At 33.2% G+C, this 102,750-nt stretch overlaps 3 protein-coding genes across 4 annotated transcripts; 2 read left to right on the top strand and 1 right to left on the bottom strand.

Annotated features, from left to right (window-relative positions):
* Positions 1 to 23,584: 23,584 nt before the first annotated feature.
* On the top strand, positions 23,585 to 41,059 carry LOC132716056 (activated CDC42 kinase 1-like). 2 transcript variants are annotated; one of them, XM_060699205.1, is made up of 13 exons: positions 23,585 to 23,696; positions 25,796 to 25,928; positions 26,605 to 26,796; positions 27,257 to 27,409; positions 28,415 to 28,600; positions 31,658 to 31,749; positions 32,184 to 32,310; positions 32,897 to 33,043; positions 33,776 to 33,793; positions 35,766 to 35,860; positions 37,134 to 37,325; positions 37,983 to 38,077; positions 38,276 to 41,059. In XM_060699205.1, exons 1-13 carry the CDS (start codon positions 23,596 to 23,598, stop codon positions 40,366 to 40,368), a joined length of 3,624 nt encoding a protein of 1,207 aa, XP_060555188.1. In that variant the 5' UTR covers positions 23,585 to 23,595; the 3' UTR covers positions 40,369 to 41,059. The 2 variants fall into 2 exon arrangements, with proteins under 2 accessions (XP_060555188.1, XP_060555189.1); XM_060699206.1 differs by lacking the exon at positions 33,776 to 33,793.
* A 5,544-nt stretch (positions 41,060 to 46,603) lies between these two features.
* LOC132716054 (pre-mRNA 3' end processing protein WDR33-like) lies at positions 46,604 to 83,566 on the bottom strand. The gene is made up of 18 exons (XM_060699203.1): positions 83,423 to 83,566; positions 78,496 to 78,590; positions 77,832 to 78,074; positions 77,180 to 77,248; positions 76,327 to 76,431; positions 75,240 to 75,335; positions 73,872 to 74,023; positions 68,157 to 68,254; positions 61,277 to 61,403; positions 60,129 to 60,283; positions 58,368 to 58,446; positions 57,999 to 58,109; positions 57,299 to 57,396; positions 54,926 to 55,015; positions 53,293 to 53,484; positions 52,617 to 52,688; positions 51,307 to 51,366; positions 46,604 to 50,671 (listed from the first exon to the last, which is right to left on the bottom strand). Exons 2-18 carry the CDS (start codon positions 78,565 to 78,567, stop codon positions 49,785 to 49,787), a joined length of 2,706 nt encoding a protein of 901 aa, XP_060555186.1. The 5' UTR covers positions 78,568 to 78,590; positions 83,423 to 83,566; the 3' UTR covers positions 46,604 to 49,784.
* A 155-nt stretch (positions 83,567 to 83,721) lies between these two features.
* Positions 83,722 to 102,457, top strand: LOC132716055 (RNA polymerase II subunit A C-terminal domain phosphatase SSU72-like). The gene is made up of 5 exons (XM_060699204.1): positions 83,722 to 83,962; positions 85,330 to 85,473; positions 99,175 to 99,314; positions 99,752 to 99,875; positions 100,326 to 102,457. Exons 1-5 carry the CDS (start codon positions 83,889 to 83,891, stop codon positions 100,423 to 100,425), a joined length of 582 nt encoding a protein of 193 aa, XP_060555187.1. The 5' UTR covers positions 83,722 to 83,888; the 3' UTR covers positions 100,426 to 102,457.
* The last annotated feature ends 293 nt before the right edge of the window (positions 102,458 to 102,750 follow it).

The raw sequence follows: 102,750 nt of genomic DNA, 5'->3' as shown, positions 1-102,750 counted from the left end.
GAATTTGTTGCATAACAGATTTATTGCTCTCATTTTTATGAATTTGAAAATAAACTTTTTCTGATATAAGAATGTTTCATTTGAAATAAGATTGTTGAATTGTTATATCATGTTTAATAAAAAGCCTAGTTGAGCAGGCCAAACAAAATATGCCGTTGTTCATTGTTGAATGGTCCTAAGTCAAGTGAATTATTTCACCTGGGTAACATTCGGAAAAAGTTTTGGAGGCTGGAAACTGAAAGTGGTAAACCATCATTATAGAGTCAGGCCCCATGTTCATTAAAGCTGCACGCCTCCAGATGAGCAAAAATATTTCAAGAAATTCAATCATTACAAAAGTGTATTCTTAGATCTTAGAAAAGTAAAAAGATTCAATATTTATTTACATGTTATGTGCGATTAATGACAAATTTTGCAGTACCAAGCACTATATATTTAATAAAATTGATCATTAATATTTTGATCCGATGATATTTTTTGTATTTGTTATTTGTCGATATCATCCCGAAACCGGCTTGTGAAAATCGGCAATATAATTTTTTTTTTTAAATACCATTTAATTTTAGGACAATACAATCAATTTAAGTTTTATAAAATAATGAATTTGATCCTTGATCGTAATCTTATGTTAGTGAACACGGAACCAGCCGGACAATCCCTGCATTTTGACCACCTGTACAAAATTTTGGCACGGATTCTGGGCGGAATTGGCACGGAATTGACACGGAATCAGTGATTTCTGGGCGGACCAGGGACGGAAACGCAAATTCCGTGTCATTCTGTCTCACAAGAAAAATATTTTGTTCACTTTTCTGGGCGGAAAACTAGAAAAATTCCGGCTGGAATTTTATTTGGAGCAGAATTTATACTTAAACATTTCATCATGGACAGAATTTTCAACTTTGAAATTTTCTTGGGAAGGAATGGTCTTAACTATGGGCGGAATTCTATACTTAAACATTTTTCTTGAACAGAATTTCACATCATAAGATGTCTAAATCATAATTGTACTCTTGTTTTTGCACTTGCAGACATTTAAATTTTACCAACTGTACTTATTATTTTTGTTGAAGCATGATACTTGACCAACAATTACAGGTGTTTTTTTAGAATAAATAGGTTTATTTTTTTAGACATTAAAATATGCCTTCTTTTTAGATATTGTGGCAAATGATATATTGTCAGACTAATTTAGCAAATCTTTTTTGTACTGAAAAACAACTGTAATAATCTTAGTGTAGAACTTGAAAACATTCACCTCCAAAATGCTTAAGTTTATAATATAAAGGTTTTTCATACAGCTTGTATGATACATGTACTGTATTATGAATTTAGGACATCATCTGAAAGCAACATTGAAATAAGAATGCTGTTTAAATTTGAATATACTATAGAATATAGGACAGCCACAGGACAAGATAGTGTGCTTGCCATTTTAAATTCTAAGAATTCTTAATAAAAAAAAAAACAAAACAGTGCATGAAATAATCTCATATATTTATGCCCTTTTAATCTATATAAAATTGATCAACCAATATGCCCCAATAATTGCTTTTATTTAGCCTAAATAGTTTTATACTACAATTAATGTATATACACAGAGGAGTTTACACTACACAGATCAGAGCTCTGATAAAACTCAACTGACCAGCAGTTTCCCACGGATCTATGCATGACTAATTTACTCAACTGGTCATTCCAACAGATCGGACTATTCCATTGAATTATTTTGGGGAGAGATTATTAACATTATAAATTTCATAAGCAGAATTTGTCTAGGACATTGCAGTTTTCTTTTGTACAAAAATTTGTAATGATTTTTAAATTCTATCTATATATTTATTTGTTACTTGAATATATTTTTTTACATTCAATGAATGAAAGTTAAGATGATGAGTATATTAACCCTGTTTTACATAATGATTGACCTGTCCATGCAGTTATACAGTTGTGAATTTTGAATTCTAAGATATCTGGGTCAGCAAAAAGAGTGCAAATTACATAGGATGTATAGGATATTTTAACAGTTTTGGAGATATACTTTTGTTCAAGATCTCAAAGTGTTTTAGAATTTGTATGATAAATATTATTAGTGTGATAACTTGGGACAAGGAGATGTACAACATAATCAGGTAATTATAAACCTTTAGTTACATGAATGCAGAAACAGGTTTTATATCAAACTATCAATAGTAGCAAGAGGTCAATGTTGTTTTTATATTTTCAACTTCATACATTTGTTGTTTTTTTCTTATAATTGTTTTAAATCTTTAATACTTGTATAATTTGTAAGATATAAATTATTCAATGATTCTATATAATGAATGTGTATATTGTATAATAAAAGCATGTAGTACTGATCTTTTTCATTTCCTGGAAATTAAACAAATTAAATCAATTTGATTAAATAGGAATAAATGGTACAAATTCAGAAGTTTTGTACAGTTGAACAGGGTCATCATAATCATTTATTATTTTACATGTATGTGTTGTGTTTCCAATGGAACAATCTAACATTACATTTTGCACTCATATTTGCAGGCTTGGACTTAAGTGCTGACTGTGAGATGCAAGGTGTTTCAATAAAGATGTGCAGTATTAATCCTGAAAAGGTATATTTTTAAATCTCAATACTTTACTATTCAACATCTTTCCTTGAAAAAATACATTAAACCAGTAATAAATAGTGTCACAAATAAAGCAGTTAATTTATTCTTATACAGAGCAATTCTTAAACACTTGTGCACTGAAATAAGATACTGTGTAAGCTTTAGTATTTTTGAATATGCAAAAGCAAAGTTAATATTTAATACTGTAGAAACATAAAATTTGATGTTATCAAAAAATATGAAATATAACTATATATAATTATGCAATAAAACATAAATCATTACACAATTTTTGTTTTAATTTATTATAAATTTTATTATTAAAGGTGAGCGCAACCACAAGAAGTTCTAGGAAACACAGGCAGAGGACTTAAAACAGACATCAATTAAAGAAATAGTATTTAAATAATCAGAAACATTTGAAACAAATTTATCAGCAAAAAATTGCAAAAAACAAAGTGTTGGATTCTAAGAAAACCAGTACCTACCAAAACCTTCAGCTGGAAAAAATCTGTTTGTGATATAGTGAATGTAGGGTATTCTATTCTGTATTTGGACTAAAGGATATATATTAAATTTTATGAAAGAAAATTTAATGTGATACATTATTGATAATTTTATCCCAAAAAATGTGATCATGTTAAACTCATAAAAATTCCGCCCCCATGAATTCTGTCCCAGAATTCCGCCCAGAATCTTTTTTGACAATTCCGCTCCGAAATTCCGCCCCAAGATTCCGCTTCAAAATTCCGCCCCAAGATTCCGCTCCAACTCATTTGCATATTTCGTCCCAATTCCGCCCAGAATCCGTCCCGTTTCCGCCTGGAATCCGGCCGGAATCCGTGCCAAAAGCAAATGGTTTAACACTTGTATATTTGGGGGAGAATTTCAATTTCTGGGCAGAATCTGCCATTGAATTCCGCCCCATTTCCGTGCAGAAAATTTCGTACAGGCATGGTTGAAACCCCTTGAACTTTGAAGGAATGGACTGCTCCAAATACATTACAGTGCATGGTCAAGGATTGGTTATTAAATATACATGTATTAACATAATATTACCGTTTTACATATGAATAAATAATTTCTTTTTAGGAAGGGGAAATTATTTTTGTATCTTTTAATAAATTATTTGAGAGCACATTGGTCCTGTATGTGAGTTTTTTTTTTTTAAAAAGTAGCAAACTGTAAACAAGGTAGTATTTTGACAATTACTATTTTAACGAGGTATCTTTAACGATCTGCTTGCTTGAGGGGAAGGATTGCTATTTTGTTTATAGTCTGTAGAAATACACATAGACAGTATAAGTCAAAATATATCCTTTATTGACAGTCCAAGAAATTATATTACAAATACAATGTATAATAAGACATGTTCTAAATTAAGAATTCTCAATACATGTGTATCAATATATAAAATTCATAGACAATTTATTTCAATATGATAACAATTATTTATTAAAATTAAGTTGGGGAAATAATTAATCACTTAGCATTATGAGAACATTTTGATAATTAAAATAGGTAACAGGTACCATGTCAACAAAATGTATATAATAAAACTACTTTAATTTGCATTACAAAAATCAATGTTCAACATATCAATGTGTTTCCAAAAATATAAGTCAACTATGAAAAATACGTTGTAAGTAAAACAAAGTTACATTTAAACAAGTCAGAGACTTTAAAGTAAGTTTACAAAAATTCATTTCCTATTGATTTTTAGAAAAGAGTTAAAATATAAAATGAACGTTTAACATGAGTTAAATATAAAATAAAGTTTAACAAACCTGTAGAAATAAATAGACAGTATAAGTCAAAAATATCATCCTTTATTGACAGTCCAAGAAATTATGACTGTCTAACCTTAAACTGTCTATTTTATAGGTATGTTTTGGAATTGTTTGAAAAGTAGAATTAATTTATTAATGGGTTTTCACTTTGAAGTTATAAATGTCAAAAACTATGAAGGAAACAAAGCTGTGATATTTTACTCAACTATTATTCTGTATTTGTTTGTATTTACTCTATAAAAAAAACAATCCATCTGTTAAACAAAGAAAAGTGCTAAAAAGACCTAAAGTGCTTCCTAGGCTTAAGCAAAATGTGTTGATTTAACAACATCTTAAGTATGTTTGACATGTTAAGAATGATGGTTTCTATCCCAAAGTTTGAAGAAGTTATTACTGCAAAAAATACATGTTATTTTAAGGTTTGAATTTGAAAATACAAACAATTAAAATATAGATACAAAAATGTACAAAAATATGCATTATGTAATATAAAAATATAACTCATATTTGGGGTTCCTTATACTATGATAAAAGGCACCAGAAGCGAAGGAAGTCTCGGGTAATTGTGTCAATTAGTTACTTTCTTACCAAGTAAATAAAAGCATTTCCGGGACATAATGGTCCTTTAATTAATACACATACCAGGTTGCATTGCAATAGAATTATGAAAGGTACTACTGCAAACTATAGAATACATGTCAGTGATTTTACCTTTTATTAGAGAACTTTCGACTTAATTCTTATTCCAATAATATTGTCAGAGTAAGGAAAAGAAACAACATTTCAAAAAGCCAAAAAGATGGACATAACTTTGAGACGTTTAGTTTTCCAGTTTTAGCGTCTCTCTTAGTCGTTGACCTACTTTTAGTAGGCACGGACTACATTTGTTTAAAGGCACATTATGCCTCAGAAATTGTATTATTTTTATTTCTTAAAATCTTTTAATTTTTGGTATGCTATTATAGTTTCACAAAATTACTCATTTGCCATATAGATGAACTATATTTTGTTTCTTTAGCTCTGTTGGAAATTTGTATAATATAGTGGATTCGTATTTTGTGTGGAAGTCAAAATACCAATTTGTTTACATTTTGCTACCTTTTTAACACATTATTGCATCTTTTAGTCCGAAGCAGTGTTTATAAAAAACCGAACGGCACTTTTAAAACCGAAAATGTAAAATAAAAATACCGACTTCCCCGTTCATAGGCTTTGCCTAATTTCATATTAACGGGAAAGTCATTAAAAATTCCTTTCATTCTTTCTGTTTTAAAAGTGTCATTCGGTATTATATGCACCGCTTCAGTTTTCACTCGGAACACTCAACAATTATCATTTATCCGAAAAGTTGAGATTTGTGCCGAGTTCGGAATACCCCGCCTATTATCATTGCGTTACATTGTAAATGGCGGCGCCCGACTAGAACTGACACTGAAAATTTCATTGATAGGTATAGAATTCGATATATTTTTTTAATTGTTTTTTATTTCATTTTCTTTTAAGTATGGACGTATAGTCTATAGCCGGGCAAGCCAAAGCCCGGACCCGCGATTTCACGGTGTCAAGGGTATACGCATCATTTTTCCGCGTACCGCCGATAATCTATCATCCTGCGCGCAGCACCGTATCATTCTTACGTAATCTTCTGAAAAGTTCAAGAGGTAACTTCAAAAATGCGAAAATTTCTTACTAAAATTGATTTTATTGAGAGAGTTTGCATACACCACGGAAGTTTTGAATGATTCATCTATGTGTGCAAAATAATTTGCAACACTATTTGTCTATCATAACCTAAAACTAAATGAAAACACTTTTATACATGTAAAACATTTGTGTTCTTGATGCGAACATTTTTCATCCTTTTCCGAAAGTAAAGTTGTCGGAAGAAGTATCATATGTCAAATGATCACAAAAAGCATTGATACGAGCTGATAACATACCAATTTTATACAAATAATGCAAAATAATGTTGTAAAATCAAGAAAACTTTGATAAACATGGTACCGCATCATGCAGAACCATGGCACCGCTTCTTTTTGCGCGGTAATACTGCATACATGTACATAAAAAATGTGTTTAACTGTTTTGTTTTTTTTGTGTTTTTTTTGGAGGGGGTATTGTTCCTTTTTATTGTAGGATTGACAAGAAAAGATAAATGTTTGGTTATCGGTTAGGGTAATCGGGGCAGTTGATTACCTCGGCCTGAAAGCAATCTAGACCTCTATTGTTTTTTTTTTAAAGATAATTTCTTATAAAAATTCTATGCTTTCGTAGCAGTTTCATTTTATGTCTGTTGTGGAGTTCAACTTTTCTTTGGACTCGGGAATTGCATAATATTTGCTGATATCAGTAATTGAACTTTTACTCTCAAATTTGTTAATACAACACACAGGCAAGCCTAAAATAGTATTTATTTTTTACATTTGAATTTTAGTTACCTTACTAATTGACTGGGCAACGTAAACTTACGCATGTTACTGAATTTAAGAAAGGTGGCAACTATGTGCTCCTGAATTATTTATTATAAGACCATACCCCCAGCAGAGCTATTCAAAAAAGTGTCTTCTTACGTCTGTAAGATATGGTGGCTGATTTTGTACATTGCGCGTTGCCTTGTCGGATATCGTTATCGCCTTTTCGTCTTGTCGCTAACGACAACACTACATAGCGCCAAACAGCGCATTGTCGCGCTCTCGTCTTGTCGTCCCTGTCTCTAGTGAAGCACGCCAAACGGCGCGTGGACATGTGGCGTGATGTCGCCCTGTCGCTTGGCTTATAAGCAAATCCTTCGATTTGAACCGAGCGACAATGTGACATTGCGACAACACGCCGCACGACAACGCACCGTTTGGCGTACATCGTTAGCAACATGACGACAAGACGAAAGCCCGACAATGCGCCGTTTGGCGCTTTGTCGTGTTAGGCGCTTAGGGTGTTAACGCACAAAAGAATTTCCAAAATCAGCCATTATAGTAAGAAGACACTTTTAAATAACCGTTACTTAATCCTCTTGCGAATCGAAATTTAAAAATCTTCGCGATTAAAACTTAATTTTCGCATGTTTTATTCGAGAACTGTAACTTATTTACAGTACCAGTGACTGTAGAGAAAGTCCACGAAAGAGAATGTTAAATCTCGCTTCTTATCTATTAAGAAGACCCAGTGCGCTGCTTGATAGTAAAACAAAAAGCCTTAAGATTTTTCAATAAGGGCGATAGTTCTGTCAAAATTCACAATTACAATAGCTCTCCTATTTTTTCGAATAGTTGAGCTAAATCAAAGAGATTTAAGTCAATCTTAACAGGCGATATTTTAACTGTCTCAAACAGGACACTATAGAAACTCGATGGAAAGTAGTTGCGCATCTCATGAGAAAGTCCAGTTTATCGTGAAATTGGTATGGCCATTTCAGGAACAAAGTAACTGTTGATTTTAGCATTGACGAAACTAAAAGTTGTTCGTTGGAAGATGGTACACCACTTAGTTGGTTTTTTTATATCGTCTGACATTCTATAAAAAAACATTAAAAGGACTCCACTGAGGTTTAAAAGCCTAAAATCATAACATTTGAATTTCTTACATAAATGAGCACACTTTAGACAGAAATATATGCAAATATAGTTAAGAAATATAGTTAAGAAATATATTTTGAAATAATTGAAAATTGTATTAAATTGCTTTTCTTAGTCCGATTTGAGTGAAAAGCGTTTAAACGCTTTTCATTTTTTGTCATTTAATAGCGGAAGGTTCCCTTTGTGGCGGTTTTTACCTCCCAGTTTGGTTATTTCGATACAAATATGTACATGCCATGTTTGGTATTATGTAACATTTGTCATGTTTGTTATTATGTAACATTTGTCATTTATGGCATTTAATAAATGCCCTATTTCATTCAACCTAAGTGTTGTGTTTTATCTCATACCAAACAAGTTCGTCTTGCCAGTTTATTTTGCTTGACCTGGACAATACATAAAAATAGATTTTATGCCCACATAAAATAATTTTATGTCATTGTTCTGTCCCCTATACTCATTACTGTACAGAATATTACGGGTCAGGTTTTTAGCCGTTACGGGTCAGGTTTTTAGCCAAGTACGTCTTAGCCAATCGATATCAAGACTTAAATCATTGTGATGTTAATTAACCAAATGGCATGTACATTAGATCTATCACCAAAGAAATAATTTTGGCGAGGAATGATTCTCGCCTTTCTGTTTACTAAAATCCACCTCCTCCAACTCTCTATCCTCCTCTTTCAATTTTTGATGTTGATATAAATACCAATTTCATTTATTCTTAATGAATCAGTTGTTACACTTATTGTTATCTCAATTTTATGTGCAACTATTCATGATATACACTATATATATATATATAATATTATGTATATTGTTCATTGTCAAAGATTTATTATAAAACTAGTCGATGTTATATTATCTCTTTCAAATATTTTTCTATTTGTTGTCATTAATACTTATGATCTATCATATGTAATACAACTTATTCAGGTATAGAATGTTTAAACTATTTTCCAAGGATGGAGCCCTACATCAAGTGGTACTAGACACAAGATAAAAGGGCACAGGTTCCAAAACTATGGTTTTTCCTGGGCGAGTCGACCACGATTTGGAAAATATTTATTTTTTCTGGTCAATTGTTTTTGATCAGCAATCCATTTTTTATTATATTTATGTAGATGGTTTTGGTTCAAAACTTTGTCATGTTACATAACTTTTGTTAAGAATTGTAATCTATTTGAATTACATTACAATGTTATCATAATCTGGCGGTTTTTACCTCCCAGTTTGGTTATTTCGATACAAATATGTACATGCCATGTTTGGTATTATGTAACATTTGTCATGTTTTTTATTATGTAACATTTTGTCATTTATGGCATTTAATAAATGCCCTATTTCATTCAACCTAAGTGTTGTGTTTTATCTCATACCAAACAAGTTCGTCTTGCCAGTTATATTTGCTTGACCTGGACAATACATAAATTTACAATGTGAATAATTATTCTGGAAAAACGAAGTGCGCGAATGATCTGAAATTTTGCACAAAGATTAGAGGTCTAAACCTACACCAAATGGTACATTTACATGGAAAAAAATATTCAGTCAAACCTCAGTGGAGTCCCTTTAAAGTGACATTTACAATGTACTGTACCCACCGCCCCACACACATAAAAACAACTGCCATAAACAGCGAGCATTGCGTTAGCGTTAAGGTAATCATGTGAATAAGAAAACTTACTAAATTTAGGGTCCAAAACGTAATCCATATAACATTGACGCAAAACAAGTTAGAGACGATTACATACTAGTAATCGATTTTAGTAAATTTAACATTCTGTTAATTGATGGCAGCCATTTTAACATTGTTTAACATGAATGAAAGTGAATTATGTCCGATTGACTAAGTGCACGAAAGTTCCGTGCGAATACAATTTACCTACACCTTTCACTGCCCAAAGCTTAAAGGCCAGATGCAAATAGTTTCTCTATAGCTTTAATATTTTTTAACGTGAACATACATAGATCTATTTGTAATCAAATGTATTTTCTATCTATAATTAAATGTGTTATTAATTTATCGGTTCTTTACAATTTAATGTCGTATAATTCAGATACAGTTATTTCGTATTTTCTTCAAATTGTCTTCTTATGTCTGTAAGAAGACACTTTTGAAGGAAAACTCGTACTGTATCCATTACACATCTTTGTCGGCATGCTTGAGGGTTCGAGCTCACGCCTTGACAAGCGATGCCAGAATTCCAAGTCCGACGTTTCAGTCTAAAAGTCACGGGTTCGATTCCTTACTCTTCCAATGTATTTACTAAAATTCTTTTATTTAAACAATATTTTATTTACGAACATTTCATTTACATGATAACTGACAAATATTAAATTGCACGGATTGAGTAGAAAAGCTTGAAAATCTTGTTTTTTAGAAACTCTCACCGTAAGCACTATCTCAAAGAGTATGTATGAAATGGTGACAATTAAATATCTATATTTGTGGTAAATATACATAACATTTTCACTAAAAAGTTGCTTCTTTACATGTACAAAAATGTAAGCAATTTGCACTCTGGTTGTGTTAATTGAACCGATCTTAATAATAAAGTATCGACTCAAATTCTTTCGAATATGACCTTGGTCCCACGTGTTTTAGTTTTATAATATTTTATTGCATATTTTGTACATGATTAATTTACACAATCTAACATCATTATCTTAAGCATATTAAAATATAATGTACATACAAAAGTGTTGGACCAAAAGTTATACCAACATTATCTAGGGTCCTCCCCTGAAGGTCTATCTTGTTGGCTTAATGGTAACATAGTAAGTAAATGTGGCTTTTAGAAATTCTGAGATATTTATTTACATGTATATGATAAGCGATATTAATTTCATGTATTTTTAACTTGGTAAAAAAGAATCGCTTAACCTAAAAAAAAACAAAGAAAATTACAAAATGACTTTAAAAAATATATGCCATTAACAATTTGCCACTATAATAAACGCACGTGTTTACGCCGGGCACACAAAAGAACCAGGTTTGCTTTTACTGGTTTCAAAAATAATAAATATACATCTACAGGCCTCGCCCAGATGGGCAACAATAAATAAATACAAAATAAGATTTTTTCACCATAAGGTTAATCATCATCATGATGCGGTGCAAGTCTAGCGCTAATGTATACGGTGCCACAATTTTCGGTGCGGACCCATGATACGGTACCAAGAACTCAGTCAGTTGTCACACTTTTATGACTTTTCTAAAGAAATTAAACAGCTTAAATTTGTGTGCAAGAGTCTGTGTATATATATCTTTGACGCTATCAGTTATATTAAATAAATACTTTGAGTGACAACATAATTATCTCTTTTAGAAGTTTTCAAATGCTCATTTTCCCCAAGCCAGCTCTAGCTGTTTTCATTAAAACAAAGAAATCGTAAAAGTCTTTGATAAAAACTAGCTAAAGACATAAGCTTCAATAATCATAATATTCCGTAGACACACTTTTTATGAATACACTTACTTCAAAAAATGTGACTTTCAGGCCGTTTTCCATCATGCATGTTATGTTTACGTGTTTTGTTTTGTCTAAAATGATACGGTGCTGCGCGCAGGATGATAAATTTTCGACGTACGCGGAAAAATGATGCGTATACCCTTGACACCGTGGATTTGACTTCCCCGTATTACAGCTACAAATGTAGTACTGAGCTAGCCACATCAAATAATAAGTAAAACCTTTTCAGCCAACACGAAGCAGCCAACACGAATAAATACCCAGCAGACACGAACAATTTCAATTCGTACTCAATATTTTCGCGTCAATCAGTGTTTACCATTTCGCACTTTATCAATAATGAATTTATATTCTTTTTCGATCATAATTAAAATGTTTCATCGTTTTGTATGTTCCTAATACAATCAGTTTAAAATTTGAACATTAATAGACATAAAAAAAACAGTTTTCAAAGATGATTTAAAAGGAATGGGGCACAAAGAACTACTGTTACTCGTTTCAACGCCACCTATCAAATGTGATGGGTAAAGGTATATTCGGCACTAAAGACCAAACATATAGGGCCTACCTAAATTTATCATTACTGTAAATGCTATAAAGATCGTACAAATCAAAATATAATATTTATCAGTGAAAAGTAAAAATGATTAAAATATACACAAAGTCCTTAACATTATTAAAACGACCACATACTCTAAAGATCTGTCCCTCAGAAGGAATGTGACACTTAAACTGGTATACCACCTTAATAAGGGCTTTCACACCTTTATGTTTCTTATGTGTTCAATGAGGAAATATGCGTGAAAGATATTAGCAGACACTAATTTTTGGTATCAATAAAAGCAATTTATTTGTCTAATACGTTACTCTTTGAACACCCCCTACCGGTCAAACAAAGTAATGTGACGGGTATAGCTATATTTGGCACTAAAGACCAAATATATATCTACATTAATCAGTATTGTAAATGCTTGAAATCATCGTACGAAAAAATTCACGATATGATATTTAGTATTGCAGTTTAGTGAAAATGATTAAAATATATACAAAGTCCGTAATTTTGAAACGTTCCTTCTGTCCCTCAGAAGAAATGTGACACTTATACTGCCATACCACCTTAATCAGGGCTTTCATACCTTTATGTTTCTTATGTGTTCAATGAGGAAATATGCGTTTAAGATATTAGCAAACACTAATTTTCTGTATCAATAAAAGCAATTTCTTCGTTAAATACGCTACTCTTTGAACACCCCCTACCGGTTAAACAAAGTAATGTGACGAGAATGCCTATAGTTGGCACTAAAGAACTAACATACATCTACATTAATCAGTATTGAAAATGCTTGAAATAATCGTACGAAAAAAATCACGATATGATATTTAATATTGCAGTTTAGTGAAAATGATTAAAAATAGATACAAGGTCCGTAACATTGAAACGACCCCTCGATCTGTTCCTCAGAAGGAATGTGACACTAAAACGAATAAACCACCTTAATCAGGGCTGTCATACCTTTATGTTTCTTATGTGTTCAATGAGGAAATATGCGTTTAAGATATTAGCAGACACTAATTTTCTGTATCAATAAAAGCAATTTCTTCGTCAAATACGTTACTCTTTGAACACCCCCTACCGGTCAAACAAAGTAATGTGACGGGTATAGCTATATTTGGCACTAAAGACCAAATATATATCTACATTAATCAGTATTGTAAATGCTTGAAATAATCGTACGAAAAAATTCACGATATGATATTTAGTATTGCAGTTTAGTGAAAATGATTAAAAATATATACAAAGTCCGTAACTTTGAAACGACCCCTCTGTCCCTCAGAAGGAATGTGACACTTAAACTGGTATACCACCTTAATAAGGGCTTTCATACCTTTATGTTTCTTATGTGTTCAATGAGGAAATATGCGTGAAAGATATTAGCAGACACTAATTTTCTGTATCAATAAAAGCAATTTATTTGTCAAATACGTTACTCTTTGAACACCCCCCCTTCCGGTCAAACAAAGTAATGTGACGGGAATGGCTAACGTTGGCACTAAAGAACTAACATACACCTACATTAATCAGTATTGCAAATGCTTGAAATAATCTTACGAAAAAATTCACAATATGATATTTACTAGTGGAGTTTAGAGAAAATGATTAAAAATATATACAAAGTCCGTAACTTTGAAACGACCCCTCTGTCCCTCAGAAGGAATGTGACACTTATACTGGCATACCACCTTAATCAGGACTTTCATACCTTTATGTTTCTTATGTGTTCAATGAGGAAATATGCGTTTAAGATATTAGCAGACACTAATTTTCTGTATCAATAAAAGCAATTTCTTCGTCAAATACGTTACTCTTTGAACACCCCCTACCGGTCAAACCAAGTAATGTGACGGGAATGGCTATAGTTGGCACTAAAGAACTAACATACACCTACATTAATCAGTATTGTAAATGCTTGAAATAATCGTACGAAAAAAATCACGATATGATATTTAATATTGCAGTTTAGTGAAAATGATTAAAAATATATACAAAGTCCGTAACTTTGAAACGACCCCTCTGTCCCTCAGAAGGAATGTGACACTTATACTGGCATACCACCTTAATCAGGGTTTTCATACCTTTATGTTTCTTATGTGTTCAATGAGGAAATATGCGTTCAAGATATTAGCAGACACTAATTTTCTGTATCAATAAAAGCAATTTCTTCGTTAAATACGTTACTCTTTGAACACCCCCTACCGGTCAAACAAAGTAATGTGACGGGAATGGCTATAGTTGGCACTAAAGAACTAACATACACCTACATTAATCAGTATTGTAAATGCTTGAAATAATCGTACGAAAAAAATCACGATATGATATTTAATAGTGGAGTTTAGAGAAAATGATTAAAAATATATACAAAGTCCGTAACTTTGAAACGACCCCTCTGTCCCTCAGAAGGAATGTGACACTTAAACTGGTATACCACCTTAATCAGGGCTTTCACACCTTTATGTTTCTTATGTGTTCAATGAGGAAATATGCGTGAAAGATATTAGCAGACACTTATTTTCGGTATCAATAAAAGCAATTTCTTCGTCAAATACGTTATTCTTTGAACATTCCCGTACCAGTCAAACCAAGTAATGTGACGGGAATGGCTAAAGTTGGCACTAAAGAACTGATATACACCTACATTAATCAGTATTGTAAATGCTTGAAATAATCGTACGAAAAAAATCACGATACGATATTTAGTATTTCAGTTAATTGAAAATGATTAAAAATATATACAAAGTCCGTAACTTTGAAACGACCCCTCGGTCCCTCAGAAGGAATGTTACACTTATACTGACATACCACCTTAATCAGGACTTTCATACCTTTATGTTTCTTATGTGTTCAATGAGGAAAAATGCGTTCAAGATATTAGCAGACACTAATTTTCTGTATCAATAAAAGTCATTTCTTCGTTAAATACGTTACTCTTTGAACACCCCCTACCGGTCAAACAAAGCAATGTGACGGGAATGGCTATATTTGGCACTAAAGAACTAACATACACCTACATTAATCAGTATTGTAAATGCTTGTAATAATCGTACGAAAAAAATCACGATATATGATATTTAGTTTTGCAGTTTAGTGAAAATGATTAAAAATATAAACAAAGTCCGTAACTTTGAAACGACCCCTCTGTCCCTCAGAAGGAATATGACACTTATACTGGCATACCGCCTTAATCAGGATCTTCATTCCTTTATTTTTCTTATGTGTTAAATGAGGAAATATATGCGTTTAAGATATTAGCAGACACTATAATTTTCTGTATCAACAAAAGAAATTTCTTCGTAAAATATGTTACTCTTTGAACACCCCCTTCCGGTCAAACCAAGTAATGTGACGGGAATGGCTATAGTTGGCACTAAAGAACTAACATACACCTACATTAATTAGTATTGTAAATGCTTGAAACAATCGTACGAAAAAAATCACGATGTGATATTTAATAGTGGAGTTTAGAGAAAATGATTAAAAATATATACAAAGTCCGTAACTTTGAAACGACCCCTCTGTCCCTCAGAGGGAATGTGACACTTAAACTGCCATAGCACCTAAATCAGGACTTTCATACCTTTATGTTTCTTATGTGTTCAATGAGGAAATATGTGTTTAAGATATTAGCAGACACTTATATTCTGTATCAATAAAATCAATTTCTTCGTGAAATACGTTACTCTTTGAACACCCCCTACCGGTCAAACCAAGTAATGTGACGGGTATAGCTACATTTGGCACTTAAGACCAAATATGCACCTACATTAATCAGTATTGTAAATGCTTGCAATAATCGTACGAAAAAATTAACGATATGATATTCAATATTGCAGTTTATTGAAAATTATCAAAAAAATATACAAAGTCGTTAACTTTGATACGACCCCTCTGTCCCTAAGAAGGAATGTGACACTTATACTGCCATAACAACTTAATCAGGGCTTTCATACCTTTATGTTTCTTATGTGTTCAATGAGAAAATATGCGTTTAAGAAATTAGCAGACACTATATTTTCTGTAACAATAAAAGCAATTTCTTTGTCAAATACGTTACTCTTTGAACACCCCCTACCGGTCAAACCAAGTAATGTGACCGGAATGGCTTTAGTTGGCACTAAAGAACTAACATACACCTACATTAATCAATATTGTAAATGCTTGAAACAATCGTACGAAAAAATTCATGATATGATAATACTAGTGGAGTTTAGACAAAATGATTAAAAATATATACAAAGTCCGAAACTTTGAAACGACCCCTCTGTCCCTCAGAAGGAAAGTGATACTTATAATGGCATACCACCTTAATCAAGGCTTTCATACCTTTATGTTTCTTATGTGTTCAATGAAAAAATATGCGTTCAAGATAATAGCAGACACTAACATTCTGTAACAATCAAAGCAATTTCTTCGTTAAATACGTTACTCTTTGAACACCCCCTACCGGCCAAACCATGTAATGTGACGGGTATAGCTATATTTTGCAATAAAGACCACTCATATATCTACATTAATCAGTATTGTAAATGCTTAAAATAATCGTACGAAAAAATTGCGATATGTTGTATAATATTGCAGTTTAGTGCAAATGAAAATAAATATATACAAAGTCGTTTACTTTGAAACAACCCCTCTGTCCCTCAGAAGGAATGTGACACTTATTCTGGCATACCACCTTAATCAGGGACTTCATACCTTTATGTTTCTTATGTGTTCAATGAGGAAATATGCGTTAAAGATATTAGCAGACACTCATTTTCTGTATCAATAAAATCAATTTCTTCGCCAAATACGATACTCTTTGAACACCCTTGACGGGAATGGCTATAGTTGGCACTAAAGAACTAACATACACCTACATTAATAAGTTTTGTAACTGCTTGAAATAATCGTACGAAAAAAATTCACAATATGATATTATTATTGCAGTTTAGTGAAAATGATTAAAAATATATACAAGGTCCGTAACATTGAAACATATAAGAATCATAAGAATATGAAAATCCGCTAGTATGTCAGAATAAGTGTTACATTCCGTCGGAGAGACAAAGGTGTCTTTTCGAAGTTACGACCTTTGTATATTTGTAATAATTACGGACTTTGTATATATTTTTAATCATTTTCACTAAACTGCAATATTAAATAGCATATCGTGAACTTTTTGTACGATTATTTCAAGCATTTACAATACTGATTAATGTAGGTATATGTTAGATCTTTAGTGCCATCTATAGCCATTCCCGTCACATTACTTTGTTTGACCGGTACGGGGTGTTCAAAGAGTAAAATATTTTACGAAGAAATTGCTTTTATTGATACAGAAAATTAGTGTCTGCTAATATTTTGAACGCATATTTCCTCATTAAACACAAAAGAAACATAAAGATATGAAAGTCCTGATTGAGGTGGTATGCCAGTATAAGTGTCACATTCCTTCTGAGGGACAGAGGGTTCGTTTCAAAGTTACGAAATTGTATATATTTTTAATCATTTTCACTAAACTGCAATATAAAATATCATGTCGTGAATTTTTTCGAACGATTATTTCAAGCATTTACAATACTGATTAATGTAGATGTATGTTAGTTCTTTAGTGCCAACTAAAGCCATTCCCGTCACAATACTTTGTTTGACCGGTACGGGGTGTTCAAAGAGTACCGTATTTGACGAATAAATTGCTTTTTATTGATACAGAAAATTAGTGTCTGGTAATATTTTGGTCGCATATTTCCTCATTGAACACATAAGAAATATAAAGGTATGAAAGTCCTGATTGAGGTGGTATGCCAGTATAAGTGTCATATCCCTTCTGAGGGACAGAGGGTCGTTTCAAAGTTACGGACCTTGTATATATTTTTTTAATCATTTTCACTAAACTGCAATATAAAATATCATATCGTGATTTTTTTCGTACGATTATTTCAAGCATTAACAATACTGATTAATGTAGGTGTATGTTACTTCTTTAGTGCCAACTATAGCCATTCCCGTCACATTACTTTGTTTGACCGGTACGGGGTGTTGAAAGAGTAACGTATTTAACGAAGATTTTGCAATAATTGATACAGAAAAGAAGTGTCTGCTGATATCTTAAACGCATATTTCCTCATTGAACATATAAGAAACATAAAGGTATGAAAACCTTGATTAAGGTGGTATGCCAGTATAAGTGTCACATTCCTTCTGAGGGACAGCGGGGTCGTTTCAAAGTTACGGACATTGTATATATTTTTAATCATTTTCACTAAACTGCAATACTAAATATCATATCGTGAATTTTTTCGAACGATTATTTCAAGCATTTACAATACCGATTAATGTAGGTGTATGTTAGTTCTTTAGTGCAAACTATAACCATTCTCGACACATTACTTTGTTTGACCGGTAGGGGGTGTTCAAAGAGTACCGTATTTGACGAATAAATTGCTTTTATTGATACAGAAAATTAGTGTCTGCTAATATCTTTAACGCATATTTCCTCATTGAACACATAAGAAACATAAAGGTATGAAGATCATGATTAAGGTGGTATGCCAGTATAAGTGTCACATTCCCCCTGAGGGGCAGAGGGGTCGATTCAAAGTTACGGACTTTGTATATATTTTTAATCATTTTCTCTAAACTCCACTATTAAATATCATATTGCATTTTTTTCGTAAGATTATTTCAAGCATTTACAATACTGATTAATGTAGGTGTATGTTAGTTCTTTAGTGCCAACTATAGCCATTTTCGTCACATTACTTTGTTTGACCGGTAAAGGGTGTTCAAAGAGTAACGTATTTAACAAAGAAATTGCTTTTATTGATACAGAAAATTAGTGTCTGCCAATATCTTGAACGCATATTTCCTCATTGAATACATAAGAAACATAAAAGTATGAAAACCTTGTTTGAGGTGGTATGCCAGTATAAGTGTCACATTCCTTCAAAGGGACAGAGGGGTCGTTTCAAAGTTAACGACTTTGTATATATTTTTAATCATTTTCACTTAACTGCAATATTAGATATCATATTGATTTTTTTTCGTACGATTATTTCAAGCATTTACAATACTGATTAATGTAGGTGTATGTTTGTTCTTTAGTGCCAACTATAGCCATTCCCGTCACATTACTTTGTTTGACCGGTAGGGGGTGTTCAAAGAGTAACGTATTTAACAAAGAAATTGCTTTTATTGATACAGAAAATAAGTGTCTGTTAATATCTAAAACACATATTTCCTCATTGAACACATTATAAACATAAAGGTATGAAAACCTTGATTAAGGTGGTATGCTGGTATAATTGTCACATTCCTTCTGAGGGGCAGAGGGGTCGTTTCAAAGTTACGGACATTGTATATATTTTTAATCATTTTCACTAAACTGCAATATTAAATATCATATCGTGAATTTTTTCGTACGATTATTTCAAGCATTTACAATACCGATTAATGTAGGTGTATGTTAGTTCTTTAGTGCAAACTATAGCCATTCACGTCACATTACTTGGTTTGACCGGTAGGGGGTGTTCAAAGAGTAACGTATTTGACGAAGAAATTACTTTTATTGATACAGAAAAGAAGTGTCTGCTAATATCTTGAACGCATATTTCCTCATTGAACACATAAGAAACTTAAAGGTATGAAAGTGCTGATTAAAGTGGTATGCCAGTATAAGTGTCACATTCTTTCTGAGGGACAGAGGGGTCGTTTCAAAGTTACGGACCTTGTATATATTTTTAATCATTTTCACTAAAGTGCAATATAAAATATCATATCTTGATTTTTTTTTCGTACGATTATTTCAAGCATTTACAATACTGATTAATGTAGGTGTATGTTAGTTCTTTAGTGCCAACTATAGCCATTCCCGTCACATTACTTTGTTTGACCGGTAGGGGGTGTTCAAAGAGTACCGTATTTGACAAATAATTAAATTGCTTTTTATTGATACAGAAAATTAGTGTCTGCTAATATCTTGAACCCATATTTCCTCATTGAACACAGAGGAAAATAAAAGTATGAAAACCGTGATTAAGGTGGTATGCCAGTATAAGTGTCACATTCCTTCTGAGGAACAGAGGGGTCGTTTCAAAGTTACGGACTTTGTATATATTTTTAATCATTTTCACTAAACTGCAATATTAAATATCATATCGTGAATTTTTTCGTACGATTATTTCAAGCATTTACAATACTGATTAAAGTAGGTATATGTTTGGTCTTTAGTGCTAAATATAGCTATACCCGTCACATTACGTTGTTTGACCGGTAAGGGGTGTTCAAAAAGTAACGTATTTGACGAAGAAATTGCTTTGATTGTTACAGAATGTTAGTGTCTGCTATTATCTTAAACGCATATTTCCTCATTGAAAACATAAGAAACATAAAGGTATGAAAGTGCTGATTAAGGTGGTATGCCATTATAAGTATCACATTCCTTCTGAGGGACAGAGGGGTCGTTTCAAAGTCACGGACTTTGTATATATTTTTAATCATTTTCTCTAAACTCCACTAGTAAATATCATATCGTGATTTTTTTCGTACGATTGTTTGAAGCATTAACAATACTGATTAATGTATGTGTATGTTAGTTCTTTAGTGCCAACTATAGCCATTCCCGTCACATTACTTAGTTTGACCGATAGGGGATGTTCAAAGAGTAACGTATTTGACGAAGAAATTGCTTTTACTGTTACAGAAAATTAGTGTTTGTTAATATCATAAACGCATATTGCCTAATTTAACACATAAGAAACGTAAAGTTATGAAAGCCTTGATTAAGGTGGTATGCCAGTATAAGTGACACATTCCTTCTGAGGGACAGAGGGGTCGTTTCAAAGTTACGGACTTTGTATTTATTTTTAATCATTTTCACTAAACTGCAATACTAAATATTATATCGTGAATTTTTTCGTACGATTATTTCAAGCATTTACAATACTGATTAATGTAGGTGTATGTTACTTCTTTAGTGCCAACTATAGCCATTCCCGTCACGTACATTACTTTGTTTAACCGGTAGGGGGTGTTCAAAGAGTAACGTTTTTGACGAAGAAATTGCTTTGTTGATACAGAAAATTAGTGTTAACATCTTGAACGCATATTCTCTCATTGAATACATAAGAAACATAAAGGTATGGAAGCCCTGATTAAGGTGGTATGGCAGTATAAGTCTCACATTCTTTCTGAGGGACAGAGGGGTCGTTTCAAAGTTACGAATTTTGTATATATTTTTGATCATTTTTACTAATATCATTTCGTGATTTTTGTGTACGATTATTTCAAGCATTTACAATATTGATAAAGGTAGGTATATGTTTAGTTTTGAGTGCCAACTTAAGCTATACCCGTCACATTACTTGATGTGACCGATAGGGGGTGTTCAAAGAGTAACGTTTTTTAAGAAATTGCGTTTATTGTTACAGAAAATTAGTGTATTCACATGTTTAATCCTCATATTTCCTCATTGGACATACAAGAATCATAAAAGTATGAAATCTCTTCAAAGTTCGGTATGGCAGTTAAAATATCACATTCCGTCGGTTTGTCTATGTTTGATCTTAAGTGCCAAATATAACTATACCCGTCACAAGTGTTAGAAAAAATGCTCTTCTTATTGTCTGCTACTATTTAATTAATTCGCGTATTTTTTAATTGAACATATAACCAGCCCTAAACGTATGAAAACACTGAATACGCTGTTATGGCAGTATACTGTGACACAAATAAATAGCATTATTTGAGTTTAAACCCTCTTCATTAAAATTAAAGCCAGGGATTTTTTATCCTTCCATAGCAGGGACTGTTAACGGCGACTTCCCCAGAGAAAAATTCATTAAAAATATACAATTTTCCCAAAAAATGATATTAAATAAAATATTTCTTCCCCTTGGCAAATATACCGTATGACCACTATCACGGATTTATATTACATGTAATATAAATCCGTGCCACTATCAAGGGCAGGGCTGATTAAGAGCAAATTTAATGGCAGGTCTGAGTGTGAAAATTTAAAAGCCCTAGAAGCGAATAGTTTCGTGGCGAATTATTTACTAAATCTACTTTCTCTCAATATATTTTTACTTTAATTTGGTACGGACACCATTTACTGTATTAAAATCGTATATATGTTGACAATTTTATTCACATTCAGGCGTTAAACGTTTCTTATGCAAATATTACGGTCAAATTCGTAAATAAATGCCGTCAGTATTAAAATACTCTTCATTAAATGGAGATGCGCATCTCAGATGGAGTTTTAACTCTTTAACTTCCGTTCTTCGTGTCTGCTCTTCGTGTCTGCTAAAAAGATGTTGGTCAAATAATAATTCTCTGTGCCAAAGTATTGGTGTTCACAAATTTTCATTGTATTGAAGTCATTTTTTGAAACTAAACCGTTGTATTTAAAGTTTAATCTCTGCAACTCAATTGTCAAAACTTTTTTAATCAATCAAAGTCTTGATGATCCTTCTCTGGTATATTTTTTGCCGCGAAAACATGTGACAAAATGAAAAATCAACTCATACAAGTGAAAGTACACAGCTTTACGCTAATATAATATACATGAAAATATACATGAAAATAAGGATATGGTATATATTTATCATTTACCTAAAATAAGGCTTCTTTTCTCGAACAAATGTTGAAAATAAAGTTGAACGTCTACCAGGATGTTTCGTTTGAGGATGTTTTTAACTTGACACCGACGAAACTCAAACTAAACTTCCGGTGGGAGTGCTGAAAGAATTTTATAAAAAATAATTGTTAAATGTCTCGTGTATAGACAATTTAGGGCTACAAGACTCTTTGGATAAGGTAGAGTAAATAATAGTCTATGGATTGTGTGAAAAGGAAAGATTATACGCCACAGGTGTTGGAGAAAGTTAGGATTTTGTGTAGCTGTTAGTCAATTTTTTTAAATCAACGGTTTTAATCAAAATTTTATCAAATGCACATTGCTTCACGATGACGCATTGCAAGGTGTGCAACATACATAAGTGTTATGGCTCTCCGTCGGTAAAGTACAGGGAATATTAAGTTTGGAAAGATATAAGCAATTGCCTTTGACATAAACCTTTGGCCAATCAATATATTGGTAAATTAACTAGATCAAATTGTTAACAGATGTGTACATTTCTAACATAGCCATTCAATGCTTTGCAATATTTGAAAAGCATTGGCGATATGAAAATAATAATCAGTGAAATGGATTACATTTAAATGGGTTGGTGAAACAAATGCATCCTATGAAATAATAACTTAAATAAGTGAATAGTCCAATTAATTACATTTGGCAAAGAAACATGAATATATTTTTTAGGTGATGTGTTTTTCCAATGGTTTGAAAATAGGTAAATCAGTTTGTTAAAGGGGTCTAAGTGTGAATGGTTCACATGTAATTAATAAAATTAGTAGAGTGGTCAGACCAATGCTCTGCATATGCAAAGTTTAAACGCAAAAATTTGCAAGAGGAAAAAAGGAACAAAGTTAAAACCCTGACTATAATTACTATTTTTTATAACTTAATAATTTTACCATATATATACTGAGGTAGTTAAGAAATACTTGTATTGAGATATTCTTCGTTTTCAGACCTTTAATCTAACAATGGAGTCAGGGGAGAATAGTGAGTGGTTATATGAACTACTGACAGAGGTCCAACTAGACCAGTTCTTCTCCAAACTCAGAGATGATCTTCAAGTTACAAGGTAACTTTATCTAGGGGTTAAACAGAAATTGCCATGTGACAAAAAACCTTGCCATGGCAAACCTGGCAAACATTTTCGTAACTTTTCCATGGCAAATGTTTCTTGAAAAATGGAAAACACATATTAAACAATATTATAACACATACTTTAGGTGCTATTATAATGTTTGAATTCAATGCTCAAATTTATGAAATTTTGCCCTGACAAATTTTTACCATTGCAGGGCTATTGCAACTTTTTTTTTGCCATGGCTATTTTTTCTGTGCACAGGCATTTTTTATTTTCTTTTTATTGTAAAGTGTCTTTTGTTTGATTTGTTGCTTTTGTCATGTTTGTAGAAAAAAAGAACAGATTGTGTATACATGGACAGTGTATACTATAGAAGTGATTTTTTTCTTTACAAATGTATATACATGTAACTACTACCCTAGAAAGGCATCGTTTTCAATAGAAATAAGACATTAAAATTCCCAATTTCCAATGTTTAAATTTCCAAAATAGTTTATCAAAATTGCCACAAGGCCAAGAGATTTCTCTGAAATCATTTAAATCCAACATATCAATCAGAAGTTCACCTGGACAGTGGAAACTGTTATCTGTCTATATTCAATATGACTAATTTTATTTATTGCTGAAAAATACATAATAAAAAATCCCAATATTAATTCAAAGTAACGCATTTTTCCCAATCAGTCTAGTACTGGCATCATTCCCAAAGTAGAGAAAATAAAAACGCTGCATAGTATCAGAAGTCTGTAAACAAAGTATCATACACATTCAAGTAAATTGTAAGAAAGCTGATATGAAATACATTTTCAAGTTGTTTTTTTTTTTTTAATAGCATGTTAGAATGGAAAGAGATATTGCCTCGACCTGTTTATTAAACATCTTGCAGAGATCTGCCGAGAACGCGATTTTGCGCCATTGGCCCTAAAAAAATGAGAATGGCGCAGGAAAATCGGCAGCAAAGGGCCATGGGCGCATCTAAAATCTGTGCCAGACTTATAAGAAAACAAAACTGTCTGCTGGGTTATTTAGTCATCCAGTCAAAACTGGTACCAACAGCAACATGTTACCCATGCTCCTGTAATTACGCATATTCTGGAGTTTATCCATTCCCCTATAGCTTTTGTCCATGTTATCTACTTACCGCATTTCTTCTCATAATCCCTTTCCCACACAGATACTCATTTCTACTACTGTAAATTTAATCCAATAAAACAAACAAACAAATTATACAACTACTTAATATTTAAAATGATTATCGGTAACTGAAAAAAAAGTGTTGCTATTTTAAGAAATGCTGTAAGTTACAGTATAATCTGACAGGTGTTCAACTTGATCAACCCTAAGGTCACTCAAGTTCACGCAAGTTTTGGCTGATGAAGTGTAAAAAAAGATGTATATTTCGTCATCAGAATGTTTGACAGGGTGATTAACCAATCAGAGAAACATTGTGCATGACTTTTTTTCATGATCAAAAGGTCTGTCGGCAAATGTCTTTGATGTATGCTGTCTACACAGAGGCATACAAGGGGCAATAAAATTCGTCAATATACAGTGGTAAGGGACATTTGGTGCAAAGTAGGAACAATTAAATGGATAATGCACAAAATAAGACATTACAAGTAAGAACCAGCAATTATGTGAATAAATTTGCATATCAAATTTTTGAGCAGCCATTTAAAAAATATTTTCATTTTTGCCTGCAATTAATATTATTTAGAAAGTTACCATGTAGGCATAATTTTTAATTATTGGTAAAGTACTGAATTATAAGTGAACCACTTGTCATAAAACATGATTTAAGTTTTATTACCGGGGCAATTCAATTATCTACAAACTTTTTAACAGTTATTTTGGTCAATGTTTACTTATTTTCCCAAGGCTCATACTTTGGTAAAAATGGCCCATCATTTTCAGACCAAGTGGGCCCAGGGCCCAGTACTTTCAAATTCTTGGCAGATCTCTGATCTTGTGAAAGTAGCAATTCTTTGGTGCTCAAGCATTTTGATGCAATTAATTCTGAAAAACTGAATTTTGCTTTCATTGCTTTTCCTTTTTATATTGAAGTTGTAATTACTGCATATATGATTCAGGATTGCCCACTTTGATTATGTGAAGACAGAGGACTTGGAGAAGATTGGTATGGGTAAACCAGCTGTACGTAGACTACTGGATGCTGTCAAAAGAAAGAAAACTACTTTACGAAAGAAGACAATACTTGACAAGGTAGGTAATGTGTTAACATTTTTTTTGGCGGTAAACATGGTTCTGGTAATAGATTTTGATATTGTTTGTAAGGTAGAAATGATTTAAGTATAATTATTCTATATTTAAATAAGGAAATTATTGAAAAAGAAAAACACAAACAAACAATATTTGATTGATTTAGCTAGATGTTTATTTAGATTTATTTTGTTTATTTCATTAAGTTGTTTTCTACTGATTTCTGCCGTGCTGCATACACACACCTGTATGACATCACCAAATCATAACATCTTTAAAACATTGTATGCAATGTTTGATGCAATTACCATATTCATGCACAGCTTTTCCTATGACAATGTATGAAATTTCCATTCATTGATGACATATTCTTTTCATCCACATCCATTTGGCGACTGAAATTTTATTTTGATAATTTCCTTGTAAGAGTGTCAATATTTAAACATAAGTATAGGGCAGTTCCAAATATTACTTCAGAAAAGTCCATTTCATAAAGCATATGTTTCTGAAGTCCAGGGGGTTTTTTTCACTTGAAAGCTCTTATTTATGAAATAATACTAAATTTAGGGTTTTCTGATATTATTAACTTGCAACAGTACTAAACATATAGTATATGGGCTATTGGAAGTGGAACAGTTTACAGTAGGACTCTTTATTTATAACTGTTTAATCCTTTCAGATTTTACCAAAAGTACCAGAGAAGACTGGCAGTAAGAAATCAGGAAGTGGTTCACCACGGTTATCAGGTTACATGGATCAAGCACTGACCTGTCTGATTGCCGAGAACTCTCTCTTTTTGTATGGTAAAATTGGTAACGGTAGTTTTGGTGTGGTGAAGAAAGGTGATTGGACAACACCATCAGGTCAAAAGGTGAGAAATTTTCTTTGGTATTGGGGAAATATTGATTTGTATCATAATGGGTAATATCTAGTAGAATAAAGTTTTTCAGCCATTGACCTTATTTGAGGAAAAATGCTTTGTGAAAAAAAATGCTTTCCATCCATGCGATGAAAAATCCTTTCTCTCCATTTGAGAAAAAATGTTTTCCCTTCATTTGAGGAAAAATGCTTTTCCTCTATGAAATTAATTTCAGATGTACTTATTTTCTAAATATTTAGCTAATTTTAGTGTAATTTTATTCTTGATAATCAATATTCATCATGATATGATGACAATTACGAAAATGAAAATTTCTTAAGACAGTGAACTGTACTAGGTGGAAAGTTTTCTTACTATCAAATATATTCTCATAATTGTAACTGTACCAATATACATTCACTTTTTTACAGTAAATCAGAATATCAATGTGAGTTATCATTCTAACTTTCAGAAATTGGTAGCTGTAAAAATTTTACGAAATGATGCATTAGCGTTACCTGGAGCGTTTGAAGATTTTGTGAAGGAAGTAAATGTCATGCATCACTTAGATCATCCTAACCTCATCAGACTATACGGCATTGTCCTGTCTACACCTCTTATGATGGTATATATATATATCTTTATTATTACCAATAGCCTGCTGGACATGGTTGCTGGTGACAACAGACCTTGCAAGTTGATGTAACCAGTGCAGACCATAATTACTGGCACATCTGTACTATGTAAGCATGGTCTGCACTGTTAACTATTAAGTCAGTACTTATTTGCCCCTCACGGCTGTGTTGGCTCAAATCTCAACAGGGACTTTGGATTCTTTCATGTGAGGAAGCTATCCAGCTACCTTATGGAACGTCGATGGTTCTACTTAGGTGCCCGTTCGTGCCTGAAATAATGCACGGAAGGGCACCTGAGGTCTTCCTCCATCAGTAAAGCTGGAATGTTGCGATATGACCTATACTGTGTTGATGTAACATTAAACCCAAAACAAACAAAAAAATTATTTTAAAATTTGTTCTAAAATGATGAATGGTTTTAGTCCAAATTGAAAGACGGGCAAGTCAGTTTAAGATGTTTAGCATGGCAAGTGGTAATTATATAATTATCTTTCTCGAACCTTCACCAACAAAAACCTCTTCACTGTTTTCTAGCATATGGTTTTATTTATAAAAGTTAAGTTTTAGAGATCTTTCCTTCATACTAAGACTGGTGCTGTTCTACTAAGTGTTCTTACTAATGGTATTCTTCCATTGTTTTTGCAGTCTTCAAAAAATGTTTTAATTTATCGTTTTGAAATAAGGACTTTGCTGATGAAGTATAATTTGTTTTGACCTTCCAACATCTTACTTTATAATTAGATTGGCTTTATAATTTAATGCTGATAAAATCGTAACAAATCTGTTCAAATTTATAAACTGAATCATCACTTTTTTATTATGAAAGTTGTTACTCCTTATTTGCTTGTAATTTTACATTAATATATTTGCTAGTTACGTGACTGAATTTGGTTACCTAACTTAATCTGATATTATTCAATGCTAGGGTTAGCTCCCCTGGGTGCTCCCATAGATTTCAGGCATAATCTTATCATATATTATCTTATATAAATCAGGTAACAGAGTTAGCTCCCCTGGGTGCTCTCATAGATTTCATGCGTAAGGAGCAGGACAGGATATTGGTGTCAGAACTGTGTGACTATGCCGTACAGGTGTCACAAGGAATGAACTACCTGGAAACAAAGAGGTTCATACATAGAGATCTGGCCTGTAGAAATGTATTACTTATGTCGCGAGAAAAGGTGATATACACATTATAGTTTGTAATATCTTATTAAAGTGATTTGAAGTTTATTTTCATAGTAATAAATGAAATTTTAGTTTAATTTATTTTTATAGAAATAAATGAAACATTTTGTAATAACATTTCATCACGACAGTTTTGCTCTAAGCACAGATTTAAGCAAGGTTGACGCCTTTGATTGCATTAATGCCCGATAATTGGTTTGTTAATTGACCGCTGCAGACACAGATAGCATGGTGTAAATAGATAAATAGTTCCCAGTCCATTAATTGGTTTGATAATTGACCGCTGCAGACACAGATAGCATGGTGTAAATAGATAAATAGTTTCCAGTCCATTGCTAAATGCCCTGAAATTTCAGCTATTGCTAGTATATATATATTACATGTATGGCCTCTAGAAACGTGTTGCTTCAAAGCTAGGTTGGAAATTCATCTCACTTGGAGTTGTTATTTCAGTTAGCAGATCTCACTGTTAGGTAAAGAAATTTGTATTTATACCCCCAAAATGAGGTTTTGGGGTTAAAGGGGGTAAACCTGTTGGTGGGTCGGTCCAGCGGTCCGTTGCATTTTCCTTGTCCGGAGCATTACTTGAAAACTACTGGTTGGAAGTTAATATAACTTCATACAATGGTCAAGCACATTGAGAGGAAGTACAGTGCACAAGAACCATAACTCTATCTAAAGTAATTACAGAGTTATTGCCCTTTGTTACTTTTCCTTGTCTGGAGCATAACTTGAAAACTACTGGTTGGAATTAAAAACAATTTCATACAATTGTAAAGCACAATAAGGGGAAGTGCAGTGCACAAGAACCATAACTCTATCTAAAGTAATTACAGAGTTGTTGCCCTTTGTTACTTTTCAATTGCTTTCTTTTGTCCAGACCAAAACTTGAAGACTAATGGTTTGAATTCAATATAATTTCATACAATGGTCAAGCACAGTTAGAGGAAGTGCAGTGCACAAGAACCATAACTCCATCTTGACTAATTACAGAGTTATCACCCTTTGTTACTTTTCCTTGTCCGAACCATTACTTGAAAACTACTGGTTGGAATTCAATACAACTTCATAGAATTGTCAAGCACATTAAGAGGAAGAGCAGTGCACAATAACCATAACACCATTTTGACAAATTACAGAGTTATTGCCCTTTGATACTTTTCTTTGTCCAGAGCATAACTTAAAACATACTGGTTTGAATTCCAAAAAAATTCATACAATGATCAAGCCCATTAAGAGGAAGTGCAGTGCACAAGAACTATAACTCTGTCCAGAGTAATTATATAGTAATTGCCCTTTGTTACTTTTCCATTGCTTTTTCCTTGTCCAGAGCATAACTTGAAAACTACTACAGTGAAATTTGAGAATACCGGACAGCTTTCGGACTGAGGGTTTTGTCCGGTTTTCTCAGCGGTCCGGTATTCTCAATGTGCCTTTCAACTGTTCAGGATCTAATATTATAACCGAGCAATGACTACAAAGGATGCTGTATATTTGCATTTTCAAGATCATGTTTACGTACATTGCTAAATAAAGAAATGATAAAAATACAAGAAAATATGTTTTGATTGTTTTTGTCCCATTATTGCATATAAATACAATAAAAGTTTGGATTTAAATGAACAGCAGTTACCTCATCACGATCAATCAATATGTTTACATTTGGGTTATGGATAATGATAGTTTTTTGTTTGTTTGTTTATGATAATAACATATTGGACAGATTTTTAAAGTAGGTCTCGGCAAAGTTTCACTGTCTTCAATTAATTTAACTTTGTCACTTGTAGACAGCTCTCGTCGAATTCTTTTCGGCCATGGAATAGAACTTAGCGCCGATAAATGTCGTTTCCGTTGCGTTTTCATTTTAGGAAATGAATATGCAAAAAGCAACACAGTAGGAAAATACTTTTTTTTATTTTTATATTGATTTTAACTGATTAATTCCTCGTGCATTTTTGGCATTTAAATAAAACTGTAACATCTATACCGTACAATAAATCAAACTGTGAAAAGAGACAGAGAATCATTGTTCCGTTACCGCTCAGTTAGCGTATTAGACACAACCAATTGATAAGTACACTAGGTTATTCACACATTCGGTGTCCGGTATTGTCAGGGTAATTGTTTATATAATTGACTTTGTAGTCCCCAATCAACCGTCCCATATTCGGTTGTTACAGATTCCGGTTTTGTCAATGTTTAAAACAATAGTTTAAAGAAGGGAAAATTTGGGACTGAATTATTGTCAGGTATTTAGAGAGTTCCGATTTTCTCAGCGTCCGGTTTTCTCAAATTTCACTGTACTATTTCATACAATGGTCAAGTATATTGAGAGGAAGCACAGTGTACAGAAATCATAACTCTTTCTGAACTCATTTAAAAGTTTTTGCCCTTCGTTACTTTTTATTGTGCAGTGCATAACTTGAAAATTAATGGTTGGAATTCAATGAAACTTTATATAGTGGTCAAGGGCAGTGAGATGAAGTGCAGTGCACAAGAACCATAACTCTATTTGGACTTATTACAGTTATTTCCCTTTGTTACTTTTTTGTCCTGTGTATCACTTGAAAACTTGTATATGGAATTCAATACAACTTCATACAATGGTCAAGGGCAATGAAAGGAAGTGCAGTGTACAATAACCATAACTCCATCTTCAGTATTTATAGAGTTATTGCCCTTTGTTCCTTTTCCTTGTCTTTCTAGACTTTTTGCAGGGTAATTCAATTAAAATTCATCAATGGCCAACCACATTGAAAGGAAATGCAACATACAAGAACAACAACTATCTTTGATTGCCCACAACCATAACTATATTTCAATTGTTTTACAAGGTATTCTGTTACTAGTAACATCCTCATTTCCGAAACAGTCTTGCAGGGGTATTAATCACATTTAGTGATAGTTCTAGTTTAATATATTTTGTATAGACAATAATTAACATTAGAATAAATAGTTTGGATGGAAAATTGTTTTAGTTGTTACAGATTTTTTTTTTGTGGTCATTGAAAACATTAGCAACATGGTGATGATAATTATTGTTGATTTAGATAAAAATAGGAGATTTTGGATTGATGCGGGCATTACCTAGTCAAGAAGATCACTATGTGATGCAGGAACACAAGAAAGTGCCTTTTGCTTGGTAAGTTGAATGTTTATACTCAGAGATTTACAGATAGATAATTATGCTTACAGATTTCCAAATAAATAAGGTTTACATGTAAGGTTTTCAAATGCATAAGTATGCATACAGGTTTGGTATGTAAGATTAAAATATGTCATAAAAACACTTCTTGACAAGGTCGTAATATTGGTGATGTTTAGAAAAAGTAAGAAATACTCATGGGAAGCGATGGCCTAGTGGTTAAGGTGCTATCTGTCAACCCAGGGGTCATGGGTTGGAGCCCTAATCTGGTCACGACCATGTTTTTTTTCACATGACACCAGTACTCTTTTGTTCCAGGAAGCGGACTTAAAAGAGATTAATATATGTTGCAAAAAGTTATTTTGCAGTCAAGCTTAAATAATGTTTATACCAATAAAGGAAGGAAATAATGCTGTTTTATGTATGTATAGGTGTGCTCCAGAGAGTTTAAAATCTCGTCAATTTTCACATGCTAGTGATGCCTGGATGTACGCTGTTACGTTATGGGAGATGTTTACCCTGGGACAAGAGCCCTGGCTAGGTTATAATGGTTCACAGGTACTACAATACATTTCCATAATACAATAAAAATATAATTCACAATTCAAACTTTACTCTGTTTTTACATTTTTTTCAAATGGTGTATAGTTCTCAATGTCAATTATTTCAAAGTTTATGCATAAGTTCTGCATCAGAGTTTTAGATCATTGACTCAGGCTCCTGACTGTAGTATAGATTTTGACTTAAATATTATCTGCTTAAGAAATCAGGACAACATTATTGAGTATTTTTCTTTACTATCTAGCTCTGATAATAGGCAAGCATTCTGTTTCATAAGTAGTTATTGTTTTCAATGGTAAGTAAACGTTTACAATCACAGCTTCAAAAATTAGCACAAAAGGGTGACTAATCTATTGTGACAGGAAGTGCACCTTGAAGCTATTAAGTGGAAAGCTTGTTTGGAATGGCTGGGAAAAACCCACATTTGCCGAGTTCCGGAAAGCATCTATTGAAACAATTTGCAACATTTGACAGTGTTGGTGATCTCAATGAAATTATAAAAAAAGATAAATAAAAATAGCTTTTATTATTTCATATTAACAGGTTTGTAAGGTGTTATAACCAAACTTTTTTTATGTTTCAGATTTTACATAAGATAGATGTGGAAGGGGAGAGGTTACCTAAACCAGACCTGTGTCCTAGTGAGATATATCAGCTTATGTTGCAATGTTGGGCACAAAAACCTGCGGATAGACCATCTTTCCTGGCCATCAAAGATTACCTGTGTGAGGTTTGTTGACTTTGATGTTCCTAATCTACCATGTTGTGTGAAAATTCTGTATTGTGAAAAAGCAAATAATGTATTCTATGCTTATACATGTATATGATCCATCTTAAGGATAGAGGCATATAGATTTGCCGTAATGTGTCTGTCCCACTTTCTTGCTGTCCGTTGGTAAACTAGCAAAAGAGTAAAATGTAGGGGCATCCATGTGCAGTGGACACATTTCTAGTTAACTCATCTATTTGAAGATATAGGAAGGTCAACTAGGTGTCTGTGTATTCTTTGGTGTCACACTTTGGTTGAGTTTTAGTGTCCAAGTTGGTAATTTCAAAACTACCAAAGGGAATTGGTTGAAACTTTACACACTAATGAAAGAGCATAATAGGAGTCACTGTCCAAAGCCTAACTCGAACATAAATCTTGACAGAATTATGGCCCTTTTTGAACTCTTTGAATTTTTTTATGTTATCCAGGCTCTTTGTTTTACTATCAAGCACTGAGGAAAGTCGAGCATGTTATCCCACCTACAGCTCTTGTTTGATTAAATTTTAGTCCCTGAACTTTTTGTCTTTTAAATTAATTTTTCAGTCTTAAAATAATCATTTTTATGTCTTTAATTCAGTGTTGTTTGTTAAAAGTTATGTGAAATTATTTTACATATTAGATATGTAGTATAGAAAAATGGAATGCATGTTATTAAAAAACTTGCAAAATTCATTTTTATATTGTTGCTATCAGACTGAAGGAAAATTAAAGGTAAACACTGTTTCCTAATTTATCCATGAGCCAGTAGGAGCCTAATCTTCACTGCAGCATGTCTGTAAACCGCATGATATCACCAGACAAACTTGATATTTACCCTGTTTCGATGTTAGCCAGTTAATCGAAGTCCAAGTTCATCCACACTTTATTTTTTTTAGTTTATTAAGATTTTGACAGGTTATATGACCAATTATTAATGGTTGTAAGGTAATATAACCAGATTGACTATGCAGGGGTTATATAGGGAACAACTGTGACAGGTTATATGGCCCTATATAAATGGTAGTTTGAAATATAACCCTAGTGACTAGGTTTGGGTTATATAGGAAACAACCATTTATGTATGGTCATATTACCTGTAAGGAATATTTATAAAGAATTATAAAGCAAACTTCCTGTTTTAGAGAAAAACAGTGAGATTTCTTCATAAATTCACAGCAGCCACATATACAGATGATATAAACATCAATGGTTATCCAATGAAAAGAGATGTTACAAGTATTCAGTATTATAAACAGCCATATAACCTGTCTGTTATCTTTATGATTAATTCATAATACTGAATAATAGCTTCCTTTTATTATAAAAGAATATTACATGATTTTATAGCAGCTTAATATTGGATATATAAACATCATGGTTACACATATGAGCTGCGTTATGACAAAACCAACATAATGGGTTTGCGACCAGCATGGATCCAGACCAGCCTGCACATCCGCGCAGTCTGATCAGGATCCATGCTGTTCGCTATCAGTTTCTCTACTTGTTATAGGATCTTTAAGGGAACAGCATGGATCCTGATCACACTGCGCAGAAGCGCAGGCTGGTCTGGATCCATGCTGGTCGCAAACCCATTATGTTGGTTTTGTCATGACACGGCTCATATGTTACAAACTGGCAGTTTTATATATACATGCAGATGTGAGATACAATAACAGTGTCTCAAATGTCATTTTGCATTATCTAAGGATTCATTTGAAACATGCTGTGCAGTGTTGCAACTGTTGAAATGGAATACCTTTCGAAAACAACACTTTTTATGGTGAGAAAGGAAAATGATGTTATCTCTAAGCAACTAAGATATATAGATTTTGTGATGGAATTTCAGATCTATTGATTATATTGAAATCCACAGAAACTTTATCTATGCATCATCCTTACTCTATAAATACATCCTACTCTCTTTTGCATCTATTTCTTACACCCCAGCCAAAGCTAAGTTACACCCTTTTCTTTAATTGTTGAACCCTTCTTCTGTTTCCATCTCCTGTAAAACAAATGATTTCCCTTTCATACAATTAAAGTTTCCAAGCATCTTTATCTTTACCTGACTTGATTTCAAACCTCTTTTATTAGTTAATCCAACTTAAGGCAAAAGAAAATCCTCTTTCTATGATTATTTTGTCATAGCTTCTTTGTCAGTAAGGCATGCAAGGCTTTCAGGCATTTCACTGAAAAGACAAGCACCAATTTTCATCATTTATTCTAGAACCTTTTTTCTGGTATGATACACATATTCAGATTAAAAGTGAAAATTTTGTAATCTTTTGACATAAATTTGTCATGTTAATCTAAATACCATATTTCTCACTTATAAGACTAATTGCTTGTAAGAAGCGGGTCCTAATTTTGTCTAAAAATGGCCGGTATGTGCTTTTTTGTTATTGATTTGTTTAATTTGATTTTAATTTGAAACATGTCAAAACAAGTATATAGAAAACAGAAGTATTTCATTGACCAATAAACATTTCTCATACCATCAGGATACAATTATTGTATAATGATCAATGAGGTGAATATCTAAGTCTATGGACCTGGCTTTTGTGATAATTAAGTGGAAGAGAATATTTTCATTGCAAAACGATAGGTACATTGGTTTTATTCGCATCTGAAGGTGAGACTCCCTTGACTGATCATCATCATGTATGGATGACATATTACTAATGATGTATTAATGTTTTAGGTACGTCCAATGGATGTCAAAGCACAACAGAGTTTCAGTGAAGACGGTAAATTGTTTGTAGAGGAGGGAGATCATGTGACTGTGATTGAGGGGAGGTAATTCATGCTTTGATTTTATTTACAAAATGTTTTAGATATTTACAAAATGTTTTAGAAACACATTACCTAAAGTAATTTAAATGTTTAATGTTGTAGCAATATAATGATGTTTTGATTATGTGTGCAGTCTGCGAAATAAACATTTTTTAGATCATAAGCCATTTGGTCATTTAACTTAGGCAAAAGTATAGGCCCAGACAGATAATCGTAGGCCCAAAGCATTTTAAAATTTATTCTGCAAAATGAAAACAACAGTTTTATTTACAACAACAAGATTCAATTCAGGCACACATGCATGGAAAGTCAGTCAGCCACTTTTCATTTCTGTTCTTATATACTATTCATCATTACTTGTCAATCTACTGCTTTCCATTTGAATTGTTTGAAATATGAAAACAAATAACAACAAAGCAAGCGTTGCATTCAATGTCTCCCGGTTTCGCTTCAGACGTGTTATGTAGCTGACTCATGTTGGTTTTTTTAAATCTAAATGGGTCAGTCTAAAAATAAATGTATTCCAACGGAAAATTTCGATAACTTGTTGTTTAACTAGCGAACACTTATGATAATACTCAAGCATTGTCTGTATATTTACGCTAACCAATAGCTGAAGACGATAAATAAAGATTATGCATAATTGAATGATGTAAAACGCAAATATTACTTGGTGTACATAGACTGATGACATATTACACAATTTCAGAAAAATATTAAAACTGAAACTAATTTTATATGAAAATACATTCTGTATTTAAATGACCGTCGGGCTTACTTTCTTTGAATTTTTGCAGGCCTGAATGGGATTTTACACACCTCGGGCATCAGGCGTGTGTCTTATTTTGCCGACTGTGTATGACAGTGAGACATAAAACAAGTTCATAAAAATCTTGTTTGGATTTTTTCAATAGTGGATATTGAATAAAAATAGATTAAGTACCAAATCTTTTGAACAAGTTAATAAAATCATATTATGCGAGGCTCTGGCAGAAAGTTCAATAAATTAGAATTGAATCTACATGTATATAATATTCTTTTTATCGCATATCTAAAATAAGAACAGTTTCCTGTTAAAAAATAGAGTCATTTTTCATTGATGTGCCTGTAGTGTAATGCTTGTGTGCTTATTTTTGTATACAACACAAATGATGCCATGTCAAAGTGTTATTGCACTAGTGTAATATTGTTTTATCAAATTGATTTATTACACTCCTGTATGATGGTTTATGTGATTATTCTGTATATATAATGTTAATATTTTGTATTACTATAGACCAGATTGTTACTGGTGGAAAGGTCAGAACAAGCGAACACATTTAGTCGGCCAGTTCCCTCGTCACATTGTGAATACTCAGCGGCGACGTTGTGCGACAGATATAAGTAAACCATTAAAGAATAGTTTTATACATACTGGTCATGGGGACCCTGGAGGGAAGTCATGGGGAAATGCTGAATATATTGATGAGTATGGCTATTTTTTTGTAATTTATAGATGTTTTTTTTGTGTTGAGAATCCATTTTTAGCTTGTCTGTTCGAAAAATAGGGTGAGTTATTGTAATAACCCTGGTGTTGGCAATGTCATTGCACTTTATGGAAGAAAGTTGGTATCTTCAAAAGGGAAGTAAATGGATTTAAACTTCACCACTTGTTATCTGTTATCTAACATGATGGCCATAGGTCCCATAACTCATGACCTTTCTACAGAGTTATGTCCCTTTTCTTACAGTTACTGTCAAGCAATGGGAATAGTTAAGTGTGATGTTTTAGTGACAGCTCTTGTCTATAAAGTAACAACATAAAGTGTATATAGTCTGTTTGTTTGTTTGTTTGGGTTTTACTTCACACCAACACAGTATAGGTCTTTTGGCGATGTTCCATCTTAATATGTGGAGGAAGACCTCAGGTGCCCTTCCGGGTACTTTTTCAGGCACGAACGGGCACCTGAGTAGAACCACAGACGTAATAGCTTCCTCACATGAAAGAATCCAAAGTCCCTGTTGGGATTCGAACTCACAGCGGTGAGGGGCAAATGGTTAAGTAATAGCATTGATTGCAATGCATGAGTTTTGGATATAACTAACTTTTCTCTGTACTGCATTGACGAGGTATGTTGAATTTCAGGGTATATTTACGTAACCCCATGGAACCTCCTGATCTACATGGACAAGCCCCGCCCCCAGATTCTCCTGAAGATATACATACGGAAAAACTTAAAAGTAAGAATAGTTACTATCACATACTTAATTTAACAATTGCATCATACGGTTTACCAATAAAGGCTGTGCTTTTATTGAACATTTGTATAAGTTTCCTAGAAAATAAAATTTTTGGGACGATATGTGGTGTCTGTGACTATGATGTTAAATGAAAGTTGCCTTTTTTAACCACTTTGTTTAAATCTATTTCTGTTTCAGAACCATTTGGGTATGCTTCTAGTCGGCAGTTCAACTATTCCAAGTTTCAGAATGAACCTAACAGTGGAGACGAACCTGTGTATGCTAGATCACAAAAAAATTCCAATGCAAATCAAGATATTCGTGACCTTGAGAGGTCATGGCCTATGACCTCTGGACATACTAAAGTTTACCGTAAAGAAAGCAATGAGAAACCTCTAATAGATCTAAGTGACGACACTGATGGAGGGTCAGGGGCAAATAACTCTAATAAATCCACGACCCCAAGTGAGATTTCCTCCCTTTTTGACAGCTTATTAACTGGGACATCATCTCAGTATGGGAACCTAAGTCTCCCACAACCCCTAATAAGGGAGTCTGGCTCCCAACAAGACCCTTTTGAAATCGATGCAGCTAGTTTATATAGTAGGTCAATAAAATCTTCGGAAGACAATAATAAAATACGGCAAACTCCGCCCCGATCAAAACCTATAGTGTACAGACGGACAACTTCAATAGACAGTCAACATAGTCAAGATAGCTGGCAAAGTTTTTCACCACCGAAATGTACAGGTATTAAGTTACCTCCAGAATATAAAAAACGTGACAATACAGCTTCTCCGGAGGCTGGAAGTGTTCATTCCGCATATGCTCCGCCACCAAAAGTTGAAAATCGAGACAGGAAAGTTCGCTCGGCAAGTACCAGTCCTAATATTCCGTCAACTCCGACAAAAACCCAGTCTACAAAAGCTGTTCTTGAAGAGTTGTTTTCAAAGGGAAAGACAAATTTTGCTAGCAAAAATTTGTTAAAAAATCAAAATGTTCCGTGTCAAAGTGAGGCTGATGACACACCTCAGCAGTTAAAAAAGGTTGATAAAGCATTTGATTGGTTGAATGATGCTATAAATAACTTCTCTTTAAATAAAGCTGGGAAAGCAGGTTCTGACCCAACTTTATCAGGGAAATCTGATCGACCTTTTTATGACCAAGTGCCAGATGAATCACAGTTATATAGCCCATCTGTTAGGCCTAAAGCATATCAACCAATGTCGTCTGCAAATCCTCATATGTCTTCTGCAAGGGGACAATATCCAGTTCAGTATTGCGAAGTTCCAATGGAAGATGGCATCCTAAATAATGAGCGACCGAAATTCATTCCGAAATATGATGAAGTTCCAAGGTTTGATGACCCAAATGACGTTAAGTTACCTATACCAAAAGATATTTATTCGCCTCAGAGCACTACATCCACCTATTCTGACTGGGATGATTTTGATTCTGATTTCGATGACGAAGATGAGCAAACTGTCCGAGGTGCGGTGGCAGGAAATGGAATGCGCGCCTCTCCTCCGCCACTTCCTCCTCGTGACTACAGTAGTCAAGGACATGGTGGCCATTCTGATCACAGTAGTGAAAGAGATAAAAAGCCAAACATTTTTCCTATTGTTCAAGATGGCCACCAGTTAAGTCACACACATTATTTTCTCATTCCAGCAAAGGGCGAAGAAGACTGTCCTAGCAATACCAGACGAACCACAGCAGAAGTTCGTCCATTTTCCATTGATGGCAATCAAATATCGCAAGATGAGCAAAGTGCCGCCTCTCTTCATGATTATCAAAATTTTGAAACACTACAAGTTTTACCGCGAGAAATTTGTCAAGAACCGAAAACCACACGATCTTCTGAGGATTTGTTCAGCAGATCAAAACATAGTTCCAGTCGCGATCATTCGTGGTCAAATCAGAATATCGATGTCACACAGTCATACCCAAATGCTAATAGACATAATCAATATAAAAGATCTTACTCACACAACCCTGATATTACTGCGTCTGATGGTAACTGGCGACGTGAAAAAATTACAGCTTTACAGGAAGCTGTAATTGGACTTACTGATGAAGAGTGTCATGCAGCACTCTGTCACTGTAACGGTCATGTTGAAAAAGCAATAAAGCACCTGAAAATTGAACAATTATTCCGACTAGGTCTGGCACCTAGGGATTACTGTCATAGACTTCTTGTTGACACAAGATGGAATTTAGAAGATGCAAGCTCTGCTATGTTAGATAATTATAGATCTGGGAAAAAAGTGTCAATGGAAAGTGCTGTATGAAAATGAAACAATACTAGGTGTTCTTTTTGTTCAAAGCAATCATCTTTTACTTTTTAGTTCAGATTTCAGCAGAAATGCAAGTAAACCATATTTGCTGTATTCAATGGTTCTACCTAGGTACTCTGTTGTGTCTGATGTAAAGCAATAAGAATGTGTTTTTACCTTGGTCTTTCTCCGTCAGTCAAAGCTGCAGTGTATTCATATGGCTATAACAGTGTTGATCTGGCTGAAAAACACAACCAAAAAAAGTTCTGTCATGTTTTTTTTTTATAATTTGAAGTATATCGGAGGTAATTTTGAGAGCTGATGGCTTATGTAAGCAAGTGACTTAGAACATAAATTTCAAATCACTTGTTCCCAAACCAATGTGTGTAAGAATCCTGCCTGTGACATGGTATACTTTTTAAATATATCTAATTAGGTTCTACTCGGGTGCTTAACACCTGCACTAAATAATTCAGAAAAGGCCATCGGAAGGAAAGGTTAGCATAATTATGACCTTTATAGTAATACCATTCTTAGACACAAAAAATATAATTTTAATTGAGAAACATTAACATAATATTAGTGAAACATTGGGTAAGTGTGAGGTAGTTTTATAAAGAATTTGTATTCAAAGAAAATTGTATTCAGCAAATTGAGTTCACTACAAAGTACTCAGATAGTCTTTTATATTTACATAAATGTAGTCTTTTATATTTACATAAATGTTGTTTGATATCAATACTTGTATTTGAGCCGTGTCACGACAAAACCAACATAATGGGTTTGCGACCAGCATGGATCCAGACCAGCCTGCGCATCCGCGCAGTCTGATCAGGATCCATGCTGTTGGCTTACAAACCCTATTACAGGTAGAGAAACTGATAGCGAACAGCATGGATCCTGATCAGACTGTGCGGATGCGCAGGCTGGTCTGGATCCATGCTGGTCGCAAACCCATTATGTTGTTTTTTTCGTGACGCGGCTCATTTTTTTTTTTTTACAATTAATAGACTCTACTGAGGTCCAAAAGCTTTAAACATATAAAATTTGAAATTCTAACATAGATCAACTTGGGCATTTAAAGAAAAATATTATGCTAAAATTTATAGAGAAATATTCTTGGCATTAATTTGAAAGTAAAATTATTGTGAAAGGTTTAGTGTTACAATTAAAATCATTATTCTGAAGAGAAAAAAATGATGTGAATAAATGAGTTGAAATCTTGCACGCCTACAAGTCAAATTGTACACAAATCTGGGACAAAATATTTCCACCAGTCCTGTCATGTGAAAAAAAGTGGAGTCCTATAAAGGTTATGTTTTTTTTTTTCCATAGAAATTAAGTCTTTTTAAGACAAGTAAGATATCAATAGTGTGGTACTACTGTATGATTCTAAACAATTACTTATTTCATACAGAGGGGGGCAATGTGTTTAAAGCTGCACACCTCCAGATGAGTCAAAATGTTTCAAGAAAATCAATATTGAAAATGCACTTAACTTTAAAGAAAGATAAAAACATTCAAGATCAAAGTTATATTGTACATGTTATGTGCGGTCCAACACTGATTTTGCAGTACCTTATCACCATATTTCTACTGCGTTACGCAGTAAGGGCTGTTTTTGCATATCTTGACCGTTTTTTGTTAATTATATCAAGAAAAAAATATAAACTGAAAAGAATAATCAGTTTCATAACTTTGTTATACTTAAATTTTTATCAATTTTTTTACAAGTATTTGTTTTCTCTTGTTTACGTTTTATAAGAAATATTTTACAAATTTTATTTACCAAACTCAAAGTTAGTTAAATATGATGCATAAAGTTTTGATTATTGATATTGTTGTGAGTATTTTCCTTCTGTTATGTGAAGCTAATTTATGAAAATTTAATAATCTCAGTGCTAATTCATATTTTTAAACATTTAACTAGATCAGAAAAACATAAGAAAGTTGATTTTCATTTGATGATTTGCTTTACAAGTAGAACATTGGAAAGGCAGGAAAGGGATTGACCTTGTTAATAAAGGATGAATTCGGTTTTGATTTTTGTCTGGAAATAATAAGTTGATGTAAGATACGCATATGAAGGTTTGACCTTGAATAAAAGTGAAGGGAAGGCCTGAAAAGTTTTTATACCTTGAAAATGTAGATCTATTGTTTGATATAATGTGGGTTAGCTTACAATAATGTGGATTGTTTTTGAAGATTTGATCTTAAATTGACTTTGAATATATTAAGTACTAAAGAATTGAAAGATAACTGAACAATTGACCTTGAACATAACAGATGACGGAATAATTGACCTTGAAAACATACTAAAGAATTGACCTTGAATTTAAAATTGACTGAAGAATTGGCCTTGAATATAAGAGATACTAAATAATTGACCTTGAATATATAACAGGCAACTGAATAATTGACTTTGAATTTAACTTAAGACTTAAGAATTGACATTGAATATAACACAGGCCTTGAATATAAAATGACTCAAGAATTAAATTTGAATATACCACTACTGAAGAATTGGCCTTGAATATAACAGACAGAAGGAATAACTTTGAATACAACATAATCGGAAGACTTGACCTTGAATTTAACACAGACTGAATAAATGACCTTGAACAGAAAAGGCATTGAAATTGTCAAGATTTATATGGATTAAGGTTTGAAGTTTTTACATATAAAAAAATCAGACTTTTTTTTATAGCTTTTTACCAGAAACATTTAATTGTTCAGTTGAGTTCATAAGATTTATACTTGAGCCTTTGAAGGAATGTACATGTTCTATATAGATCTGGTTATTATATAATTATTTTGCTATTTTTGTGATATTTTTGTTCATGAAATAAACAGTATTTTGTATATTTTTGGTTCACCTGTAAACATGTGATAAGAATGTTGATATTTTAGCCAGTACACTTTTTATTTGTTACAGATTTATTTTTACAAAGCACCTTGTGAACATTTTAATCGTTGTATATGTTAGTGACCTTCATCATTGTCAAGTTTAAGGCATAATACTGCATGTGTACATGATATATGTAGATAACTTTCCTATGGCTAAAGAATTTCTGCTTATGATCAATTCATCCTTGAAAGACCTTTTCTTTAAAAAAGGTGAATAGCTATTAACTGGGAAAAATGTACTATAAAAATTTCGAAAAATGTTTAATTATGCTGTGCATGTAACGTTTTGGTAATCAATTTTGCACACTTTATTTTACAAAAAAAAATTGTCTTTTTTAGCACATGAATTTATAAATATATAGGAAATGGAATAATTATTTTTCTGTAATAAGATATTCATCTGATACTTAAAGAAGGTTTTAGCTCATGCCAAATCTGCAAAATCAGGAATTTACAAAAAAATTTCTTCAGATTTTGGTACTTTGGTATGATTTTGAATAAGATATATATACTAATATTTTCCAGATTACAAATGGCCCAAAATAGCTGTATACCCTTTTTATGCTGAAATAGTCCATGCATAAATGTTTCATTTTTTATTGGCAATAAGCAATAAAGTGTTTGCCTCAATCCTTTATCAATTCAGCCATAGTTATCATTTTGCTTTTACTACATATATATTAAATATGACATAGCTTTCACATGCAAGTCTTTACAGAAGAAATTGAGTAAAGCAGGAGTTACTGAATCATTAATGAAGTTAATGCCCTAAATGTTTATTTTAAGATAAGCACATTCTTTTTTTTTTCATTTTGAAAACTCATTTTCATCCATTACTTATGTTCAGTCATTCAGAGCAAACATTTTTTTGAACTATTTACATACATGAAAGCTAACAAATGATTGTTACAAAGTTATTTTCATTCAAAATTGTTATTAATAAAAGGCCTGTGTAAGGGTCTATCAATACACTACAAAGTCAGAAAGAAATGAGCCGTGCCATGACAAAACCAACATAGTGCGTTTGCGACCAGCATGAATCCAGATCAGCCTGCGCATCCGCGCAGTCTGCTCAGGATCCATACTGTTCGCTATCAGTTTCTCTACTTGTAATAGGGTTGGTATGCGAACAGCATGGATCCTGATCAGACTGCGCGGAGATGCAGGCTGGTCTGGATCCATGCTGGTTGCAAACGCACTATGTTGCTTTTGTCGTGACACAGCTCAAATGTTGTTTGGAATGAGACTAGTTGGGGATATTTCCAGCTTAAGATGAAGAAACAAAGAAATATCAAGTCTAGCAGACTGCATGAATGGTCAACTTAGGTCAGTCTTGCTGTTTATGCTGCTAACTTATAGTCTGTAATGTAGTCTGGATAAAAGTGTTCCATCTACTCGTGTCCTAGCAGTATAAGAGTGTTGTTTAATATAGATTATTTAATATGTAACAGAATTATTGTTCATTTAAGGTGACAACTTTTAAATCATAAAGACATTTACTTCATTTATTAAATTTCAAGAAATGATTCCCCCGATTGTCAAAACATGTTTTTGTATTTTATGCACTTCTTTGAATGAACTGTCTTTCTTTGTTTTGTAAGTGCTTGATTGTTTTATGTGCCATTTTATATGCGTGTTGTAAAATGTAAAAATTTATGCAGTCATTGAAATTTTTTATACATAAATATATTTGAACAGTTGTTTATTGTTAAGATTTGAAAAAACCAATTTAATACTGTTAACTTTACATACTTTTGTAACAGTAAATAAAAAGCTAAAGTTTTGTAACATGTTTTCATTCTTCTGTATTATTTGGTTATTATTATTACAGCCTAAGCAAAACAAGGTTGTGAATAGTTTTACTGGATCAGTAAATACCCCTAATAACAATATTCAGGGCAGCATAGAATATATATAGTTCAATACAAGAGGCAACCATTTTGAAAACAAGTCGGGACTGTGGCAGCGGTACATTTTTAGAGTTATTGCCCTTTGTAATTTACATGGCTGTTTTTTCAGAGCATAAATCCAATGACTGAAGGTTGTGTCAACATGAAACATCCAAGCTGGGTAGGTCTCCTCGGTAAAAGAATCAGAATTTTCTGTTATATAATTTTGGAATACTTAGCCGTTTGAATTTTCAATTACAAATGTATCTACTGACAAAACTTCATATGGTGGCTTTTTGGCCATAGCAGACGCTGTTATAGTTTACTGTATAAGTGGATATTTATGCGCACAAAAATTATGCGAATGTCAAAAAATGGACTTTTTGCAAGGGGAAATTTTTGCAAAAATATGTTCACTTGAATTTAATTATGTTTTTGGATATCATTAATTAAGCAGGTACATATTAATAATATGCTGTCATTGTTATTGTTCCATTCAGTTGTTAAGACCAACCATAAACAAGCAATGAGAAAAATGTTTTTGCGATCAAATAATTGGGAATAATTTCAATATGCAAAATATTTCCATGTCGCAAAATTAACCTCTCATACAGTAAATTAGCTTATAGGAGACATCAGAGCCAATCTGTATTTGATATGGAAATGGGAGCATAAAATTTTCACAAGGGGAATAATTAAGTAAAAATTGGGCTAGTTATCAACTCTGATCTGTACCATAATATAATCTCAAAACTGATGTGAATTTTCCCAGTGATGGTCTTGGACAGAACAGTTACTAAATTATAAGAACTTTACACAGGGGTTGAATGCGATTGGTACAAAAGCTTAGTGTAAGTGGGTCTGGGACACTTGCCTACAATTGTGACATACAGTATTTGTAGTGTAGGAAAGCTATAAGACGGGCATATTTATAATACTTTAATGAAAATGCACTAGTATGTTTCTTGTATCAAATCTTTTCAAGTTGACTATACTATTGGGATACTTTATACTCTTTAAAGCACACACTTCTCTGGGATCATATCAAAATTTTCACTCTCGTGAATTTCTTTGTTTTAAAGCAGCATACCTCCAGATTCAAGCTAATTTACTAGCTTATTTTAATTTCAATTTAAAATTAATCGGGCTTATTTTGAAAAACATATTGAAATGAAAAATATTCTGTTAGTGAACAAAGAACTTAATTTCCATATAATAATTGCAAGCAGCACTTAAAGTCCATGTATATTAGTAAAAAGATGTCAAATGTAAAAATATGGTGATATATACTGCAAAGTCTGTCACTGATTGCAAATAGCTTATACTTGAATCTAAAATCTTTTTTTTAACTATCTTAGTATATTATTTTCTTGACATAATTTTGGCTCATCTGGAGACCTGCAGCTTTAATAAATAATTAACTAACAAAATACTACAGCAACAACAACAACAGGTCATAGTAGAAGTTTTTACTGCATTGTCATCATCATACATCATTCTCAATGTATATAAAACATGCGGCGATTTCTTGAGAAACAATGTACATGTAATAGAATCAAATTCTCAAGTTACTCAAATACTTTATATACAAAAGTACAGATTCATTCATTCAAATAACCAATGTCTAAGACACCAGTTATTATTATATAAGCAAATATTTTACAAATATACAACACTCAAACAGGTCCTGTAATATACTTATTGACAAGTGTGTAACTGATGTATACATACTTGCATTGAAGATATTTTCAACAAAACTCTCATTTTGAATATGTTACACCAGGGGTAAAAACCACCTGCTTGAGCTGAGACATGCATATACTCCAGTTATTTGAACCTATTTAGTTGTCTCTTACAAATAATGTGGGGATAAACTGTGACTGCAATTCTTATGTTTCAACAATTAGAGGAAACATCTCAGCCACAACATCCAGCGATTTCTGACCAATCAGAGTAACAAGTATGAGCCGAGAATTTTTTTTATAACCTCACACTTTGAGTCCAAGGTTATAGCTAAAACTCAAATCTTAAGTGTTTGATTGGTCAGACACCAGTACAGAATGTATATTGACCAATGAAAATCCTGAAATTGGAGACGGAACTCAAGTTTTATAATCTCGAAGCCAGACTGCACTTCACTGCAGTGTGGACAAACAATTTACTGATTAATACCCAATTTTAGGAATCTGGTAACTATATCCTTTAAATTAACAGAGAATAACAGGAAAAGTCTACAACATAAGGTCAGTTAAACAAAAATTAAAAAAAACATTTAGAAAATGAAGAAATCGATAACCTGAAAAAAAAATGGATGTCAACAATTTAACTAGGATATGCCTTTCTTTTCTGATAAAGTTAAATTTGAAACAATGAAATGATTTATTTAAGATGTACTCCCGAAATGAAATAAGGACCGATTTATTGACATATCGTTATAAAATATGAACAGTACTTTTAATAATCAAATTGCTTACAGACATGGCTAAATATATCTGAAAGTACAAGGACCTATAAATATATCTTTATTTCACACTTACTTTCGACACTTTATCAAATTCAAACTAACCAAAAGCACGTCACATTTAATCCAATATTGCATATGCATTTACAGAATTATTATTTATGGACCTAGTTTAGCACTTAGTCGTTCAAACATGCAATTTAAGGCAACTCTGTCAACATTGAAACATGACCATTGCCTATGTCACTTCCATTTTTTCAGATAGTAAAGAATTCATTACAATCTCAAAATACACATGTTTAAGAACATTTGTACTAGTAAGCAGAAAAATCAGAAAAATAGAATTTCTTTGGTAACAGAAAAACGTTGATATAAATCTTTTTACAAATATTTTAACTCTTGAGCGCTCTCTTAATATATCCTACATGCTATTTAGTACAAATATTGCCTCACTATTGGTTTAAACATATTTATTTAAGCTCGATAATGTTATACAAGTTCTTGCAACTTATATTAATCACTTTCGAGTCGTTTCCTGGAACCAACCAGTACTGGTGTCATATGAAGAAACATGGTCATAACCCTAGTAGGGCTCGAACCCTTGATCTCTAGGTTGAGAGGCCCAGACACCTTAACCACTAGGCCACCGCCTCACTATTAAACCAAAGTATCAACATTGTTTAAAGCTAGAAATGTGTCCATAGGACACGGATGCCCCCACACGCCACTGTTCTGTCAATCTTATGACTCTAGGTCAAATATTTTTTTGGACTACATGTGCCACAAGTTGAAAACTAAAAATCAACAAAGGACCATAATTCTGTTAAATTTGGTCGCAGCAAAAATTCCTTCCTTTACTACCATCTACACATGAAGGTTGTTCATCCCTGGAAGTTTAAGCAAAATCTGCCATCCGGTTTAAGAGGAGTTGCGTTCACAAAATTTCTGCATAGTATATAGTGAAAAAATCAACAAAGGGCCATAATTCTATTAAATTTGGTCGCAGCAAAAATTCCTTCCTTTACTACCATCTACACATTAAGGTTGTTCATCCCTGGAAGTTTAAGCAAAATCTGCCATCCGGTTTAAGAGGAGTTGCGTTCACAAAATTTCTGCATAGAATATAGTGAAAAAATCAACAAAGGGCCATAATTCTGTTAAATTTGGTCGCAGCAAAAATTCCCTCCTTTACTACCATCTACACATTAAGGTTGTTCATCCCTGTAAGTTTAAGCAAAATCTTCCATCCCGTTTAAGAGGAGTTGCGTTCACAAGATTTCGGGACGTACGGACAGACGGACGTACGGACACTCGGACGGACAAGTGCAACGCTATATGCTCCCACTTGGTGGGGGCATAAAAAGTGTCAAGATTTACCTGCTAAACTGAATACAAAGGTCATATAGAAATCAAAACATGGAAATAATTCATTAAAATTTACAAATGGGTCACACTGTTAACTATATTCATCATATTTATATACATGAACATATATATGTACAACTGATTTCTGTACAATTGCAATGTAAGTGCACGAAGACTGAAAAATTCACTTCTCTACTTGAATTTACTAGTAGAATATAAGAGTATTTACAGCTGGACAAGTATAAAAATCGAGCCAGCTCAAAGAATTTAACAACTTCTCATCTTGAAGGACACAATTATGGCTCTGAGACAAACTTTCAATCCCTGGTGCCGAGGCACTAAATCAGTATTTAATTACTCCTAACCTAGTGCAGAAAATAATTATGTATTTATTCCCAACATCAAAAATTGAATAAAACTTCAGCTATCCAAACTGGATATTCTTATGAAGTGTGTAGACACTTTTCTTTCCAGACAAACTGACAGCCTGTATGATGATTTGGACATGTCAGTCTTGAGATGGAAATTTTTCAGACGATCCATACAGTTGTAACTTTAACTATGAAACATTTCACTAGAATTCTTCTTCTCCACTTTAGTAGTGATGAATAGGGGCAATATTTGCACTGTTGTATTTTTGGGCAAAATTGAAAATTTTCACGTTTGAGCTGCGTGAGGCATACCTGTCAACAAGTCAAGCCTGGCTTACCCAATCTTATAAAAAAAGATTTCAATAATGCACTTTTTGGTCTATAGAAGACACAAAATAATGTTGAACATCTTGTTTATTCTAGGTATTACAAATATGTTCAACGCCTTCCCCGCCCTCGTCCCCTTCCCCCACCTCTATTGTCACCGCCACCCCTGTAGTTACCCCTTTGTCCACCCCTACCACCTCTCCTTTCACCACCTCTATAGTTTCCTCTGCCACCTCTAGGTTTGCTGCCACCTCTATAACCACCACTGTTGGTACTGCCCTGTGAATCATTAAAACTGTCATTATTTTCACTAAAACTACCATCTCCATCTTCATTCCAGTTTCCTCGTCCACCTCTATCCTCAAATCTATTATTATTACTACCTCCCCTCCCCCTGTTGTTTCTGAAACCATCCTGACCCCCTCTACCACCTCTTTCCCCATGTCTATCACGTCCTCGGCCTTCTCGTCCCCGACCTTTTGGTCCAGGACTGTGATCCTTCAAATTTAAGTCTGAGGATTCATTTGAATTAAAACTAAGATCCATTAAGCTTGGGGGATTTTTCTGCCCGAACTGTCTCTGTTGTCCTCCACCATCAGGTGGTCGGTTATTTGGCCCGGAATTATAATCACGATCATAGTTATCATGATCCATATCTTCATGTCCAAAACTTCTGTCCCCATGGAAGCCCTGCCTCGGACCACCACCCCCTCTTCTACCTCCATCTCTACCCTTAGGCCCTCCACCTTGAGACCCAAATGATCCCACAGGACCAGGACCGTTATAACCCCCACCCCCTTCAGCCTGTCTGAAGTCCATATCACCACGGAAGTCCTGGTCATCCCTCATATCCTGATCTTCTCGGAAATCTTGATCACTGCGGAAATCCTGGTCGCTGCGGAAATCCTGGTCACCACGGAAATCCTGATCATCGGGAAACTGATCGTCTGCATCATCAAGATAAGGATTATGATCGTCTGGTAACGGATTAAATCCCTCTGAAATAGAAAATAATTTCTCGATGTATACCTTAACTTATGAAGGAAGTTCACTGATCTAAATTAAACTAAATTTATTTCAGAACGATCATAGAGAAAGCTCAGAGATAATTTGAAGTCCTCTTAATCGTGACGTGTACTGAGCTTAACAATACTGATGTCATATTTGACACCTAGGCAACAACCCCAGAATAGTTTGAACACACAATCCCTATATTAAGAGACAGATACTTTAATTACACCTCACCTATTACTGGAGACAGATTTATGTTTCACTTCAAAGAATGATTATTATATCAGTATGCAATATGGTTTATTACTCTTTTTATTTGGCAGTTTGAATAATTCATTAAAACAGTAGCTAGAATTGAGTATCAAATCTGAAGAATAATTGGGAAGAGAGAATTAAATGTTTTCTATCCTGCGTTCAAAAAAAGAGAAAACAAAAAGCTAAAAACAAACCTTAATTGTCAAACAAAGGTAATTTTTAAACTACCACAACTATTAAATATATTAAATACAAGTTTTAATAAAAATACTGAATATCTAATTTCTTCTCTTTTTCAAGCTAATTATTTTAGCTTTTCATACAAAATTATATTCATGAAATTTAATTGATAAAAACTATATATTACCTGTATTTGATTGATCTAGATTAGGGTCTATGAGCCTATTTCCTCTATCATCAAATTCTTCTGAAAACCAAGAAAAAATACATATCAAATATGTGTTTTTTTCACCTGCATGTTTTCATTTATTCTTTGCAAATCTTCTAAACAATAACAATATGTCTTGCTTTTTTGCATGTGGTTTATAGTTACCGATGCATTATGAATTTTTAATATCATGGAATTTGTGGAAGTCTGGTACAGTACATTAAAAGTGACAAAAATTTCCTCAAAACATTAATTCCGAATAAGCTGGGGAATTAAAAACTTTATGGTATCTCTGCTTTTATATAATCACATCAAACACAACTATTACAAAATCATATCCACACTGTGCCAAACTTATCACATTTGAGCCGTGTCACGACAAAACCAACATAATGCGTTTGCGACCAGCATGGATCCAGATCAGCCTTTGCAATTGCGCAGTCTGATCAGGATCCATGCTGTTCGCTTACAGACCCTATAACAAGTAAAGAAACTGCTAGCGAACAGCATTGATCCTGATCAGACTGTGCGGATGCGCAGGCTGGTCTGGATCCATGCTGATCGCAAAAGCATTACGTTGGTTTTGTCATGGCACAGCTCATTTATGGTACATGAGTGTGGAATGATCCTGGAATTTTATCTCACAAACACTAACTCCCGAACAATTGTCAGAGACAGCAATTTAGAAGATCACTTTACCCTGGACCTAATGTTATGTTTTAACATTTTAAAAAGCTAATATGTTTAACGAATAAACCATAAATAGCAGAGTACATGCTGCTGTACAATTATAAGCATATAGATGTCTAATTTAGATTGATTTGAATACAAAATAGTAGTTTCAGGTGTGTGCTACAATAAGTAATATAATATACATAGTAAATAAATATCAAAATGATAAAATACAGTATGAAGATTTCATACCTAAAATAATTTCTCAGTCTTTTTTGAAATGATACCAAATAAATTTATTCGGTGGCATGGCCGAATGGTTCATTCGTCAGACTACTAGTAATCTAACAATTACTGGCTGTGAGGGTTCAGGCCAGCCGTTATTTTCTGAGTAAGAAACTTTACACTCATTGCTTAGTACTGATTGGTCCCAGGAATATTCGAGAGTGTTTCAATATGTTATAGCTTCCAACACAATCAAACCAAGATAAATTTGTATAAACTTAACTAAAATAAATTTTCTTAAAACAAAGTCCATGATTTCTTAAGACATCCCCTCATACATGCTTGTAATATAAAAAAAATTCAATCAATCATAATTATTGTGTGAAACAAACCTTTTCTAGGTTTAGCAGGCAGGTCTAGTGTAAGCAATGACTGGATTCTACCTCTCTTCATTTTACCTTCAACTGTAACAGAAACAATTTGATACACATGTATCCCTATAGGTATGCAATGAAATCAAAGTGAAAATGCATGTAAGCAAAGTATGAACAACGTCAACTGCTTAATGTGTTAAAGCTTGTCTTTTAAAATTTCTAAATTAAAAAGGGGCATAACTCGAAAAATATTGCTTTCAGAATTATGCAAGCAAGCAAGCATTCGAAGTTTCATGTTGATAAAATGTTTGAATAATGGGCAACATTTAAGTTTTTGCAGGATGACCCTGATGACAATGCTGTAGTGATCATAAAAGCTTGACTTTTTCTTCAAAACAGACTAAGCTAAAAATTCAAAAGAAAATTGTTAAATATATGTAAATATTGCTGTAGTTATTAAAGGTGTCACAAAAAAAAAGTTGATTCTCAAGGTCAAAAAGATTTCAAACAATGCTTACCAGCTAAGTTCTACGTAAAACAAAAAACACAGAACCAATGTTCAATGCCTAAACAGAATGGTTGGAGATTTTTGTCTCCATAAATGGGAAATAACATTCAAATTACTTCTTAAATATTGTTTTGTAGCAAATGAACAAATAGCACTTAGTAAATACTCGCACACTTTGCTCCTTACCATCTTTAATGAGTGTTCCAGGCTGCTGGTTGGTGATCCAAGCCTGTTCAAAACTTTTCGGGATAGGTCTAGAATAAGGTGCTTTCTTCCTAGGCTGCCTGTCCTCTATTTTGGCTTGTTGTTCTTTAAAGTACTGAGCATCCGAGGACCAGTCTAGACCAGGGATAGATGGTAATTCCTCCTCCACTGGTTCTACATAGAAAATATATTTTCTTTAATCAAAGTAATGTTAACTCAAACTGGTTCTATACAGAAAATAGTTTTCTTTAATCAAATTCATGTTGACTCAGTTGTAAAGAAAGCTTGCAGCTTGTCTAAACTACTTTTTGTGTAGGCTTCCCAGAATGAACTGGTACTAGTGTCACATGTAGAAAAAGTTATGCTCCAAACAAACACTTAAAGCTGCACACCTCTTGATGAGCAAAAATATTTCAAGAAAATCAAGCCTGAGAAAATTGTACTAATACTTAAAGAAAAGTAAAATAATTAAATATTCAAGTATTAATTCACATGTTGTGTGCGATGAATGACTAATTTTGCAGATTTTATCACTATATTTCTACTATGTGACTAACACAGTAAGAGCTATTTTTGCATATTTCAACCTCGTTGATTTAAAAAAAAAAAATTCAAAATTTTCATGAAAACTAGAACTCCGCGAGTCGGATGTGTCGCCTTGTGAACAATGTAGTTTAGGAGAAATAGCCAGGACAAAAATGAAATATGAAAAATAGCAGCAGTTTCTGTGCACTGCACATCTTATCAATAAGATCTATCATTCTATGATGTTTCAAGTCCATAGCTTTCATACTTGAGGAGAAATGACCAGGACAAAAATAAAGTAAGAAAATCAACAAAGGGCAATAACTCAAAAAATAAGAAATGCAGAGTATCAGTTCTTATGCACTGCACTTTTTCTTCATGAGATCTATCATCCTATGAAGTTTCAAGTCCATAACTTTTATACTTTCAGAGAAATGGCCTGAACAAAAATTAAGTATGAAAATAAACAAAGGGCAATAACTTAAAAAATAAGAAATCCAGAGTAACTGTTCTTGTGCACTGCACTTCTTCTTAATGAGAGCTATCATCCTATGAAGTTTCAAGTCCATGGCTTTTATACATTAGGAGCAATAGCCCGGACAAAAATAAAGTATGAAAATTAACAAAGGGCAATAACTCAAAAATAAGGAAGTGCAGAGTACCGGTTCTTGTGCACTGCACTTCTTCTTAATGAGATCTATTATCCTATGAAGTTTCAAGTCCATAGCTTTTTTAGTTGAAGAGAAATGGCCCGGACAAAATTATTAAAGTATGAAAATTAACAAAGGGCAATAACTCAAAAAGTCAATCAGACTTATAGAGACTGAGTTATGCTCCGGACAAGCTTTAGGGGACACCGCCGCCGACACAGACGCCGCGGAAAAGTAACCCCTATATGTCACCTTTTCAAGGCGACACAATTACCATGAATCTGGAGGCATGGTACTTTATGGCAAAAACCTTAACCACTTGGCAGTCTACTGCTCTACAGTAATATTTTTCGAAATGAAAAATAATTCAGCAAATAAAATTGTTCAAGCTATTTCATACATAAATTGAACCTAAAAGAATTATGTGACAAATAATTTACCAGGTTTTATCTCTGGTTCAGGAGGTAGTCCAAATTCTAGTCCCATTCCTGGCAGTAAACTTTTGTTTTCCCCCAGTGGTACATCAGCATCTGAAATATACAATCATAATATGTCAAACCATAAAGGCCCATTATGCCCCAGAAATGATTTTATGTTTTATTTCACAAAAAGGATTTTTAATTTTGCTGTACTTTTATATTATAGTTTCCACAAAGTAACTCATTTGATAATGAACTGATGTTTTTCCTCTGTCGCTTTTTGGTAGTTGGTTATAGTGAAAAGTATTTTGTATGGAAGTCAAGATACTACAATTTGTTTACATTCTGCTATTTTCATCACAAATAATTTCACATTTAACACTACTTTCGATAACAAGCATCCAACATGCTCTTAAACCATTATTTAAAAGTTATAAAACTCATGTTTTTGTTTTCCCTTTCTTAACCTTTTACCCCATGAGCATATTGCGAAAAATGGCCGTTTTCATTAAAAAGCCTCCTGTAACAAGTTCAACCTGCTATGAAACTATGAAAAATGCTTCAATACTGATGAAACTTGGCACAAATGTTGACTACACCATAGCCTCTGTAACAGCATGCTCAATCGTAAATTTCCTGTTACCATGGCAACGGGGGGACGTCTCAAAATTGCCAAAAATCACTATTTTGCATTGTTTTTTTCCATCAAAACTGATTTCAAAGTGCTGCAACTTCTCAATGAATTGAGATAGAGTAAAAGGCTTTTCAGCGTTGGTTACTAGTTACCCTAAGATCGACCTGAGGCCATTTTTAGCCTGTCGCATGTCTAAAATTTTCTTTGCGATGAGGGGACTCCGCCCCCATTCAAACTCCCCAAACAGAAGGGGGCACACAGGGCTCTAGATAAGATGCGTATACGCGTAAATTACGCATGGAAATAACCCGTTTACGCATTCAAAACAAAATTAAAGCGTATGAAACGCACACAAAATTCAGGTTACGCATTGAGCAACATTTCTTTCGCGCAAACGTACCGAAAGTAAACTCGGTGATTATTTTATTTTCAATTTCGTCTGAACGCTTTGCAAGCGTCTACCGGTAACTTCCTGTATTTCTGACCATCATCGGTTGTTATCGTATGCATAGTATGGTGGTGGCATTAACTTCGTATGAATGCTTTGCAACGTCTAACGGTAACTTCCTGTAGTTCCGACTATCATCGGTCGTTAGCGTATGTATAGTAAGGTGGTGGAATTAACCGGTACAATGTCGCTGTCAAAAGTTAAAACGATTGTCTCGTATTTTTAGCCGAAAAAAATCGACCCAAAAGTAATTGTGAAATAATAGCGCTGCCACGTATGAGCAACAGAAACATGCCTCAGGTTTAGATAAAACGTATGCCGTTTGGAAATGCAACATTATAAACCAAGAGAGTCAAAAAGCAAAAGAAATGACTTTGACATATCTTGTATTACACGTATAATAATACAATAAACATGGAAGCATAATAAATCGTTTACTCTTTTACATACATTTGAAGGAGTAAAAATACTCCTGTCAAATTTCAGATTTCAAGTTTTACTCATTCACAAAAAAATCAATGAGTAAATACTCATTGCCCCAAAAAATTATCTGGAGCCCTGGGCACATCCCCCTTCTTGCAACCCCCTGATGTAACATTTGGATGGGGGACGGCGCCGAAAAAGTGGTCGCTTTTTTTTTAACAACATTTCTAAACGAAAACTAGTGTTTGAGGCCTAAATAGGACATTTTTTTACTGTTTGAGGCCTCAAAAAGGGGGGGGGGGGGGGAAAGCTGTCGTAACACGCTTATATGAGGGAAAAGGTTAAGAAGTAAACATTTATTTGTTTCTGAGGCATAATGTGCCTTTAAGATTTTTTTTCCTTTCTTCGCCTTACAGCGACCTGTTTCTATCACAGACAGGAAACATTATGAGTTCATGGATTTCAAGTTACAATGAAAACATTTCCCATTTTCTTGTAACTTGAAGCTTCTTAGCACATTATTTAACAAAAGCTGACGCAAAATGGTGATTACAACTGTATAGTTTTCCATTTCAAATATGTTGCAAGAAATGTCTTCCTCTGCGACTACACCTGTTTCACAACAAGAGAGTAAATATCAGTTATTATTTCCATAGCTCTGAAAATTGTTTCAAGTTTTCCACTGAGCTAATCCCTGTTATTTGTTGCCTTGCATTACAAAAAATTTAAGTGTTTGTCAACAAACTTTACTTCTCATAATGAACAAAAGTTAATACATGTATTCATTATTTCAGGCATGAGTAAGCACCCAAGTAGAACCATCAACTAGCTGGACAGTTTCCTCAAGCCTGCACTGAGATTCGAACCCTCAGCAGAGAGGTTCACTTACCTATATCAATAATCTCCCCATCAGGACCATATGCCATTATGTTCAGGTTGTATTTATCTCTCATAGCATCACCTGGTCGATTACGTGTCCAAAATTTCCTGAAAACAAGATTCTTAACATCTTACTAACTTGACCTTCATATAAAAATTACATCACTTAAGTATATACAGTACTCACAATAAAAATTTATGACACTCTAACACCTGTCCAGACATAAAACCATTTTAGCAGCGTGGCCGAGTGATTAAAAGTTGGACTAGAAATCTAAGGATTGCTGACCGCGTGGGTTCAAACCCAGTCAGAGGCAGGCCGTTGTTTCCTTGAGCAAGAAACTTTACATTCATGGCTTAGTACTGGTTGGTTACAGGAACATACTCGAGAGTGTTTCTATAAGCTTATAGCTTCCAATACAATTGAACTAAAATAAATTTGTATCAACTATAACCATTTTGTTTTTCTTGCTTTTTGTGAACAATGTTTTTCAAGTCTACCTCAATTTCAAACTATATTTTTTTAAAAAACAAATAAAGACCTGCAGTCAAAACAGGATAAGACAATTGAATTTGAAATAAAGCAACTTCCTACCAATAAGTGGCAAATTTACAATCAATTTTTTACTGTCACTGACATGACAATTTCTGTTAATTTATATCAACATGTAAGTGAAAACATTTGTTGTACCAGAAAACGATGAACTTACGTAGAATGATCGTTAGAGGCAGATGTGAGTATATGACCAAGTGGGTGCCAGGCCAAGTCCCAGATGATTGCTTCATGTGCTTCCTCAATAGCTCCTACCTCTTTCTCTGTCCTATAAAACATTATTATTATTATCAGTTTATTATACTGCATTCATATTATCTTGCATCCTTCATGAATTATATAAAGCACAAAGAGGCCCCAAAGTAGAACCACAAACCAAACTGTAATCTTAAAGAGGTTGCAAGATTCATGTCCTCAGCAGCTAGTGACTGCATATCCTAGGCAGTAAGAATAAGGGATTAAAACTCAGTAACCTAAACATCCATAAGCCATGGAGGCCTCTAACTTTTTTTTAGTAATTATTTACCCAGCATTCCAGAACATGATTGCACCGTCCGATCCTCCACTGGCAAACATCTGCTCATTGATTGGATGCCATGCCACAGCTGTAATATCAATAAAGTATAGAATATAATCTACAGGTATATCAATCTAAATTATCTTGTGTAATATCCCTTAAAGGCTTAGACACCATGAAAACACATCAAATTCAAATGGATAACAAATATTTTTCAACAATAACTTATAACCTTTCAAGCTGAATTTTGCAGTTTAATTTTGTTATGATTTACAATCAACAAATGAATTTCACAAGTACACTTTAAGAGGGGATTTAACAAAAAATGATGAAAAACTTTGGAATCACCTAAAAACTAGTTTTTCCATGTTCACATGTGGTCTTTCACCTAATTTTGGTGAAAAATTGTTGTTTTGTAACATTTATAATTTTTTTAGTTAACCCTTTCCCCCATGAGCATATTGTGAAAAATGGCCGTTTTCACTGAAAAGCCTCCTGATACAAGTTCAAACTGCTATGAAACTATGAAAAATGCTTCAATACTAATCAAACTTGGCACAAATGTTGACTGGACCATTGCCTTTGTAACGACATGCTCAGTCTTAAATTTCCTGTTATCATGGCAACGAGGGGACATCTCAAAATTGCCAAAAATCACTATTTTGCCTCGATTTTTTCCATCAAAATTTATTTCAAAGTGCTGTAACTGCTCAAGGGATTGAGATAGAGTCAAAGGCTTTTCAGCGTTTGTTAAACGTTACATTATGATCGACCTGGGGTCATTTTTAGCCTCTCACAAGTCCAAAATTTTCTTGGCGCACATCCCCCTTCTGGCAACCCCCTGATGTATCTTTTGGATGGGGGGCGGCGCCGAAAAAGTGCTCAATTTTTTTAGCAACATTTCTCAAACGAAAACTTATGTTGAGGACCCAAATAGGACATTTTTTCACTATTTGAGGCCTAAAAAAGGGGGGGGGGGGGGGGGGGGGTCGAAAGTGCGTTGTTTCGCATATATATGTGGTAAAGGGTTAACAAGGCAATCATAGATAAAGGAGCCGTGTCACAACAAAACCAACATAATGGGTTTGCGACCAGCATGGATCCACCCAGCATCCGCGCAGTCTGATCAGGATCCATGCTGTTCGCTTACCAACCCTTTTACATGTAGAGAAACTGATAGCGAACAACATGAATACTGATCAGACTGTACAGATGCGCAGGCTGGTCTGCATCCATGCTGGTCGCAAACGCATTATGTTGGTTTTGTCGTGACACGGCTCAATTATTTTTTTTGGTTTGGTTTTACATCAACACAATAGAGGTCATCAAGCATCTTTCCAGCTTTAGTGGTAAAGGAAGACCTAAAGCACAAGCATGGCTCTGAGTAGAATCACCAACATTCTGTAGGATAGTTTCCTCACATGCAAGTATGCAAAGTCCCTGGTGGGATTCACACCTCCAGCAGTGAGGGACAAGTGAGGTGTGTCATGACAAAACCAACATAGTGGGTTTGCAACCAGCATGGATCCAGACCAGCCTGCGCATCCGCGCAGTCTGATCAGGATCCATGCTGTTCGCTATCAGTTTCTCTACATGTAATAGGGTTGGTAAGCAAACAGCATGGATCCTGATCAGACTGCTGATCGCACACCCATTATGTTGGTTTTGTCATGACACGGCTCAAGTGGTTTGAAGCAATTCTTGGCAATCCAGAGCAAGCTGTAAGTTTAGGAAAACCTTGTTCATAACAAATACACCACGTCAATATACCTGTAGCTTCCTTCTTGTGACCTTTAAACACCTGAAGTTCTTCTTTGAGATTTCTAATATCAAATAACTTCATAAGATGATCTCTAGCTGCCGTTAATAACCAGTTACCATTCTGATTCCACTTTATGTCCATCACAGTGAATTTATGAGCATGTCTAGAAAACAAAAGTTACATGTACTTATTTATTTAAAAAGAAACTGTTGTTGTGTTGAACACATTTTCCAGATTATTATATGTAAAAAATTCATTACCGTTAGAATTTTGCTATGACATTGGTTACCAAACATGTAAAAAAGCATACTATTCTATGGAAATACTATACTTTAAGCATTTATTTGCTTTGGTTGATAGCATGTTTATAATAATACTTCCATTCTACAGAGACAAGTGTTTTTTATTCATCATGGTTGATCAAAAATAATATTCAAGAATATGTAAACAGCCTCTCAATGATTTTGATCAGTTGGTTCATTTGGAAGATTTTTGCTTTTCATACTATATTGTAAGCTAACTAAGTTTTGAATGCAATAAATACCATGCTTTACACAATGTAAGTTTAAGATGTTAACCCTTAACCTTCTGAATTTGTGACATAGTTTTGCTCATAATTGCCTAGCTCTTTACTGGCGTCATAGCTTAATCAACTTTGGTTCCAGCAGGGTTAAATTTACTACTTAAATTCATTAAACCTGCAATTAAAATGAACTGAAACTTTGTCCTGACTTAAGGGTGATAACTTAAATTCATCAACACTGCACTTACATTGTAGCTAAACTTTGTCCTGACTTATTGGTTATGAATTAAATTCATCAAACATTCACTTACAAAGTAGCTAAACTTTGTCCTGACTTATTGGTTATAACTTAAATTCATCAAACATTCACTCACAATGTAGCTAAACTTTGTCCTGACTTAAGGGTTATTACTTAAATTCATCAAACCTTCACTTACAAAGTAGCTCAACTTTGTCCTGGCTTAAGGGTTATTACTTAAATTCATCAAACCTTCACTTACAAAGTAGCTCAACTTTGTCCTGGCTTAAGGGTTATTACTTAAATTCATCAAACCTTCACTTACAAAGAAGCTCAACTTTGTCCTGGCTTAAAGGTTATTACATTGTACTTAAATTCATCAAACCTGCACTTACAATGTAGCTAAACTTTGTCCTGACTTTGGATCCCAGAGTTTGATTGGTACTTGGTTATCTTTACTTCCAGATGCTATCAATGACTTCTGTGGATGCCAGTCCACGCACTTCACATCGGCACCATGACCTAAATTACATTATAACTCTTTCTCTTACACTATCACAGCATTCTATTGTACAGTGTCTATTCTAAGGTTTGAAAACAGGGGGAATTTATATAGAAAAGTGAGAATTTATTACATTTGTAATTTCTTTCCTTCTTTCTCTATGTAAATTTTACCCTGTCTCTGAAAAAAGAAAGGGGGGGGGGGGACAATTCTCAAAAAAAAATGAGTGAATCTCCCCATCCCCCCTCCTAGAATAGACACTTATTTTACATATAAAATTATACAAACCCTCTATTTAGACCACCAACGATAATGAACCACCAAGGATAATTAACTAAAGTGGTCTTAATTGTGGGGTTGTCTTTATTTTCGATGCATTATGGTCTATTTGAGTGAATTTAAGCTTCAAGTTACCCGGAAAGTACCTGTACAGGCTAGTATTTTAGAACTAGCCAGTTAGCCCTTGGTGACATGCCAATAGAATTGCCCACAAGTAACAAGCCTGAGTGGCCTGTGAAATAATAAGCAGTCAATCAGCTGTATTTTTGAATATGAAATGACTGAATTTCAAATAAAATTTAACCTCAATTCAGTGAAAAGAAATACAAAACTAGAAATGTGTCCACTGTTCTGTCAATCTTATGACGCCAGGTCAAATATTTTTTGAAAACTAAAAATCTTTTACTAAGTAAAAGGCAAGTACTTTACAAATACTGAATAAATCAACAAGCAAACCCCAAGGTGCATAAGTACTCATGCTGACCAACATTATTGTAAACTTTCAGGCCTACAAGTGAAATACTTTTTGAGCTATGCATGAACAAGTTGAAATTTGCAAATTTAATTTATACTACTGTAAGTCAAGGGCAATAACTCTTACAAAAATGAAAAAAATCCACATGCTAAGTCCCAGATTCATAGCTTCACAGTGATGTGAATCATTATTCCTGTAATTTAGTGATGTTGATCATTATTCCGGTAAAGGTGGTTGATTCTAACTCAAGCACTCAAGGAACAAATAACAACATAATAAAACAGTTTTTACTAAGTCAAGGGCAATAACTCTACAAATACTGTATAAATTCACAAGCCAAACCCCAGGCGCAAAACTAAATATGCTGAGCAACCTTCCTGTAAGGTTTAATTACTCTATGTCAAATCCTTTTTGAGTTACATGCGACATAAGTTGAAAATTGCAAAATTTTACTAAGTCAAGGGCAATAACTCTATAAATACTAAAAATATCCAGACGAAAATACCCAGATGCACAACTACACATGCTGATTAACATTCCTGTAAAGTTTCATGACTCTAGGCTACACATGCTGATCAACATTCCTGTAAAGTTTCATGACTCTAGGTCAAATATATTTTTAGTTACATGCGACACAAGTTGAAAATTGCAAAATTTTACTAAGTCAAGGGCAGTAACTCTAAAAATACTAAAAATATCCAGACAAAAATACCCAGGTGCACAACTACACATGCTGTATTTATAAACACTGTGTCTTTATGCTCACCATGACAAGTATATGAAAATACTGTACTTTGTTACTTCCAAAATACAAGCATTGGTACTGCAGTATTGAACCAAAATCTAGTACTAATACTGTTGGTTAGTACTGGTACCTAACTACTGTATCCCTAGTACTGATGCATTTCTAGGTATTATAAGAGTTGAACTATGCCAGAGACTTGATAAGTCTATAATGAGTACACATTTTAACCTTTAATCATTCACGTTTTACTTTGAAATAAACTAGAACTATCACAAAATGTGATTAATACCCCCACAAGACTGCTTCGGAAATGAGGATGTTACTAGTAACAGAATACCTTGTTAAAGAATTGAAATATAGAGTTATGGTTGTGGGCAATTAAAGATAGTTGTGGTTCTTGTATGTTGCATTTCCTTTCAATGTGGTTGGGCATTGATGAAGTTTTATTGAATTACTCTGTAATAAGTCCAAAAAGACAAGGAAAAGGAACAAAGGGCAATAACTCTATAAATACTGAAGATGGAGTTATAGTTTTTGTGCACTGCACTTCCTCTTATTGTGCTTGACCATTGTATGAAGTTGTTTTGAATTCCAACCAGTACCTTTTAAGTTATGCTCCGGACAAGGAAAAGTATCAAAGGGCATTAACTCTGTATATTGTCAAAATGGAGTTATGGCTCTTGTGCAGTGCACTTCCTTTTAATGTCCTTGACAACTGTATGAAGTTGTATTAATTCCAAACAGTAGTTTTCAAGTTATGCTCTGGACAAGGAAAGGTAACAAAGGGCAATAACTCTGTAATAAGACAAAATGGAGTTATGGTTCTTGTGCACTGCACTTCCTCTCAATGTGCTTGGCCATTGTATGAAGTTATATTGAATTCCAACCATTAGTCTTCAAGTTATGCTCCGGACAATAAAAGCAATCGAAAAGTTACAAAGGGCAATAACTCTGTAATTAGTCAAGATGGAGTTAAGGTTCTTGTGCACTGAACTTCCCCTTATTGTGCTTGACCATTATATGAAGTTGTTTTGAATTCAAACCAGTAGTTTTCATGTCATGCTCTGGACAAGGAAAAGTAACAAAGGGCAGTAACTCTGTAATAAGTCAAGATAGAGTTATGGTTCTTGAGCACTGCACTTCCTCTCATTGTGCTTGACCATTGTATGAAGTTACAATGAATTTCAACGATTAGTCTTCAAGTTATGGTCCGGACAAAAGAATGCAATGGAAAAGAAACAAAGGGCAATAACTCTGTAATTACTTTAGATAGAGTTATGGTTCTTATGCACTGCACTTCTTGTATGAAGTTGTTTTTAATTCCAACCCGTAGTTTTCATGTTATGCCCCGGACAAGGAAAAGTAACAAAGGGCAATAACTCTGTAATTAGTCAAGATAGAGTTATGGTTCTTGTGCACTGCACTTTCTCTCAATGTGCTTGAACATTGTATAAAGTTATAACGAATTCCAACCATAAGTCTTCAAGTTATGGTGCGGACAAAAGAAAGCAATGGAAAAGTAACAAAAGGCAAAAACTCTGTAATTTCTTTAGATAGAGTTATGGTTCTTGTGCACTGCACTTCCCCTTATTGTGTTTGACAATTGTATTAAGTTGTTATTAATTCCAACCAGTAGTTTTCAAGTTATGCCCCGGACAAGGAAAAGTAACAAAGGGCAATAACTCAGTAATTAGTCAAGATAGAGTTATGGTTCTTGTGCACAGCACTTCTTCTCAATGTGCTTGACCATTGTATGTAGTTATATTGAATTCCAATCATTAGTCTTCAAGTTATGCTCCGGACAAAGAAAATGCAACAGACGTCTGGACCGACCAACCGACCACCGGGTGACTCCTATATACCCCCCAAAACTTCGTTTTTGGGGGTATAAAAATTAGAGTAGACTGGTGTTAATTGATTTCCATTAAATTTGTTAAAATTTATGTAAAGGTTAAGTCATAATAACAAGAGCCACCACCAGGTGGGGACAACATGTGACTTCTTCATGTCAAAAGCAAACAAATAAAGGTCTCACTAGTCACACTTGTTGTTTTGTTCAAGTAAAAATCTTTTCCTCGAATAAATGACAAATTGAAGGAAATATAAGCAAAATTCAATCATTTGACCTAGACAGTAAAGGTCATTTAAAGATCATATCTTATTATTCAATATGTCCATCTGGTCACAAGTAAGGCTCTCAAGTTTACAATTTTAAGAACCGAAACGATTGCGTTTAAACGGTGGTACCTCTATGTACTATATACACCATGTATTCGAGTCGCCAAATGATGATTTACTTTTTTATTTTTAATACATGTACAAATAAAGCATGTTCAGGGCTTATCACGATTGTGTCAGCACACATTTTTTGCATTTTATCCCCATTTTCTACCAAAAATGTATTGTGTCATGAGCATTTTTAGCACGGTAATGCTGTGTGAAGGGTTGTAAACACCCATTTTCCGTTTTTACTTTGGAATAAACCACAAGAATTGATAAAATCCATGATTACAGGCAATGATTAAGAAATTATGTAAGATAATATGGTCATTTCGTTTAAACGGTAAAAAATATCGTAAATGTTTACGAATGAAAATCGAAACGAATCGGTTTAAACGTGTAATTGTGGGGGCCTTAGTCACAAGTATCATTTTGTCCAAAAAAAGATGTATATACATAACAAAATTATACAACTTTACCAAAATTCAATAATTTGACCTTTGCAGTCAAGATCATTTAAAGCTCAAGGTCAAGGTCAGTTCAACCTTAGAGGATTATTCTGTCTAAGTATAAAGATAATTCATTATTAAATTACAAAGTTACAGCCAATTATAGCTTAAATCAGTAAAAGTTCAATAATTTGAACTTGAAGGTCATGAGTCATGGTCAATTTGAGTTGATGTATATATGAAGGTCTTATTCTAAGGACTTTGACCTGGACTGTTAAGGTCATTTAAAACTCAAAGTCAATGCCAGTTCGACCTTGTAAATGGTCTTGTTAAAAACCAAAAGCTGTCATGAAAAATTGACAATTGCCTCCTTTTTTAAAAGGTTACTTAAGCATTGGTAGAAAGGTATTATGAAAAGAAAAGAGAACGAAAGTAACAAATTACTTAATATTGTTCTTGTAAAGTGCTATTTATAGCAAACTTACCACCTTAGGACATGGGTCTTGGATGTAACACATCATCTTGATGTGGTAGACATTTATGCCAACTTATTTTAAAATCCCTCAATGCATGACAATGTTACAGTTTGGAAACTAATGTGTACCTTCGAAGTATGAGCATAAGTACCTTCAAACTATTAGTGCCCTTGACATGGGTCTTACACACAACACGTTGTCATAATGTGGTAGACATTTGTGCCAAATAATTTTTAAACTATTCAATGCATGACAAAGTTACAGTCCAAACATGAATTTGTACACCTATAAACTCTAATTATGATAAAGTCACAAGAAAATGGGTGACTTTAACCTTTGAGGAAGGGATGTGATTCTTGGACGTGACACATTGTCTTGATGTCGTTAATGTTTGTGCCAAGTAATTTTCAAACTCTTCAATGCATGACAAAGTAAAAATCCGGACAAACCTATTAACTCTAATTGTGATAAAGTAAAACTTCAAAATGTTAGTGTGACCAGGGACATGATTTTTGGACGCGACACATCGTCATGATGTGGTTGACATTTATACCAAGTTTATTTAAAATCCTTTGATGCATGACAAAGTTAAAGTCCAGACACAAATGTTTGTACATACCTATTAACTCTGTGATAACGTGGAATTTCAAAATGATAGTGTGACCTTGACCTATGAGGTAGGGACATGGTTCTTGGATACCACACATCATCTTGATGTGGTCGACATTTCTGCCAAGCGATTTCAAAATCCCTCAATGTAAGACAAAGTTACAGTTCGGCAGAAATGAAATGGGGACGCACAGACAGACAGGTGCAATTTTATTATGCCGCCTTTTGGGGGCTTAAAAATGTTTTGTCCAAGTATCAAAATATCCATTTAATTACAAAGCTTCAGTCAATAATAGAAAAATTCAGGGGTTACAAGAACAAAACTTTTTTAGTTTCTTTTGTTAAGACAATATGATAAGTGAAATACCACTAAGGAAAGGAATCATCATGCTTAACAATTGATTTGCCAATTGACTTCAAAATCCCTTGATGCGTGACAGAGTTATAGACCAAATAAACAGCAGTGTGACCTTGACCTAGAAGGTCTTGTTCTTACGCATGACACACTCTCATCATGCTACACATTTGTGCTAAGCTATATTAAAATCCCTTACTGCAAGACAGACCTATGAGCCGGATAAGATTTTCTTACTGCTGACCTTTGATCTCTAAATATGACCTTGACCTGAAACTATGGGTATAGGTCTTGCCCATGACACACCGCCTCATCTTCTCAAAATTTGTGATAAATTGTTTCAAAATCCCTTGCTGCATTAAACAGTGACTTTGACCTCTAATTGTGACCTTAACCCTGGAGCTATGGGTCTCATCATGCCACATATTAGTGCACAATTGTTTTAAAATCCCTTGACGCATGACTGAGATACGGACTGGACAATGTTTACCAACACAGGCACATACCGACAGACAGAGGTGTAAAATTTATGCCCCTTTGCCATTATAATGGTTGGGGCATAAAACTGTTCGTCTCCAAATATGTGTGTAAATGCAGTATTAAGGATGGTCTGTCATTAATGTGATTGAGACAATACACTTCAGCTTGAGCTGAGCTAATTGCTATACACATGAACTCCAGACCTCAATATATCCCAAATATCAGTTACATATATATAATGCGTCAGTTATCATGTCTGTGTATACACACACAATTGGCATTTCCAATGCAAGTACACCTAAGTATTTCTCAGTACACCATTGTTATGTATCTGGTATCTGAAATACTGTCTCTTAGTATATATGTCAGAGCATCAAGTTCAGTTTCAACGTCAATTGAGCCGCGTCACAACAAAACCAACATAATAATGGGTTTGCGACCAGCATGGATCCAGACTAGCCTGCGCATCTGCACAGTCTGATCAGGATCCATGCTGTTTGCTATCAGTTAATCTACTTGTAATAGAGTTGGTAAGCGAACAGCATGGATCCTGATCAGACTGCGAGGATGCGCAGGCTGGTCTGGATCCATGCTGGTCGCAAACCCATTATGTTGGTTTTGTCGTGGCATTGCTCAATTAATAAACTTGGCAGTTTCTTAGCAATTTTAATCAGGAAAGGCATACCTCTTAATATTTTCTCCTCATAACATCGTAAAAAGTCCCAAACTCTCACAGTGCCATCGTCAGAACATGTGGCAAACTTGGAATCAGTTGGACAAAAACTGTGTGGGTGAAAAAGAGCAGAAACAAGACAATAAGCAGGTTTTCTTTATTTCTGAAAATAAATCTATGATTAACAAGCATCAATGTATATTAATGTAGATAATAAGAAAAAATCTGTTTCTCTCGACACCGCTGCATCACTGGTACCACTACTGCGCCTCACTTCATCTTGAGGATGACATCAACTTTATTATTAGCAGAAATATGGTATAATAAGAAATAAAAGAAGTAGAAATGTCATAAACACAAAATATATTTGGGCTATGTGCCTTTATTACTAGAAAATTGTATATATTTTCTACATCATAAACTTCCCATTTTTAATAAAGGAACAAAAACATTTTTAACAGATAAAATGCATTTACTTGATCAGACTTTATTGCAAGTCATGTGGCAAGATTTCTTGTGATATCAGAGAAACCAAACATATTTATAAAATAAAACAATCTTTATTTCATCTTGCCAAAGGGCTCAACACCTTTTTCTTCTTCAATGAACAAGGAATATCATGATAAATGGGCTAGGTGCCTTTACTTCTTTATCATAAATGGGCTAGGTGCCTTTATTTCCATATGATACATTCCTTTATTTCAATATGACAAGAGCGATCAGTAATCACATGTGTCGCCGCCTCATGATGGCCAATTTCATGTTGGGACAAATTTTGTGACAGACGGACAGACAGACGGACAGTGCACAACTAGACTTGGTACTGATCATTTCTGTAAAGTTTGGATAAAATTGCACCAGTAGTTTATGATGAGTAGTCCGGACAAGCTTTTGCGTATCTGGCAACACACAGAAAAAAAACACCTTTTTATCAAAGGGCCATAACTCGGCCAAAAATCATTCAACCGGAAAACCTGTGCAATATGCGCAAGGACTTGAGCTACAGATCAATCCTGTAAAGTTTCATTGAAATTACATGAGTGGTATAAGAGAAGTAGTCAGGACAAACTTTAAAAAAAAAATTATTAAAGGGCCATAACTCAAACAAAAATCATTGAACCGGAAAATGCTGACAATATGCACAACTTGACTTGGTATTGATCATTCCTGTAAAGTTTGGATGAAATTGCACCAGTAGTTTATGAGGAGTAGTCCGGACAAGCTTTTGTGTATCTGGCAACACACAGAAAAAAAACCTTTTTATCAAAGGGCCATAACTCGGCCAAAAATCATTCAACCGGAAAACCCGTGCAATATGCGCAAGGACTTGAGCTATAGATCAATCCTGTAAAGTTTCATTGAAATTGCATTAGTGGTATAAGAGAAGTAGTCCGGACAAACTTTAAAATTATTAAAGGGCCATAACTCTGACAAAAATCATTGAACCGGAAAATGCTGACAATATGCACAACTAGACTTGGTACTGATCATTCCTGTAAAGTTTGGATGAAATTGCACCAGTAGTTTATGAGGGGTAGTCCGGACAAGTTTTGTGACGGACGGATGGACAGACAGACGGACAGACAGACGACGGAGAAAGTGCCTTTATTTCTATAAGATAATAAGCTAAGTGCCTTTATTTCTATGAGATAGATTCTTTTATTTCAATATGATAAATGGGCTAAGTGCCTTTATTTCTTTATCATAAATGGGCTAAGTTACTAAATTTCCATATGATAGATTCCTTTATTTCCATATGACAAATGGGCCAAGTGCCTTTATTTCTATAAGATAGATTCTTTTATTTCAATATGATAAATGGGCTAAGTGCCTTTATTTCTTTATCATAAATGGGCTAAGTGCCTTTATTTCTTTATTTTTATTTCAATATGATAAAAGGGCTAAGTGCCTTTATTTCTAATCATAAATGGGCTAAGTGCCTTTATTTCTATAAGATAAATTCTTTTATTTCAATATGATAAATGGGCTAAGTGCCTTTATTTCCATATGATAGAATACTTTTATTTCAATATGATAAATGGGCTAAGTGCCCTTTTTTCTATAAGATAATTGGGCTAAGTGCCTTTATTTCTTTATCATAAATGGGCTAAGTGCCTTTATTTCCATATGATAGACCTTCATTTCAATATGATAAATGGGCTAAGTGCCTTTATTTCTATATGAAAAATGAGTATAGAGCCTTTATTTCTTTATGATCAGTGGGCTAAAAGACTTTATTTCTTTATGATAAATGGGCCAAGTGCTTTATTACTATATGACAAATGGGCTAAGTGCCTTTATTTCTGTAAGATAAATGGGCTAAGTGACTTAATTTCTTTATGACAAATGGGCTAAGTGCCTTTGTTTCTTTATGGTAAATGGACTAAATGCCTTTATTTTATAGTAAATAGACCAAATTCCTCCATTTCATTTTAAATGGGTAAGTGTCTGTATTCATCATCCTTTGGCTAAATTCCTCCATTTTATTGTAAATGGGCTAAGTTCTTTTATTAATTATGGTTAATATGGTTAATCATGGTTATATATGGTTATATAATATGGTTAATTATTCATAATTATTTGGCTCCTCCATTTTTTGCCAATGGGCTAAGTGCCTTTATTTCTTTATGGTCAAGTGGCTAAATGCCTTTATTTCTTTGTGGTAAATTGGCTAAATGCCTTTATTCATAATAAATGGAGGAAGTTTCTCCATTTCATTGTAAATAGGCTAAATGCCTTTATTTCTTTATGGTTAATGGACACAATACCCTTTTTTACAGTATATTCACAAACAGAGTTGTTTTTTTTTTTTTCATACCTTAATTTCTTTATGGTTAATAGGCTAAATGCCTTTATTTATTTACAGCTACTAGGGCTATATACCTTTTTTGGATCAAATAAATTGAATGTTGTTACTTCTTTATGAAAATGAGAATTCATTTTTATGGTGAAGGGCTAAGTGCTTTTATTTCTTTAAAGCAAATGGATTAACTTTTTAAGGTAAATGGGATAAGTACCATTGTTCTTTATGGTAAAAGGGCAAAATGCCTTTATCTCTTTATTGGAAAATTGGCTATGTGCATTTTCTTTAAGAAATGTGCCTTACTTTCTTCAAGGAAAATGGGCTAAATGTCTGTATTTCTTTATGGTAAATGGGCTAAATGCCTGTGTTTCTTTATGGTAAATGGGCTAAGTGTCAACTCTGAAAGAAAATGGGCTAAATGCCTTTATTTCTTTATAATAAATGTAAATAGGCTAAATGCCTTTATTTCTTTATCATAAATGTAAATGGGCTAAAAGCCCTATCTCTTTATGGTAAATGCCTTTATTTAAGGTAGTGGTCGAATCCCATTTATTGTTTACTGACTATTTGTCTTCAGTTCTTTCCCTAAATGGGGACTATGGCAGCATTTGTGTTGAATCCAAATCTTTTGATTTCAAAGGGCCCAATAAACAAGTTTTAAGGTATATTATGCTCAAATTTGATACTTGAAAATAATAATAACTAAACAACCTTTTACACATAGAGATATGTTATGTTTTAAAATTGACACACTTTAGGTAAACACAGCATAAATATGTAGTGTCATTAAAACATCTGGTACTTTTTTTAAGAAAGGACCAATAAAACATAGTCAGTAACATTCTCTTATTTACATTAGTAATACTTAAAATAAGAATTTCAGCAATAGAAATTCTTTACCCCAAGATGAGCATAGCACATCTTTTAACTAAAAAAATTGTTCCCATGTTTGATGAAATAAATCATCATAAAGGGACTATAGTCTGATCCCAATGGAAGTACTCTCATTTTTCTCTCTCTCTCTCTCTTGATCTTTTAAAAGTTCAACATTTCTTTTTCATGCTATATTCTCTGAAATAATAGTTTTGAAAATGAGATATCAATTGACTTTTTCTTGTTTGTTTTTTTTATAATGATAAATGAGCTGTGTCACGGCAAAACCAACATAACGGGTTAGCGACCAGCACTGATCCAGACCAGCCTGTGCATCTGCACAGTGTGATCAGGATCCATGCTGTTCGCTATCAGTTTCTCTACTTGTAATAGAGTTTGTAAGCGAACAGCATGGATCCTGATCAGACTGCGCGGATGCACAGGCTGGTCTGGATCCATGCTGGTCGCAAACCCATTATGTTGGTTTTGTCATGACACCGCTCAAATCATCTTATCCTCAGTAAGTTTTTCTTCTCTGATTCATTATCTCTTTTTGTGTCATATATCACTCACACACTGTAAAGGTAATTAAGTGATCTTCAGTTAAACTAAAGAACTTTTAGAAGAATGACTTCAAGGGACTCAAAATGCATTTGTTCAAGTGAAGTGGACACCTGCATAGAACCATCAACCTGTCATTAAGTATCTCGTCAAGTTTGTCAAATGAGAGAATACAAAATCTGTGACAAAATTCAAACCTTTAGTTGGCGTGTGAAAACTTGCCAAATCATTTCGTGCAATTATTTCAAATTTCACTTTGAACACCTATCATTCGTCATAAATTCTTTTTATCTTTGAAGACTATACATGTATAGCACAAAAAGTCTTTTCCTATTTAATTTTCTAAATGATAATTATCCTATTTGTCTATATGGAAACTATGTTTTATAAGTAACATAATGGACAAACAAGTAAATGACCTTAGAATACTAAGGCAGCGATCATTCACCACAAATTTCTTCCATACTTATACAATTACATGTATTTTTTGACAGAATTTATTGCTGAATTTCTATTTTGGCCACTAATTCAATGATAAGTCCAAAACTGAATAAATAAATTGCTACAAGAATTCTTAGATTTCCAATATACATATAAATATATGAAACTCTATTTCTTTTCTGTGGAGCCATTATTTCAATATACTATTGAATATAAACAAATTCGTATGATTGCATGCTACGATGGAAATTACTGCATTCTGGGTGTCTAACTATTTGAATTTCTTTTGGAAATGTCCGTTAATATTTGATAAAAAATAACAAAGCAATAGGAATTGCTTTAGCACCTTTATTTGAAAAATCTTTCCCTTAAAATCAAAATTTTATATAAAGAATCATTTTTAATAATTATTTTATTATTATCATCAAAATTTATACTCATATTAACAAATTACTGAGAAAATGTTTAAAATACAAGTTATATATCTGCCTTTATGGCAAATATTTATTACGTCAGCCTTTATGGCTTATTGAAATTGTAAGCCTTTATGGCATGAAAATTGCAGTAAAGATACAGTTAAGATACAGTGTAATAGCCTTTATGGCAAAAGAATTACACCCATAGCTTAGCCTTTATGGCACAAAAATACACCCACAATTTAGCCTTTATGGCACAGTATCAAAACTATAACTAGATAATAAGGCACTTCTAGAAACATAGGCCAACAAGAGGTAGTACAGCATAGCTTGAAGTTATTATCATTTAGTGACAGAGCATAGAATTTATCAAATAGAAGAAAATTTCCATGCAACTGGTGTTAAGCTTTTCATGTGATATCCACATTATGAAATGTCTGTGTCAAATAGAAGAAATTTTCCAAAACTATCTCAGTAGTTAGCCTATTTATCATAACCAGTATGGCCGCCAGAAATAACATTACTATGCTGTAATTACCTGGTGCTGACGTATGTTTCACACATTTCACTGGTAAAGTTACATAAACCTTACTGCAATGCTGATATTGCCCACTAGGGGGCGCTATATCCCACCTGATGGACCGTATAGGTTCTTTATGTCCCTGGTACATTTTCACATTATTCATGTTGGACTGCCAGTACTTGATGAAGCCTGCATGATCTGCCGTCAACATCCACTGGTCATTGTGACTCCACACCATTGCCCGCACCGATGTTTCATGAGCCTGGTAGACAATTAGAATAATGAAAATATTGTACAAACTAGAATAATTCACACTAAACAACATATTATCATTGTCTGCAAAAAAAAACAAAATCTGAAAGAGAAGCAAAAAGATGCTAGCTGAGCACCACAGATTATTTTTCATACCAAAATGCTCCAGATCTGGAAAGAAATAATGACTATTATTAAACAGAACAGAGCATTCTAATCATTCTATTAAAGTAAGATTTAAGTAAATAGATCAATTCTCATAATGGAACTTAAAGGGACTTAAAATAAACAGTTTTCAGAAGAAAGAAATATTACATGAAGCAAGCAGTATTTAAACAAAGATAAAAATTTCAGTTTAAACATCCTTATAACTACCAGAATTGTGTAGATCTTCCAACAAGACAGATTTTACAGAAATATGAATAATTGAAACAGAACCATATACCACTGAAATAATGTTTGTTTATATAGTCAGACATAATTTCAATTCTTTTATCCAAAAGTTAAATATTGTATTAATCCACTACCTGAATGCCTGTGGTTTTAGTTACTAGTTTAAAGATTTGCCAGCTTAAAGACACATGCAATCTGACTTAAATTAATGTCACTTCTTTGAGAAGTCAACTTTTTCCATTTTCATACAGTTATTATTTTCATAGGGTTACAGTCAATACATTCATTAATAAGGCAGTCAAATTAAACACACAAAATGGTGCAATTTATCAAAGTTACTTAACTTGCTGACTTTGCATCGGACATCATGTTCACTTGTTTGCAATAACATGTACATGGGTAAAAGTTGGAAATCTTGAAAATCCTAAAAATCCTGAATTAAGCAGTTTTTCTATAGTTTTACATAGGAAATAGAAGGCTTTCAGGGAGACTGAAAATCATTAACTTCAAACTTTCACCCATGCATGTACAATTAGATATTCATCTGACTGGAGTATAAAACTGACACATGAACTCCATGCACAAATGAATAAACCAAAACCTAGTCCCGGTTTTTTCCTCTCTTAAATGTTGAATAGATCATCATGCACTATCTATAGTACACAGAAAATTCTGTGCACTCCTTTGAAATTATATTCATAGTTTGATATAAGTCTTACTTTGAGTAAAAAAACTAACCAGTAACTACTTATTTCATGAATATGATCACAGCTGAATTTTTCAAATTAAATTCAAACATGCTGTCAATAAAATAAAAATATAAGAGAACCCACCTGTAAAATAGTTTCAAAGCTGAATGTGAGACCATTCCACAATGTAAATTCGCCACTTGATGCGCCAGTCACCAATCTTCTACCTTCTGGAGTCCACTGAATATTGTAAACAAAAACCATTACATCCTTAAGACATATATATCACTTGACCAAACATCTAAACACAAGGGTAAACCATTTCAGTTATAGCATAATGGAAGAGAGTAAACCTGAATGGTACTCAGTATAGTGAATATTAAAGCACATACAAAGCTACTTCTCTCTGTTGAAAACTAAGATGGGCTCAAAATTTTTCAGAAATATTGTAGCCGTAATTGTAGCAATTTATAGCATAAATGTACAACAGGAGCTAAATTGCATGATTGACTATTTCCTGTGCTTGATGCTTAACTAAGAACAACCTTCTTAATGCAAAAATTACCCATGTAATGAAATTGGAGTAAAAAAGAGAAAATTAATGTTAGAGTTATTGTTTTAAGTCAACTGCACGACTGAACTTTCAAGCGAAAGTAAAATATTCAGTGAAAGAAATTTCAGGCAAAACCTTAACAAAGTGTATTCTCATACTCCAGGGTTAGTAGGATAACCAACCACTTGCCCCTCACCGCTGTGGGTTCGAATCCAAACAGGGACTTTTGATTCTTTCATGTGAGGAAGCTATCCGGCTTGCTTATGGAACATCAATGGTTCTACTCGGGTGTCCCTTCTTGTCTGAAATATTGCACGGAGGGGCACCCGAGGTCTTTCTCCACCAGTAAAGCTGGAACGTTGCCCTATGACCTATACTTTGTGGGTGTGACATAAAACCCAATCAAACAAACAAATAGGATAACCCCACTTTTCATCCAATTATCAAGCTTAAAATTCCAATTTAGGTCATGTAGATGTTATCTCAAATCAATTAAATACACAGTATCATTTTTTTTAATACAGAAAATAACACCTCCATAGAATACCAAGGAAATGTGAGTTACCTTAATTATTAATAGATCCTAAGCACCAAATTCAAGGATATCTGCCCATTTTTTTATCTGGGAAGATTACATCTTACAGGTTAAAGTTAAAATGAATAGAAAATGGTATTTACAGATATACAGAATATAGGACATCTGAACTTGTTTGTTGATTGCCGCATAAACTTTGAAGTGAGACAGTTCATCGGCTTCTGTTGCATGTCACATGGTGGCGTCACCTGAAATTTAGTTAAAAGTATTTCATTTATCACAGCTGAATATATAATGTATAATAATATACCACTTCATTTTTTTCGGGCAATACATTGCAGTGTTTCCAAAATTATTTCATGAAATACATGTTTCAAGACTTTTTTCCCCAGGAATCTGCACTTGTTCCTTAATTCATGAAACAACTAGTATAGACCATTAACTCAAAAAAAGAAATAATCTTATTTATTTGATATAAACCAGTACTTTCCATTTCCACTTCTATCAACAGTAAATTTCTCCTTAAGATGGCCTGATACCATCATGCATAAGGAACTTAATTTTTACAGAATTTATTTCAGTTTGGTTGTGTAGGAAGCTTAAAGCTTGTAGACACACTCTTAAATTTGTTCCTGAAACCAACCAGTATTGAGTAATGAAATTTTTCTGCTTGGGGAACAACAATTTGCCCTTACAAATTTTGTCTAGTGTTAAAGTGTAAACCACTTGGCCATGCAGTAACATTTCTAAGGCTGTGATGGAAATATGTAGGAATTAATTAACAGACGAACATATATTGCTATATAAGGTTTACCTATAACGGTATAACCTCATGGAAGTTCTTACGTGAATTTGTCTAGCTTCCATATTTGGAATAGTCAAAATTTATGTGCAAGAGGGCCCTAGTCCTATGTGGGCAACAAAGCCAAAAGGCCTATCAGTTTCAGTTCCCTCACAGTTTAAATTAACTACAAAATGGTATGGCAAAAAACCAACCTCTAACTGATATAATGCATCAGGCTGTATAGCTCTAGCATCCCTCCCATCTCGCTGCCACACACGATTCTAATAAACAAACAAATATTAATAATTAGTTGACATTTTCAACATATTCAAATTTAGAAAACAGTCATCATTTTCTTGTAGAAAATTATTCTGATTGTAATAACAGATTAAACTTGTTTAAAAACTTCTAAACATTAATTAAATGTTTGACAAGCTTCTTCGAAAACAGTCAAACTATTTAAAAACAGCTGTTTTTTTTTTTTTTTCAAAAGTAAACTCATGTAACTTAAAATGAGGTTGTATTACACTTTACAAACAACTATATGTGTTTCTTTAGAATAAGTCTTATGTTTATGTTTTGGTTAAGACATTAAGGACTAGACTATTAAAACATTCACTTCAATCAATTAGATTATAATCAGAAATGTTTCCATAAGACTCAGATGGTTCCACATTCCACTGTTTACTTTAAGGATGGACAGTTTGACAAATGAACAAGAGCAAATCTTTATGCAATCCATGATGATCAAGCATATATAAATATATAGATTAAACTGAATTCATTACTTGCAATACACAAATATGTACAATTGCCTCTTTAATATACCTAAATACATCACATCAATTTCAAAGAAGTAAGTACCTCTAAATATTTGACAACAGATGTATTGTAATCAACTGTTTTTCGGACCATTGTTTTGCGTATCCGTTTCCCATCAAACATTCCATCAACAGTTGTGCCAGACAACTGTGTTGCGTTCGGCATAACAGGTGGACCAGCCACTGGCCGCTGCTTTGGATCACTTGTACTTGCATTTCCATCAAGTGGAGGACGTGGAGGGTAATTTAAAGGAACAAATACTCTTGGCTTCTGATATGTTGGAACCTGCAGCATGTAAAACATCAAATATTTTATTTTTATCACATTTGTTAAACTCTGTTAATATAACTTTAATGTGAAATACTTCATAATAAATGCATAAAATGTATAAATAATTTTCAATCAAAGTTCTGTACAATCTACGAAATGCTCATGAAAGGAATAAAGACCAAAGGTACGCTAATCTAAATATTAACTATATCTTATGAATTACATTTACTTTGGAGAGGCTCAAGCTAAGCAAGAGAAAAGTAAAAAGACTTTTGCTTAGTTCAAGCCCCTTCATTAGTTAGAATCAGATTCCTGAATGTTTTGTAAGAAAGTTATAATTTTTGATGTATGTTTACATTTTGGAGGTATAACTAGTGTTAAAGCATTATTTGCACATTTTTTTTCTTTCTTTGCTATATTCAGTTAAAAACAATACCTGAAGCTTTGGCATGTGGAAGAAGCCTTGATCAGGGGACTGATTTGGAACAACAACTCCCCCACCTTCCATCTTGCTAACTATGACTCAAATAACTGAAAATATATAATTTATTTAAATAGCTCTTTGTCAATATTTCATTCAGTTAAATACTACCAATACAGAATGAGCCTACTATATACTCCTGGCTTAGACCTCAGCACCTAATCCAGGATAAAGTTAGACCCCTTAGTCTTATCCATGAGAAATCCCAAGGTCTAAACCAGGACTTTATATAATTAATAAATTATAACATAGAGGTTTACATTTAAATATAGTAGGCTCAGACTGTAAAATATGTAGTATGCTCGCCAATGTTGTCTCTTTCCTGTGGCAAGGGTAAACTAACTCAAACTGTCAAACACACATATTAGTAGCTAAAGATCTTAAGCATACTACGAGTATGACATGATGTGAACGCTGAAGACAGACCCTTTAGGGGAAGTCCACCAATAATTGTGCCAGGTGAGGAATCTGACATTCTTGTATTCATTCATCTAGCATGCCATGAAGTAAAGTGAAGCATACCTTGATAAAACTACCCATGTATAATCTGTTGATAAGCCAAAGATTGACACATAAAATCTTATTACCAACATAACAGGCCTTTTTCCCTGCCTACCCCATGGGTCCGAATATGGGCCCCCTTCCCCATCAAAATTTTGTTTTTTTCCCAATCCAAAAAAAATATTAACCTTTTTTCACAAATTGGAAAATTTCACAACCCAAATTTCCCATGTGGCATTTTCCGACAGCTAAAAAATACAGCAAAATGTTTGACCACGTGATTACGAGATTGACCTTTAGGCCGCTATTCCATTACTACGTGATCAGTGACCCGCATCAGTGATCCGTGTCCGGGCATGTCCGTGGGTATTATTCCATAGGTATGTTATTTCTCTATATATATACTGGTCGGAGAGATAACTCCGACGCATAGATAACCCCGACACTTGATAAATATAATTTTTATAATTTTATTTTTCAACAAAAAAGCATATATGGTCACCTAGTAGTATAGGAGCAGGACAGAATATGATGATTTTTTGTAAGTTGGTAAACTTTTTAATATTTTTCAATTAACCGAAACTTTTTGTTGGCAAAAACTGTTTCAAAACGTTCTTTATACTAAATTACAATGAGGTAGTAAGAAATGTATTGACCACAGGCCACTGACTTGGAATATATTTTTGAAAACTTGTTTTTACATCAACAAAAAATAGATAAAGCATATAAGATGTAAAAATGAATTAATGATGCTGATTTTCCTGTCATTTTTTACTTAAAAATTTAAGTGTCGACTTTATCTACTGTTGAGGGTTAAAAAGACCATGTTTTGTATACCCCATTCAGGACCTTAAAGAAGTACCAATTCTCATTTTCATACATAATTTTTGTAGTGTCATGTAAAGTCTTTGAACTGAACTTTATTTAGGTGGTTCAATATTTAAAATATACAGGAAGATAATTAAGATATTACAAAAAATATGTGATTTAGCAGGGGTTGACACTAACTTTTAAGCCAGGAATCCCAACGGGACATCTGTTTTTGAATTCAAAAATCCCTTCCCTAAGTTGGAAGTCCCTGATTTTTTTTATATAATTATTAGAATTAAGCAATAACCTTTGTCTATCAGTATTGATATGCAACTTATTTTTATTGTTCTTTCGTTCTTCTTTTTGGGATGTTGATCATTGCCCATCTGTATTAACATTAAGTAATTAAGGAACGAAATCCTCTTATGTTTCCTTCCAGCATTATTAGGTTTATAGGTCTTGTAAAATATGTCAAATATTACTGACTTCAATACATATAATTTATTTTGTCCCTTTATCTGTAGTTATGCAGTAAGTAATTTTCATTTGATATTATAATATTGCTGTATTAGGTCTACTTGAATCAGTGTAAACTAGTCAAGAGAAGAAAGTAAGTTACTGCAAAAAAGCTTTTTTGCTCATAATAAAATTCCTAACTTATATAATTCCTTTACATAATGATATCAATATCATGATAACAAAGACAGGAACAAGTTATTATTATTGCATTTAAATATAATCACAAAATCTGTATATTAAAAAATCAAAGCACAGAAGGCGCTGAATTTGTTTGGGTCTCAGAATGTAAGAAAGGTGCAGGTTGTGAGATTATATGTTTAGTGCCACCAATGCTTTCCAGCGTTTTAATTGTAGTAAATTGGCTATTAAACTAATTGCAACACTGATATTCAATCCAATGTTTATTTGACTTTAACAATTTAAAAAAATGAGTAACCTTTAATGGGATTTGAACTCCAGACCTCTCGCTTCCTAAGCGAGCCCGAAAACCCTTCAGCCACCGTGAATTTATATGTGAACGGCCTGAAGAAAACCATATTATTCTAAATTAGGGCTTGTAACGACTTTAACTGTTGTTTAACACAGATGTAAATAATCCTGGAGCTTACTATAAGCATGTATATTTATAAAGAATCAAACAGCTGCAAGTTCTGTGGTATTTTCTGATCTTTGCAATCTAAATCGTACTGTAATACTATATCTGTAAGCATTTTCCTGTATAAGTTTTTTTTTATGTATTATAATTCCTTTTGTAAGGCACCAGAGTTTGATACATACGGAATTCTGCATAACTAGAGTTGCATCAAAAAATCATTTATGTTCTTTTTTTTACGACAGCCACACTTTATCTTTGTATATCATGGCTACTTCCTTAACAAAACACTTAAAAAAAAGAATTTAACAAAAAAAAAGTTTCCTCGACTGGGAATCGAACTCAAGACCTCTCACTCACGAGGCGAGCGCGTTACCACTGTAGCACGGAGAAGTTATACACAGTTTGTCTGAATAATATCAAGTAATTCTAAATTTAGAACTTCCATTGCAGTTCGGGTTTGTAATCCTTATTAATTTCGTGGTATTTTGTTCAGGGTAAGCCTGTTGTTTATAATTGAAGTAAATATTTTAGCGAAAATCCTCTAGCCCAAACGGTCCGGCATGTAGAATTTATATATTCCACTACTCAGTTTGTGTAGTATTCGGTAATCAACATGGCTAAAAATAGTATTTTCATTGATAAAATCATATTCATCCGCGTAATTTGTAATTGTGCATTTATTGACAATTCTATAAGCCAACGCTATTGTTTAACTTTAAATGCGTTGTAATTTGTTGGATACTTGTAACAAAATAAAATATTTTTTTCTTTTAAATCGCTAGTTTTAAGCTGTTTTGAGAACTACTTGTTGTTAGGTTTGTAGTAAACTTCTGTGTCAGAGATTGAATGTCCGCTTTGTATTTAGTTATTTTCGATCAGAAAATACAATAAAACAATATTAGAAATCTTTGACCATTCGGGAATTACTTTGCTTGAAAATTGATGCGCCTGTCTTTGACCATCTTTACGCAGTGATCTCCCCTGAATTTTTCGGCTTTAGTGTACATACAAAAGGGAAGTAACCGCTCCAAAAAAGTGGACTACTTTCGGCATTTGCAATTAACAACATTAGACTCTGAAATTTCGCTACCATTATTTGTTTGGTCTGACGACCCAAACAAATAAAAAATCAAAAAAATCACACATCCGAATTTGTTTATCCAAAATCTATTACACTATTGATTATGGAATTGCCGACTTTTTTCACGGTGTAAGTGTTCTAACACCATAGTAAACATCAAATATAAAACAAAACTATATAAAACAAATCATTTTTACTATGGTGTTTAATAATACAGCAAAATATTGGCAAATACTGACATTGGAATGTTTGGTATGTGGAGAATTTTCGTGTTTTGTAAACAATGGTTCATTTCCAGTTTACTTTTTGCAAGTTTATCATGTTTAATAAATACTTTTTTGCAAGGTGACCATCTTAAATGAATACTTTAAAGTTGATTAAAGATCAGTTTCAATTGTTTAGTATATTTTTTATTAAAGAACTTTAAAAGTCCCAACGGGACATCTGACTTGGAACTTTAGAAATCCCTTGCCAATTTTTGGAGTCCTCGGGACCGCGGGACTGCGTTAGTGTCGAACGCTGTTTAGTGTCGGAGTTATCTCTCCAACCAGTATACTTTTGAATAGCGAACAGAGGATACTTATTTGTAGAATATGATAAAATTTCATTCTAATACCAAAAACAGTTGTAACATCAAAGAATTAGGTAACAAACATTGATTTGAATATCAGTCAGGTTTTCAAATAACATCTCCTTAGCAACTGGAGACCAGATGTTGTTGTTTTAATCTGTCACTGCTGCATCATAAACTTATACAGTTATAGGTTCTCCCACACTATTATGGTGAGCTCTTTAGTATTTTCTTTCGAAATCGATAAAGTATTTAATTTCGTTCGAGGCATTTTGTAGGGATGAGACATGTCAGTGACTGTCCGCGTCCATAAAAAATCGCTCATCCTGCAAAACGGCGCGGATGCTGTCGCGGAAGCGGATGGTAAACGGACAAAAGGAAAAGATTCAACGTATTCTTTGATTAGCGAATCGGTAGCGGACGCGGATGTCGGACCACTGATCACGTATAAATGGAATAGCAGCCTTACGGGTTAATTTGCGCGGATGGTTAGGAAAACAGAACCCATACATGTGTTGAAAAATAATTTAAAAATAGAAAAAAGGTGAATATCTTTATTCTCTTGAGAAACGCAAGTCGTCGTGAAATGCTCAAGCACTTATTCTCTTCAAGTATTCCTTAGTTACTGCATGTCTGTTTTATGCCATAATTTGTTACAAATAGATCCTTAAATTTAATTATCTGGAATTTTACCGTACCCCACCCATCGCACGTTTCAATGGGTAATGCTTTTCACATGCAACAAATAATTTACATTATCATGTTGCAAATAATGACTTGTTATATATATCAAAGCAATATGTACCAATTACTGAAGGTTGATAGGTAATCATGAACTGTTTAATTTGTTTTTAAATTCGATGAAGCGCATTTTCGCTCGTTCCATATTTTACAAAATGGCTGTTATGAGAAGTAATTTCAGACGAAAAATCAGAAATGATTGCTTTACAATAGGTTCTAACTTTTTACCTTTGTGAAGTCATAAAACAGTGCACTTGATGAGGAAAAATAAAATCTTTCGATTAAATAAATTTTAGAATGTACATGAAAATAAATTTACTAATATAAAGATTTTTCCAGAAATAATTTCGTTTAAAACTATCATACATTTTATTTAGCTCTGTCGAAAACAAATAACAAACCATAGTCCAATTTCCTTAAAATAAATCTGGACCCATCGGGTTCTGTTAACACAGTTTACTTATATTTTTTCCTCAAATTAAATATTTGTACTTTATTTCTTTAGTTTAAGTACATATCTATCTGTTAATATGCCAGATTTACGAATAGCAGTTGTTTGTTCTAGTAACCAAAATAGAAGTATGGAGGCTCACAGCTGTCTTAGGTAGGAAAATGAAATATACTAGACAAATCATAAATGTGATATTTTGTATATTTATATTGATTTGTGAAATAAAAATATATATTCAAATATTGTTGTTCTTTTCTTCCCTTCTACACTGTGTGTAAAGTGACCAGGTGGTCATCAAATGGGAAACCTGTGAACTGTTCTGTAGAGTAGAAATAACAGTTCAGAAGAAAATTAATGATATCTGTAGTGTTTGGGCAAAAGTTTTAATATTTAACCTTCTATTTCCTTCAAAATTTCCTTCTACAAATCTGTCAGTCTTTCATTCCGCTTTACAAATTACAGGACATCACTTTGTTGTAATTGTGTGCTTAAAAATTTGCATTGTGTGGCACTAGCTTGAAATCATTAAAAGTGATCACTTTGTCATGTTTTTGCCTTGTGCCAGACAAAGATTGGACGATGTAACTACCAGACTTATTCATCTAACTTTAATTTGATCCATTGGGCGCCATACCGAAAGAAAATAAAGTTATTAGAGTGACCATTTAATTGTACTTTTCTTTTTTCATCCAGCATCTGGTGGTGCGAAATAACGACATAACATAAATCAGCCATCATAATAAGATGTCGTTGTTGAATTCTGATTATTCCAAGTAATTAGACATGTCAAAAAGACATTGAGATAATTTAAATTTGGACGGGCGATGTCTTTTTCCAACGGTTTGACAGTATGAAAGAAAGTTTGTCAAATGGGTCAAACTCTTCACACCAACTTAATTGGGCTAAATTCTTATATTAATAGGGGGGTGGGCGGGGCACCTGGACATAAACCCCGACAGTGTAAGAGATCAACCCAGCCAGGCTACTTACTGCTTTCTATGAGGGTGATGTGTCTTTCTAAAGTAATACTCTAGTTTTTTTTTACTGAAGTACATTGTAGTAAGCAAACAAGTTGTTATCCTTTTGACTAAAAGTAAAGCCATTTAGATTCTGATCTGAGATCCATGTGGCCATGTTTAGTTTGTTAAAAGATTTTGGAGCTAGCTTCTGGAGGGCATGACTGGTGTATCTACTCAATAATCCTTATCACTTATTAGATCTATACTGGTGCTCAAGCTCTTGAAGCAGCTACTTCTTTACACCATTTACATCATGATTACAACAGTCTTTATTATGACCTATCAGTTTGATGCTTGATCATTTGGTCAAGGATATTGATATTTATTTGTAGCTCTGTAGATATTTTGTTTGTAAATTTGCAATTTTTATATCTATCTCTTCCAAACTTAAGTTATTTGTATGTTATTACATACGGGAATAAGATGAATTAAAAAAAAATCTTCAGACGATATTCCAATATTTTTGACATATACTAACACAAAGATTCTTTCTTTTTTCAGTAAAAAGGGATTTAATGTGCAGTCGTATGGTACAGGAAGCCAGGTCAAACTACCAGGACCATCACCAACTGCGCCAAATACATATGACTTCAACACTACATATGAGGAGATGTATAAAGACCTAAAGAGAAAAGACGTAGCATTGTATCCATTCCATTGTTGAAAATACCTGCGGATTAGATGATTAAGACATCAAACTTCATTGCATTATTTCACAGATATTATTTTTTTAGATAATATTGCTTTGAATATATTCGTTTTCAGCTTTGTCATGATTTTGTGGTCAATTTCATATAATTGCTGAGTAAGGCAATTTTTACAGGTGTGTTAATATTTTCCTTGCTTTCTTTAAAAATTGAATAACTCTGTTAAATTTTTTAATTTGAAACTCACGTTTTTCACATGTGCAAGCTTAACAAAAGATTTCCTTCACAATTTGTGCTAGCAGTTTTGTTAACTTGGCAAATTGGTTAAGACAAATCTGTCTGCTATAGCTGTAAAATATTCTAATTTCACAAAAAAAAAGCAAAAAAGTCTTACTTGGATATTGGTGATTTTTCTCTATGTGACATATTAAGATTGTTATGTATTTATCATAAACAAATGTGTTCTTGAATTACTTTGTGATCAGTGCTCTTGATTTGAAGTTTGAGAGGGCACCAAAATTTATATGTGAAATGAATTATTTTTTAACAGCCAGTTAATGTTTTAAGTGAAAACTTGTACTCATACGAATTACATAAGCTTTCAAACTTTGCTAATACACAAATAGAAGTTAATTTGAGCACCCTTTTCTGCACAATTTTGTCTTTTTATGCCCTTTCATGAATATTTAGGAATATGGGCGTATTGTTTCTTTTCTGTGTGTCTCTTTATTGACGACTTGAGACATATCCCTAGCATCTTCTTCATTCTGTACAATTTCATAGGTTCATTTTTTCATGTTTTTGCAGAAATTCAGGTTTATTTTACTTCTGAACACTCCTTCAAGAAAGATGATGTTAAAGTCCGGGTTTTCTGACATTTTGAACAAGTACCCATGTATTTGTAGTTCTTCGTGTGAGAGTAATATGTTGGCAGTGTTTGTTATGAATTTAAGAACAGCTGTTGTTAGATCTTTAAATTAGTTTTGGCATATATATCTTTGGTTTAAACAAGAAAAATATGTTTTAACTATTTTATTAAAACAGATTGAATTTCACATAATTATACTTTGAGTCTTTATAATATATATTTGTATATGTTGCCAGTTTGCCATTTGTAGTTTTTGAGTTAACTTGATTAATTTAATTGCAGGTATGTATACATTGTTGAGAAGATGAAGTGGATGTTGTGTGTTGTAGAGGACAATAGCATGTGTTATATACTGGAAGCAGTTTGTATCGTTGGAATATACATATGTTCCAAATCAATTTTCTTTAAGGAATCTTAATTCTAACATTGTTATTTATATATTATTTCAAGTTTATATCAATTTTACTATGCAAAGTTGAAATGTTCATAGAAAACACAAAGAATTTTTTTTAAAACGTGTATGTTTTAACTTGGAAAACTTATAATGATAAAGATTTTCCTTTAAATAAAGTGACAAGTACAGAAACTTTTAGTAATATTGGGTCATTTTTTGACCCATACATGTTGACCTTGCCATGTTTTTTTTTGCTACTTCTAGAATTGTTGTAATATGAAAGAATGCCTGTGCAGGTGAAAGGTTACTGCCACAGATTACCAGAGTGAAATGGTGTGCTAAGCCAGCAGAGCACGGTTTGTGTTAAAATGGTGATGGATCGACAACTGACAGAATACCATTTTAACATTTTATAATTTTGTTTTTATATTTATATCTATATATACAAATACCTCTATAAGTTGATCAGGGTGAAGAAATTTACCCTTTTCAGCATTGTTGATGGCATACTGTCCGTTGAGTATAGACTATATTTCAGTCCCTGGAAAAGACTCGTCCTCAAATCAAGATTCACTGTAGAACCTGCACAACCTTGGTAATGTGCAGAAACCTATCTTGTACGTAAATGTTAATTTGTATGTTAGAAAACTTTCATTGGACTATGTACTTCAATAACAAGTAATTTCTAAGAGATCAGAAAGTATCGCTGGGAGAAAGTTTTACAAATGATATACTAGATTAAGCATCGGATGACTATATAATTTTAATAATAAAAATATATTTTTCTTCATCGTACTCCTAAATAGTCTAAAGAGAAATTTAGATATTAAAGCCTTTATAAAGGTGTACTTTTAATGGATTGATTTTTATCTAAAAATAGTTGATCCATAGAAAACTTGAAATTTAGAAGTCTTACTAAAATGTAAAGCAAACACTTGCATGATGCTTTCAATTAACTTTTTAAGTTAATTTCTTAAAAAAAAAAAAAAAGGTACCAAGTAAGAAGTGCTTACTGTTTTGACTACCTACTAAATGCAATTTATAAAGACAAAAAAGTTTGTTCATACAGCAATTGGGTTTTTTGATGTTGGTGTATTTGTTGTGATCTGGTCTTCAATTTTCTATAATAAGAGGTGCTCTGCGAACATAATAACTTCCCTTTATCCAGCTGAATTTTAGTAAATTTTTGCAGATAAGGGAAGTTACTATGTTAGTATTATCTTAAATTAAGTGGGTGTTGCTTCCCTTGAATTTTTAAAATTTCTATTATATAATTACTTCAGGAAAAGTATTTCATAGTCTCGGTAGGAAGTTGTGTAGAACAGTACTAATTGTAATCAGAATTAAGTTCAGTAATAGCTGAATATGAAAGGATTATCTTGGAGAAGATTGGTAGAAGACTGAAGAGAATTAAAAATAAGTGAAAAACGAAATGTTAGAGAAAAAAACAGCATTGTGACGGAACCTTAATCAGCAATATTTATGCATATCTTCCTGAACAACTCTACCTTGCTGAGATTGCAGGATACAACACTATTGAATAAAAATATATTGAATTACTGAAGAAGAATTTTCCAGACGATCTTGCAATAAAATAAACAGTATAGTTTACACAGAATTTATTTTAGTTTGAACTCGTGAAACTGTTCCTAGAACCAACCAGTACTAAGCAATGAGTTAAGTTTCTTGCCCAAGAAAAGTAACAGCTTGGCCCATATTGGGTTAGAACTTGTGATACCAGCAAACTTTGGATTACAATTTATTATCTACACTGCCATGCTGATATGGACAGCTTATGATAAGTTACAAGAGCTGGCCCGTGTCCATTTGAATGGAAGGATTATTAGTGGATATTTGGAAAAGGATTTCACAACTGCAGTTAAAACCCGTGTTGGAGTTGGAACAAGGAATTCTTTAACATAATCATTGACAGTGGGTTGATAGGTCCCTATACTGTACCCATTAAAAGGAGCTACTTAGTTGAGAATATAAAGCTGTATGATTTTACATGAACACAACATAAGATTGTTAATGACCAATCATTGAGATAGGGATTGTATAAGAACGGATGAGACTTTGGTTCTAGAATAATTTTGTGTGGTCCTGAACTTTCCTATTTTTAGCTAACATGTTATTGGTGCAGATGTTTTACCTAAGTTTACTGTGCATGTCTGTTGTTTCTGATTTAACCTGTGGAATTTGAGGTTCAAAGTACAAGCTTCTATATTGGTCCATTCTCCAGCATATATGCACTTTTGAAAATGGGTCATTGTCATAGCAATAAGAAGTGGATAATCGATTTTTAAAAAATATATAACAATGGCATATATTCTAAACTATGTATGCATTCTCATTTTGAAATAGTGCACACAACTAGAGGGACTTGTTATTCTTTCTATAAACGTTAAACAAACCTGTGGTTGATGTTTGTTGAAGTTGCTTTGGAAGCCATGATGTTTGATATATATAGGGTTTGTTTGGTTTTTTAAAGTGATCTAAGATGTGCGCCTCTAAGCTTTCTAAAAAAATTAATGAAAGTGGGTGGAATGTAAAGGTTGTCGATCTGCTGACGTGGTCTTTAAAATGTTATGATGGTGAGGTCCACAAAGAAAGAAAACGTTAGTGAGAAATTTGACAGTGTTTCATTGATCAGAATTTTGGATCAGTTGCTCCTCCATTTTATGATGCGCAAATGTGTAATTTTAGTTTGGTTTAGGACTTGCCAGTAATGGTAGTATCACATGGAAATGTTTTATCGGTAGAACTATGTCCAGGAGACTCGTTACAGTCATAATTGTTTATTCTTGTATAGTTAAAGTGGTACATTTGTATCAGTTCATGAATATTTCTTACAAGTTTTGTCATCTGTCGAGCATGAATTTTGATTTGGCAAGATTTTGTCACCGTAGTGCAGTAATATGTTAACTCCTTATTTAATGTGATAGGAGTTAACCTGTTACTGCACTAAGGTGATGATTATTTTGTACACTTCCAATGATGTGATAAGTGTGATTATAAGGTTACCACATAACGATCACACACGAAACTTGTTAAGCTAAATAGGTACTTAACTACACAAAAGGAGAAATTTCCATTAATATTTATAAAGCCCCTAACCAAACAGTGCTGTGCCTAAAAGTGACTCTCAAATACAAGAGAGAACTTTGTATAATTAAGATTAGAACTGGCCAGGGGACAGTTTGCTGCAGATGGTCAACATGATAAAAGTTTGCAGTTGATCATTATGTCTTAGGAAGTAGATATTAGACAGTAGACAATATAAATTAGGCAGTCAGCAATGTAAGTTGAGCAGTGAACAATAAACATTAGGCAACTATGTACACAAGGCAGTAATTAAAGCAATAAACATTGGGCAGTTAGCAATACACATTAATTAGCAATGTACACTGGGCAGTAAGCAATATACATAACACAGTAAGCAATATACATAACACAGTAAGAAATGTACACTGGGCAGTAAGCAATACACATACCGCAGTAAGCAATGTACACTGGGCAGTAAGCAATATACATAACACAGTAAGAAATGTACACTGGGCAGTAAGTAATACACATACCACAGTAAGCAATATACATAAGGCAGTTAGCAATATAAATAAGGCAGTAAACAATATACATATTAGCAGTAAGCAACTTACATGAGGCAGTAAGCAATATACATTAGGCAGTAAGCAATATATATATATTAGGCAGTAAGCAATATACATTAGGCAGGAAGTAATATACATGAGGCAGTAAACAATATACATATTAGGCAGTAAGCATTATACAGAGGGTAGTAAGCAATATATATGAGGCAGTAATTAAGCAATATACAGAGGTTAATAAGCAATATATTTTAGGCAGTCAGCAATATACATGAGGCAGTCAGCAATATACAGTAAGCAATATACATTAGGCAGGAAGTAATATACATTACGCAGTAAGCAATATATATATTAGCCAGTAAGCAATATACATGAGGCAGTAAACAACTTGCATTAGGCAGTAAGCAATATAGAGAAGTCGGTTAGCAATATTATATACAGAAAGCAGTAAGCAATATACATATAAGGCAGTAATAAGGCTTATTATAATACTGCACGATTGTAACGTCGTTTTTCATTGGATAATCGTGACGTTTATAAAGTTTTATATACACTGCTGCTGTTACACTGCTGCTGTTGATTCTTGAAGAAATCTTACTTTTTTCTCTTAAAAAAGATGCTTGCTGTATTATAAATTCGTAATAAAGATTGTTGTCATGTTATATGGCTGTTTGTAATATAAACCTCGCCTAGCGGCTCCGGTTATATTTACAAATAGCTGTTTATATAGGACCATAAAACCTGTCAACAAATCTTTATAACTAATAATATACATATTAGGCAGTAAGCAATATATATGAGGCAGTAAGCAATATACATAAGGCAGCATTATACGTGAGGCAGTAAGCAATATATCTAGGGCAAGCAACTTGCATAAGGCAGTGAGCTATATGCATGAGGCAGTATACATTAGGCAGGAAGTAATATACATAAGGCAGTAAACAGAGTGCAGTTAGCAATATACATGAGACAGTAGTATACATTAGCCAGTAAGCGATATACACAAGGGAGTAAGCAACTTGCATTGGGCAGTAAGGGGTATACATTTCACAGTAAGCAATATATACATGAGGCAGTAAGCAATTTACATTAGGTAGGAAGTAGTGCACAAAAGGCAGTAAACAATATACATTAGGCGGTAAGCAATATTCATTGGGCAGTAAGCAATATACATAAAGCAGTAAGCAATATACATGAGGCAGTAAGCAATATACATTGGCCAGTAAGCAACATACATAAGGCAGGAAGTAATATATATGAGTCAGTAAGGAATATGCATTATGCAGTAAGCAATATGCATTGGGCAGTAAGCAATATACATTGGGCATCAAGCAATATATATATAAGGCAGTAAGCAACTTATATTAGACAGGAAGTGATATATGTTTAAGGCAGTTGGGCAGTAAGCAATATACATTGGCATCAAGAAATATATATAAGGCAGTAAGCAATATGAGTCTGAAATCAAATGTGTTGCTTGTTACAGTTTTGAGTTCTCAACTCTTGAAAACATTCTGAAGTAACAAAAGACATGCTTTCAGGGGAAGATAACTTTGTAAATTAACACCTTTTTTCAGAATGTTTTCAGTTATAATTTCCTTTAGTAAAAAATTCTGCTCACTAGTTCATTTGTGTAGAAGATTTAGTAGTTATAAGAATGTTTTTTTAGTGCATTTATTGAAAATAGATGCTTAATTAAATTGCTTTTTGCTTAAAACAATGTGTTTTAGTATTAAAAAAACAATCTGTCAGTTGTTTTGTAATTAGATTAGAGTATTTGAGTAAAGCAGGTAATTTTGATTTCAAATGTACATTGTAGGCAGTTTGTATTTAGATTATTAGGATTATGGCAGACATTTCAATAGTAATTAACATCTTTGTGTATAAGTTCCCATTTATTTTTAAAGCCCAATGAAAGATAGATCAGAGGTCATAATATTTTTGGTCTGTCTGTGTTGTCGTTATTTTATCTACCATAACAAATTATGACATTTCACATAGGGCCTGCAAACTTCACAGGTGCATGCATTGAGCTCTATTAACCAAACCCACTTGGAGATAATGGAGTCAAGGTCACCATGACATCAACTACCTAAAAATAACATAGGTCAGAAAATAAATGTGCCTCCTTTTAAATCATTATAACTAAAATGTACATATACCTTCATTAGCTCTGCTTGCCAGACCCTTTGAGACCAAAGATTAATGTCACAGTGACAACCAAGTATGGAATATTAACAATAGCGATAACCATTTACAGATGTAGATACTTGATTCGCCCACCTAGGTCACATGGTCTACTTGAAGGAAATGGGTCAATTTAAATACTGGGGATATGGCGTTCATTTTGTTTTTATATTATATGTTGTTAAAGCTTGATATAGTTGATACTATTTTAATTGAATTTGCAGTTGGGCACATTAATTTTGTTTTGCATGTTTTGTACTTCAGTTCTTCATTGATTGTTTTCTTCAAAGTTTGAATTTTAACTTGGTTTGTTCTTTCTTTGACTTTTCATTTATTGTAATTTTCATTATCAGTTGGAGGCTGTGCCTACACTTGACCCAATTAATATTCCTTGTTCTGGTGAATTACACTCACATATTTTAAAGATATACTATGCTCATCTTTGGGTATTTACTTTTATTTATTGATATCTAGGAAGTTAGAAAATCATTTTTGAATATGTCTAATTTGAATAAAAGCTATAATTTGGAAGCTGCATTCCCTATTACTGGTCAATACTGTTATCATACTGTGTTTACCTATAGTCTGTGAGTTTAAAACGTAACATCTGCAAGTACTTGAATGTATGAAGTTTATTTAAAGAGTCTATAGCAGTTACCAAAATTTGAGCATTATATATGAGCCGTGTCACGACAAAACCAACATAATGGGGTTGCGACCAGCATGGATCCAGACCAGCCTGCGCATCCACGCATTCTGATCAGGATCTATGCTGTTCGCTTACAAACCCTATAACAAGTAGAGAAACTGATAGCGAACAGCATGGATCCTGATCAGATCCGCAGGCTGGTCTGGATCCATGCTGGTCGCAAACCCATTATGTTGGTTTTGTCGTGACACAGCTCATATTAAATTTAAATAAGGTCCTCATGAACATGCCTCATTGCTGTTCTACGGTCATACTTAACGGTCATATTCGGATTATTTGTTTTGCAATTTACATTTTATGGATAGAGGTCGGGTGATATGTTTAAGTCCTTATGCTGTTGGATTTATTAATGTACCAGTCCTTCTTTGAACTAAAGACTTACCATTGTTTAAAGAAATGGGACCATGGTGAAATTTTTGATCCCTCGGAAGCATGGAAAACAATATCGGTGGTATTTCATGAAAATTGTAGACTGATCGAGTATGTTCATGAATGTAACAAATCTCACGATACAATCTTCAACATTAATGAGCTGGAACCGATGATCCTGAAAGACCAGAAAAGATGAAACAACACTGAAGTGAAGTATGGGCATGGTTTTAGAGCTGCCACACAGCATATGACACGTGCTGTTGTAAGGAAAGGGGTAATCTCTTGTGGAAGCATCGGAAATATGATGAGCGTCAAACTGGATTTTTTGTTTGTTTGGTCACAGTTGTAATATTTTATTTACAGAGCTATTCATTTTGAGTGACGCATCACTAGTAACTTGTTGAAGTCGAGAAAACCTTTAGTTTTAAAACCTCCCTTTGCATTATGCCAATCAATATTAAGTACACATACATGTACTTTTAACTTCCTCTTAACCTGATTGCTGTGTGATACAAACTTAAAAATGTTCATATGAATATATTTTTATTTAAATAATTAATCGGGAAAATTCTTTTAAATGCAATTTACCCATGTTCAAATTTACTACAAAACCAACACAAAATCCATGGGTAAAATTCCTGGTTTAATGGTATATCATTTGTTTGAAAGCCCAAACTTTAAAGATGCATGCCTCCAAATCGGTCAAACTATTGCAAGAAAATCAAATTTGATTTTAAGAAAAGTAAAAGGATTCAAGAAATAATTTACATGACTATCACGATATAAATACCGGATGCCTATTGCAGGAAGGGCTTTTTTTCGTATATTTTGACCTCTGGTAATTTACGTGGATTGTTATCGAGTGCCATTTGCAATGGGTAAATAACTTTCTTTTTATGTCAAAATTTTTCATGAAAATTGGCAAGAATCTTTAGATGAATGTATATCCCCGTCTAAATTCTTTCCGTCACCTGGATAAGCGCTACATTCTACATAAACATAAATGTTGCCTTTAATAAAGGTAAACATTGTTAAAATAAATGCATATATAGCAGTTTAATGAATCAGTCCTTATTACGTTTAGTATCTTAGCTTTCATTCTGGATAAAACCTTTCATCAAGGAGAAGGAAAATGAATTCAAAATTTCATAATTGGAATTAAAATGATGGAACAGTGCAGTTTATGATCAGAAAACATGGATACTGTTGGTGATCTTGTTTTGCACTTCTAAAATAACGAATCATTTTATTAACACCTACTGATTTGTGCAAGCTGCAACTTAATTTATTTAGCCCTCATTGTAGGTTGATCTCCTTGGGGACATTTGCGAATCGCTCATTACTGTTAATTAACGATTTCTTGTTCAAACCCTGTATTTCTTCTTCGGCTCCTTATCAAGTTGCTGACTAATAGAAATAACACCTCTTGCACGCGTTTATAATGTTTGAACCAATGTTTGGTTTATGCTACGACCACTTCAGATACCTCGAAAATCAAAGCTTGTGTTAACATTTTATTCACAGGTCATGTTTCACCATCTCGTTCTTCTTTTCTTTAACGGAAAATAATGAATGAAATTTAGCCAAAGTGCATGGACACTTAACTATACTGTATACTAGCCTCCGAACTTATAGTGCCCTGACGTGGATATTAAGCCCAAATCTAGTGATGCCGCTCTATTTCAGCAATTTCGAGTTCTTGAACCAATGACTTCATAATTATTATACTCATTAAAGCAAAGGTCATTATCATTCAATTTTCCAGTTATTTCCCTTGTGTAGTACGATTGTATGATATCTCCGCTATTATAATGAAATTGGTATGAATATCCATTTTTTTGTAGTCCGTTATATATCTTAATTTGCAGAGGATCCAAGTTTCTTCATACTTTACACATTTATTTCAAATGGTATGATTCTGACAATTTTATCGGCCCATTGTCGTGGAAAAGTTGGAAAAAAAAACAACTGCATGTCTACCTTTTTCCTGTACTACTCTCCCTTTCCTGTGTGAAATTGACCGAAACAAAATGTTTTAACAACGTTAAGTAACTGTTAACCAATTTTAAAGTGCTGTTCCTTTACTGAATTAAGCACATATTAACCTTTTCGATGTTGAATATTTTCCATCTAACAAGATAGCAGTGCAATAAAACGAATTGAATTACCATTCACCGTAATGGATTAAATCCCCGCTAAAATTAGGGTATAAAAGTACTCTTGTAGTAAACAAGGTATTGCAATGCCGTTTTCAGTTACTAGGGGTATCCAGAAACTGTTTCTTAACATTGGAATTTTTAAGTTTCGTTTAAGTCTGACCTCGTTGGAAAATTAAGCAGATTAAACTAGACTCAAGGAATTCCAAAATCTAATAGGAGTGGTACACCTATAAACCAACAAAAAAATTTAAGCTTATGTTTCTGTCAAAATTGGGAGAAACAATGGTTCTAGTGTTAACCATTGTGGTATTTTTTTTTAAGAATAGTAGTTCCGTCAAAGGAAGTTAAAACCCTGTCAAACCATCCGGATGTTGAAACTCTTCTTAGACGTTCGGTTTATGTTACTGATTATCATTTAAAATAAAAATAAGGAAGTTATATAGATATCGAAAACTACTTTTGTACGCACGGATTGACCCTCTTCATACATGTACAAAAAGTGTCGTTAAAAGAGAGCGAATTATTGTAAGTGAAAATAAGCGATTATTATTTCAAAACTTGAATGTTTTATTTCAAAACTTGAATGTTATTTCTGAACGTTTAGGGGAGGAATGTTTATGCTAAAATTTCCGTTCTCTGAACACAGACTGGACCAATTATGTAAAAATAACTTATGAATAACTAAATTGCATTTAAGGGAGGTAATATTCACCTTATGCACATGAACAGTTAATTTAGAACTAAAATTAGAATTCTATCCTAACATTTTTTTAAATGCCGTATTGTCTATTTGAAGTGTTTTAGTTTCTAACAACACCATAAAATCAAAAGTCAATAAACTGAATGTAATGAACGAGTATATGCAATTGAGCAATGAACGGAAGTTTCAATCTACATTATATGTATTTGTTTCAATTAATACGTTCTCCCATGTTTCATGAGAAAATGCTAATTGTAAGCGTTTGATGGTACTAATATACACCTTTCTGAACAATTATATTATTAAGTCGTAATACTAACTTTGTTTTTAAAAAGCGACATGTTAAGAGTATATAAAAACAATAATTTGATGATACTTTCCTAAAAATAACATCCAAATGTCCATTGCACCTTCATGTATCTTATTTGATACCCAGTATTTAGGTAAATGATGTAAATTTAACAGAAATGTTTTACCTATAACTCCTGCTTTTTATGTTGACAGAATTATCAGGTGAGCGTTTGCAGGTTAGTGTTATAAGCAAAAGGTATTGCATGCTGTTTTGTTTTACTCGATTTTAAATCTTGACTGCACACTGGCGCAGTCGTTTTCTGTCAAGTTTTATTGTCACACAATATAAGTGATTAAGGAAGTAAAGCGTTTCGTTAGTTTTATATTCGATACAATTTATTCCAATAGCAATTTCATGACCCCCGATAAGCTGTTACGTTGTATTCACAAATATAGGTAGATCAGACTACAGAAAATTTATTTATCTGCAATCAACTATTGTTACATGAAAAGAAGCAGCAGTTTTAAATATGTACTTGACGTACAAGATTCCGTTTTAGTACTAAATCTTATGTTGTACACCATCATTATTTCAAATGTCATTCAACCTTCACAAAAGATATGGGGCTTTTAGGTCCACCTTCCTTTACTACGGAATCTGATAAGTGCCAATCCGTTTGTACGAGGTTTACTTCAGAAAGTATGACATTGCAACGCGGCATGTTCTACAATAACTAGTATGTTCTGCAAAGGTGCCCGTTCGTGCCTGCAAGAACACTAGGTCTTCCTGCACCAGTAAAGCTGGGAAGTCGACCATGTGACCTTTACTGTGATGGTGCAACTTAAAACACAACCAAAAATATCCCGTGCAATAGTGTAGATATGACCTTGCGACAGTTTTATAAAGTCAAAATGTCGTGATCTAAGGAAGGACATAAAAGTTTCATTTTAATATAACAATTCAAGCATAGCGCCTTGTGTCGCTGCATTTGGCATAAAGTTGACCTTGCAACAGCATATTACATTTAAAATGGCTCTAACTGGAGTACATAGTTTATCTATTCGTACTATTTATATATTCGTACTACTAAAAATATTTCAGTCTACATCAAATTTGTCATCATCACGATTATGTAGTATCACGAGGTATAAACAACCGACTTAACTGTAAAAAAAATAATGGTAAATCCTGTAAATTCGATATTCTCTTTCTGATAAAATTCTGAGTAAGATTTTCTCTTAAACCATCTCTGTATTTTAATACAGTTTATTGTTGGTCTTCACTGTTTTGTTCACTGAATGTCTGGATTCTTTTTCTATCTAGCTATTCAGAGGTCGCAACGCCGGCAATTAGAAAGAATTAACGTCATGCTTTTCTTTGAGTGGTAATTAAACACATATGTTGGTAAAATCAAAGTGCTTATGCAATGGTGTATTCACTCAGCTTGACCGCGAATACAACCGCAGGTTATATAAGAGCATGTTCCTACTTTCATTTTCATCGTCGGAACTCCAGTAGGTTTAACGTGTAAACCGTCATGCACATACATGCCTTGAGTATTTCAAATATTGATAAAACAATATAGAAATGTATCATTTTGGTTTCCTTATTATAATATTTATTTATTAAAAATGTTGATATCTTTAGTTTTAAATGTTTTAGTACAGAAAATTTTATGATGAGTAATAGTAATTTGTTCTAGAATAATAAATTTTATGTAATATAGTATGTATAGATATGCAATATTGATAATATTTTCTCTCATTTATCAACAACATTCTTTTGTGGTTTGTTGTTGCGCATGATATTAAATACTACCAATATAAATATTTATGATATAACAGCCCTTTCCACATTAATTAAGAAGTAGAACGTCACAAATTCGGTAACGTGTATGTAAGGAGTTTTTCATCGTTTAAGTTAATTTGAATATTTTTAGTTACAATATTCACTTGATTTCGATAGCTATTTAAATGTAAGACATTTGCTAATAGTTTAAGAGAACAAGGGGAACTATTATTGTAATGTTACCGGAAGTGAATGCTCTCCGTTCATTAACTTCCGGATAAATGATTTCTAAGTTGAAGTACAATACAATAAAAATAATATCATCTTGAATACAGTCAGTTCTGTACACATGTAAATATATCTTGAAGGGGTTTTGTTAATGAAATGAAAACGATGTAAATTACCTGCAACTAGCGCTGATTGTCCGGGTCTATTTTTATATACAACACGTTTGTTGAATTTCATATGGTCTCTCTGTTATCTGTCGTCAATGCAAATTCATATTTATTGATAGTGTAGCTGTATTGATTCATATATAAAAATGTAGCATTGTTATGCATGTATAAAATAGGTAAGGCATATAAAAGATAAAAAGAAAACGATCCTTAACCATCATGCTCAGATATACACAGAATGGTATTTTACACATGCTGGACAGAAACCGACGAATAAAGTCCAAGCCTCAGAGATTCCAGTCCTGCAAGGAACATTTCGACCTAATTGTATCGTGTGAGGAGAGGGTATATGATCAAATCTTAGAAGGTACTTATTCTAGACGCTGTCAATCTATCAACATGTACATTATTTTTTTCAAAAATGAAAATTATTAAAATATTAACCGATTTGGACAAACTGAGTTTTTTGAGTGCCCTGTGGCAATGGAAATTCTATTATTGCTAAAAATAAAGCAATGTTTTCTGAAAATATTAAGTTATTTCACCTTCAAGAATCTTATATAATGGATTAAAACTGGTTTCTATAGGCATGAATTAATTTGATTTAATTATCATAGTAGATGTGTAGAAGACAAATACAGCTTATATACATATAGTTATGTGTGCACATTCCTATGTTTAGCTAAGGAAAAATGAGACGCTCTATTATTTGAATTATTCTTGACAATGAAATAGATCATAATTATGTTAACATGAATGACGCTTATTAACCTTTATTACTAGTAATTTATGATTAATTTGTAGATTTGGATTCGCGAGAAAAATCAGAATGTGCGAACCCAGTACATATAATCAACATAGACATACAGGATAATCACGAGGAGGCTACGATTGGGGCTTTTATAATCAAAGATCTGGTGACCACTGTTAGTATTTATAACTATAATATATTATACATTGGCCCTCCTTTAGCTATATTTCTATAATGCTCCTGTCTTTTTTCGGTTTCAAATTTTACCTTTTGCATTTTTTTAGGGTTTTCCTTTTTTCCCCGGTATTTCGTCTTTGATAGCCCCCATGAGTCAATACACAGGGCACGGGTTTTGCGTAAATAAGGGTGGGGAGTCCCGGCGTTTTTAAGTTTACTATTTTAAGAATTTTAAAGGGACAAGACTTTTTTTTAATTTAAATTTTGTCCCCCCGTGTCGAGTATTCACATTTTTTTAAAAGGGTTTAAAAACCCGATTTTTTAGTAATGGACTTTTTATTTAAATATAGAAATAAGACAGGGGGAATTATTAACCCTTGGGAGAAATCTACATGAAATTTTGGTTATTTAACGACATTTTTTTTTCCTTTAAAAATATTTTAGTTTCCCGGAAAATTTTGAAGATTTGGACAATGAAATAGACGAGATCATTCAAGAATTCGAACACTCTGTAAGCAGGTCGATTTTACACAGCACGTGGTTCATGTGACACTGTGTCCAAAATTGCTGTAATATACCGATCTTCTGGCCTGCTTTCCCTGTGTGTGAATAGTATTTAGATTATTCTGTGTGGCGGTCACGTGATATTTCTGTATGAACGAGGCCATTGTCATTCCATTTCTTGGACATATTCACGTTGTCAATGTCATGTTGATTTCATAATTTACCAGGAATACAACCAGGTTCATGTACAGCACGGAACATTTCTAATGTGAGAATAGAAAGCTTGTGAAAGCTTCAGTCAATGAATTTGTCTTTCAGTTTATTGTCATGGGTTTTTAGGCGATTTGGTTTTCACATATTACATGTCATATTTTTTATTGAGTATTCATACAGACAAAGATTATCGGGACATAGTAGATGCATAGGAAACACAACATTTGAAGAATTACACTAACATGCATGTATGTTTAACGTAATTTGAATATTCTTATCTTACTGACAAGTTTTTTTTTCTATGTCATAGCTTGTATATATTTGCTACTACACTTTCATATTGGTCGATGAATTCTGATGTAGGGGTATTTATTTAAACTTTGATAATAGATTATTTCAGTCACCATTTTTTCATCAGCATCATCATCATGAACACAATTGCATTTCTCTCTTTATTCACGTTACAGTCATCACCGATATCAAATATTAATACATTGATATCATCATCGGTTACATTATAATCATTTACAATATGTTCATCATCAATATAACTATCTTCGTTGTAATCATCTTTATCAATAACATGACAAAAATCATCAACATCATTGTCATTTTTCAGCATAAATATTATCAACATCATCACTATTAAAGTTTTCATCAACATCATTATCATCTTCAGCATTTGTATTATCAACCTTATTTCCATAATCAACAACAAAGTTTTCATCAGCAACATTCATGTTATTATATTAAGTCTCATGAATCGTCCCTACATTGTTGTATTGTTTGAAACGTTTTTGTTAAAAAAACTACAGATTTGATCTGAATAGTACCTGTATGATCAGACAATCTCCTACGCAGTGAAATCCCCTTATCAGTACAGTCTGCCAAGGGAGGTAATCAATGTGAGGGAGAATTTTTCATGTGTTTAAACGTGCATGAATAAAAATGTGCTTGCAGTTGACTGTTAGACTGGCACTACATGGGTATTTAATATGTTTGACTGGTACGATATTGCAAGTTTTGTCTTAGTTCAAAAATGTTGTTTACAAATGTATTGTTATTAAATTGATGATATAGATGCCAAAATGAGTCTTGATGCGTTTCATAGAGATACAATATATTCTTAAAGTGATTCCCCTATTTATGTATAATTATTTATACAATTGTATCTCTAATTTATAAATACAATATGAAGTATATGGAATGATGTCTGAATTCCGTTAATAGTTTTATTATCATTTATTTATATATTGAACATAAAATGTAAAGAAAAGTTTCCCGAATTCTCCGATTGTTTTGTGATTGTTTATTTATAGATCTTAGATGGAAGAAATTGTGAATTGTAAGGAAACTTCTTTATTTCCATTAACAGTTAATTTTTATGTAAGTGCGAAAATGTGACAATGTCTTGCTTTTACGTATGTATTTGGGTTCACGATTTTATAATTTTAAGTGCTGATTTCTACTTAAAAACGTTTTTGGATTGTAGAATCGTGTGGGCTTTTTTCAATTGTACAAATGGGTTTATTTTTCTACGTTCTTTTGATTTGCATTCACTCGCGGTACTAATAATTTTTGTCATTATTAAGATTCATGTAGATAAAAAATTAGAAAAAAAGGAAAGCATTTCTGCATTATAAAAAACAATAAAAATGTTTTTGAGAAAAAGGGTAATGCTTTTTTCTGATCCCATTCATTAAGTAGTTTGTCATTTTAACGTATTATAAAAAATGCTATGTTCGTGTGAAGGATCAGGATTGAAAATCATGTTTTGAGATTTTTTTGTGGACATTATGAAACTACTTGTTATGTTTGTTATTGTAAAAATGAAAATATTTCAATAAAAATATACGTAAAATTAATACTGGCTTTGTTGATTTATTGTAATAAAGAATTTAAATGATACCGCCTAACCCTTCGAAACCAGTGACATCAAATTTGGTTACAATGAGTTCAAATCCCGAGTCACTGGGATTCTTACATACAAATAAAATCACCCTGGAAACAATTTGGAGGTTGATAAAGATACGTGTAGTTATTTGTTACTTACAAATAGTCGCTCTGGTCGAGATAGTTATTAATTACTTACAAATAGTCGCCCTGGTCAAGTGGATAAGGTCAATGACGCCAAATTAGCTGCCCTTAATAATGCAAG

Source organism: Ruditapes philippinarum, unplaced genomic scaffold (genome assembly GCF_026571515.1).
Source record: "Ruditapes philippinarum isolate M1 unplaced genomic scaffold, ASM2657151v2 ctg1970_1_1_1_1, whole genome shotgun sequence".
NCBI lineage: Eukaryota > Metazoa > Mollusca > Bivalvia > Venerida > Veneridae > Ruditapes > Ruditapes philippinarum.
This window is presented reverse-complemented; position numbering and strand designations above follow the sequence as displayed.

Bases quoted from the DNA above. Each gene is read 5' to 3' on its own strand.
- LOC132716056 (XM_060699205.1), top strand. From the start codon at position 23,596: ATGGAGTCAGGGGAGAATAGTGAGTGGTTATATGAACTACTGACAGAG. The intron at 32,311-32,896 runs GTACTACAATAC...TTTATGTTTCAG, and splicing joins TAGGTTATAATGGTTCACAG to ATTTTACATAAGATAGATGT. The intron at 37,326-37,982 runs GTATGGCTATTT...GTTGAATTTCAG, and splicing joins AATGCTGAATATATTGATGA to GGTATATTTACGTAACCCCA.
- LOC132716054 (XM_060699203.1), bottom strand. From the start codon at position 78,567: ATGGAAGGTGGGGGAGTTGTTGTTCCAAATCAGTCCCCTGATCAAGGC. The intron at 78,075-78,495 runs GTATTGTTTTTA...TACATGCTGCAG, and splicing joins TCCACATGCCAAAGCTTCAG to GTTCCAACATATCAGAAGCC. The intron at 76,432-77,179 runs GTTGGTTTTTTG...ACTAAATTTCAG, and splicing joins ATGCATTATATCAGTTAGAG to GTGACGCCACCATGTGACAT.
- LOC132716055 (XM_060699204.1), top strand. From the start codon at position 83,889: ATGCCAGATTTACGAATAGCAGTTGTTTGTTCTAGTAACCAAAATAGA. The intron at 99,315-99,751 runs GTACTTATTCTA...ATTAATTTGTAG, and splicing joins ATATGATCAAATCTTAGAAG to ATTTGGATTCGCGAGAAAAA. The intron at 99,876-100,325 runs TAGTATTTATAA...TTTTAGTTTCCC, and splicing joins AAAGATCTGGTGACCACTGT to GGAAAATTTTGAAGATTTGG.